Source organism: Catharus ustulatus, chromosome 1 (assembly GCF_009819885.2).
Source record: "Catharus ustulatus isolate bCatUst1 chromosome 1, bCatUst1.pri.v2, whole genome shotgun sequence".
Classification (NCBI taxonomy): domain Eukaryota; kingdom Metazoa; phylum Chordata; class Aves; order Passeriformes; family Turdidae; genus Catharus; species Catharus ustulatus.
In genome coordinates, this window is record NC_046221.1 from 111,506,949 (window position 1) to 111,638,411 (window position 131,463).

Below are 131,463 nucleotides of genomic sequence, written 5' to 3' on the forward strand. Positions count from 1 at the left end.
CCCTCTATAAATTAAAATGCTTGACCCTGCTACATGATATAGAAGATTCAAAGTATTTCACAAGTTCAGGTCAGTGAAGGCAGAAAACAAGCCCTGCTTCTGAAGGTGCACTATTATGTTCACACAAACATCCGTGAGGACTATGAAGGTTTACAGGGGGGAGATATTTAAAGCTCAGGCTCTTAGGCTCATGTGCAGCCCCCCACATCTTCTTTGGGAATGCAGAAGGTTGATTATAAAGGTCTACCCTTACAGATCATGTTGCTGGGAGAGGACATGCTAGCCACATTCAGAACTGCTGTAAAGTGCTTAAGAGGGACACTGGTGCCACTGTGATGTCAAAGTTCAAGAGCCTCATGAGTCCTGTGGACCACCTACAGCCTGAGGCTGCCAAATCCTATCATCTTCTATATTCAAGGGAAGATGAAGCCATGAAATCTTGTCTCAAAGTCTGGAATGGTCAGCCTGAGCATGGCCCTGCTCTTCTGAGACCCTTTCAGGGCAGGCTGGGATGACACAGGGACTCGAGCACCAACTGCCCCACTGCCCTTGAATGTAATGCCATAGCTGGAGTGGTGACACTGACACAAGTGCCTGTAGAGAAGGGTTTTCTTGGCTGAGATGTCACAACTCTCTTTCTCTGGCCATACAAGCCAGGACCTAGCACCCTGGCGTACAGGCAAGCTCTGAAGAGCTCATCATGATCTTGGATGATGGCACCACAGCAGCGATGTGGGCACAGCAGACTGCATGGCCTGTGGTGCTGAGAGCCCCAACCCTGCAAACCTCTGAGCCTTGCCCAGGAGCTACGAATGTCCAGGACAAGGATGATGATGAGGGGAATCCGAAGTGTAGGATCACCCCCAGGAATTACAGACCCACACACGTATATTGAATATTGTGGCCAGAAATGGGAAGGGTGCTGGACGGAATTTCTATCTTTCATTCTTTGAATGAACATAAGAAGCTACATGGTGTCTTGGGGCTTTTTCCATCACCAGTATGAAGATGGAGGTCTATACCTCCCTTTGTAGAATTCTGTAAGAGCTGATATTTATGATGTCATCATTGTACTTGCTGCTTTCATCTGCTTCAACCCTGTTTACTGTAGCTCTTCTTTAATATAGCCATGGAAAGAATGCCTCCTTTTGTAGCACAGTCACTGTATAACCTGTTAGAAGAGGGATGCAGAGCTCATTACAAGTTCCAGTGATTGCAGAGTTACCCCAGCACGATACCCCATTAACCCCGTGAGCCTTATTGAGGTCCAAATTCTGAGCATGATGCAGAATTCCCAAAGATGTGTGCATTGACTTGTTAGATATAGGCTGATGTTTGAGGTTTTTCAAGAAGAACACTTTCCAGGTTCTCCCAGTCTGTCACAGTGCTGAATTCAATGTGCCTTGTACCATTAAATGTTTTAAGACAAAAAGGTGATAGATCAAGAACAATCAGGTTTTCATATCCTATTTTTTTACATGGCTCAATACTTTTTCTTTTTATTGTGTGTTTGGTGTACATGGAGTGAAGAGTTTTAGCCTGTGACATATTTTAGTTCTAACCCCTTTAATATTCCCATTATAATGAAGAGACAAAACTGGCTTATTATGAACAAATTTAATAGAAATATTCATAAGAAACAAAAAAAAATGTTCTGTGACTAATGAAAGCATTCAGATTAACTATCCAGATGTCTGAAAGATCCTGCTAATAACCAGTTTGTATTTGTCTGAAAAGTTAAACTATTGAAATACAGTCAGTGTAATGGAAGTGCACAAAGTTTTGTTTAAATTCTTGGCTCCTACAGGCAAAACTGTCTCTTTGGATTTGTGTGCCTGTGTTTCTATCTGAAACTAAAATCCAAAGAATCAGGAGCTGGAACAGTTTATGGTGTTGATTCAAGTGGTGCATGAGAATTCAGGTCAGTTTTCTCACTGGATCAGTACCAATTTCACTATTTCCAGTCAAAGAAGTTATGATGCTTGTTCTTAAAATGTTCTTGAATGGGACTGCATAAAAACCTCCAGTATGTCAAGCCAGTTCTTCTGCATTTGTGTGCTGCCCATGGAGAGATCACTCATAAATGCTGCTAACAAATTTGCCCTTTGTGACCTCATGCTGTGAAGTTACCTCAATAATTAAAAGAGTTCCTATATCAAATAACAAAGCCCCTTTTTTGACAGTGGAATGTGTAATGTTTGTAGATTTTCCTCTCCAGTAAGCTGTCAACATTTTCAAAGGAAAACAGGAAGACGTCTAGTGGGGAGATCACTAGGTAGGGAGCCAGGAGGTCTAGGTTCATTCCTGGCCCTGCCACCATCACGTTACATGATGCACAGCTCCTCTCTGCTTCACCTTCATTATTTCCCACAGAACAGCGCTGTTCCTGATGGACTCTGGGCTGTGCTCTGGGTGCTGGGGGCTATTGGGAAAGCTCTGGTAGCAGAAGATGTTCACAATCATCCAGAACGACTGGGCACATACAGCAGTGTGAATTTTCAGAAAACATCGACTGCCTCTGGAAAAAAAAAAACTGTACATTTTTTTGCCTTTCTGAAAAGTTCAGCTGCTTTGCAGGGAATATTAACCACTTTCCCATGAATACATGTACTGACCACGAAGGTGCCATTATAATAGTTGTCTTTTAATCCAATGTTTGTCTTAAGCAATAAATTTTCAGCAACAATCCAATAATATTTCCCTGGGATCCCAAATGGCTTCTTTTTTTTTCTTTTCTTTTCTTTTCTTTTCTTTTCTTTTCTTTTTTTTTTTTTTTTTTTGAGGCTGAATTAACAGTTACGTAATGTAAGGAGGTTTTGGGGTTTTTTTTTGCTTTTGCTTCATAAATGATTTTTTGTTAGGCACAGTGGAAAAAGAACACCATATAACAATTCAAAATGAAGCCATCTGGTTTTGTGTCCATCTAACAATGTTAACAAATATCTCACATCTAAAAGAAACACGAAGCACTATTTCTGTGCCGTGTTCATTTACTTCACTTTGAAGAAGCATAACACAAAGATGTGTTTATTAAATGATGCCCATACATCTTCCTTTTTCTTTCCCATGGCATTTCATTACTTCTTTGCCTGCGTTTCAGTGATCTTGCCTCCACCATGGTGCACCTTAAAAATTCGGAAAAAAATTCTCAAACTCATGATCTTACTGCTCCACTTGGTGTGGGCTCCTTCCTTGCAGCCCAGCAGAAGGCAGGTTGTCCAGATGTGACTGCAGATAAACTACTCCACATGAAAACAGAAAGCAACTATCACCAGGATGCAGCCCTTAAGTCACTTCAGAGTAACTCATTGGCTTGTCCCATACCCTAATGGGTTTACTCTTCCAGCCTGTGAGTGCACTGGATGGTGCAAGATAAATATGAAAAATGAAAATATTAAAATGCCTCCCTGCCTGTTGGCATTTTGATAATGCTTGTGGGAGGAAAAATAAAAGAGCAGAAAGAATTTCAAGCTTAGATTCATGCTACTAGAGAAGTCATACAATTAGTCTACACCCAGTCTTCCTTAATGTGTGGTCTCTAAGACATCAGAAGGGAGACTGTGAAATGATTGCGAAAAAAATTAAAACACACACACAAACACATATTCCCACAGATGCAAACAAGAAAACAGGCAAATCTGGAGAAAATAAAACTAAAAATATAAAACTAAATAATAATCCTGTATGGAGTCTAGCCTTAGTATTTGACCATAGTGAAAACTATCTTGGCAAGGTGATCCTTGGACTTCTGTTCTCCTTCCCCAACTCATTAGGTGGTACTTCAGTAAGGATGAATGATAACACTGGCAAACACCTTTAGTGAAGACACAAATTTCACCAATGCATGGAGTTTGTGCTCACACAATAAAGGAACTTGACAGAAAAACATCACAAATACACACAGGGTGTGCATGGACAAGCCTGTCAGTTTGGGAGTCCTCATTTCAGTGCTCCTTTCTGCAAAGCCACAGGCCAACACAACAACTCTGGCCCTTCCACCACAAGGAGGAGGAGACATTTGATTAAATAGCTCTGCTTGGAAGTGAAGATGTGCATCTCTGTGGCTGCAACTTATTTTGGTTAGGAGAGAATTGCATCTTTCTTGATTCTCCTCCAGAAGCTGTTACCTGTCTGGTAATTATGCAATGAACTGTCCCTCTTGGGGACACAGAAGAGATGGGCAATGGTCGAGGGCTTGTGCTGCAGATCCCTTCATCCCTCTTCTCTCACCACCAAAGGAAACTGCAGGTTCCAGATAGAAGAAAATTCAAAAGAGCTCCTGCAGGGCAGCTGTCTTGGTCTCTGCACCTCTTCAGGCCCAGGACATGCACAGCTGAGTAAGCAAACCCATAGGATGGCCAAGCTTTAAGTGAGATAAATAAGTAAATTAGTTAATTAAATCTTGAGATAATGAACTCCTAATTTATATATAGCATCCACAAATTATCTTCTGAGCCTCTCAAAAGATGAGAACAGTTTCATTAGAAATCACATTATATTGTTCCTGTTTCTAAAAAAAAAAAGTCCAAGGAGCCTCTTGCCCTCCAAGAGAGGCACCAGGGCAGGCACCAGCAGTGGTGGGACTCCAGCAGATATGAAGGGGCTCTGTACCAGGGTGTGGGCTCTTTTCCTGGGAATCCTGATGTTTGCATGCACACATGCACATGCTCAGCTAATGCAACTCTGCTGATACTGTCAACAGCTTTTCTTCTTTTTCATGACCATCTGTGGTTTTGATTCATTTATTCCAAAACTGTGCAGCTAAGTCCGCCCAGCTATCTAAAATTAAAGATCTTAGCTCATTTTTTCCTTTTTTTCCCCCCTTTTTTAAATGTGGTTTCATTACAATCTGTCCTCTTTTCTGCTGTTGTGACTGAAAGGAGCTCATTTAGGTGTTGTAAGACATGGGAGAAGAATTCAGAAATCCTGTGTGGTGTCATCTTCAAGTAGGGGAACATGTCCCAGAGAGCATTTAAACCTTCTGTGTCCATGCTGGAGACTTTCTCTTCTTCCTGGTGACACAAGTTTTTCTTTGCCATCAGCTCACCATGTGGGAATCGGTGTCTTAACATGCATAACAGTGCAGCAAAAGTTTAGAATACGCTACAGAGCTTAATGACAAAAATATGTGTAGAATCAAATAAATCAAAATCTTGCTTTTGGACTGGGTTCTGTGGGTGGAAGGTTGTGCTTATATTTCATTTTAAAACCTTCATTCATTCCTGCAATAGAATGCTATCTGTTTTGGTTTTAATTTGGTCAGCCTCACAGTTTTTCACATGCAACTGTCTATGAAAAGCAAAAGCAGCACTTACCATTAGACAACAGATTTAAGATACCTCTTTACTGTCTTGTTTCTTTATCCAATACATTTTTTTAAAGTATGTGATGTTTACATTTTGACAAAAAACAATGCCTTTTACTCGTCTCAGAGAGCTTAGCACCAGGGGCCTCATCAAATGGGTGTCTCTCAATCACAAAGCCAAGCATTTAGGCTCAAAGAGATGATTCTTTTAGCATAAACTCACAAAAATATGTCTTGTTGAGACCGCTCAATATGATGTAATATAAAAAATATATATAAACATAGGAATTATTCAGAGAGGCTTTGCAATCTTGACAAACGACCCATTAAAACATGGATCTTTTCCCTGAGAGGGAAAGTTATTCTTAGCTTCAGAACAGAGCCACTTTCAAAGTAAAGTAAGTGAAAGGGGTTGTATTTGTTCACAAGTAGTCCAATTATGTAGAGACCTTGAAAAAATTGCAAACAAAAAAAAAAAAAGTCTGTTGAATTTTGCATCAACATGTAGAGAACTGCAGTAAAAACCTTAGGAGTGTTACTAGTGGAGCAAGAGTAGAAAACTCAGGGTGAGCAACCACCCAAAGAAGCAGCAGGGGATGGTTAATGAGTGCAGTATCTACTGACAATACCTGGATTGGTGGCACATGAACCAGATGGTCTGTGTGCAGCTTCCCAGGACACCCAGACTGGGAGACATGGAAGTGGGCCAGGCTGAATAACCAACGACCTAATTTCTAGATGGTATGAAAGAAGCACATACAAACCCACATCACTGTCACCAATCTAAGAAGAAACCAGGACATGTGGGGAAGACTTCTTAGGTGTCATCCCTTGTCCTACCTGCCAAGGAGTCCCAGGCAGACTGCCTGGGTACTCATATTTGGATGCCTGAAGGCATTGATGTGGCTTGGTGCTTGTCAGCATCAGCATATGGACACAAGAGCATGAGGGAAATTTACTCCATTTTACCAATAAAATCACCTTACCCTCTCTAAAGGTTTGCCTTGGTCTTTGATGGAGCACTGGTGGTGTGGCAATATTATTTCTTACAGATGTATAGGAAATTCTGGCTTTCAAAGAGCTTTGTGTGTTGTTACGAATCAGCGATTGCTCTGCCTCTTGCTTGCAGCAAGCACAGGCAGGTTCCAGCACAATTTGCCTCTAACAGCATAAAATAGGAGTTACACATCCAAACCCATCAGATGTTTGTTTAACTGGATTGGATTTGCATGGTTTTCCTTTCTGCCAGTAAAATAAAATAAAATAAAATAAGGTAATCTTCTCAACATGCAGTGAAATCCTGACTCCATTGAAGCCAGTGGCACATATCCCATGGATTTCAGGAAGGCCAAGCTTTCAGTGCTGGCTTTTGGTCTTCCAAGTCGTTGAATGTGAAAGCTGAAGGTACCTCTGTACCAGGCTGTAAAGGTACCTCCTTACCAGGCTCTCTAGAGTTAGCACTATCAGAAAGAGCAAAAGCAGTAAGACTACTCCAATAAGAGCCTATCCATGGATCATTTGAAGTTCAAGTAGATATTTAATAGTTTTTAAAGAACTAAACAATACCCACTCCTGTACGAGATGAAAAGCAAATAGCATCTTTCCCAGTAAGGTTAATGGCAGCTCAGTCCATCCCTCAGGAAACAAGTAGTAATATTTACATCCATGTCTGGACATGTCTTTGAAATATGTTCATTTCCTTCCTATGCAGTTTTAATAAACTTCCATCCTGTCCTAGAACAGTACCTAAAACACAGGTTGACTTTCTCATCAAAATATGTGCCATTGCTGTAGTGCTCTTTTCATCAAAATTTGAAACATTTTAAAATATGTCAATACAAATCAGCTCCACCCCAAAGTCTTTCAATGCAAATATTTCAAGAAAAGCACTTTTCCAAGAAAATAGATTTCAGCATACATTATGAAACTTCATTTCAGCATTCTGAAATTATGTTTCTATTTGTCTTGTATTAATTTTAAAACAAATTTTATAACTTATGGCAATTTATACAATACTGCAGTCAGCAGATGACAACATAGCACAATGCAATAAAAACTATCATCACAGCTGAAATATTTTATTTCCTTACTGGGTTTTACTATCTTTTAAAATCATGACTGTGTGCTGCTTTCTATCACTGAATGAAACCTCTTTCCTTGATCACAGTGTCTCCTGTTTTTTGCAAAGATCTGGTATGTCACTCCCATCCAAGTATTTCCTGTTTGTTTTGGAACTGAAGAGTGATAAATTCTTTCAACACAACAGAAATTGGAGACAGCTACATTGAGAAGATAAAATGCTTTAATGTGTAATAAACAGAAGCCAGACTTAACGATTATTTAAAATAATATAGTAAAAATATAGCTGCTCTGAAGTAATAAACTGATTTCAAAGCAATGAAAGTGGTATAAAGTAATAGCAAAATGTAAAAACATAAAATAATAAATACAGAGAGCATTTAAAATTTTTTAACCCAGAATTTCAAACTCCAACCCATAATTTACAGTCTTCTAAATAGATAGTATTTTTAATTTTTTTTTTTTGCACTGTGGAGTGTAAGAAAAATTGGTTCAAATGTCATTTCTCCTTTTATTCAGAATAAAAACAAATTTTCATCAGCAAAATCTCCTGAACATATACATTCCATGTTTTGATCAGGACTGATATTTAGATAAACATGCTAAAAGAAAATTCCTCTTTCCAAAAAGTGCCACATGTTATAGAACAGCATGAGCCCAAGTGAGCATTTAATCAAAACTGTTTAAATTCAGAGTGGTATTAATAAACTGTGAAGGAATTCAGTCATTGTTCCAATATCAATTCATATATCATCACCATGCACAGTGTAAGATTATATATAGATTTCTTATTAGCCAAAAATGTTGCCCATCAGCATGATCAGGAAGCACAAGTCCAAATAAAGCTGTGTAATTATATATAAAGCATTTTAGCTCACCCTTGCCAAGAAAAAACGTCAACAAAAGTGTTGTCTGCATGGCCATGACCAATTAATTCCTTCAGAAGGCTGAGAGCATCAGACCGTGCACAAGGCTCTTCACCTGTGATATTTGGTAATTCAGAGTTCTACAACTGAGTGAACATGCCTGAATATATCATTTGTAGCAGTGTTTTGCCTGACCAGAATGAACTTGCCAAAATGAGCAACAGAGACTTTAATGTATAATTTAGAATTTACTTTTATAAAGAAACATTTAGGTTGGAAAAGATCATCAAGTCCAGCTGTTAACCCAACTCTGCCAAGCCCACCACTAACTCACGTCCCCAGGAATAACATCTACACATCTTTTAAACACCTTCAGGGATGGTGATTCCACCAATTCCCTGGGTTTAAAATGTCACAAAACAATCCACTCAATAGGGCTCACCCAGACACAGGTTATGAACTTCCAGCTTTCTCATTCATTCTTTGCAATTATTAGTTGCAGTCTTATTTCACAAGACTCTTAAAATTAAAAGTTTTGGTACGAGCAACCCATTATAAGGACTACCACCATCCTGAAAAAAGCTTCCAGTGGTATAAAATGCTGCAGCCTGCTAAGTTACCAGATCAGACGATGTCCCACGATTTCATTCTTCACATTTCAACCCCACTATAAAAGAAATCCATTTCAAGATTTCTTGTCTGGTGACCAGATGCCCGCATAGCTATGGCAGTGGATTAATTCATTTTCTGCATTATCACCTTCTACGCAATTGTTTTTCTGGGATAACTACCAAAGTCAGAAAAGAAGCTCCAAATTTCAGCAAATGCTCACAGGAGCACTCTGCTTCTAACTGGATGAAAGAAGCTTGCTCATGGCCATGCCATTTAACACAGGACTATGTATTTATTGTACCTCCTATGAGTGTGGAGGACTTTCATATTTCCTGGATTCAAAGTTGAATTGGGACTTGAATACATTTTGAGAAGACAAAATGAGGGTTATAGACTCCATATTTTCCCAAATAACTCATGTAAAATTCATGTTTGTGATTTAGCTTAGCCCCAGTTATTCATCACAGGCACTAGAGGAGGGTGAGAGAAGACCCCAGAGCTGGAGCACCTCTCCTATGAAGAACTGGGGTCATTCAGCCTGGAGAAGAGAATGCTCTGGGAAGAACTTATAGCAGCCTTCCAGTGCCTAAACAGTGCTGCAGGAGAAATGGAGAGGGACTTTTACATGCACATGTAGTGATAGGATAAAGGGGAATGGTTTTAAACTGACAGAGGGTAAGTTTATGTTCGATACTAGGAATAAATTCTTTACTGTGAGGGTGGTGAGGCACTGGAACAGGTTGCCCAGAGAAGCTGTGCATGTCCCATCCCTGGAAGTGTTCAAGGCCAGGTTGGATGAGGCTTTGAGCAGCCTGGTGTAGTGGAAGGTGTCCCTGCCAGTGGCAGGGGGTTGGAACTGGATGATATTTAATGTCCCTTCCAACCCAGACCATTCTGTGATTCTATGACTTTATGTTGAACACTTTTACTGAATTGGAGGCTGCACTTTCACGTCCCTTTTCTTCACCCCAAGGTTGCAAAAAGGTCATGAAGAGTTACCAGAAAACACTCTTAGTCACAAGGAGCTCATTCCCTGTAGGAGGGGGAAGTGAGAGGTGGCTACAGCTACGGCCAAGGCTCTGCTAGCTGAGCCTGTTTGCTGGCAGCAGCTCAGCAGTCCCTCTCAGGAAAGGTAATGCTTGTTCCTGTGGCCAGCAAACACAGCCAGTTCTCACCCTCATCCCACGAGGCACCGAGCTGCTGCTGAATCAGGGCTACACAAAGACCAACGAGCCCAACGGGAAAGGGCAGGGAAATGGAGACAGCTCACACTCATAAAATGAGAAACACAGAGTTAGAAGAATTACAGAGACTATAAAAATCCTCTGCACTTTGGAAGGTCCTTCTACCAGCAAAGCCTGGGAAGTCCTTTCCCCACAGTAATTCCTCCTCTGTGTCATCCAAACCTCAAATTCCTCTCTGGAAATGAATGTGGATGGGACTATATTTCCCTGTGGTTGCTGAATGACTCAAAAACTTTTCCCTCCCTTTTCCTGTGAGACTGAGGGGCCACATCAACTACCAGCAAAATTTTGTACTCTGCATTTTAGTTCTGTGAAAGAAGTAGCAGGGCCAACAGAACAGGAAAATTTGTTATAAGTTTGGTTCCAGCTTTCTTTAGTTGTAAACACAAATGTTATCAATGTGTAAAATAAAAGATAACATAAAGTTAGGCTGCTTGGCTGGATCAATGGAGGCTTGCAGAGGTGGACAGAAAGTGGCTCCATGACAAATGTCCTGTCTTTGGCACAACATACACTACTGCTCCTATGAGCTGAGCCAAGGCAAACTGCCTCAAAGCATCCTTGTTTGCCACAAATACCCCACTCCAAATGCACATTAACTTGGCCATATCTCCAGTAGGTTCTTCTTGGGACTTGTCTGGAAAAGTCAGGGGAGAGAAATCACAGCCAGGAGCAGCTTGTACTCTCCAAGTTGTACTCACTGCTGAATGTAGCAGCAGAGCAGCAGTGCCAGCAGCTGCGAGGCTGAGCAATGGCTGCTTTGCCTTTGTCTTCAACAACAAGGTGTCTCAGACCTTTATGCCTAGAAGTGATGGTCAGGGAGAGAGAAACTTTGAAAAAAAAAAAAGGAGAAAGAAGAAAGAACTGAGTCAGGGGTTCCTTGGGAAACTTTGATACTTTGATCTATGTTGATGGAACTAGACAGGGATTGTCCAAGAGCTCCAAAAGGTTCAAAGGATAGTGATTAATGATTCCTGCCACCTTGTCTGGTGACTAGTTACAAGCAAGATCTGTCCTATCTTATACCTTTATTCCTGATCTGAAGGAGGCACTTTAATTAAACCTGCAGATGAAACAGAACTGGGGAATGCTTTCACTAGGCTTGGAAGCAGTCCTGGATCTAGGCAGGCTGGAGGACTGGGACAACAGAAATATTTTGAAACTGAAGAGCAAGTACAGTTTTCTGCTCCTGGGATGGACCAACTTACTGGAATGGGACAGGCTGGGACTGTGAGCATGGGGAGCAGCTCCACAGGAGGGGCTGTGGAGGACAGCAAGCTGAACATGAACCAGAGGTGCACCCCAGCAGGTGCCAGCAGCTTCCTGCTGGGAGTCTGGGGAGAAGATGGAGCTGGGCTCTATACAACATTCCACCCTGGGAGGATGAGAGACAACAAGCATGAGCTGAAACAAGGGAGGTTAAGACAAGACATAAGAAGAAGCTTTTCTGGCCTGAGTGATCAGCGTGAGTCACACCCAAGCAGGAGTGCAGGTTACCCAGAGAGGCTGTGCAGTCTCTGCCTTGGAGCTTTCAAAATCCAAATGGGAAAAGCACTAAGCAACCTGGTCTGGTCCCACAGCTGACCCCACTTGGAACAGGAGGCTGGACCAGAGACATCCTCATGGCTCCCTCCAACATAAATGACTCTGTGATATAGTTTTGCTGTCCTAGTGGGTTTTGTTCCCTGATACTTTTGCATATATTTGGATATTCATTTCTTCAAAAGTACCTTGACTATGTTCATTTAATAAATTTAAAAATGGAACTTAGCAAGTATCTCAAGGGGGAAAAAAGGGAATGTTATAACCAGACCAGCTGCCTGTTACCAATTTTGAAGTATATTTTCTGAAATCTAATACAAAGCAAAAACCAGTAACACTCCAAAATTCAGAAAAATACATGGTAACAGAAGAAGCAAACTCTTCCATACTTAAACTTATAAACATCCCCCAGGAACAATGGTCAGGTGGTGCCTCTGGTGCCTTGTTTCATTTTCCTTCCTCATGAAAATGTTTTTCGCTTGTGGTGCCTGTGGCACATGGGCTGAACACAGTGCTGCTCCGTACTTCACATTTCTCCCTGCCCTTGCACTTATCCATTGTCCAAGAAACCCCAGAGATCTCCAACTCACAAGGGAAAAGTTTGAACAAACAGGTGTATGTATATACTTGTTCTGCAGTTCATGCTGATTTTGACAGATTTTGATCAAAAATTATTCTGTCAACAGGCATGCCTGGTTTCTTTCCATGAAGAAAACATCATTACAAATCACAGCATGAAAACTCCGCACTTCAAAGGGTTATTTTATAAATGTATGACAGAATTCTTTCCATCCCAAGCATCCCTGCAGGAACAAGAAAGCTGGTGAATAATGCGGAGCTTTGCTCCTGATCTCTGTGCTGTTCCCTTTCTGGGTGGCAGAGCTGGAGACCTCACTGAGCTCTGTCAGCCACAGCAGATGTGCTTCTGCTAGAGCAGGAGGGAGTTTTTTTTCAATCTCAATACTCTGCTGTAGCACCTGCACTGAAACAGGCTAATAACAGCACTTATTTGCCGAACTTTAAACTGAAATGTTTGGAATACCCTTTACACAAGACTCTGGAAGCCAGCTGCATGCTGAGCAGTCATCTTTAAAGCTGAGAAAAGAGGTCTGTTCTCTGCCTGGGGATGTCAGGGTGGCTGATGCTGAGCCTGGAAGCTAAACGCTGTAACTCATTGCTCAGCTGGGCTTGTAGGTAGTTTTATGTGGATCTGAGAGAGGTATGGACGCATGTGTTTCATTCCTCACAAATATCTCAAGTAGAGAAAATTACTTTTCTATTGTGGGAGAAGTCTTGTAAAGATTTCAAAAGACCTGACAGCCTGGAGTGACAGAAGAAAGATCAAAATCAGCTTGTTCCCCTGTGTCCTCTCCACAGATATCTCCAAACACATTTTGTGTTATGTCTTCCCTTTAAGAGGTTGCATGATAGATGAAAGATTAGAATCACTGGCCACCATGGTCATTCTTTCTGCATTCCTGAACCAGTTTTGGCCTTTCCTTAAAGTTACCCAATACTTTCCATTATAAGGACCTTATAGCCTTGCCAGAATTCAGTCATTCTAGCTGTAATTTCTCCTGCTGGCTGGATGCCTCTGGCTGATTTTGTTTGGACTTCTTTTGATAATTTTTTTGGAAAATTTTCAGTCATTTCCAAGAAAGAACCTAGGGGGAAAATGTATATATTGTTGTCTATGTCAAAAGCCTGTAGATGTTTTCCTTTAAAAACTCTCATTTCCCAGGCTTTGCATCACAATCCTGAAATCTGGTGGGTAGGTGATCTTTGTGTCTGGAATAACATTTTCTTTTTCTTAGTGGGAGTCTGCACAGCATAGAAGCAAGATGTCAACCCCAGATTTGTACAGTGAAGAAAACTTTAAGTCTTTTAAGAGTTCTACCTCACTTATGTAAAGGTCAGAGAAAAGACAGGGAAAAAGAAATTTCTGATTTTCAAAGCTGAAGCTAGAGAGCAAGAGTCTGGCTCTGACAGGCAGTGCCCATGTGATAGGAGCAACTACACTGGTTGAAGTGGAGGTAGTTTTCTTGTAGGCTGCACAGTGCTGTGATTTAGATTTGTGACCAAAACAGTGCAGGTAACACACCCATGTTTTTGCTGTTGCTGAGCAGTGCTTTCACAGCACCAAGGCCTTCTCTGTTTCTAGCCCTGCTGCCCCATGAGTAGGCTGGGAGTAGGCAAGGAGTAGGCAAGAGGCTGGGAGGGGACTGCTGACCCAAACTGCCCAGGGATATTTCACACCATATACATCATGCTCATCAATAAAACAAGGACTTTTTGTGCTTAGCTGCTGCTTGAAGGCTGACTGGGCACAGGACTGCTGGTGGGAGGTGATGAGTGATTGCCTTTGCATCAGTTGGGATCTTTTTTTCCCCATTCACTTATTAAATTGCCTTCATCTTGACCCATGAGTTTTTCTCACTTTTGGCTTTCCAACTCTCTCCCCCGTCTCTCTGGGGGAAAGTGAGTGAGCAACTGGGTGGGGGCTGAGCTGCCACCAGCTGGCCTCAACCCACCCCAGCAACTCACCAACATCCAGCTCATCCTGGTCTGTCACTATCCATGTTTTTCTCAGCCATCCTGACAGGAACCCCATGGCTTCATTTGCAGAAGGGCTGAGCACTGTCCCCTGACATGGAAGTCAGTGGGATGTAGCCTCAAGCTTGTAAACACTGTGCATGACTGGAGCTGGATTGCTGCTCTTCTGCAACCAGCAGCTCCCCTCATGTCCTCATGTCCCAGTCATCCACTCATGGGCTTTCACTCAGAGCCTTCCAGGGTTGCTCTTTGCACGTTTCACTTGCATGGAAAGATGGGAGAGAAAGGTCAGAGGCAGCACTGAGTGTAGCTGAGCCTTGTGGGGTTGTCACTAGGACCTTTAGCCAGGTTTGGAAAATGGAAAGTGCCCTCAGGTATACAGTGTGAACATCGACAACAACACTGGGTACCTTGACAAACCATTGCACTTGAAGTGATTCACTTCTTGGGAGAGAATAGCTTTAATCTTATTGTGGCTCAGTCCTATAAAATGGAGGTATTGATGCGCCTTATTGCTTGTAAAGCTTAATTAAGATTTGTGAAATGCTACCCTGACGACAGACATAGAGGAAACCAATAATTTTATCTTCAGAGAAGAGTGTGAATGTTGCAGTGGATGGGACCTATGAGTGAAGAAAAGATAAAATATTGAATGGGTGCTCCCTAAATTAGTTCAGTCCCCATTATAAACTAGTATCCATATGGATACCTCTTGTCAGTGGGAATATATGTCTTGTTAATAATTCAAACATAGGTTGGTATACTGAAGTCCCATGGGAAATCTTTCTCCTGGAATTTCCTGTCTTGTGAGTGCTGGATTTCACCACCTCAGTAATGTTTTTTGACCACAACTATTTGTGCATGCCTGACAAGATGAAAAAGCCATAGTATCTCTTCACAGCCTTCATTAATATTTCCAGTGAATATCTCATGCTCTATAATCTATCTGAAAGAAGACAGAAGCAGAACATCAGTTGCATCAGAAGCAACTGTTGATTATATGGTCTCAGAAGCAATGTATGAGGAACTATTTATCACTATCTTTTGGTACATTTGTTCCTTTTGAAGTCCATTTGCTGTAAAAAACCAAACCAAAACAAAACAAAAAAACCAACAAAAAACCACAATGTAAACCTTGTAAATGCTACTAAAAATACTAATCAGACTGGCCATCTTTTTTTTCAGTATATCCCAAAAAGCAAAACTTCAAGGGTTCAACATTCTCTATAAATATTAATTTACATAATTTACAGATGTGTTCAACATAGAGTGCAAAATATTTTGCAATTGCAGTCATGATGTTCCCTGATTTTCAAAGGGTTTTTTCTGTCCTTTTTGGGCCAAAGTCAGAGCTGAAGAGTTGTAATTTAATATTCCCCTGGACCTACTTACACCCACTTGTTGAAGCGTCAGGGAGTCCTAATGGGTGGAACTCACGGGCTGAGGAGCCAAAATACATTGCAATAATGTTAACTTAGTATAGGGAGGATTCACTGTACTTTTATTTGCTTTTCTTGCTATGATGCTCTCCTGTGACCAAGCAATATACAAGCCACACTCAGTCCCTGTTTGACTCTGAGGTCTGCACTGCCAGGCAAGTGGTCAGGAAGACCACATATGGTATTCCAGCGTCTGAGGAGACCCTGTGAGAAAGATGGAGAGGGACATTTTACAGGAGCACACAGTGACAGGACAAGGAGGAATGAGTTCAAACTGAGAGACAATAGGTTTAGATTAGATATTAGGAAATAATTCTTTACTGTGAGGGTGGTGAGGCACTGCAACAGATTTCCCAGAGAAATTGTGGATGTACCATCGCTGGGAGTGTTTAATGCCATGTTGGATAGAGCTCTGAGCAACCTGGTCCAGTGGAAGATGTCCTTGTCCACGCCAGGGGGGATCATCCCAGATGATCTTGGAAGTTCCTTCCAACCCAAGCCATTCTATGGTTGGATGATTGTATCAGGCATTTGGACTTACCATGTGAGCCTCTATTGACATAACCAGCAAATTCAGGGAGTGGCCACAGCTGAACCACACTGTTTTGGTGTCTGTAAGAAGTTTACATCGACTTCCACTCCCTCTAGTGCCAGGTGCCCTTAGGGAGACAGCTCTGTGCACCACTTTACTGTGGAAGAGGTAGCACAGCCAGACTGGAGCATGCCGAGCACACCCAGCTGAGCCCCAGGTGTGTGGCAGGTAATGCCAGCAGACTGATGTTTCCCTGGGCTGGCACACCTCAATTCTGGGTTCCTGCTGGCTTGCTCCCACTAAAGGTAGCTGTAACCTGAATGTCATTGGCATTTGGACATCTCTCAAAACATGGAGAGATTTTTGCTGCTTTCTATCAACATAAATCAAACTCTGGGCAGTATCATTTTGATATACCCCAGTTGAAGAGCTGACCTGGTTAGACCCCAGGCAATAAGAATCTATTCCTGAGGTAATCAGAATTATTTTTCTGTGTGTTGAAAGAAGCACATACTATGAGCAAACAAAATGTCATAAGTAATATATAAAAATCTGCTTCTGCAAGGATCCTAATAAAATTGGCACTAATTATTTGGTCTTGGTTTTACTGTCTTCAGCATTTAAGCACTCTAGCAGTAATGGAATTACTTTTCATTATGGAAATTTTGGAGTGCAAATGTCAAATATTTCATTGGTCTGGATATTAAGCAGATACAGCAGCTACAATTGTTTTACAAAAAACTGTGCAAGAAAATTGGTCTGTAAATTGCCAGAATAAAATTTCACAAACTTTCTGAACTGCAAACAATCTATCTTCATTCAAAATATGAACAAACACCACAATGATGTGTTTTAGCAAATATCAAAAATATGAAACAGTGATCTCTCAATCTCATCCGCAGATGACTGTAATAGCCTCACTTTTACTTGTATCCCAGCATTTTGCTTTTATTTAAATTTAGTGCAATGTGACTGTCCAGCCTATTCTAGAGTTGTCTTCCTTTTTTCCTTCCAAGATAAAAAGGTCACAGCAATTGAAAGACAAGAGAACTGGCACATGAGCCTTTGCATGATCAACATCCAAACCATGGCTAGAACAAGTCTGTATCTCTGAGTAATTCTGGCATACTGAAAAGACAACCAGGTGTTTTGTTGCTTTCAGAATCCCCCTCAGTCTCACAGTTAATCAAAAAATAGGAAAGGAAAAACAAAACCAACCTTGCTTGCCAGGGACAAGTCTAGATAACTAAATACTTTCAAATTATGATGCTAATTACCCAGATTAAGAAAAGGCTCATCTGCAGATTTAACAAAATTATTAGCAAATAACTTCACCATTTGTTCAGGATCATTTACAAACTCATTACCCAGATCCAAGGATAATGTCTTCACTCTGGGCACAGCTCCAAAATGGTCATTAACAACAATATGAAATTGCTGTGCAAAAAAAGATTTATCATTAAAATATGTTATAATACTCAACTCTTACTTTTCAAATGCACTTTTTGTATGTAACCCAAATGGTACTTACTTCAGACAAATGATCTTCCACATATGGTTCCCGTGTCACATGCAGTTCTCTTCAATGACGGACATGCATGCTTTTATTTTTTTCAGACATTTTTAAATTTAATTTTTCTGCCCTTCATATTGCCCTTGTTTTGTTCAGGCTATGAGAAAGGTGCTGATCAAAAGAGAGTGCCACACGTGCCTCTGTGTGCAAGGACCAAGGTTTCCAGTATCTCCAAGACTTGCCAAATAGCACAAGTTTTGTAGGTTAGGCTCAAGGAATGAGCCAGGTGAGGGTAATGGTCCGTTATGAAGTGGAATCAAAGTGAGCAAGAACTGAGCACATTACCTTGGGTTTAAATCACTTTAGCACACACACCCTACACAATTTATTCTAAAGTGCATACAGGGAGATTAAACACTGACATCTTTCTCTTTTGGATTACTGCTGAATTTGAACATGTTTTGCAGAGTAAAAGTCAGTGAGACCCATTATAAACAAACTTCCTTGATACTCAAGAGGAGACTGTAGCAAGAAAAAAAATAAACAATGCACATATGGTTGGGAAGTGCTTAAAGTCACACCATGCCATAGCAACTGCGAAGCACTTACTTGGGCACCTTTTTTCAGCATTTGATGAATAAATTGTAATAGTTCCATATAAACAAGCCATATTAAGGCAATATGTAAACATTTCTAAAGAAGAATGATTTGTTTAGATCCTTTAGTCCTTCTCTGAGTCTGGATCTGGCTGCAACATGGGATCGCTTTGTGACAGGCAGCCCGTTGTGGTAGTAAGCTGCTGTTACATTATTATTGTTGGATGAAAAAACAGGCCTCATAATTTATGTCCTGAGCTAGGGTAACAAAGAAACCCCTAGAATGAAACATTTCTGTGAAATTAGTTTCCCTAGAACGTGGTCTAAAGTTTCCTAAAAATAAAAGAATATGAAAACATGCTTGAAACTTTTTCTGAGAAGATGAGTGGTTTTCTGCAGAGAGGCAAAGTAACTGTGTTTGGCAAATTTCATCATAGATTTAAACGAAATTTGAAAAATATGAAAGAGTGTATAAAAAGCTAAAGTTTGTGAAGGCCTCTGAGTGGGCAACACAGTATTATGTTTCCTAGCACAATACAAACCTGTATTATGTAGTGTAGTGCCCCCCAAATATGTATGTATTCAGCTGAACATATACAATAATGTATATGCTCCATAATAGCAATTATCCACTGATATTCATTAAGTGTGCTTGATCAATTACTCCATCTCCATGATCCACCAACAATCTGTCTTCCCCTTCGTTAATCCCAGGCTTGCCAAGGGTGGTGATGGTGTCTAACACCTATACCTTCCTCTGGTGGACAGACATGGATTGGTGGGAAGGAAAGAAGAATGCTCACTTCAGAAACTAAAAGATAAAATACTTGGGTTTAAAGGAAAGATTTGACATATGAAACAGTTCATGAGTTTACTGCATTTCTTTACTAACACCAGATTTTTATAGCAGTATTAGCAGAAGCTCATCAGCCATTTAAATTAAGGTATTTTTACATATACTTTCTTACACATTCCTAACATACGTATAAGAAATCCGGTGTGGAATACAATTTACCTGATTAAAAGCCAATATAGAAGCTTACTCTGGAAAAAGTGTCCCACTGTGTTCACATATTAATAAATATTTTCAAGTCACAAGAATGAAGGTAGATCCCAAGCCTACAGAATCAATCATAAGCTCTATATGAATTCAAAATACTAGTAATTTTTATTTCAATTAATAAGGAACATATTTTCCTCAGATGCAGCAATTCACTCAACAGGCTCTGCAATTTTGGTTACTACCCTTCAGTTCATTAAGGTTACTGTATAAAAAGTCAGAAAAGTGTTGTCATTTACTGCTTTTGAGGAATTTTCTGAATTCCTGCACAGTCCTGCTCCTTCTACATCACCTGATGACACAGGTTTAAGGTGATGTTCTTTTTTCCTCATTTTTTTTAAGCATTCCTTCTGCATTGTGTTTTCAAATAAAAGTACCCTCCTATGGAGAAATGGGCTTCATTATTGCTTTCATCCAGTCAATGCAAAGTGATGGAAAGGTTTTTTTTTGGAAACATACTCATGGGTTTTGGACCAGAATTTCAATGACATTCAGTTTTGAAAACAGAATTTTATTGATTCTTTAAAATAAAAATTGTAAATTAACTTAGGAGCCTCACAACACCAAGTGAGCATGAGTGTGTCTCATAAACACTGTGGTCCTAATCCAACACTGCACTACAGGAACCCCTCAATTACCTCATGACTGTATTCAGATTTAAGTGTTTTACTCATGATATTCCAGTTAACTGCTAGAGTGTAAACTAAAAGCTGAGTCAAGTCTCTTTGATATCTGACCCCTGTTTTAAAGCAGCAAATGGCTACTGCAGCTGGTATTCCAATATTTTCATCAGTCCCAAACTAAAGGTACTGCCTCCAAATCAGTGAAACATGCTCAAGTTGATGTCAACTCAAGTAATCAGACCAACTGAAGGAATTCAGATTTCTGAATTTCTTCTTTCATTTTTGCTCTAGAATGACTACTTTCACTGGATTTAATCCTCCATTCCTTGCTGATATGAGATCATACTTGATAGGTTTCCAATTCTTTTTGACCTGGTGTTAAATTAGTACTGTGACCCTGAGCCATGAACCTTTCTGGTGGACACTGTGGTCCTTAATGGAGCTATAGACCCTCTGAAAAGACCATGTAGTATAATCATTTCTTTGGGCATCCCTACACTCAACAGGCTGTGATACCCCTAACTGCAAAGGCAAAATCGTGTGCATCTTCTCACTGCATCAGGAGGGACTCTGATGCCACCCCTACTTCGTTCATGCCCAGAACGAAGTGGTGCACATTGCACCTGCCCTGCCTCATCAGTACGATGTTAACACTCAAAGCTGGCTCATAAACATTTATCACCCTCTTCAATTGCCGAAAAATTGGTAGCTTTGCAGAAAAACAAACCATGCCATTCATGAAAACAGGAGCCTGGAAACGATCCCTTATTCCTGGCAACATCCAGAACTAGAAAAATAAAAGATGACTGGCCTGTATAGCCCTAATCCCACAAATATTTACACACACTCCCCAGTGCCTGTAGCGGCCCATTGAATCCAACGGGACTTCTCGTGGCGCTTCGTTCAGCACCAGGGTGAATTCCGCACATCCTGCAGCCGCTTCCCAGCAGCCAGCCATGCACCCCGCTGCAGGATCCGTGTGGCGTGTGAGGCACGCTGCTGCGGGGAGCCTGGAGAGCTCGCACCCACGAAGTCCCCGCACGGGCATCCTGAGTGCAGAGTCCGTTCTCCAGCCGGGAGCACCGCGTCCCGCTTGAGCCCTCCCGGTCACTGACGGGTGCCCTGTGACTCCCGGTCCGGGCTGCTCCCCACGGACAGCCCCTGCTGCCCACGGTCCCGTAGGACGAGGTGTGACACCCACGGGGTATGGCATCCACGGGGTGCGATACCCACGGGGTGTGACACTCACGGGGTGTGACACCCCCAGCCCCATCCCCCGGCGGGACCCCGAGCCCGCCCCCGCCGCCCGGCCCCGGCCGCGGCCCCTTCCCCGGGGCGGGGGGAGGGAGGCGGGGCCGGGCCGGGCTCCGCGGGGCTGGCGGCGAGGGCTGGGTGCCGCCGAGGAGCGAGGGCGAGCGGCAGCGGCCGGGGCTGCGCAGCAGGGCCCGCGGCGGGGGCATGGCCCGGCAGTAGCAGGAGCATGGCCCGGCAGTAGCAGGAGCATGGCCCGGCAGTAGGCAGGAGCGCTCCGCCGCCCGCCGCTCCCGGCGGCAGCCCCGCCGCGCCCCGTCCGTCCTATGCGACCCGCCCCGGCGCCAAGATGAAAGGTAGGGACGGGAGCGGGATGCCCGCTCCGCCGTGCCCGCACACGTGCGCCGGGCACCCCGCGATCGGCAGCACCGTGCGGGCACGGCGGGAGTGGCACAGGCTTTAGCAGGGGACACTGCGGGCAGGGCGCTCCGGGGAGGGTGTCCGGCGCCAGCCACAGGCAGCAGGGTGCTGGCAGGACGCGGTGCTGGCGGACACGGTGCGGGCAGGTGCGGGCAGGGCACGGCAGGCGGTGCCGGGAGAGGCAGAGCGGGGCTCTCGCCGCCTCCCCGGTGTCCGTCAGTGCGGTCCGGGACTGTGTCCCTGTGGGAGTGTGGGACTGTGTCCCGGCATGTGTGCTCTACCCCCAGCGCGGTTTCCCTCGGCACCCAAGTTTTATCTTCCCCCTCGCCGATGCCACCAGAAGAAGACTTGGGTTTCTCCCTGGTTGATTTGTTTACTTTTTGCCAGCGTTTTGCGATGTTCTTGGTGTTGCTTCTAAACATCTGGCAGTGATTAGGTGCCAGTAGAAGCTTAACTGGCTTGTGAAATGTATTTGGCGTATTTACCCTCTACATCCACCGACTGGAAAATTTTTGCTCTTTCCTTTGCATCTGTTCAAACTTGAAACTCTGTGTCTTTTTCTTTTTCTCTCTTTTTCTCCCTTCTCTTCTATTTTCAAATGGTTGGAACATTTGATCCTGTCCTACATAGCTGTGACTGAGAGGTATCACATAGTTTAAACTGAAATAAAGGAGCATATTGCCAAATTGCTACACTGTAACCTAGTAAAGATGTATGGGGGGTTGCAAGAAAGCCTTCTGTTTATGAAAATTGACAGTCTTACAGCAAAAGGCAGAGGCTTTACACACTGGGGAATACTTGCAATGAAAACATCAAAGGACATTATGGAAAGTTTAGAAGTTAGTTGGGACTTTGTGAGAGTTGAATCCAGTTTTTCTTCAGAGGCAAAAATAAGCTTAAGGAAAAGACATACATATATGAAAATTGCTTTTGGGCACCACTGTGCCTGTTCTTGGACAGAGTCTTATTCCAGATGCCAGGAGGCCAGTAAACCTCATGATAGTTACACTGAGTTTCCAGAGTCTAGGACACCAAATGATGTGATTATTTATTCACTTGCCAGAGTAGCTGCCTGAAGGGAGGAAAAACTTTTGGGGGGCATTTATTTTGCAAGCCCACACACACACACAATTTAAGTTACTTCTGACACTGTAGCATGGTGTCTCTCCAGGGCCCTGCAATATATTAAAAATAATGTATTTACAATATTCTTTATTTATAGGCTGCTAATGCCAAAAATTTTGTCATCAGCTGTAAGGGCAGGAACAAACCAAAACCATGGGGGGCTGGTAGCAGGTAGAACAAACCTGTGCCTGTTACCACTGAAAGCCTCACACTCCATTCTTTGGGGTTTTGGGGAGAGGCGGGATGCAAAGGACCAAGGATGGGAGTGGCATATACTGCGACTTGTGTCTCCTTCCCTTCTGCTTCCACTGCTCTTTACAAAGCAGAGCAGTGGCATTCAAAGGGAAGATGTAATTCCTGCTCCTGGGAGCGCTCGCTGGTGCCCCACACTCCATCAAGAGGGAGTGCTAGTCCTTACCATTTGGCTTCCCTAAGAGTAATCACAGCCATCTTATTTCTTTCCCCCAGAGAGTTACAGAAATCAGTAATAAAACATGCAAAGAAGAACACTTGAATGACTGTGCTAATAGCAAAAGAAAAGCATCAAACAAATCATCACATCGAGTGCTTTTGCCAGTGTTAGAGAAGTCAGAGTCAAACCCAATTTTGACTTGGTGATTTCCTTTTCTGGGTACAGACTTGGATTTTCATATTTTCTCTTTAAACTTGATGGTAGTGATAATTGTAGGACTGTAGAAGTTTGTATTGTTACACATTTTTCTCAATAAAAACAAAAAGATCTGTTGATTGCAGCTGTCTCTGTATCTACCCTCTCTAGAGAATGGAGGAATATCTAAATAATTACATCACTAAATATCTGTAAGGAATAAATTATATTTCCCATTGCTGGTGTTTGTAATGTGTTATGTTTTAAATCAGTAAAACAAATGGAAGTTTATGTTCAATATGCTGGCAGTTTTATTTCCAGCAAACTCTGAGCTCACAAACTTTGTCATATTTTTTAGCAATAATTCATGTGATTTATATAGGCATTTCACTGCTTTAGGGTCAGATTTATCTTTATCAAATGATACTTCTAAGTTATAGTTATGTATTGGGGTATGAAGGAGCACTCGTTGCCTGGGAAACAAATGAAAACAACTTCCTCATAGTCAAACACCACCACATGTTTGAAAACATTGGCCCTAATTTAAGACAGGGACAAGCATTGTTGAATTGGAGAACTTCTTCCCATAAACCTGCAATATATTTTGTAATTACTACTTTAAACTCTATCTGTAATCACTACAGTGATTACAGATAGAGTTTAAAGTGCTGGTGATAAGTATTTTCCTCTGAAATATGGGTACGGTTTGGATAACCACTCAATATTAATGCCCAAATTTAGGCAACAATGAAGTCAAGGTGGTAATTTTGGGGCTGTTGCTCCAGGATAGCAGAGAAGCTCCTAATTAATGATGCTCTAAGTAGTTTAGCTGCTTCTTTTCATTCCTCCTCCACTACCACCTCCTCCTCCTCCTCTGCCATCACAAGCACCTTGCAATGTACCACTTGTATAGCAGTGGTACTGGAGGACAATCTGGGATCCTGTGCTTGAGTATTGGGATGTGCTTGAGAGCTGGAATGCCACCAAATATTCTGTCTCATGCCGTTCCTCTAATTTGCTACAAAAAGATGCACGGGGGAGAAGCAGGTTTGCCCTTGGTTGTGTTGCACTGGAGCAGTGAAGCCTGCAGCACCTCGGGAGCAGCCTGGCCTGAGCACTGGCTGTTCTTAGCCTCGACCCCTTGTACCTCAAAGGCTAAGAACCCCTTGTAGCTCAGTGCACACTGAGATAAGAACACACTGAGCTCTTACAGAACGTGCCATTTTAGTTTACCCCAAGTTTGCCTCACACAGTGAACACTTTATCAGACAATTAATTAACCTATCAGCGTGCATTGCTGAAATTGTTCTTTTTGTGGGACTTAGAGCCTGGATGTAACCTGTACAATAGCAAAACCTGACTGTGCATGCAAGTTCAGTTATCTTTCTTGACTGCCTTGAAAAGCCTCAAATAATCTGTTTATATGATGTTCACCTTCTTGACAGGTTTTGTCTTTCTCTCTGTTTTGATGCACTGCTAATTTTAAAGAATAAAGGAATAAAAATTATAACTTCGTAACACTGCAGAAAAGTCTCTCTGTTTCTCTCTCTCTGTCCTTTGTGTGCACAAAATCAAATGAACAGTCATGTGCAAATAGGTCTTTCCTGGATAGAAACTTCAAACCAAGAATTTTAAAAAAAATCCAGTCCAGAGCATTTTGCAGAAGCCAGAAAGCATCTGAAAACCAAGGATTAGAAGTGGAGTGATCCAGTAACCTTTCCTTAGTCCATTTATAAGAGAGCTTATATGAATATAGTGACATAAACATGAAACATATGCAGGAGGTCTGAGTGGTGTGTGTTGGACATGTCACAGGACCCTACAGCAGAAGTTCAAAGGCACGAGCAGTTATAATAAATGTGTGATAAAACGCAGAACAAATCCTGAGCAATGCTACTATACAGTCGGTGATTGTCCTGAATTGATCGGTAGCACAGAGGATTTTAAACATATGGATGAGAAGGATGCAAGTGTGTGTCAAAGCATGTTCTTCTTAACAATACAGAGAAAAACAGAGCTATGAAATTATAGGATAAATCTGTAACTGCACAGATAGAAATATTGCTATATAACCACAAAGGATATTGAGCAGAATTAGCATATAAGCTATTCATGACAGAAGCATTTCCAGTAAGAACTTGTAATTGTTCAATTCTACTTTTCCCAGCCACACAGGACTAAGAATAGCATGGACAAACCTATCCCTATGAAGAAGGGAGCTGTTTAAAATCTCCTGTGACTCTTTATTTTCCCGCTTTGGATAATGTAGATTCATTTTAGACTGATTTTGCTACAGCTGAGGGCTGAACAGAGCTCTTTTTTTGTCACAACCACCAAACAGCTTACTTAGATCCACACTGAAAGATTTCCATGCCCAGAGGTTCAGACACTTCTGCCTGCTAGGATAAGGAGGGAAAGGTAATCTTGCAGAGAGATAGAGCTGATCAGGCCTTGCAGAGATAAAACAGAGTAAAATAAAGAGAGCTGAGTGAAATGTCAAGGATGAAAGCAGCTCAGTACTGCAAAGGATGCATACCCAGTTATCTTCAGCTTCACAAAACCTTCCTTATCCTGGGGTTCTGTATGTCAGAACAGAGAATCGCTCCTTCCAGCCTTCCCCCTTGGAAAGCAAAATAAAGACGCTTTTTACAAGGCATGGAAAGTGAACTTGATCCTCCTCATAATGTGAGTGTGGTCTGTGCGAATGAGGGAGCAACCTAAGATGAATTGTCTTTGGAGTTTGACCGCTTCCACCAGAAAGTGCAATCCCTTTTGGTGCATAAATTTGAGGTGCAGACTGGGACATCACTGGGGAACAAAGTGAATGAGTTATGGGAGGTAATAGAGACATTGTGTTGTTAGGAATGTGTATGCCACTTTAACACTGCTGTTAATTGCCTCCTCTGACATACAGACAGGGAGGCACGATTTTTCAGTGCACTAATGAAAACATATGTGTTTGCTCTTAAATCATTATTCTGAAATACGATATGATTTAAACTTTTAACTTCTAAGGTTGATCCTCCACATCATGCAGTTGCTCCTGACCCTGGTATGGTAATGATGCTCTGTGGTACTTATGGGCTAACAAGTTTTGTTCAAAACCAAAATTTACTGTCTTTATTTACCCCTATTTACTGTCTTCATCTTGTGCCTAAAGAGCAAAGCTAGAGTGATTATTGTTATACCTCTAAATTTCACAATCTTCTGTCTTTTTTTTGTGTGTTCTTAATGTAAGTGCTCACATTTTCTGGGCCCAGCAGTAGGGGAATAGATGAAGACAAGATAATAAAGTGCACCCATTTGTCATGATTATTGGTTTTGTTTGTTTTATGCATGTGTTAGGTGATGGGAGACACCATCCAAATCATAGGATAGTACCAAGGGAGGATCTCTGATCTGGAACATCACCTCTTTCAGTCAATAAGATAAGCAAATGAACTCCTACATCAGCAGTCTCGGTTGGATAGAGCTAAAGAAAAGCCTGGGTTTTGTTGCCAGAATCCAAGCTCAAACAGCATCCCAAAGGATGCTTTGGGATGCAGGGAGATGGGCTCTCTTCTAGGACTGCCTCAGCTGAACCTCTGCCATGGCTGCCTTAAAGAGCAGGTACTCTGCAAGTGCAGGATCTGTGTAATCCCTGTCCAAAGGAGTTTGCTGTGTGACAAGCCAGACAAAGGAAGGGGTGGATAATATGGGCACAACACACTAGCCAACAACACTGACCACTAGTGTGACATGTCAGCTTGGGATCCTGTCAGTCAGGAAGTGCTTTAAGTGTGGGGTAGGATTTTGTGAGGTAGGGCTTATCAAAAACAGAGGCAGAGAGAAAGACTTGACTATGGAAAGAGCCTATAAGGAAAAAAGTAGTGGAGAAGGGCAGAACAAGAGGACAAGTGAAATAAAGCATCTGTGAAGAGAGCTGGGAATGAGCAGCCCATTAGCACAACCAGGAGACTGTCCAGAATAATAGCTATGAAACCAGTGGAAAGCAATTAGACTGATGAAGTCATCAACATCTGAAGGCCACAGCTGCTTGGTGTGCTTCTGCTGGCTCCATTTCACCTCTAGGTCAGCAGTTTGGATACAGACCCAGTTAATAGTGAGCAAAAATGCATATAAATCTGGTGGCAGCTCAAAACACTTTTGAAATGTGATATGAGAAAGATATTGGTGTCGCTGTTCTTGTCTGCCTGAACAGTTGTTAATATTACAGGAACTTCACAAGGGGTGAGTTTTGCCTTTCAGTGAAAGTGCTGAGATGGAGAGAGCTGGCAGAAGCAGCTTTTTGAACACTGCAAGCAGTCTCTCATTAAGGAGTTTGTTAAACTTGTTACACAGTTCTGAGCAGAGTTCTTCCTCCATGCTGATTCATGGGTTAAAGAGTGGAATATTGTGATTTTCAACTTCTGGGCACAGGTTCCTTCCAAATGGTACAAGTAAAAATCTCTTCGTGATGATATTAGAATGATTTTATGGAGTTGCACAGGGATGTGGCTCTATAGTTCCCATTAAGCCAGTAGGAAAGGCAGGGCTCTAGCCATCAAGGCCCTTGAGAAAGAGAGATTTATTTTAGAGGAAACTCTTACACTGGATGTCATTTTTACTACAAATTAATCTTACAGTCTGAGTTCCCAGCCTGGTACTTAGGGGTAAGTTCTAATGTACCGTAATTTGAGTTTTCAGAGGGTTATAAAGGAACTTCTAAAATCTGAGCTGAAACTTGGCATGACAATTTTCAGCCCAGATTCTCTATTCTCTCCTGGAATATATTTTCCCAGATTTTGAGATGCAATGTAGAATATTGGTTTGTTTTCTTTATTTAAGACTTCAGACGAGGTCTTTAAACAAAGACTTTGTATCTGTGTTTTCAACACACAAGTGTTCTTGAAATTATTGGACACCACGTGTCTGCAGGCACCATATGACCCAGCATCTCTAATGGTTCTGGTTTGCCTTGTTAGTTAATTAGGTTAAAATGGCTGAGCAAGGTGTACTGTTAAAAGGATACAGCTGGACACGTACATTAGCAGCTTTCTTTAACACCTTCCATATGCCAACAATGACACCCATGAAAGGAAGGGGCTAAAATGGAAACAACTTCCCTAAAATCACCTTGCACCAAAGGTTCCTCAGATCTGGTGCCGTGGTTTTATGCCCTGTATTGTCTCAGGAAAGATTTAGCATCCATTTTGGCTCCAGGCCAACTCTTTCTTACTTGACCTCAGAGTGACTCAGAAGTGATCCATGATTAATTTATTTAAGATTTAAGAACAAGAACAAGAAATTAAACAGTTCTACTCCATAGATTTGCTTTGCCACTAGCAAATTAATCAAATGAGAGTCTAATTTGTTTTAGATTAAATGAATTCCCTCTGTTCGCTGTGTTAATCCCCAGCTGAACTGCTTTTTCATAATTCCCACTCCCCTGAAGCATTGTACTGTAACTTATTTAACTCTACAACTGTATTTACTAGAGGTGTTGCAGTAATAGGTTATCACTCGAGGGCAAGTGGAATTTGGCATTGGTACTCAATGAGGCATGGATATTGCCAAAATACCTCAAAGTTGGGGTTTTTTTAACTTTTTTGGACCAGAACTCTTACTTTGCACTGACTCCCTAAAATATGTGATGCATTGCTGCTCAGCCACAGTGAGACAGTGATTTGTAGCAGTTTGCTGTAAGCTCCCCATGGCAATCTGTTCTAGCATCCAAGGAGACTCTTGTAAACCCAATAAAACAGGAGATCTCCGGTGGCCCTTCCCCTACAGGGTTAAATACAATTGGTTGCTCACATATGTTTCTGTTCTGCCCAAAGTTCACCTTTTTTATGGACCTTCCTGCTGCCAGAGTTCTGTACAAGTCAGTGGAATATGAGACCAGATTTTAATGTTTCTTCACCTTTCATATTCTGGATTCCCTATCTTTTGGTTCACAACTGAGAGCTCAGTTGAGTATCTTATAACTAAGTTAGGACTGGTCTTCCCTATACTAAAGAGCTAATTCTTGTGACCAGGACATAACAACAAATTCTGCTTGTTTGTCTGCTTCAAGGAGGAGTCTGCCCTTCATGTTTTTCACCCATGAAAATAAGCCTTGCCTGCATATTAATGCATGTGTATGTAACAGAAATACTGCCTTCATTCCAGTCCTCTTTGTAACTGAGAAGGACTGGATTTAAACTAAAGAAAAATATTTCTAACTTAAGGCTTTCACAATGTCAAACAAACCCCTTCTACACCAGTTGCAGCCTCACTCAAGTACAGGCACCACTAATGTGAAAATGCAGAATTTCTGTTTCTAAGATCAGTCACTGGTGCTCAACGCTCATGAATTTCTGCCACAACAATTTCTGATGCTGCCTTTAAAAGCATAAGTCATTAAAACATACTGGAGGTGTTCACAATATTTACCTTTTTACTTGGTGTATATTTTCTTAACCTCTGTAATTCGTAACAGATCGCATTTTCATAGTTTTCACTAGAAAAGCTGTTAGCTTCTCAATGAAAACTTAGGTTCTCCTCTATTTTGCTGATGTGAAAATATCTGGAAGCTTTGAGATTTTTGTAGAACTTGTGACAAAATTTTAATATTTACAGCACTGGAACAGGGAGTTGAGTATCAAGTTTCTGCTGCCTCCAGTGAGGACAATACTGCTCAACAGGTATGGGAGGAGCACTCTGGCTTTGCCTTGGGACTTAAATTTATAGGCTTGTTTGCCAACTTAATTTTTAATACTTTAAATGCAGACTTCTTCTGAGGTAGGACTTTCAACCCATCTTAGTCTCTTTTTCCAAACTGTTGTAATTTCTGAATGTTTAGTCTAAGCTTGCTCTATTAATTTCTTCCATCTTTATTTTCCTTAAACTTGTTACATTACAGTTAATATTGTAAAGTACTATACTTGCACATGATTTCAGCAAAGTTGCGGTTGTGACTGAAAGAACATTGAGCTTTATCTGTTAATTTTCTTAGACTTCCCCTAAAATCATATTGACTGCCCCTTGCAAAATAACTCACAGAGATGATGTTTGAGATTTTTGTGATCAGGGAGACGAGTCACCACTTGACATACTTGTCCTTGCCTGTCCCCACTTCTTTGTTTCAAATATCACAAGTGCTCCTCAAAATTGAATAATGAATAATTAGAATGTATTCAAAGCTTAAGGAAAAACCATCCCTAGAATGAATAACATTTAGCATTGCAAATACTGAAAAGCACACACACACACACATATATATATTTAAAAGTGTATGTGTGCATAGAAATGTATAAGATGTTAATATATAAATGTGTTGCATATACTGAAATAGCCAAAGAAACAAAAATGTGATCAAAGTTGTAAAAGCCAACGCTGTTGGTCTAAGCATGAAGAACAAGAAAACTAGGGAAGAGGCTATCAGCCTGGGAGGAAGATGTGGTGTGGGATGAAGCTGCAGGATTTAAAGGTGGCCTGGCTGTATACACCAGATAGGGATGGGATAAGCCAGGTTACACTCCTGAGAAACAAAGGAGGTGATTGTGTTGCAGCCTGATAGCAGGAGAGGGCAGGAAGCTAAAGTCTCTGGAGCTGTTATCTTGTTTTGTGCAGCATTTTATCTTTTGTGCAAGATGGGGAGATCTTTCCTGAGTGACTCTCTGCTGGGATGAGAAGTTGGTTGTTGAGTGTTTATGGTTTATTAGTATTTGTTGTGTTTAGCAGGAGAACTTTGTCTTCAGACAACATTTGGGACAATTGTGAGGGTTTGTTTGGTTTGGCTTTTTTGAAGGTTTCCTTCTGTCTTCAAAACCAGGATTTGTTTGTTGTGCCTCAGGAGCATCCACTTCCACTTCTTAAATGCACATCTGAATTGGGGGTCTAGCTAAAGATATGGACAGGAGTGCTGCTGACAGTAATCAAAATGTCTTACCTGATGAAGAATATGTTTTAGCAGTTTATTGTCTGAGTAAAGGGGGTTATTTTGCAAAATGATGCGTTTCATGGACTGCTGCTGCTTCAGGCAAAGTCTCCTTCAGACTTCTGTGTGTGGCACCTCACAGGTCAGAAGAAAAAAGTCAGATTTCCTGCTGGGAACATGCATGCAAATCGTTTAAGCTTTGCTAAGCCTGGATGCAGACTGTATCTTTACCTTTGAATTCATCCCCCCAAGGCTCTGTGCTGTCCCAAGTTAGCTGTGGCACCAGTTAGCCCAGTTTCATGATGCAGAGCAGCCCAATCATGTGCAGTAAGTCTGTGGGCAAAAAAGGTCTAACTAGACACAGACTTCTCACTCCATCACACACATTTATCTGCTTTGAGCTTGCTGTTCCTCCACTAGTCATTAAGTGTTCCCTCTGGGAGATACAGGAGCAGGAGAAGAACAGCCTGGGCTGTGCTGCCCTCCCCGCAGCTGATGCAGAGGCTGGTGCTGGTGACGAGGCAGAGCTTTTGCCTTTCCTGACTCAGCAGAATGAGGGGATGTCTTGGCGGAAGGAGGCTGAACACACGGACACAAACGTGTTCTTTTTTTAAAAAAAGTCATGGGTGTATTTTTTTTTTTTTTTCTTTTTTTTGCTGATGACAGCATTTTCCTTCGCTGATGGAAGGAAATGGAAAGAAACTCAGCTTCTGACAAAATTACCTTGTGATTATTAGCATATTACTGCTTAGTTACTGTAAAGATGAGAACAAAAGGCATGATGGAATCATTGAATGATAGAACAGCCTGAGCTGGAAGGGACCCTCAAGGATCATCAAATCCAACTCCTGTCCCTGCACAGGCCAGCCCCAGAATCACACTCTAAGTGCACTGAATCTAACACTTCTTGAACTCAGACAGGCTGGTGCTGTGACCACTTCCCTGGGGAGCCTGAGATTCTCTTAACAGCCAACATAAACCTCCCCACAACTTCCATTCCCTCAGGGGCTATCATCAGTGTTTCCCTCACAAGGAAGTTGTGGACTGTCATGAGGTGTCCCCTCAGCCTCCTCTCCTCCAGACTGAACAGACCGAGTCACCTCAGCCACTCCTCACATGGCTTCCCCTCTAGACCTTTCACAGTCTTCACCATCTTGGGTTTTATTTTTCTCATCTGAGTTTATCAGTTCTCTTTCCCATGTTTCATCAGATCTGACATTTTCAGGCCAAGCTACTGTGCATGGGAGGTGGTGGATAGATGGACAACCATCCCTCTGACTCCTGTGGTCCAGGCAAGCTTGAGCAAGTGGCACACTGGTGACAATTGTGGCTGTCATTGTGATAAGGAACATATCTGCTCTGGTCTGCACTTAGCTGGCCAAGCAGGCCTCAGCATGACTGCCAGGTGATAAATCTGCAGTTTGTAATCTGAAGTTCTGCTGGGGATTCTCGTTGGGGGAAAGGCTCTGAACTGCCTTCTGCACTTGGAGACAGAGGTGGCATAGGAGCAGCAGAGGGGAAGAGCAGTAGCATGCCTAACAAACCAAGTAAACTTATATTAATTCATGAACATGCACTTGTAAAAACTTGTTCTCATCTCTTTCCAGTGATAGTAGTAATAACCTGCTGCTCTGTTGTTTTTTTTTCTCCAGACGACTTTGCAGAGGAGGAGGAGGTGCAGTCCTTCGGCTACAAGAGGTTTGGTAAGTGACAGAAATCTTTCAGCTTGCTTTTGATTGTACTTAGCATAAATCAAACACTTGCTATGACAAACTTTCTTGCTGGCAGCATCAAAACATACAGGTACAGTCCCATCATCGACATCCAATGTCCTCCCAGAGGAAGGTGTGATGTTTAGACTTGGTTTATTTTCTTGGCAAGCATAAGGCTTCCCAAATAGTTCTTTCATTAGGAAATTGAAGCCCACACCTGAAGAGAAATGAATGTGCTGGCTGTGAAAAAAGAGGCCTCTTACATGTCTTCTGCCCCGCTGGGCATTGCTTCAGCCTCCAGACTGATGTGCAGCAGAGTTTGTACGTTTTCCCCAGAGTGGTTTCACGGGATCTTCTGTAGACTTGCAGAAATTGTGCCACAGCTGAGCCACAACATAGGCTGTGCATTCCTCTCAAAGGAAAAGTATATGGTATGAATGCATTCTGATGTCAAAAATTCTTAAAATGAGGTTGTTCACTTACTTTCCTTTTTCCACTTTCCTCTATTTTTTATGTTTGTTCACCCAAAATAGCCTTCTCATGTTAGGAGGGTAGTGCCACACATCTGTGCACAGGGGTCAGCAGCCTTCAAGGCCCCTGTTTTCAAGGCTCTGTGATCTCATTCTGTTGGGAAAACATTTCAGTCTCTGCAGTCAGTAGTTTAACCCAGGGCAGGAGAATGCCTGTCCCTGTGGCAAGGGGAAGGTGACATGGTGGCCTCTGAGCTCCCACAGTGCCAGCTCTCTCCTGGAGCAGCCAGTGGGGCTCACCATCAAAGCTGCTGGTGCCTTTTCACCTATAAGCCATCAGAACAATAGCTCACCTCATTTTTTCCTGTCCTGGGAAAGTGGCTGCAACAAGAGTAACTTTCAATTACTCCAGTTGGCAAGGAAAGGCAGGCTGAAAATAAAAATGAAAAATAAGTCAGAAATTCCTTCTATCCCAGAAGAAGCAGGGGGAGGCAGCATAAGGAGATGTGGAGTTTGGGAGGTGCGGATCACATTCGCATGACCTTTTCTACCCCCTGAGCTACTCCACTGCTCCCTGCTGTTGAGCTTTATTTTGGATACATCAGCCAACCACAGAGCCAGCATCTGTGGCTTGGAAAGTCTTCCATAAGGCTGCACACAGGGTTTTTCCTTTTTTGTTTGTTGTTGTTGTTTTGTTCTGGATTAAGCCCTGGAATAGCAAAAAGACAAAATAAATCTTGAGAAATAGGAAGCAATGCTAACTATTCATTTCTGTCACCTCCAAGTAAGTAAAAAATATTGGTATTCATTAACAGCTATAAAAATAGGTTCCCTTGGCGTTATCCTCTACCTGTCTACCCCCGGTCAGCAGTCTCCTGCAGTGAACAAGATTTTGGTGAGGAGTGGCTACTCCATTATCCTTATTGTCCCAATAGTAAGTGAGCTGTTGTGACGTGATGGGATTTTTGCCTACTGACTTGCTGTCCTTTCTTTCTTCTGGGCATTGTGATGCTACCAAGGTGAGTTATTTCTCTCCTTAGAAATACAAGACCATTTCCTGAAATGCTTGTGCTCTTGTCCTTAGCTGGGCAGCATGGAGGGAAGAGAGGACTGGCAGCCTGGAAATGGTAGGAGGAGATTTCACCACAAGAGAAGGAGTCAGGGTAGTTAAACCCTTAGGAGCCAGCCATAACTGCCTTATGCCTCAGGGAAGCAATGTTGCTGTGGTCAGGGAGGTATCCCAAATATCTGCAGTATAGAAGAGCCTTGACTAAAGGGGGAATGGGATCATTGGCAGTGGTGAGAGCTGTGTAATTCATTAGGGTCCCAATCCAAGGAGCCTTATTTGTCTGTTTTGGAGCCCAAACTTCCTCCCATACCCTCATCGCCTTTCCCAGCATCACAGGGCAGCTCAGGGAGGAGCTGGGCTGGCCTGGTTTCCACACATCCCTGCACCAGCATGCATGCTATTTGAGTGTAGGTGCCCATGCTTTTGTGTCCCTTAAAGGGTTTGTATCCCCTGCTTTAGACTCAGTGTGTTCCCACCTCTACAGTCTCTGCTGCATTTCCAGGCAGCCTCTGAGCAGCCTCTGGAGAGAGTGGGAGCCTTGTGCCTTCAGCAGTGCTGGCTTCTTCCTCACCTGGCACTGAGCTCCTCCAGACAGAAGGATGACCTGCACGATTTTAAAGACTCAAAACTCAGTGGGCAGCTGGGTCAGCATTTCAGGTGAAGCACCAGAGGTTGCTCTTGCGGCCAAAATGCAGCTGAGCTCCTGCCTGATCAGGAGGAAATGTTACGCCTGCTGTCTCAGCGTTTCCTCTTGGCCCTGCATCCTTCCTGGTAGAAGACAGTAATAAGGGAGAATCCCAAGGCAATAACCAAGTTTTATTACACAAACCTTGATAAAAAGTAATTTTGGAAGAAGTCCTGCTTGTCTGCTGGCTGGCACTGTAGAAATGCCAGCGCTGTTCCTGTACAGCCTGTTGCTGTGGACAGGGATAAAACAGCAGCGGGGTTTTTGTTTCAGGAGTCGTAGTGCAAGAGCAGCTGTGTTAATATATTGTGATTGGAGAAATCCCTGTATGCTCCATGGACATAAGACATGGTAGGTAGACCATGAGTCAGGTATCTTTGACTCCATCATTTGGATTTGAAACTCTTGTTTGGAGCAAAGTATGCTCTGAGGGGCAGAAGGCTAAAATATAAGTGGTTTGCAAAAAGTGTGGCTAGCAGTCAGTCCCTGCTGGCAGCTGGGAACATGTGTTGGTCAGCATTTGGCAGGCAAAACCTTGACCAAGCTGCTTTCCTAGAGTTCAGCTGAGGAGTTTATTATTAGCTGCCTTGTTGCCGGAGCCTGTAGTTTGGTTCAAGGAAGGAAGAGATCAGCAGAAGGAGGGAAGGATAGAGGCATTCTCCAGCAATTCTCATTTTGGGGAAGAAGTTTTTGAAAAGAGGACTGAATACACACTGTCTTGCATCACTTCCCCTTTTTCTGAATCATTCTGTCCTTCCTTCTCAAATAAGTTAATTTCTGAGAATTTGTCAAGCTACTTTATTTTTAGTCAATAGAACATTAACTAGTTATAGTAAGCCAGCATAACACATCAACATATTAAAGAACAATGAATACAGATGCAGACAACACCTTGGAAAATACACATCAGATTTTTTCTCCTTTGAGCTCAGGACAGATTTCCTGCAGGGGGCCAGTAAGGAAAACAGTCTTTCCAGCTCCCTGATGCTGTTTACTTCTTTTCAATGAATGCTACAGATGTGCAGGGATGCTGCCAGAAGTTGCTCAGCTGCAATGCCTCCAGATTGCTGCACTGAAAAAGTGAGGAAGCATGTTTCTTATCCCAGTTACTTCATCTTCAACCCCATTTCTCAGGCTGTTTTAAAGTTATCTGCTCCAGATGGCAAGCTAAGCCTCTCCACTGGTTTTCCTCTACCAGATTCCCACCAATATTAACTTTTTCATCAATCAATGTCACTGGTTTGTACCACCTCATGCACAACTCACTTTGGGAAAGAATGGATGAGGAAAGGGCAAAACTTCTTTTCCAATATGATACACATTGGGGAGGCTACATCTCAGGCTAAGACTAGTTTCCAGGTGATAGACAGAAGGATGAGAACTCTTTCTGGCAGAGTTTGACTCTTTCCTCTGAGATTCAGGCTCTGGGCACCTCCTCAGGCAAGGGAATTGAAGGGATCAAATGGACTCCAAGGTAGAAGATCTGATCTTCCTAACTCATGGCATTCTGAGGTAATAGAGGCAGAATTCTTTGTGCATTTTGTTTCCTTGTGTTAATGTTTAAGAACTTAAAATCTGCACTTTAATAAATAGAGTCTTTTAAAGTAGAAATTTCCTGTTAAATTACTGATTGCATAATTCAAAGCTATGGTACAATATGGAATTGCTGAAAGCAGAGGAGATGGTCTTTGAACTGTTGCAAAGCACACTTGTAGTGTTTTAGAAAACAGACTTCAAAGAAATGAGCTGAAAGCCCTGCTGATGAAGAGAAGCTTCCCAAGGAATCAGAAGATAGCACCAGTACATTGTAGATAAGTGGAAGACTAAACAGCTTGTGTAAGATAATTACCCTTTGCCCTTGGCAAACACAGCCAGAATTGCAGACTGTGAGCCTGTTCTGCACAGAAACACCCATCTGGATCACTTCCATGCTCTAGACAGTGAGTCAGGATACCCCTCACTGTCACCTCCCCTCTGCCCTGCTGAGCTGTCAGTAGGGGACGGTCTCCATGTTCCCAGGGAGATCCAGGGCACACCAAGGCACGGATCCTCCAGCCTTCCCCACACCCCTCAGGTGAAGATCTGACAGGGAAGGGGGCACAAAATTTACCAGGGGGCCCCCTCTAGTAAGGCAGGTACTTCTTTAGGTATCTTTTGTAGGGTGTATAAGATATGACTGGGTCAGGATTCCTCTTCTGTGCAGTTACAACAATCTAGCTCCTATGTATGATTCCAGGTGTAAGAATCAAGTCTAGGAATTTGTGGATGAGGAATAGATGAATCATCCTGCCATGCAGTAATGAAATCTGCTGTACTGAAAAAAAGGTGAGGGGAAAAAAAACTGGTTTAAAAACATATTTGTAAAATAGGGGGGTTTATTCCCTGATGAGTGGCTTGGGAACAGCTGAACAAGATCCATTTAACTATTTTCTTGCCATGCGCTTTTAATAGTATTTTGTACAGTAAGAAGTTATATATTATTTCTTTTCTTTTGATGAAATATAACCAGGGAGTTTTAGGAATGTACAACTGATAAAAGTGTTGTGAATGCGTTACAGCAAAAATGAAAACTTTAAGATACAAAGCTTTTTCTGAAAAGGCTTTAAAAATACAGGGGAGCTTGTGCCTATAAATAACTGTTCAAACATGATCAAAATTCATGGCTCAGAATTTTGTGATAGTTCAGGAATAGCATTTATTCATTAACACTGCACAGATGGAATAATTTTTAGTCCTTGTCTGTGAAGAAATCCAGGCCATTGTTCATATCTCTAATAACAAACACCAAAAAAATGTCTGGCATCAGCCTGGTGGTGTGCCATATCCACACAAACCTTAAGCCCCTATGAAAAAAAAAAATTCTAAGCTTTAGGAATTTGTCAACTTTTCTTTATGGTTTGTAAATGACCAGTGAGGGATTTCAGGTGCCACAACCACATACCTCCCCGGGCATTCTTTCATTTGTATGCCTGCAGTGTGTAATCATATGGCTTAATAAAAAGTCACAGGGTCACTCAGACTCACAAAGCCAGAGGAAAGTCAGGCACGTTGCTTCCAGTTCACTGATCTGGCCATATTTGACAGATGAGAATTTTGTCTGCATGTGTCCTGGGGTATGAAATCCCCACTGAATGGTGGTGCCCGTGTGGCTGTTCATTTTAGGCCAAGAAATTTCATTTGAAATTACCCTTTTAATTGCCACGGCCAGTAAGGTGGAAGGGGGTCGAGTCTGCCCACTCCTCAGGGTGAGCCCTGAGTAGCTGAGGGAATGCAGCACCTTCCTGGTCCTGGGTTTATGTTGGGGCTTCAATCCCAGTATCAGGTGCTGCATGGGAAGGGACCACCTATGTATGGTTTCTCTGTCTTTCTGGAGTACTGGAGTAGTTGTCTCAATAAATAAAGAGATAAAGAATGCTGACATGTATGCAGTATTGCCTTTACAGAGGAACGTGCAGAAGAGCTGTCAAGGTGCCCCTGTGCCACCAGTGCGTCCCCTCCTCTGTCAGTACCTTCTGTCTCTGCAATCTAATGGCACGTGTGATAAATGGAATATCCAAACAATACATTTGAAACTGCCTATCATTGTAAAGATGGACAATAGTTGGTGGACCCTGAGAAATCCACGTGTCAGACTATAATAGCAAGATCCAAAAAGCTATCAGGTCTGTGTGTCCTGTGCTCACTTAGTCAGGAGCTGAAAGAGCCGAGACGTTTGGGTTTGTGGACTGGAGGCTGCCCCTCTCCAACCTGTCCTGCTGTGCCTGGCTAAAGGCACTTCTAATCCAAGCCCATAAAGAGGCCTCTTAGCAGTGCCGTGGGGACTAAAGTCATTCCAGCTGTGTGCTGTTATGTAGGCAATCTATTTTCTCTTAGTTACGGGTTTTTCCTATTTAGTACAATTAAAATTCTTGACATGCTTCTTCATATATTGCATTCACATGCTTGGAGCAATACCTGTTTGATCAATCTCTGTTTTTTACAGGGGTGAATTGAAAGGCAGTGTGGTCACCATGATGTGTGAATTTTGCTCTGTCTTTTTCATTAGAGCTATAAAATAGGTGTGTGGGCTGAACAGCATGTTGTATTTAGGAGAGGAATGAAAAACATTGGCTACACTGTAAGTGACACCTGGGGATTTTGTTTTTATTTCCCTGTAAACTAGCTGGACAAATAATGATGTTTGGTAACATCAGCTTGCTGCCAGAACACCTAGGCTGCATTCTGAGCTTTTTAACTTTGTAGCTGTGAAATTACTGTCTTGGAAGGACACTGAGCACTGTTTTCAGCACTTGGTACCATTATGTTTCCATGCAAAGGAGTAATTCAGGAAAACTGTGGGAGAAATGAAAATTTCAGATATGAAGCCATCATGAGATGGAAGGAAAAAATAGTTGAAAATACATGTTAGTGAACTCTCCCTGCACTGCCATGGGATTGTAGAATGCACCAGCATTACTCTTGAACTTCTCTTAAGCTTTATTCCAAACACAAATTTGCATTTGTAGCCAGCTGCTATGATACTTTGCTCTTTGCTGCATGCTGTTAACCCTACACTTTTAAGTGCTCAAATGTCTGCAATTGGTCTTTGGCTTTTCTGTACCTTCTTCATAAAGATTTTATCTGAAAGCAGCACAGGGACACTGGTCTTGCCATGAGAAAGTGGGTGCTGTATTCCCTTGAGGCTGTTTTTTTGGATCCACCTAACAACACACCCAAATTAAACACGTACCTGTAATGTGCTGCTTACTTTGATATCCTGGATCCTTTTTATCTCTTAGGGATTTCCTCAACCTGTACTGTAGCTGTGTGTGTGGTTGGTGCTTGGTTTCCCATGCTCTCGGGGGAGCCACCACAAGGAAGGTGTGAAACTTTCCAGACCTGAATGTGGGACCTGGACCTAGACCCAGACCTAAACATCTCTGCTTTCCTCTACCATCACACTCAGCAGCCCTGAGCCTGGCCAGTGGCCTGGCAAGGTAACACCCTGAATGGAACTAAATTACATTGTACCTGAAAAGTTTCTCAATCATTTTCAGATAGAAAATTTTCTGTCTGAAGATTAACTTCTGTATGAAATCTGATATATTCTTAGGGTAGGAGTCATATCAGCTTCTTTTAGGGATCTGAGGCAAGTACATCTTTAAAGACATCTGTCCTTAAAATAGCAATAGGAAGTAGAGGCCAATGCTGCAGGGAATGACTTCCATGCTGAGCAAGAGCATCACCATCCTCATCATTTTGAGTTACTGTAGAGATAATATTGTCTACTCCAGATCTCTGCAATATGTCTTGTATAAAAGCTGGGGAAAGCCTATAAAGGCCTAAAGAAGCCTGTGAGAGAGAATAGTATAAGGGATAGCACAAATGAAGAATGGGGTAAACATTTTAGGATGATTTGTCCCATTGCAAACACTAACAAGGAAACAGTATGCTGCTTTGCTAAGTCAAAACCAATTCAAACTCCACTGTGCCGCACTACAAAAATTAGCCAAAATAAAGCTTGGATTAAAATTTTACCCAGTCTCAATGAGCCTTCTGTGTATGGGTAAACCTTTGGTGAAGCAGCCAAGAAATTTTCATTTGTCCTGTTCCAGCCTGGGTTAAATGAGTGAGCTGAGACTCTGGAAAGCAGAGAGAGATCGCGAGAGAGTTTTGAGTGGGAAGGAGTCTTGGTCTTGGCCTTGGCATGGACAGGAGTGGCACAGGGGTGTGTGGAGAGGTTTGTGTCCTGCAGACACTTCTCAGCTCAGTCGGGAATGCATCTGGAAAATCCACCCACTCAGCCAGAGAGAGAGATTGATGCCTCAAATAAATAAGATGTGAATGTGTTTTCATGATTCAGTTTGAGACGCTTAATGGAGGCAGCTAAAGTTTCTGTAGTAGGTGGAGTGCAAGACCCAGGGATCTACTTTGCTTCAGCCCAACTGAGGCTTGTAAGGAGATTTTGTATTTAAAGTTGTGTGCAGACATTCAGGCCTAGCACAGCAGGACTTTGTATCTTCTCTGGCAGCTGTTTCATAATGCCACAAAGAGGCAGGGCAGAATTGTTTTCCTTTAAGGATATCTGGGCATGAGGGTCTGATTAACAGTGCTTCACTGCATATTTTTCAAAACCTGAAATTTTAAATATTTGGAAAATGCTTATTGGTTTGCATTATGTAACATGTCTCTGTGCTTGTTATCAAGGTCTTGGTCAGGGAAGATGGAAAATTCTACCAAATTTTGCATTTTTAATTAGTCCAGGAGTGGTCATGGAAGCTTTTACTTGCCAGGCTTGTTATAATCAATATACCCTACATTTGGTAGTGGTCAATGATAGAAAAAAAATGCTTTTGGTATTTTGTTAGTGGGTGAAGGTATGATTTCAGACCATCTGTGTTTGTAGTGACAACCATTGAAAAGATTCCTTAAATTTATTTCTGTTTTGTCGTGTAATAGAGGACAGTCTGGTTACAAGAAATAACAATACATAGAGCCAAAAGATATTTTTCTTCCTTTGTTTCTGGAAGTTAATTGCTTCAGGTGGAAATCTAGTGTATAATGCCTCACATAACCGCTGATTTTAAATCTGACCTGTAAGTCTCAAGTTTGGAGTGGGAGAGATTTTGTCCTTAATTAAGACTGCACAGTCTGAAGCCAGATTAATCTAAACACACACTGTCCATGTTTCAGCACCACATCTGTGCACAGCTAAATTCACTTGTCCCCAGAAGTTACTACACATCCCTGCTTGCATGCACAGATGTTTACATTTAAACCTATGTGCTTTGTGTGAATACATCCCAACTGGATTTGGCTCAGGGTGTAGGACTACCTAGCAGCACAACTTCAAGAACAGACCTGTAGGACTAGACTGCATGCAGGTTCCATCTGGAAATTTGTGCTCCAAACATTGTTTCCTAATTCTGGAAAGCCAGAAATCTGAGAAGTGGTTCCTGTGCTCACTGTATTCCAAGGCCCCAGTCATAAGCCTTCTGGCTACTTCAAATAAAGTAACTTGTCTCCTCAAGAAAACAGATTTCTTCTTGTTTAATGATACTACATGTTTAACCTCTTTTGCAAATTTATAAAAATAACCATATGCAGATTTTAGTGTTATACAAAATTTCTTTACAATAGGTTCCTTGCAGAAAGCAGCAGCAGAGCTCAGTTTTAAGGGGAGGCAAACAAACCAACATCACATTCTGCTCATTACATAGGAGCTGAAAAACTTTCCAGAATATTGACAATTTTAATACTGATACCTGTTTAAATAGTTAATCAAGGTTAGTTAAAAGTAAAAGAACACTTGGAGGGCTCAAAGTAATGACTTTGGTATGTGTGAGGGTCTGAATCAGCTGAAATACTGCAGGAGGAAGAAAAAGAGTAAACATGTCTTCATTGTCTTTCTCTTGCCTCATCAAAGTAAAGATCATTTTTCAGAGACCTGCCATGCAACCCTCCTTTGCTCCATCTCTGCTGGTCTCAGATCAGAACCATTCTTTCTGCAAAGTCCAAAGCAGCACACAAAGCCACATCTGTGAAAGATCTCTGTGCTTTGTGTGGTGTTCACAGTTCAAGTTCATCAAGGTTCAGAAAACTGCAGGCTCTGTGGAGATGCTGGTTTGTGGTGCCATGGTGTGCTTTTGCTTTTTAAGACGTAATAGGAGCAGGGCAGAGGTGGCTCCTATCCTTTCCATGTTTAGCTGTAAGTCTGTCCATTATTCCCCCTGCCCATGTGGGTTAGATCTGGAGCAGTCCAGCAGAAGGTAGGAGGCAAAGCTCATCTCAGTAGTGAGCCCACTGAGAGGATGCAGAGGGGAAATTTGGTAGCTACAGGAAATGCCTGCCCTTGTCAGAGGGTGGTCAGCACCCCATAAACCCCATAAACTTTACAGCTCACCTCTTGCTTCAGCAGGCCTTGACTCTGGGCCAGGAGCAGATGAAGACACAGCATGAGTTTGAACCCCCTTGCCCAGCATGTGAGCACTGTGCGTGCTGACCCAGAGGATGGGAGGGTGCTGGCTGGGGCCCACCTCTGCAGCAATAGCCACATCTGCTCCTCTGCTGCAGCTCTGACTCCTGAGAAACTTGTGTTCTTGGCAAGCTACTGTGTGAAATACAGCATGGCGAAGCTGTTTTTATTCTCAGTTGTCTTGCAAAAGGTTACTGTGAGTGGTTCTGTGCTTTAATAAAAAGAAATAGAGCTGTGTTCTTCACAACAAGCCCTTTTTATTACAGCTGGTTTGAATAGCAATTGGTCTTTAATCGTGTCTCCAATGGAAAGAAGACCCCTTCTGAAAGCCTTTCATTTATTACAGGGAATGAACTTTCCCATGCATGAAACCAGATTACCAAAACAAACCCACAAAATAAGCCAAAGAGCTACCAAGAATTTGTATATGTCCAGTGGATATTCAAGGTGACTCAGAAGACATTAAGTGGAAGTGTCTTTGTAAAAGGAAGCAGAACAGCTGACTGTGAAATTAAAAAGCATCTTACGTCAAAGGAATACTTAGATCACTGTAGTCTTCTTCATGTTGAGCTTGATGATTGTGCTGATGTGGCACTATAATAATTTACTTTTATTTTTCTCCCTTCTGGGAGGTTTCTAAAACAACATTTTAGAAAGAAAAATAAATAATGTCTAATGTCTTTTCAGTTGTTCTTCTGGGAAGTCTTGTGGTGAGTTAAAAGAAAATACTTGGTGAAGCTGTGAATGGGAGACATTTCCAGGGTGGGTGTGTTTTGAGGTTTGTTTGGGTTTTTGTAATACTCTACCCCATGTCTTTTTTTTTTTTTTTTTTTTTTAATTGCTTTCATAAGCTTTTAATACAGGGAAAACTAAATTAAGAAACTCTTCCTTATTCCACCAATTATGGGAGCTTTGTGTTATGGAACTATTATCCCCTTTGCACTCCTGATGGACGTAAGCCATGATGCCACCCTAGTCCTGCAACCTTCACTCAGGCAAATTCCCAGCAAAGGTTTTTTGGCAGTCACTTCTCTGTCCTCTTGCTATCAGATTTGCATATGAAAAGGATTTGCAGCCTCCAGGTCACCATGTTCCACCTTTCAAGATTGCTGTTCCCAGAGGGAACCAAAGGTAGTGCTGTGGTTATTATGATCTCACGAGAAATGTCTTCTTTTCCCCCAAACACCTTCCGTTTGGAGATTGCAAAGCTTGTTCCCCTGCTCCTCCATGCTGAGCAACACTTCACGTCACAGGTAGGACTTGTTCCTAAGCATCCTGCTGCAAAGTGAAAAAACCACCACCTGAAATCAAATCAGTACTCGAGAGAATCAGTAATGCATTCATATAATTTCCTTTGAGCTTTTTAAAATAAAATACAGTCCTGCAGAGCTGACTGGTTTTGTGAAAGGCATCCTCTTTCCAATGGGAAAATTGCATCAACTCAGCCACCAAAATGAAGTAGTTGAGGGCACAACTATTTTTTTGGTACTGTAGTTACTAAAGCTGCATGAGTGAGATGGAGTTTTCCTCCTGTCCTGTGCTGGAAGTGCAGTGCTGAGAGCAAAAACAAGAGACCAGGCTCAAGGTGACAAAGATGCTCTGCAGCCGTGGGGAGGCAAAGCCACACAGAGCTGGCAGGGAACAGCAGGGAGGGGGTCATCCCAAAACTCTGCCAAGGGACTCCCTCGTGTCAGTCTGGTTACTCTGATTCGACCACTGTTCAGCAGGGTTCTTATTTCTGTGCCTATTCATAAAAAATGATGTAAAACCCTTTGGACTTCTCTGACCAGTGCCTGTTGGGGCCATTCCTCTGCTGCCTTGATTTGCTTTTATTTTATGTACCAGGCTTGACTTCACCAGAGCAGAGCATGCCACACAGACACGTTTCAGGACAGGGTTAAAACCATCTGCAGTCTGGAAACCGGCAGGCTCCCCAGAGAGGGAGTTAAACCCAGGGAGTACTGCTCTGTTTCCTGCCTTTGTTATGATTTCTGCCATGTAACCCAATCTCGCCCACCAACCAGCCTGAGTGAGCCAGGCCAGCTGAGTCAGCAGGGCATGGGCTGCTGCTGCTCACCTCACATCAGCACAGCGAGCCTCCAAAACCCCTGGCTGGCTTTCAGGTTAATCCTGCCCCAAAATCAGTGGGTGCTCACCAACTTCATCCCCAAGCATTGGAGAACAGAGCAGAGAGGAGGTGGGCAGGGTGAAGAGGGTGCTCCCAGGTCAGCAGCCACTGTGTGCCTATCTAGAAGGGATATACAAGGCTGTAAACTCAACTCACTGCTTTTTATAGGGGCCCCAACACAGCCCTTTAGGAAAATCCCATAGAAAATGGGTATGACGTTTAAGACTCTTGGGTGGGGACTCTTCTTTCATGTTGACCTCCAAAATGTTTTAAAGACTTCATGTTCTTAAAGAAAATAGAGCATTGTCTGCACTTTTTTAGCCCAGCACAGTCTGTGTAGCCTTGTAAATGCAAACAGATAAAATGGGATGTAGTGTGGCAAGGGCAGGGAAGTGGTGCCATAACCTGCCACTGCTCACAAATCCAGGGGGTTCACCTCCCACTCCCAGAGACAGCCAGGATGTGTGGCCATCCACTGCCTGCCTGTGAGCAGGGCTGCCCTCACCCTGAGCCCTATTGCTGTGCCGTGTCAAGCCAAGCACCCAGCCTGCTTTGCCTTCTCCAGGACTGCCAGCCCAATGAGGAGGAGCACTGGGAGGAAAGTTCTGGTGCTGCCAGGCTGATCAGTTCTTTTGGGGGAGGGGTGGGGCAGTGGTGGACGGCACGATCCCACTCATGCTGCGGGTCCAGGTGCCCTGGCAGAGATGCTGTGCTGTGCCCAGGAGCCCTTGTGTGCAGATGAGGAGTGTGGAGTGATGCATGGCAAGAAAAGCTCATCTTCTCACTTTGTTTTTTCCTCCTTCTTGCGAGACTGACATGAGCTGGCGCTGACATTTGATCTGCTTCTGATCTTTTTCTAGCACGGGCTGTATGTTTTTTAAAGCATTTCGCTGCCAGACCTGACCACTACTAAGAGAGAGAAAAAGCAGTCAGCAAACATCCCCATTTAAAACTGTGTTGGTTTTAAAGCTTTGCAGATTACTTTGCTTGTTTTTCAGCCAACTCATAAGATGTTGCCAGTAGATTTCCAGTAAATTAGATATTAAGTCAAAGTGGCTTATTTGAAATATTTGAACAGTGGCATGGGGAAAGCCTAGGTGAAAGAGTTGGGAGGAGGATGATCTGTAATTTGACTGCAGCTCTGCCTGGTGCAGATGAGATACCCAGAGCAGACCATCATTCTTGTTGGGTTATGGTTTGTTACAAGGATTTGGGACTATCTGTGCTGATTTCCCAGGCCTTAAAATTCTGATTATGCATTTCAGCTGTAGTACAGTAAGCAAAACATTGTGCATTTTTTCTGGGATTTCTTGCTTCAGGCTTTTTTTTAAATTCATGGAAGCTATCTGTAACATAATTTTCTCATAATAATTTTAAATGTCTCTTAGAAATCTGAGGAGAGTGAAGAATTTTGTGACTATCTCTATGGATTTACACTCTTAGGTCACAGGCCATTCTGTTGCTAATAGGTACAGCTCCACTGATCAATGCAGTGTTGTCCCTGACAGTGTTGAAGTGTGAAATGATTTGGGTAGGTGTGTGTCATCCCCCTGTTAGAGGCAGAGAGTTAAACAATACTTGTGCAGGGAGTTGAAAGGCCTAAATAAGTATGTTGCTTTAAATCTCGGTAAGACCCATCATTTATTTACACTGTATTTAGTGAATTAGAACCAGGATCTCAGTGAGCAGGGCTAGTTTCCTCTGTAGTTATATACACCATGCAGTCCTTTAACACTTGTCAGAGGAGTATAAGAATTACTGCATCTCACTGTGAAGTTTTAAAAGTTTTAAAGTAGTAAAGTTAGTCCTGCCATGTAGTTTTGCATCAGGTTGGTATGGTATTTATAAAAATAATATTTTGTTCAGTACTGGATCTCCTCACTGATTGATAGTATTAAGAGACTCTTAGTTTCCTTCTACTTAACTAGTAAGTTGGTCTTTACTACAGGCTGACTTGAGATGGACATTCCAACATTCTCACTGCTGTATTCTTAATTTCTAGTGAACAATAGAGATGTTGAATGTGGTACTAGATGACTGGGTGATAAAACAGCTAATAGTTAAACTTGATTTTATGATAATTTATGTTCTGAACCCATATCCATCTCCTCCATATAGAGAATATATATTTTCCCAGTATGCATGTTTCTGATATTTTCTTACCTTTTAATGGGGAAAACCTTGTCAGGAGCAGACTGAAAACTCAGAGTTTACCACCTTGCACCTCTGTTTTCCAACTATTTTTATGTGTCAAGGAACCAAGTTACTTGTTGTCATGCCCCAGCTGTCTCACAGATTTATGCCAAAGGAGAAATAGCAAGGATCAGGAATAAGCAATATCTTTCTTCCTCTGTTTTTATTCAAAAAAGCTTCAGTGTTCACTCAGGTCCCTTGAGGCAGTTGTCTGTCCTCATCTTGATTCTGGAAAAGTGCTTCTTGCTGTATCTTTTATGTGTCTGGCCCACTGTCCCAGCTCTGTTGGTGAGCTGCCTCCACCAACTCCTCCAAGCTGTAGCACCTCTCTTGCTCTGTGAGATTGAGTTTCATTCACAAGATTACTTGGAACACTGCCACCAAAAAAAAAAAAAAAAAAAAAAAAATAGGGACAGTTGAGCAAAACAGGAAGGCCCAGCCATCCTTTTAACACGAAATGTGGTCATGGGCATCAGCAGCCTCTGTGAAGGGCGAGCTCGTACCCATTTCCCCAGTGGCATTTCCATTGCAGGCAGAGGGAGTGAGTGGGAAGAGACAGAGCACCTGCTTTGTATCCTCTGCTGGTTGCTGCAGGATCACCCTGGCCTGGGCTAATCAGAATGGACAGCAATTAAGAGTAATTGAGGTAGTCTTTCTAGTCCAGTGCTTTCCCTGTAGCTTTAATAAGGAGAAATCAGAAGGGAAAACAAATGCTGTTGTTCACGAAGCTCTCACGAGCGGTTTCTGATTGTCTCAGGATTCAACAACTCATTAGATGGAGAATTGGCAGCTCCTGGTTTGAGTAACACCAGTTTTCTGCATGTCTGTGTGATGACGTTGTTTACATTCTTGAAACATGTGGAATGTTAATTTTTCTGGTTTTGGGTTATTTTTCCCCCCCCGGTATGGTGCTCTTGGGTTATTTTGAGGCCGAGCTTGTTTTCCTCTATTATGTAAGAGGTCAAGAATATAGGAAGTGTGATGTACTTTCCTCTAGTAATACTGCAATTAAAGGAACTATGAAGACAGGACTGGCCAAATAGGATCTTTATCACAGGCCTTTGGTCACAATAAATCACTGGGTTTGGAAAATATAATAATAATAATATGATTTTGTTTGGTTTTTTCATAATATTGCCTGTGTTTGGTGAGATGAGGACAAGTACCAAATAGATTGCAAAAGAGAAACATGTTTGTAGTGGTAACAGCCCTGGCTGAAACAGCTGCCTCACCTGCAGCCTCTGTGCTGGGCAGTCTCTGCTGGGACCATGTCTGAGATACCAAGCCTGTGAGCAGTGTCCAATGCCTGCCAATGAAAAGAGAAAATGTCTAGTGAAATTTTATCTCCCTTATCCCCCATCCCAAAATGTGGATTACTTTTTTTCTCCCCATTTGTTTTGGCCTAAATTCAGGACCCCAGAGCAAGAATTTCAAGTGGCTAGTGAGAAGGGGCAAAGAAGATTCCATGTAAGCTGCTCATCCTGCTGCCTACATGGCAGAGAGCCCCTCATGCCCAGTGCTCTGTGGATGCCTTTGCCACACCATACCTGTGGGAAGGCACCTCCATCTTCATTCATGCCTACAAACTGGGGTCCTCAATAGCCTCTATTCATAACATGCAACTAAAATGGTGGATCCTCTACCAAGTTGTTCTCATAAACACCACACATTTTTTACAATCAAACCATTCGTGCATAACTTGGGGTCAGTGGACTGTGGGAGAGAGTACTGTAACAAATGAGAAAATTGTGCTTGTAAATGCATAAGCTTTTCAGAGGCAACTGCTCATGAATTCTTTCAGTTTACCACAGTTTTTCCGAGGAGATTTACATTTTTCACTTTCTTGACATCAGGGCTTCACAAATATAGGGGTATAGGCTGATGTCTTCATCAGACACCCATCAGGCAACTCAGGTCTCGTTTTGGAGGGTCTGTATGCTCTCAGTCTGTCTGTAAACAAAACACTTATCTTTATGGCACGTTCTAGAGAAAGCAAACAGAATCAGTGATCTTTACCTCTGATTAGCTTCTACTTTGAAAATGCTTTCACAAAATACAGTTTTCATATTTAAATAATAAACTGTCATTTTATATTCCTTCTTACATACCACTTGCCTTACCCAGATGTTGATGTGCATTATTCCTGTCATCCTGTGCAGTAACCCTCATCTTTGTTCATTACATGCTCGGATCTTGTTTTTCCAAAGCCTGACTGAAGCAATCTTGCGTAAAGATTCCTTGTAAAGGTGGGAAAATCAGAGATTCTTATTGACTGACCAATGCAATACGTGAAGAAAACTGTAAATGGACAGTAATTGATGGTTTGAAGGAAGTTTGCACCCAAAAGCTAAATCTGCAGCCATGATGGCACAAAATATCTGAGTAATGAAAATTCCTCTGGATACTCACTCTCTCCATGCTTGGGTAATTTTTGGGTGTGTAAAATTGTAGAAACATAGAATCAAAGAATGTTTTGGGTTGGAAGTACATTAAAGACAATCTAGTTCAACCCTCATGCCCTGGGCAGGGACATTTTTCACTAGATCAGGTTGCTCAAAGCCCCGTCCACCCTGACTTTGGACACGTCCCATAATGAGAAATCTACATCATCTCTGGGCAACATGTCCCAACGTCTCACCACCCTCATCATAAAAATTTCTGCCTGGCGTCCAATCTGAATCTACCCTCTGACAGTTTAAAACTGTTTCCCCTTGTCCTGTCATTATAAGCCCTGCTAAAAAGTCTCTCTCCATCTTTCTTAAAAGCCCTCTGTAAATACTGGAATACTTCTCTAATGTGTCCCCAGAGTCTTCTCTCCAGGCTGAACAACTCCAGCTCTCTCAGTCTGCCTTCATAGGAGAGGCGCTTCAGTCCTCTGACCACTTTTTTAGCCCTGCTCTGGACCTGCTCCAACACATCCATGTCTTTTTGTACTGTGCAAACCGGATGGACATACAAATCTGGTTTCACAGGAAAGGGAGTATGACCCCCCACTCAACCTGCTGGCCGTATTTCTTTAATGCAGCCCAGGGTGTGGTTCTTGCTGCCTCGTGCCCAATTTTTCATGCACCGGTATCCCCAAATCCTTCTCTGCTCCGATATCCTTTCACCTCCCAATCTCTCCTGGTGCTGGGGATTGCCCAGAGCTACATGAAGGACCTTGCACTTGGTGTTACTGAAGCTCATGAAGTTCACATGGGTCTGCTCCTTAGTCTTTGTCAAGGTCCCTCTGGATATCGCTTCCCTATTGTGAGGGACCAGCAGTGCAGTCATTCCATCACAGAGTTCCACTAGATTACTCAGGCATGATCTGCCCTTGGTCAAGACATGCTGGTTGTCTCTAATCACCTCCCTCTCCTCCATATGTTCCAACATAACTTCCAGGATGATCAGTTCTATGATCTTACCAGGAATGGAGGTGAGGCTGACTGGTTGGTAATCACTTCTAGCAGTGAATTAGGAATTTATTGAAAGGCTGGGCAGAAAATATATTTTTTTCTGTCTGTTTTCACTATGATTCATGGTCCATCTATTTGTGATATGGAAGTTTCAAAACATCAAATGCTTCTTTCATTTAGATTTCATATGTGGGATTACATACTGCAAATAGGACTGCATTGCACAAGGCTGAATTTGGTGTTAAATTCCAAGTATATACGTTTGTTTTTATACGGAAATACCTCTGTTCAGAATTAGTGCAATGCTGATGTATTGCTCTAATATTAGAGCTTGTGCAAAACTTTTGACTCTTTTGTCCCAGAAAAAAAATGCTGGCATTTCATTTTTTTTTGTTTCTTTGCACTGAATAAAGGCACCATATGATTCCCACCCACCTTCCCTGACAAAGAAGGGACAGTTGCAGAAAGGATCATCCTGAAAAAGCTTACACAGCTTTATTTTGAGGTTTTCAGCTGAAGAGTAGCTACAGAATTCCTGAGCTACTGAGCTATTCTACTTTATTGTGGTGTGATTTTTAATTTTGTGTATTTGTTTTATGGGAAAAACAGATTAGATAAATTAGTCTCAGTTTTCACTGGGAGGCTGAGCTCCCAAGCCAGAAATGCATGGGATATCACAGTGGTTTATTTAGGAATGCTGTTCAGTGTTTCTTTTTGCTACCTCAAAATAAACACATTTCAATTGAGTAGTGCAATTTTTCACTTTTGCAGAGTGTTTTGATGCTTGCTCATTATGCTTTGTCCAGAATCTAAACATTACAAACAGCTTATTTTAGCTTTCATTAAAGAAAAATCTGAAAGTGTTTGTAAATATTAAATCTTTCAAATGGAACTGCCTTATTCCATAGACACATTATTGTAGTAAAAACTTCCACTGGGTTTAATTTCCAAAAAAAAATGGTGTCACATTCTTCACTGTGGGTTCATCAGCAGTGCCCTGCTCAAAAATATATTGCAGACTGCCCCTCCATTTACAGGAACTATTAATTCAATATCTGCAGAAAATCTGAGATCTGACTGAAATGTTGCATGCTTGCAGTGAACAACTGTTCTCTTTCCAGTGTCTAAATGATGGGCTGTTGCTGTTACTCATGGTGCTTATTTCATAGCATCTGGAATCCACAAAAAATTCATACTAAGAATTGTGCAAGATCTTGTGGTCTCAGCAGGTGAGATGGGCAAAGAGTGGGTAATAACCTGCAGGCCAAGGGAAGGATGTGACAGCAGGAATTCACACGTCTGCTTTATTGGCTTCTAGGCTTGAGATTCAAAGAGTAAAAATAATGGACAGTAGTAACATTTTAGGAGCATCCATAATTCTGGGAGAGTCTTTCCCACTGGATGACTAATTCCTCGAGTCTTTATGAGCAATAAATAAATTAGTTCATCTGTTAGCTGTCATATAAAAGCATATTTTCATCTATATTGCCTTCCACAAAAATTATTGAGAACAGGCAAGGGCTTCTAGCACTGTTTATAACCAGCTAGTAAACATGAGGCTGAACTATTCTCTAATTGACAAATGCTTTTTTAAACTTGTTTAAGTTGTTTCATCTTAACACCTCTGGATCTTTTGGTAGGGCAGGGAGCGTCTTTATGTGTTAATCATCTTTATCTCATTTAAACTTCTTAATCTGGAACTACCACAGGGACATTTTACTAAGATATTTCCAGTTACTTTTTTTTTCTGCTTTATCAGAATGTAATGTGAGTTTAGTGAACAAAGTTTTAAAAATCTTTAAAAAGAGAATAGATAGTAGAGCTCAGATTATGATTTCTAGATGCATCCAAACTATGCTTTAGAGAATAAAACCCTCTCCAAAACTTGCAGAATAGGGCACAGGGATGGAGGATGGGTAGGGATGTAACACTCCCATTTCTTCTGCTCAGTTCAGCAGAGGTTTATCATAGAGTGATGTGTTGTGGCTATAACACAGCTCAGTGTCCCACACAGATCAGGGCTCTATTTTCCTGGAGTGTTCTATGCTGAAAAAGGGCTTGTTGACAGACTCCTTGCTGCAGCAGCATCACGGAAGGTATTACAGCTAATTCAACATGTCTCTGGCAGGAGTTAGGCAAGTTTGAGGCTTCTGTGGTATCCCTGTGCTTCTGCATCAGCACTTGTGAGAGTCAACTCAGCTCCTTGTAAGCAAGTATAAACAGATCAGTTCAGGTTGTACAAATTCCAGGGGTGGAACCAGTGCTCAGAGCTGTGACAAAACAGGAGTGTGGCCTGTCCAGAACAGAGGGATACTGTTTCTTCCTGAAACACTCTAAAGGCAAGGAAGATGGAATCTGCTGAAAACATATTTTTGATGAAAAACAAACTTGAGGTTATAGTGTTTTCTGATATTTAACTTATTCTGTTTCTCACCTGAAATAATGGCATGAGCCATTTTTTATTACTCTAGTATGTTTACCAAGTCTCATGTAATTAGACTGTTTTCAGCAGAAATAAGCAAACTGAAGGAGCAAGTGAGATTTTCCTGACAGAAATCCATGATAAGCAATTAAATCTTTGTCTTGTCACTGTGGAAAAAGGCAGGGTGCCCACTGAATCTGATGAAAGTTTTCCCTTTGATTATTCAGGCAGCTGAGTCAATCCACTCTGCCTAGTTTGAGGGTTTTTGGGTTTTTTTGTCTGAGTTAGGTTGAATGTGATGTGGAAGGATGTAAGAAAGCGTACTGAACAGATCATGCTTCTGTATGATGCAGATATTTTCCCACTGTAATTCAGAAGGTTTTTTGAGAATTGCAGCCCACTCTGCTGGGTGTTTTCAGGTGGGAGCTGACTGCATTCACTTTCAGCATTGAGGGCTCCACATTACAGAATGGCTCAGGAATTGGCTGCAAATCTTCAATGAGCTGCAGCGTCCTGGCTGAGGTGGTGTGCACCCCAGCTCCCAAAACATGTGATGTAAACGGAATGAGTGTTTTGCTTTTTCTGGTCGAGTATGGAAGGAGTCTGGCTGACCTGCTCTGCTCCTCTCCAAAATCTTTTGGATGACTTAGAGGAGCTAGGGAGTCACCAAGGGAATCAGGGATTGAATTGTAAGGAAGGATAGTAAACTGCTGAGCACTAATGAAGCAAAGCTGTCCTTGGCAGTGCACGCTGAAGGGTGATACTGAGTTATGCAGCACATGGTCCAATTCTGTGTAAATTAAACCCTTTTTGACATCTCATGGGTTCAGGTGGCTGGCATGCACCATTTCCTTTCCTATCCAGAGCAGTTCTGGGGTGGTCATAGCCCTTCAGAGACCTGCACAGTGTGTACCTCAGGCATCCTGAGTTATGGTCCACCATTTTCTGCTCAGGACAGCATGGTGACAGAATGGGCAGCAAATTGACTGCTTCCCATGTCTGGGTTCAACAGCAGGGGCCATGAAGCTTCCCCCACATTTGACCCCAGCTCTGTCAAACTGGGAAGTTTTCACTTGATCCATCTCACCAATCGAAAAGGTATCATGCTTTTTATGCCTGTTGATGACTTCTGTCGTGGCTAACCAATAAAAGACAATTTGGTGTCCTGGATCTACCATTCTCTATTACTATTACTATTGTGAGTTGCAAACTTTTTCCAGTCTTTCCCAGTTTTCACAAGGGTAAATCCATTATGAGAGTAAATAACCTTCCTAAAGATGCAGTAAATGGTGCAAAGGAAACAGTCATTTGGAAAGAAGGATAAAGCACCCTGGATGGGTATGTTAACCTAGGCACTGAGAGAAGCTCTGGATTCTTGAAAATGTTTTGCAGGGGATATCCCATAGTCCATGCAGCCTCAGTATTCCAGTGATCTGTTCCAGCTGTTATCATGAGCACCACAGCATGACAATCACCTCCGTGTGCATTACTCATTCTCCATTTTACGGAATGTCTCAGTACTTATTAGATCACTGACAGGGGGAACAAGCCATCCATTGAAGGAAACCTGGATGTAATTAAGCATTGTTCAACTGAATCCTATTAGTGTTAAATAACAAAAGATGTTACACATAATCTGAATTAGTAAACTACATGGAGGAGTACAGCAAAGTCACGAAGGCAAGGACTGATGCTCAGCAGAGACTGCTGCTCTGGGAGATATAGTCTTGGTGACATATTAGCCATGATGCCTGTTAGCCATGTGTCATTAATTCTGGCTTAACATTCTCCAGATATGAGAGGGAAGTGCTGAGGTTATGCAGGCATTGACTAATGACAAATAAAACCTGGCCTGGCACAGAAGAACGGCAGATTTTTGTAATCTCTAGTGACCACATGCCCAAAATAAGAGAAGACAGAAAATATTTCAGGGTGGTGCTTCTGCTTTGTCATAGGAATGAATGTGAAATCCTGGGGAATCCTCTGGGGTTTTTTGTGTAACAAAACAATAGGAGCCAGACAGATCACTATTAGCAGACCCCAGCAGGAGCTCCTCATCCTGCAGGTGGCTGATGCTGCACTCACCAGTCTGCTTGTGTGGCTGTGGTGCAATGCAGGACACATGATCATGCAGTAAGCAACACCATCAGCATCCAGGGTAGAGAGGCTCAGTTTCTGCAGCAGAGTCCAAGCAGGCTGGGTAATCCCCAGCCCTACTGAGCACCAAGCCCATTTTCTGACTGACTTGCATCCAGTGTGTGGCTTGCACTCTGGCTCAGATTGCTAATAAATTCAACCCACTGAGGTGCTCTAATAAGGGATCGGTTTTTAGGCCCTAGGTAGGTGCAAGTCTTGCCAATGTAACTGTGCTCAAATACTTAATTTTGGACAGATTTCCTCTTAGCACCTGGAAACCTATATATGTGTAAGTTGAAAGGCAGGGAGAGATAATCTCTCAGAAGCTAAACACTACATTTGGCATTTAATGTTCTTGATATCAGTACAATACACTGCGTCAAATGTAGCAGTTTTATTCCACCATAAAAATGATGAAAAGGATACAGTTTTCAGGTTTCTTTCAGTCAATTGTGTGAGCTTTCCTCGTTGGTATGCTTGTTAAAAGAAGCTTCCTGTTCTTTTTAGTAAGTTTTGTGACTTAACCCCAGGTGGCAGCTAAGCCCCACACAGCCACACGTTCACTTCCCTATTAGCAGGATCAGGTAGAGAATCAGAAAAGTTAAAGTGACAAAACTTGTGGGTGGAGATAAAGACAGTTTAATAGGGAAAGCAGAAGCTGTGCACAGGCAAAGCAAAACAAGGAATTCATTCACCACCTGATACTAGCTCAGTAGGTTAGAGCATGGTGCTGATGTCTGATCACTCTCCAGGCCATTCACTTGAAAGTTGGACTCAATGATCCTTGCAGGTGCCTTCCAAATCAGAATATTCTGTGAAATATCTGGGAGATCATTTATTTCCTCTGCTCAGGCAAGTGTTCCACCATTTCCAGAGAAGCTGGGCTCCATCACTGTAACAGTGACTTGGGAAGGCAAACACCATCACTCTAAATACCCCCATCTTCCCCTGGCTCTATATGCTCAGCATGATGCCATAGGTTATGGAATATCCCAGAGGTCAGCTGGGGTCAGCTCTCCTGGCTGTGTTGTCTCCCAGCTCCTTGTGCACTCCCAGCCTGCTCACTGGTGGGGTGTGAGGAGCAGAAAAGGCCTTGACTCTGCATAAGTGCTGTCCAGCAATTATGAAAATGTCCCTGTGTTATCAACACTGTTTCCAGCACAAATCCACAGCACAGCCCCCTAGCAGCTACTAGGAAGAAAATTAACTCCACCCCATTGCAAACCAGCACAATAAGCAAGAAACAGCTGTGGATTTTAGTTTATACCTCATGTGTTCCAACACAGTGAAGTATTGTAGGAATTAAGGCCAACAGGCACAAGTACTGAATGCAATGATGATGAAAATAATACTGGTAGAATTAGGGAAATATAAAAATTGTTATTATTTTTGTTACTACTGTTTCATCAGAGGCCATTACACTACAATTTTTCTTTCAGAAGTGGATTTCAGAACTGAATAAGGAATTTTCTTTATCTACTGTATTTCAGAAAATTCTCACCAGAGGAAAATGCTCAGTTACATCTTGTACATCCATTTGACTTAATAAAGACATCTGAGGCCAAAGAAAAATTTTGCTATTCACTCCTCTTTTTTATTAGAAAAAAAAGAAATCACACTGTCTTTAGCACAGTTATGTTGGTTTCTTGTGTATCATGTCTTGGATAAGCTGCATATTCATCAAAAAAGTGAGGGGAGGTGAAGAGTTTTTATGAAAATATTTTCCTTAACAACAGCAGAGAGTCACTGGTCATTTCTCAGTCATCACTGATGTTTTCAACAAGGGAAATGTGTGTCATCATCCTTTTGGTACAAGAGATGAGACTGAAACCAAGGCAAGAAATTTGCTTGTGGTCATGGCAGATCAGCATTTCTGAGGATCATGTAGAACAATTAATTTGTGCTCTGATATGAGACAGGAGGAAAAGTCCTGATGGTCTTCCAGCTCTAGTGCCTGTGTTGTGCTTGAAAATTCACATCATCTCCATTTGAAACAGTAAGAAGGAGAAAACACACTTTTTATGTGGTTCTCTGCCTCTGGGAACAGCAGACTACAGACATCAGGAGAAAGCAAGGGAGCTGGAGACAAAGCAAAGCTGGTGGGGGGCACCCAGGTAACTTTACCCAACTACATTTCAGATCCATGCTCCCAGCATGGAAATAAAATGCAAAACACATTGAACAAGTGATTTATAACTGAAGAGGTAAGTGCCAAAAACATTTTGGGCACTTATTAAAAGTTTAGTGTTGCTGTGGGAGGTTCTTAAATTGCAGCAATGCTAGGAAATGGCACTGTTACAAAAATGTATAGACATTTCTAGAGCATGTAAAATTATTGGATAAAAAATAACAAGGCCATGCAAACTCAATTTCCAGTGCAAATTATCATATGAGTTGTCTTTCCAGATGTAGGTGTTAGGTGTAAGAGAAGTAACTGTGTGGCCACGCTGTGCTATGGCTAAGAAACTTGTCATAACTAAACATATCATACAGGCCTTCCCTGTAGAATTCCCCTTTTAGAAGGAGCTGATGCCATTTAATGTCAGTGCTAGAAATGAGTTGCATCCAGCCAGAACCAGTAGGAATGCAAGTTCCAATGTGTTTCAGGAAAGAAAGATAAGAACTCAATTTTAGGTCAAATTTGACTGTGTGATCTTGGTTCTCAAGTGGTTTCATGTCTGGGAGAAATCTATAGGTTGTAAAGAGTCAACATTTTAAAAGGCTAATTGTGGTCAAGAGGTTTCTGCCATTCAAAGTAAATGATAATATTTTGTTGCATGTAAATAAAAACCTAATTTATTTGTCACAGTACCAAGTTCTCCAATCTTCTCTGGTGGCAGTGTCTCTCTGAGATGAAGGAAATTTTCAAGTGGAGGAAGTAGATGTAGCTGAGTCTTCTTTCACTTTTTGTTTTTTTAGTGAAAGTGCAAAACAACTAAATACAAATGCTGTACCAACTAAAGAAGTCTGTAAAGATTGATTGCCAGAGGGGTGTTTGCTGTAGTTTTCAGAAAATCCATAGTGCTATTTTTCAGATAAGAAGTTAAACTATAGGAAATAAACACAAACTTGCCAAGCCATGTGTTTGAGAGCTATCCAGATTGAAGGCCAGTCTGTTAGAAGACAATTAAATCTACCGTGTAAGCCCACAGATTTGTCCTGTATCTGTGTGGTACTTTACTTGGGGGTTGAGACAAGTAGTGTCTCAATAAAAAACAGCTCCTGTTTTGTTTCAAAGTCACATTGTAGTAGGCAAGTGTTTGTGCAGACTGAGTTAGGGGCAGCTTCTGGCTGGTGTGAATACCTGCTGACAGGCAGAAAATTACATGTGCAAGTGTTGTATCAACAGTATCTTATGCAGAACCTTTTGTAATGAAAACAGTAATATAGCTTCTTGTTTACTGCAATGTGGAGTTCTTGATACATCACTCTCCTTCCTAACCATGTCATGATTCGTGGATTTGGAGAAGCTGAACTATGCTCTTGGTGGGGCAATGTCTGGTAACCCACATCTCTCATATTGCTGGTTTGTGTTGATCCCCAGTTCCTTCCCAGGATTGCTGAGACTGCCGTATCCATAGGATGGGATTGGTCTCCAAATCAGTGAAACCACCTGCCAACAAGGTATATTCAGGACTCACGATGGAAAAGTCATAGCTTCAGGCAACTCTTCTGGCCCTGGTTGCTGGGAGAATAAAGAGTAAAATCTGTCTTTAGACTGGCAAGGATGAGATCCAAGCTCCTTGGCTTCTCTTTGACAAGGGTACTCCCCCTGTTTGTTGGTGTTCAGGACTCTCCTTAGCCTTGGAGAAGTGAAGAGAAACTTTGAGAGAGTGTTTCATCTGACGAAATGCTTGCTTGCTGAGCTTTCTGAGTGATATTTCTTGCTTGTTAAGCTCAAGATACATCTTAGCACTTCATGAACTGATGAAGAAAATCCCTTACTGCTGCTCAGCCAAGGTGGCCATGGAAAAGCAGCATGGCTTGAAGGGCTGTTGTAATTCTTAAATTGCTTTAAGCACCCTGCGCTACTGTGGGAGAAGTGACTTCTTGAACAATGCGAGTCCCTCATGGTCATGTAACCTAGGGAGTTAGTGCTGCAGAATGCTTTGGAGGCTGCATTTGTGCTGGAGAGGACCCTGTGGTCTGCCAAGGCTTGGCACTGCTGTTGGCTGAACGGGAATGTCGCTCCTTGTGATGCCAACAGAGAGCCGAAGGGCTCGTTCTCCTCTTTGAACTGAGGACCCCAGAGCAGGGCTCCTTGGTTACACAATAAAATAATAAAAATGCTAGCTTAAATTTTGAATTAGTAAAGAACTATTTTTGGCTTTCTCAGAGACAGCATCTGTAAATAATCAGGCAGAAGCCTTTCCATAAAACAGCACAGAAAAACCTCAAAGAGCATTTAGATTCTGCAACATTCAAACAAGATTTTTAACTCATGGGGAAGCCAACATCAACACAATGCTTCCTGCACATAAAAGCATGGAATTTCTTAGCAGTGTGGGGGCAATAAATGACTATCACATTTCCCTCCTTTCTAAAACCTAAATATTTTTCAATGGAAATAGTAATATTGATGGAAAAAGAAAAGAGGACCTTGAGTTATGTAAGAATTTATTTAAGCTCTGAACCTCCACACACTGCAGACTGGAGGCTAATTAAAGAAAAACTTCAGCGTCTCGGTTTTGCTCTGACTGTCCTCCAAGCTCAGGAGATCAAGTATACTAGTTGAGATCCTTCTTCTAATCATTCACATTCGTGACCCAAGTTTTGAGTTCATTCCTGCTGCTCTCGGACAGGTCCATCCATAATTCAAACAAAAGAGGTGAATGACACACTCTTAATTTTGTCCTCTGCAGAGGCAGGAGGATGTGATGACAAGCAGGTATACACATTTATGCTCCTAGCAACCTCTGACCACAGGGTTTGCCCACAATGTTTGTGAAATCAGAAATTCATGGCCAAGTACGTATGTATGCGTTATTTGTTAGGGAAAATGTAAACATTTGCCACTGTAAAAAAAATTAATACTTTATTCAAGATGCTGTTACCTTGATTTCTTAGCTCTCTTAGGAGGTGTGCTGTTGGTTCAAGGGGCTGCCTAGTCAGGCTCCTGTGCTTTTGAGTGGAAAATTGTTTATGAACAACTGGTTACATTTCTGGTCATTAGATCGGACAGAAACCTATGAATCTCCAAGCTGTGGATAAACACATAGCGAGTTTCTGGGAGAGATGACTGTTGCAGGCAAACAAGACTGGGGGGTGTTGCGATTTAACATGGTCCCACAAGCAAGTTGTGTGGTTCCACAAACCACCCTGGTTTGTGAACTACTGCTAGAGAAGGGCTGAATTAAGCACTTATTTCATCTGTGTGAATCTCTGGATAAAGAACCAAAATCAGTCTTGTACTTCCTGTTTACCAGTCTGGTTAGCTTTTAGCTATCGTTTGTAAGTTGTCATTTAGAGTGTCTAATTATCCAGCTTCCCACAAACAACAGATTTGTGACTTTTCCCAGATGAGGCACAGTTATGAAAAGTCATACAGTAGAGGAGTCAAGATAATGGTATGCAAAATTGTGCCTAGATCTGTTTTTCTCTGCTAAATGATTTACTCATTTTGATATTCTGACAAGTTCCAAAGCAATTTCCCAAAAAAGCTAATGTTTGCTTCATCAGCAGCTTTCAGAGGAAACAAAATGTTGTGGTTTAGACATGGGGAAAGATGAGATACAGAGATACTGAGCTTACCAAAGTGCACCCACTATGAGTTCTCAGAACCCTCAGAAGGAGGTCAGTCAGTGTTGGTGGCACCGGGAGCCTGGCACAGTTGTAGATCCTGGCTTTATCGCGTCTCCTAGCCACCTCCTGCTTTCTGGCTGCCCTCAGCAGGTAGTGCTGGAGCACAGGCACATAAAGCAGTGCCCAGACATTGTGTGGTCTCTCTGCAGCTCAACACTGACCTTTTCAAACGGATAAAGGACATCAAAGCTGGTTTGCAGCTTTGAAAATCCTGGTTGAGTCTACTACCACATGAAAATGCTTTGATGAAAGTAAAACCTGAATGAAGACAGACTCCATCCTCTGGAAATACTTTAAACTCTATCCCACAGTAAGACTTTCTTTGGGTGTTTTTTGTTTTGTTTTGTTTTGTTTTGGGGGGTAGTTGTTTGTTGGGGTTTTTGTTTTTGTTTTTTTTTTTTTTTTTGTTCTGTTTTGTTTTTTAACTGCTAAATTTGGGAACAGAGCAGAGATTGGCACTTCTGTTATGGAACCATGAGAAAACCAAAGGTTTGTTCTGTAATTACTTTTTCAGTGTAGCTTTCTTTTTGCAGAATTACAGGATGGGCAAGGTTGGAAAGGACCACATCTGGCCAAGCTCCCTGCTCAAAGCAGGGCCATCCCAGAGCAAATGGCACAGGGTTGCATCCATATGGTTCTTGAATATCTCCAGTCATGGAGACTCCACAACCTTTCTAAGCAATCTGTTCCACTGTATGGTCATTCTAAAACCAATCTAAGCTGCTATCAGGAGAACAAAAAGCTGGTGTGGAGTTTGTAACCAGCAGACGCACTGAAAGGGAGTGTCAACACTTATGTGTTGCTTGCACATTAGTTTGTTTACTTGTTACTATGACCTGTGGCTTTTACACATTTTTCTTTGACTACAGCACCTACAATTTAAGAAAGATACTCTGTGAGTTTCTCCTGAGAAGGATACCCATAAGAAAGGTTTCTGTAAGCCAGAAGGATGCTGAGCAGAGGAACTCACACAGGAGATAACTGTCGAAGTATGGCAATCCTGCAGCTCTTCACAGAAGACCAAGAAAGTGTTACTTAGCTACAATGTGATTGACAAAAATGTTTATTAACTTGCTTAACACAACTCTTCAATTTACAATTTTTTAGGTAGTGCGAACTGGTGACAATAGATTTTTAGTACTTAAATTGAAGACTTACAAAGCAGGTGTATTTCCCCAGATTACTTGACCTTACGTGTCTTATGCTGCTGCATTTTCATACAAGTACCCCAATTTTTCACATTATATCTAGTATCCATGCAAATTATGACTACTAATGATACTTTCCAGGAGTGCAGACAGTAAAGGCAGGAACAGGGTTGATGTAGTCTCAGAGATCAAAAAAAGATGGACAAGATTGCGCTGTCCAGGTGTTGTGAAACATTTTCTGTCATCCTAGTTCAATAGGTAACGAATGTAGCATGATCAGCACAAGCACACAAGTAATAGTATACAGTATGTTTTGGAACTTTTTGTTCCCGTCTTCCCATTCACTCTTTTCATGCCATGTGGGTAGCTAACAGATGTGTTACATTATACTGCATTAAATCCTGTAGAGGCAATAGTCTTAAGTGCTGTGTCAAATATTTATAATGGGGAATTATTTTAGGACAGGAGCCAAGTGCAATATGGCATCCTTCATAGTGTCTCTCTTGTTTTTGTATGAAGTGGAAGCTCAGCTACTTACAATTACAATTTTACTTCTTCTTTAATCCTCAGCAACCCTTTTCATTTGCCACCATTTGAATGTGTTTTAATTATTACCATACATTAGAGCCACTATTGCTTTCTTTATTAGCTCTCTTATTTCAGCTGGGAAGGGCCAAGTTTTCAAGGTGCGCATTCTGTCCCTACTGCTCATCTAGCTGGGCAAGACCCATCTTCCTTGAGCCCATGAGGCTCAGCACACGTGCAGGAAGTTTGTACTGACTCTGTGCCCTCCAGCAAGCCCATGGCTACAGAGCAGATGCTGGGGAGGGCCAGCCTGCAAGTCATCAGTGCAAGGCTGGGTGCGAGGTGATGCCATCATGCCATCTCAGAATTCAGCTTTTTGGTACTTCTGGCCTGTGAGGTGTGGATCCCAGGGTGGGGCTAATAAGCCTGGCACATCCTGCCAGCTGTATTGCACCTTTTGCACCTTTTGCATTGCAGGGAGGTTATGCTTTTTGAGATTATATTCTCCTTTGTTTCAAGACACTAATAGTTTCATAGCAAGAAGAATTTTCACTCCTAGATCTGCTTTATCTGCATAATGCTGTCTTTATAGACAATGTCTTGCTTTTTCTTTTTTTCACTTTGCAAAAATGAAGACCCTAACCATAGCAGCCTGTCCTGAAAACATCTAAAATACTTGCAGCTATTTTCTCTTTAGAAAACCAGCATGTTAAGGGAGTTTGTTGTTCTAAGGCCACGTGTCTTCCATTTATGAGTCTGCTTAAATGTCAAACTTCTGCATCCTTCTTTTGCTTCCTTTGACTTACAAGCTTATCCAAGTCACTTTTTAAATTGAATTAATTTACATGTTAAGTTAGTCATTAGAGATTCTTTACTCAAAAATATTGACAATATTTTTACTCCTTATTCAGAAATATTCCTTTCTTAATGCATTTGTTACTCAACCAGTTTTATGATTGACTGCATAATTGAATTGTTCAGTTCTTTTTGATTGTTTTAATCATTTACCTGCACGTGCAGGATCCCAGCTTCATAGTTTGATATTCAACACAAAAATACCTTTTTGTTTGTACACGATTTTCTAAAGACTTCAAAATTGTTTTGTCATTTAGATAAAAGTTTAGAAGCATCATTCTCACCTACTGTAATTCTTAGGGTCTGAGTTTAATTGAGCCCAGAGTCTGTTTCAGTGCCTCAATTTGTTTGTCCATTAGGCTGTGGACATGGCTAATGTAGCATGGAGAATGCCCAGATATTTCCATGTCAGTCTCATGTAGTGACACATAAATAGGACTGTTTGCTATCACTCTATCACTTGAAGTGAGACTTTACACTGATCAGCACTGGTATGGCTGTAGCTGAAATACAAGGAAAGATGGATGAGATGAGATGAGATGAGATGAGATGAGATGAGATGAGATGAGATGAGATGAGATGAGATGAGATGAGATGAGATGAATAAAAGAAGATGGACAGACTACAGAGCTGAGTGATGAGATATTTTGTGCAACAAATGTGTATCCTCTGCCAGACATTTTCTGAGCGGTGCCTGTCCTCACCTCTGCACAAGTGGTATGCATTCATTTCAGTGCTATCACTCTCACTGGAAATTTTTCTCCACGTTTAGGAATTTAGAGAATGTATTCAACTACATCTTCTTGATATTTTATTGATATTTGCTTGATATCCAAACTAAAACCAACTCTATTCTAATATTCTCTATTCTAATCATTACTGTGTTACGAAGGGGGGCAGCTGTGACCAGTGTGTAGCAGGGAAAATGAGGCCCCAAGTTTCTCTGTAAGTGCCTTTTTTCAAATCCCAAATCCTAGTATAAAAGTGACATAACTTTTATCGTAGTATCTTGACAACTTTAATCTTCTCTGCTGGCACAGGCTGCAACTCACTCTTCAGATCCTTTCTCCTGTTTGCGAACGGCCTAAAGGAAAATGGAAACTATCTCCTGTTCCATTAAAAAGGCAATTGAAACAAACATAAGGATCTTGGCACAGAAGTCCAAGTCAATCTTAGGTTCTCAATTCAGTGTGGTATTTTCTCATTCCATAAGAAAGGAACACTGTCTGAGGTTTCCAGCTACTCTGGGTGGGCTCACAAGCCAGCAGAATGAAGGGGTGGTTTCTACCAAACTTGGCTCGGGTCTTGTGTAGCAGCTCATAAACACCATGATTTGCATAACCTCTTCAGCATCTGCGTGAAAGAGACTGTCAGTCAACACTTCTGGCATGTCAGGGTCATTCTTAACACATTAGATGTGAAAGGGCACCAACAGGGTGAACTTAATATCCTTCCACTGATGTGACCCACATACCATCTGAGACAGGGAAGGATGTTTTCAATCAGCTCAAAATGATGACTACGAGTTGGGACCACTCAGTCTCTGAGCTGTGTATCAATCAAATATATTATATTCTTCACATGTGATATTCTTGAATCTGTCTAAATTTTCGGGTCTCATTGAGACATAAAATAGCCAGACTGTCAGTCTGGTTTTCATTTGTGCTCCTTCCAGCTCGGCTGTAATTGAGAGCAGCCTCATGCAGTCTATCTATAGCTTCCATATACCTCTTTTAGGCCTGTGTGCTTCCTGCTTTCACACAGAGCCCATTGGAGATGCAACAAGGGAGAAGTTTGGGGAAAAATAAAGAAAATGTGCAGAATACATTTTGCTTTGACAGACTATTTCACTACAAGACCCTGAAGAATTTTTTCATTTTTAATTCATGCTTGCTTTCAAGCATGAGTGGTGTTTTTTGTTTGCCCTTTAGTCCCTCTTTGATTCCAACAAGATTTAGTTTCTAAGGCACTTTTTAAAGTCACAGGAGGTTTACACCTGCATCTTTAGATAATATTGTGCCCTAAAGTAGCCTGTGCCTGCATGATTTGCTCTGAGCCCCAGTAAAAGCCAGTGAAAAGACATTGTCCATTCCAGGTCAACATCCTGGCTCCTGGTCTCTTTTGCTTCACTATGTCAAGGAAAATAGGTAAGGTACAAGAGGGAAATGGGAAAATTTAAATTAAACTTTTTATTTAAAAAATTAAGGGGGAAAATGACTTTGTGAAAATTGTCACCCCTGGGTCTCAATCCTTTCTTAAGCCATCCAACATTTCTTAGGGCACTTAAGAGTCATTGCAGCCTGTGACTAAGTTAAATTCCTGCTTTCATGCTGAGCATGTTCCTAAGTGCAGTCCCCTTCCATCAGCAGGCTTGGAGGAGGGAATTCTTTCAGTCAGGCCTTCTGAGGGTTTAACCACTGGCCTATGCAATGTCTGCTATGGCAAACAAATCAGCTTCCTTCTTTACATATTTGCTCACCATTTGCCTGTCATTGTTCATTAGGGGCTTTTTCTAGTTCACTCAACACATAACCAGTTGTTGGATGCTCTAGTATGTCTGGTTATATATTATCCTTGAAATCCATTTAATACCTAGTATTTTTTGAGGCAATTTTTAAAAAATCATTCAGGGTCTGCCTCTGATTTTAATAGATTTCACTCTTTCACCTCCACACATGATGACAGAAGAAATGTCTGAATTGGAGATTGTACTTTGGTCTTTTAGCAATAAATGTTTGCTGACCAAATATTATTTAATACTCTAAGTGTGGCTGTTGCCCTGTCAGTTGATATCCTGTCAAAGAAGTTGGCCTCATCTCATTTTCTGCGTCTCCAGGGGGATAATAAGTTGTTTCCAAGGTGTGGAAATTATTTAATATCTGGTATTCATGCTTATTTCCAAGTAGTATTTGCTCTAATATGTCACTGAGGCTATCACTACTTCGTTGGAGGTTTTTTTATAACAGACTATTAATACTTTGTTTTTGTGAAGCTGAATGCTTCATTTGCATATTGGCTGGGCTGTCACTTAGAAGAGCAGGACTCTGAGCAAACTGAGGTTAATTGTTGATAAAATTTGTGGCAACTTTATGGTAGACCACCACAGTTCTATTTCCTCAAAACTGAGTACAAATCAACAAATGGAGATGGGTATGGGGATTTTGCTCTAGAAAGACCAAAGGATCTGGGTTTTAGGAGGGCTAGGAAGTGTGTTCACCATCAGGGGAGTGCGCTACGCTTTGCATTTTGTCATGGCTTTTTTGGGGAAATGCTGTTGTCCCAAAACATTTAGTATGATCTGTAATAACCATTGGAAAGGGTGTCAGAAGAATGTGCATGTTAAATTAAAGCCAGGTCCAACTTTAAATCTATGATAATGCCTGCCTTTTTCAGACTTGCTTGTATTAATCAGTTTAGAAAGAGACTGAAACGCTGTGATGATGAACATCATTTGGAGAGAAACTAATTAAAGCAGAAGGGAGTTCAAATGCACATCCTTCCTCTACTTCATTTTGAAGAACTTCTTATGAATAAGTTCCAAATGACACAATCAATCAGATTAGTTTGCTGGTGCTTTTTGTCAGTTGATTTTTCTTCTTTTTGACAGCTGCATCCCTATGCAAGTGTAAAATCTTGGCTCCCCACTGAGCCCTGAGTTTGGAATAATTCAAACTTCATCTGAAACTTTGTTTCCAAGCTTCAATACTGCCATTCTCTGTGTGTATATGAAGTTCAAGTCTTTTTCTTACATGAAAATTATTGAAATAAATGTTTTTTCACTGAAGACTGGTTGAATAATGTTTAGTGTTTTTAATTCCAAACAATCAGTTCTATGTGTGATTATAAAATGTTTTTCTTTGCAAAATAATGTGGGCATCTCTTTATTACAGTTTTATAATGCCACTACCTCTTTCTGTCTCCAAAGTCTTGAAGACTATATTCAGCTAGCAAGAGTACTAAAAAATGTCCATTTATACAATGTGTGTGTGTGTTTGTGTATATATACACATAAGACATGCCTGGGTGTTACATATGCCTGTGTTAGGGAGTATCCTATGAAGTTCTAGGTACATCATTTACCACAAATATGTCATTTAAGGTGATGGTAGGTTTTCAATCTTACTCTGCTTTGTCACAGTGAGAAACAATGAGAGCTTTCCAAAATAGTTTAGATGCCATATAATTATTTTAGCAGCTGTGGTTTCAGTTACCTTTAATTAGTTCCCCCTGCAGCTCTAAATAAAGAGAGGCTTCTGTTAAATGCAGTTATTTTCTTCTGCAGATGGCATGATGAAGTGTGGCTACTCATAAAAGGAGACTACTGAACACCACATGGCAAACTTGAGGATCTAAAGAAATGTGCTTATGAGTTAAGGACATGGATCTCTCCATGGATTATTCATGATTTCCAGTCACTACATTTTTATATCAGAATGGTCAGCCCTAAATTTTATGTCGGGTGGCATTGCTGAAAATGTTGGCTTAGGCGCTTGAGAGTTGGTGAGATAGCCCTCCATCATTAAAGCAAATGGTGTTTTGATGCTGTCCTGTATTTTCCCTGTATCATTTACTTGGCTCAGTGGCCCTAACCCTCCTAGAAATCATGGCTCAATCCCTATGAACATCTGTTAAACAGATGAAAAAGTCTCCTAAAGACAATTTCCTTCTCTTATGCATTGGACAAATTTTCAGACCCTGTTCAGGTCTATAAGGTTTTAAATATTGCAGTTGGAAACTGCAGGGCTGCACTCTGTTTCTGTAGCACTCAGTGGTAAGTGCCCTGCTGCCATCCATAGCAGCAAGCAAACACACTACTTCTTTCCAATTAGGATTTTATATAATAATTTCTTACAAAATTCTTCAGATATTTCAAGTTCAGCAGCTTCGTGACTCTTCAGCTGTATAAACAAAAGCCACACGAAGCAAAGTAAGGGTTCACAATAACACAACTTGGGTTTTAAGGGGTAATTTTATTTTTTTTTAAGAGATAAGAACAAATTTATATAAATAAAGATGTTTGACTTGTATTGCTGCTGACTGACAAGGAGGGATGTTTCAGAGTCATGACTTCATTCTGTGAGAGTGAGCTGCAGCCTGGAAGGCGATGTAAGACATCGTGTAGCAGGACCCAACAGGCAGGAGAGCCCTGCTGGCTTCCTTCTGCAACTGCTGGATTGTTTAATCAATTAAAAAATGGTTTCTGTTGCAATCACAAATGTTCCAGTTTGCACTGTTACCCGAGGTCAGAGCTCACCTGACCTCCCTGGCAGAGGAAGAGAAGGGTAAGGAAATCAGGAAAAAGGAGAGTAAGCAAATCACTCTAAGGAAGCCTTGTTTCCTTTACCCCAAACCCAGCAGAGCAAAAAAAAGCTGAATTGAAAGGGAAAAGGGCTAAGACTGAGATTGATTAAGAGAGGTCCAACCCGAAGAAAAGGCAAGGAACAAAACAACCCAGACAGAGAAAAATAAACTACATTAAGATTGAGCCTGGATGAGGCAGTCGGCCACTGGCCAGGAGGGAGCAGCTGCAGCAGGAAGGCCTGGGTCCCATTGAAACAGAAAAGGGGCCATCTTTCTGCTGGAATGAAAGGGAAACAAAAAAATAATTCACCTTTAAAGGCACAGAAATGGCATTCGAGGCTAGGGGAAGGGCAGAGAGGAATAAGACTTTGTGAGTTGTTTTTTTTTTTTCTAGGAACAAGGCGATAGCTGTTGAAATGCTCCCAGAGAGATGTGTGATGGTGCAGATTAATCAGGCTGGCCAGGACGGGTCGGCCACTCCGAGCAGCTTCATTTTGCATCCAGACTCTTGAATGAATGCTTGAAAATCAAGCAAATTTTCTCATTTTTACCAGGGGAGATGAGGCGGATGACATACTATACTGATGACATCATGCCTCACTCCAGATGTGAATAGAGAGGAAAGAAAGTGTAAGATGGATATTTCACCACAAGCCAGTGAAATCCTTGGTACTGAGGGGGAACACAAGGTTGTGAACCTCAACACACTGAGGTTCCACAAAATAAAGGGCAAAAGGAGGCAATGCAAAACCCTGTGCAATTCTGAGTTAAAATTCCAGGTTCAGGCAACAGAGAACAGGTACCATAAATTAAATTTTCATGCCTTGCATAAAATACACCATGCACACTAAGTTAATGTCATCAGTGTCACAGCAAAAATTTGTCTGTGCTGTGTAAATATAAAATTTAGGCTGGAGAAGATCAAAGGGCATTGAGAGAGCATCTCACCTGAAAGAATTCACAAGGAGGTTATTTAGGAAGATCCTGTGGTTTGGTATGTCTCAGAGCCCTTATCTGTTGTTAAAATAAATATGTCCCACTGTCAAGAACTGTTCCAGTTTCATGGTACCAGAATTGTACATTTTAGGGCCCTGCATCAGAAGGCAAGGAAAATTTTTAAGTGTATGTACCTAGTGAATGTAGAAGCAAAATACCCTCTTCAAATTCTGCTCTACTGGAGTTCCTGACTCTCATAGAGCTCCTCAAACTCCCCGTTCCTAAACTATCCTACTGAATTCTTGCTAAATTAGATGCCAGACCTTTGCTTGTTCAAGTGAACAGGTGTAGCACCAACCAGACTATGGAAAGGTTGAGATTCTTTAGCTTGATGTATTGGTGAGACTGACAAATCCTGGGGAAAGGAATACTTTTGGAATATCTATACTAAAGCATGAGAAATACAGCATATGGACTCAGCTCAGGACATTTGCAGGAAACCCATTTGTGTTGGGGTAGAAAAGAGGATGCAACGCTGCTGTAAGTCCTTAATTGATGCAAGTGCTATGTGGGGACATAACAGGAGGGTGGTGTCACATCCTTTTCTTCTTTTTTTATTTTCAGAATTGTTTTTACAGATTTTTGATGATGGCAGATGCTAATTAATTGTGAACTTGTTTGAAACTCTTGGGAGTGTTTCCATCATCTTTGAGTAGGTGATTTATCTTGTGTGTCTGCAAAACCTTTCAGCTGTACCAGAAGTAGCTGTTTCTCAGCACTGCATAAATTGTCCCCAGATTGATTCTGACAAACTATGCAAAGACATGCTGGTTTTGCAATGTTATAATGCATGTTGAAGTCCCCCTATAAACGATAAACATGAGGTTAAAGAATGACTGCCATGTTTGCTATTTGAAACTTTTGCAACATTTTCCCAAAGTTTGGAGTAGTGTTGTAAACAAACAAACAAAGCCACAGGAATGACTACAATTAAGCAGTATAAACAGGCTGTGTCCTGATCAAAACAAGGGCTAGCTAAACGCAAACAGTTATGGTTGCATTCTTATGCAAAAGAGGTTGGTTTGTTGTCTGAATGTCCCTATCCCTGCGTAGCTATGCCAGGCTTTCCATTATGGTGTTTCCTGTTAGGAGCTGCAGTTAAGGTGAACTGGAGGTTAGAGTACAGCCCTGAGAAGCTGTGGCTCAGCTTTGGCTCTCTGCTTCTGGCACAACACCTTACAGATAACCACATCTCACTCTTGAGGTGGTGAGTACCTGAGGCACTGCTCAGTCCAGTTCCTTCTCCGAGTTGCATCCCGATTTCCCAAGGTGAGTAAGGTGCACACAGCCTGAGTCACAGATTGCCAGCTCCTGCCCAGTGCAAGGAGACCCAGCAGCAAGCAGAGCACTGCACAGGTAGCCAGCTCTGCAGGGGCATTGCTTTATGGCATCCTGGCGTGGCAGGGATACAGCAAGGCACATAGCAAGGCATACAGCAAGGCCAAGGCAGAGGGGTACCAGAGGAGCTTGCTGATGAGGTCAGTGCAGGAGGTGACACCAAGATGATCCTGGAGTAAAGAACCAGCAAAGGACAGAACGAAAGCAGTGAGGTTCGTCTTTAAAAGGCTTGGAAATACATTGGACTCAAAAGTGCCTAATCTTTGTGTGAACCAAGCCCTTGGTTTTCCAGCCTCAGCAAACTAGCACAGTGGTGCCAGCTTCCCCATGTCTCTGCTAATCCAGATGAATGCAACTTTGAACATGAGAAATGCAAATCTGTAGTGTGTTGAAAGAGTTGTTGTGACATGTCGCCTGTGGTGAGCAATTCCTAGCAAGTGGGAAGCCACAGTGTGTGGCAGCTCTTGCCTCTGACTGATCTTCAAGGGTTGCTCCAAGCCTGAGTGAATTGCAGTAATTACATCTCGAAGAAAAAATAAATTGAAGTGGAAAGCTTCGGTGAACTCTGCCGGGACTTAGGCCTGGACAAAAGGTTCTAAAGCCATCAGCAGAGCAAATACTGTGTTGAGACCTAACCAGATTAGTGTCACCTCAAAATCATTACCTTCTTGCATGAAAAGAGAATGGCAGTCTTCAGCAGCAGCAGAAACAGCCCCTTCCAGTAAGTACCTCACTGTCTTTTCCTCCTGTGTGTCAGTGATGTAGACATCTGGAGTTCAATCCCAAGTCCAGCTACACTTCAGCAAAAAGAGTCAGTCCAGTCCAAATGTGAGCCAGAAACTGGAGAAACAGAGGAAACTAACTGCACTGCTTAAGTGAAGGCAGATTTGAAATACTCATTTCACCTCTGAGTAATGTAGCAAGCTCCTCACAATTAATGAACTGGATCTATGGCACTAGGACGTGCAAAATAAATGGCTTACATATTTTTCATTTCTGATTTAATTTCTTCAAAGACTCTGTCAACTACAGTTAATATCTATTTAGAGGGCAGATATTTTGTATACACTTAAATCCTCTAGATTTTTTTTCCCCAGTGTTGCACTGCACTGCAGTTGAAGCTTTTGTTTTTAATCCAACCCCAAGTTTTCATGGTTTTCTCAAGATAAAGCCAGAAATGTTAAGTCTAGTCAAATTTTATACTAGTTTGGTGACAGGAACACAAGGAATTGAGGCATAGTTAGGCTAGACATAACTTTGGTTTGGACCTAGCTGTAGCCAAGTGCTTCCTCTTTAAATTGTCCCTGTTCTGTATATTATATTATTAAAGAACATAAGGCATGTGAGTGGATATATAAACATCCCCCCAACAGCGTGGAACAAGGCAGCCTGCAGAACGTGTGGTTGAAGTTGTCAGCTGCAGATACTTACCCACATGCATGAATGGAAATACTGGTGACATTCAGCTGGGTTTGGTCTGCTGAAGTGTTTTGGTTTGGGATTGGGGTTTTTTATTACTGTTTTTGGGTTTAGTTTAATTAAAGAGACAGACACCTTACAACTTCTGCAGGGAATTTATAGTGGATGGCTCTGTCTGCACTTGGTACTTCACAGATATGCCACAAAAAGTAGCTTCAGATGAGTTTTCACATGTAAGACTTGGAGTTTGGCATTATAGGTCAGTTCTTTGTATGTCCCCTCACAGAGACATTCTCTGAAAGCAGCCAAAGCTACAACATCACTGTCTGATGTTGTTACCTTTCCAAAAGATTCTTTAGCAAAAGGAGACGAGGAGGCAGTTTTAGGATTCTTCTGTTTCTGAAGTGCTATAAGGCTTTAGAAAGAACTTTTTTAAACTTGTTGGAACAGTCCTAGCCAAAAACATAAAAAAATATGACTCACTGCTGAAATTCAATGAAAAGCAAAAAACATAGGGCTGCATTTTGATTCAGAATCATGAAAAATGACATGTGGGGCTAGCCCTGCAGAGATTTTCAAGAGGGTTAAGAAGAATTGTATGAAGAGATTTCTGCTCTTTGCACAAGGAAGAACCAATATTCTTAGCCTTTTGTTCCACAGTGGCAAAGGTCTGGGTTTGATGTTGTAGATTTCCCCTGTAATGTAGTAAGGAGCACTTGCCAACTGGACACTGGCTGTAGGATCAGCTCTTTAAATGGTTTTCTTGAATATTGAAAGTGTTGAGCAAAACTGCTGACTCTGAACAGCCAGGGAAGTGCAGACTTTCATGAACTTTCATGTCCCACAAAAAAAGTAGGCATCTTTTTGAGTATCTTGTAGTGACAGTCATTTATCCTTGTGCTAAGATAAATGTAAGGTTTGCCTGGCTATCTAAGCAGAAAGGCTCTGGAGAGGTTTGTGTGCACAATGCCTTGGGAGAAGCACATTTGGTCTCAGAAGGACATATCATCCTTCCTTTACTAAACAATCAGTGTTTTCATTTTTAGATTTAAATTAATTTGCTCAACACTGTTGGCATCTCTTCCTAGCCCCTCACTGCTTTTAACTACACGCTACAATTGTAAAATGGTGCAGCTTTGAAGTTGTCTGCACAGGAAAGTTCTTTTTATTCTCCTGACTAAGAGTAACCACATGAGGACTTAACGTGCTTTAAGTCACATGCAACATGCTTCATATGTCTAATTGATTTATCTTAGCTTTCCCACATGTCCTCACACAGGCATGCCTCAATGCAGCTTGAAAGGAGGGAGTGCAGCCTCCTGGCTGAAAGCTGATGGTAAGTAATTAAACCTAGCAGCAGTGAGAACCCCTGAGACAAAATCTTTGGCAGTTTTCTACACCATGTAGTGAGCTTGGGTCACCAAGGGCCTGTAAATAGCATCATAATGACTGGTTCCTCAGCAGGGATAAACATGTGCTTTGAGTTTTCTAAATGATTCAGAGGCATGCTGTGAGATAACTACTGATAACAAGCAGATGTGAAGTTCGCTTTTCAAGACAGGGAGGCTGAGGGGGAAAGTCAAATAGATTTTGGCTTATGGTCCTCAGAAAACCTGATATTTGAAGATCATTAAAACCTTTTTTTTTCCCTCAGAGGAGGAGGAACTCAGATGTATCTGATGATGGTAATGCTGTTTTAAACCAGTTCTTGTCACGACTAGTGGGATAACTGTAGACAAACTTTTTACTGACTTTAAACCTGAATACAAATGTGGCACCTCACTTTTCAGGAATAGGAATGTTGTATTATTTCAAAATCTATTTTACCTTTTGCCAGTGCCTTTCTAAAAGCTTTTTTATATGCATAAGTCTTGTCCATACGGATAAGTCTTTTTTTTTGTTTTGTTTTTTAATGTATTTAGAGGGTGCCTAAGTGTTGAAGGATGTATTTCATTATACCAGGCAGGAGGACACAAACGAAGGTGCTGAGCTGATGTGCCTGCACTCAGTGGTACAGGTGCAGTAATGCTGTGGTGCTGGGAGTGCAGGGAGAGGCTCAGGGCTAACTTGGGGCTCCCAGCCCTGTGTTTCACACTACCAGCAATGACACAAGAGCAGCAGGATGGTGCATTTGAGTCATCAAAGGAAATCTGCCAGTCTCCACAGCCAGGTTCTCCATTCTTTCTCGGGGAGATTTGGAGTTTTGCTAATACTGCACAAGTGGAGTAATATAAAGAAACTGCATCTTTTGGCATTACTTAAAAAGCCAAAGACCATGTCAATACTCTTTCTTTAATTACAAGAGTTCACAGCAAACTGAAAGGTAGGATGAAAGCTGTTTCAGTGTTCAAGGAGAGCGTGAACTATTTAGTAAGAAAAGTGTTTGCAGACCTCATTAATCCACATGTTGGAATAGTTGTGGGGATGGATTTTTTTAAAAACAATTTTTCTGTATGTTTAGGAGTTCCCTTTTAAATGGCTCACTCTTATACCTCACAATACTTCAAAACTCCTTTTTTCTTTCCTGAAACAACAGTAGAAGAGGAAATGTGTCTCCCCACCCTTCATTGAGGGCCCAGAGAGGGAGAGAAATTAAAAGAAATCACCAAAGTGTACTGGGGTTCATCAGTTGCCTTATGTGTCTGGTACCTCTTCAGTTTCTGCTATGTCTCAGTTTTCCCAAGAGAAATGCACTTGTTCCTCCTGTGATGTGAGCTGGAGGTGCACCCTGGAGATGCACATGCCTGTGTGGGAGCTCACCCCTTGTTTGAGGGTGGAAGGAGCAGGTCTTCAGGCACAGTGGGGCACAGTTTGAACATGACTGGCCTGACACACCTAGTTTCACAAGCACAAGGTACTGCAAGCAAGATAGAGGTACCTGGGGTGACTTCCCTGGTGCAACAGGAAAACTGAATTCAGATAAACATCTCTTCAAATGCATTAAGGGAACAAGCATGGTGTATTATTACTACTCTCCTTTCTGATCTACCCAAAGAAGATCCCAGCATGGCTTGGGCAGCCTCTGTGTACTCAGAAAGTTATCCATAGGGCATCTGTATGTTTCTTTTTTGCTGTTGATTTGGTTTCCATTAACGCAAGCAGCTGATTCCTGGCTGTTGTGAGATACCCCCTTCAACCTGTCCATCAAAACTCCTTTTTGTAGTCATATCGTTTGGTGCAATTAATGGCTTTCAAGATGCTTTAAAAATGCATAGGCTATTAATTTTACAATTAGAAGGGGCTGTGATGAAACCTGACCTTTTACAAAATACAAGACAACAGCATTGCTGAACAATGCCTGTATTTTCTCATAGCTAAAGCATATCTTAATAAAACATATAAGAACTAATTATAACATTTCATGCAGCAGAAAATCCCTTTGATGCATTTTTCACTGTTTCCCATTTTTAATAATCATCTCTTAGGAGAATTATCAGTTTGTGTCTACTTGCAATATGTTGAACTCCACTGTTCACCACATTGGTTCTTATTCATGTTTTGTTTGTTTGAAAGCCACGTATTGTCAGAAAGGGTTTCATTTATGAACAAACATGAATAAGTCAGCTTAGTCTCATCTTTGATAAACTCAGTAAAATTATGTTTTCTTTAACCTCTCATTTTAAGGGAAGTTTTTATCATCCTTTCATCTGTACTGTCCAAATCTTTATTGCATTTCAGTTGCTCAATGAGTGGATGCAAAAACAGCATAAACTATTCCAGTACTGTCACCAGACACAGTTATACCATGTCTCTAATTTTGCTTACGGACTTAGCCATTGCATTTTCTCTCTCCTCATTTACTCTTTCCTCAGTTACAGGGTTTCCTACTGTCAGGTTCTGGTGGTTACCCACACTGTCTTCCCTGCTTTCTAAAACACAGTTACCTATCCCTCCTACGTGACTGGGCTCTTGCCTTTTATATTGGGTTGGCAATATTTTAAAAGAGTATTGGATGAGCAAAGCCAATTGCCTCACAATTGCTTTGTAGTTCTGACTCCTCTGTGTTTTCCAAAATTTGTCCTCTGGTGGGTTTTCAGCCATGATTCACACACTGGTGAACCTACCACAATTGCCAGATATTTTATGCCCTACAGACATATTCTCCATATCCTCATGCATCTTTTTGGAGATTATATTGCCATTTGCAAGGATGTGGTGCTGAATACAGGCTTCATGTCAGGCTGTTTCTGGCTTGACACCTCTTTGATGTGTCCTCGTCCAATAGCCAGGTGGTCTTGCAGTCTGTACAAAACTTCTGACAACTGCAGCCTTCAGATAACAAGTGTATCAGCATGGTAGTAACCTCCTTTTGATATAAAGTCAACATCTGTTTCTGCCACAGCCTCCTTACATGACATGATGTTTTGTGAGGAAGGCAGATACTCCTCTGAACCTTTGTTGAAGTGGTATTGCCATAAAAATGGGTGGATTAACTGCATCTCCTGCTGTCTCAGGGATTGAGAGAGGAGGAAGTTTAAAGGGGTGGGTTTTTAGCAAACTTTGTTCTGTAGTGTTTCAACAGCCCTCAGTGCCAGACTCCAGGTGAAGTAGCTGTAAATACTGCACTCACCAAGTCATTTGTAATACACTTTAGGTCACACCATCCAAACAGTGACATATTCAGTGCAGTCCCTGTCCAGAATCACTTCCAGGTTAAGGTCACAGTCACAGGTGTATGTGACATGAGCTGACCCAGAAGGCAACCAGGTGCCAGATTCATGTGCAATGCAGCCACTGAATCCCTGGTGAGGCCACTACGAATTTCTGCAGGGGAGTCAGAAGGAGAAGGATGTGATGGAACAGGTCTGGGACTCTCTGCATGAGGACAAGGTGCTCTTGAGAAATGGAGACATTCCCTTGTGCATAAGAAGTTTTACAAGTGAGAGAAGAGAGGGGAAGGCCAGGGTGTGAAAAGAGAGACATTAGGGGAGGATGACTCCACAGGACATCTGGAGTTACTGACAGACCCATATGTGTGTGTTGTGGAGATGGGGAAGTGGAACATAGCAGAGGGATGCAGGAAATATGAAAGAATCATATGGGGAAAAGGAGGTAGCAGCTGCTTTGGAGTTCTTGTGGAAGAGGTCAAAAAAAAATGTAAGGAATCCAGTGGAAAAAGGATTTTAATCATTGAGTCTAGGGGTGGCCAAAATTTCAGTAGTAAAAATGTGGAGAAAGTTAACTATAGAAACTTCTAAAGAAAGAACCTGTGTGACTTAATGACAGCTTCAGCCTGAGTTACAAATGTGAGATGTATTTATAAACCAGCAAGGCAAGAAACATTGATATGCACCCCTTGCACAATGATATGCACAATGGGGGAAATTAGCACTTTGTTGTAAGTGCCTATAGGAAGGCTTTCTGGCAGTTTTAACCTCACATTCCACAAGTTTTCATAGGGACAGCTGGAGCTGCTGAGCAGGTGGGATACCAACAGGAACTGTGTAATATCTAGCTGTGTATGTGTTCATCCAGGGGAACTTTGGTGTGTGATAGGCATGGCAGGTGAAGTGTCAAAGACCTGCAAAGTTCTTCAGGTGTTTGTGAGATGGGAGATAGGGATGTGTGGAGAAGACTGGAGATAACTGCATAGTGAGTTATTGCACAACACGAATCATGCAGTTTTTACCTCATCTGGCTAAATTCAAATTGGTTTCAGTGGGCTGATTTATCCCAGCCTGGTTCCTAAGTGTCAGGTATCTACTGAGCTGACTAGCTGAATTAGAAGACAGGCCTGGGGCAGGAGAAGTAGGGAAGCTAAGTCAGGATGGAAGCATGTGTGCCAGAATCCCATTATTCTTCAACCTCAATTGGGTAAATGATGTGGTGCTAATTATGAGATATTCTGAACACAGATCACTTTCTAAAACTGTTAAATTAGCTTTTAGATTTTCCTCATATACCACTTTCATAAAGCAGGAATTTTATGTACAGGAGATATTCCAATTGTTCATGTTGATTTTGCAAAAAAATGCCCTTTTGCATCAATTTCTCCTAATGACATTATTCCCTACAGCCCAGGCTTTGTATTGATGTTTCCAGAGTTTCCAAGGGTTCCTGAAGCACCGCTGTGACAGGGAAGCAGAAAGGGCTACAGAAAGACTGGGTACTGGGAAGATAAAAGCTGATTTTTAACACAGTTCTTGTCCTGAATTGGTGACCCCTTTTTCGAAGTACTTTTGAATATCCCACAAAATATATTAAAGCAACAAAACCAGAAATTTTGGACGTGGCTTCTACACTTCATTTCAACAAGTAACATTTTAATTGCAGTATCATATTCTAGTGCTGTTCTGTTTTCACTTGTCCGAATTTAGATCTAGAGTTACTGCACTGAACTTATCCTGGATTCACACTGATGTAAGAGTTGAAATTTTGGTATAGAAGTAAAAAAAAAATTGCTCAGGAAGGCAGTAAATTCCATGGAAAATCTGAAATTAGGACTTTGTTCAGTGTATCTCAGCACTGGAGGGACCACATATTTCAAACTATTAACTGATGGGAGTCAAATTTTGTTTCTGTGCTGGTTAAGGTGGACAGCATGACTGGCAGTCTGTATTTAGGGACAAAAGTGTAAATACAAAATGATATAGTCAAAATTTCACCATCAAGAATGGCCAATGTGCCATGTTTTAGAACTGAAAATTGGATTATACTAAAAATCTAAATCTGAGGAAAAAATTATTGTGAATAAGGAATTTTCAGTTGGGGAAAAAAGATGTCATAATTATAGGAAAAAATCTTCTGTTTTCTGTGGTTGCTGAATCACAAAATTTTTTTTCTCCTGAGTTCTATGTTCATCCCAAAGATGTAGGGGACAAACTTCTTTATCTAGAGCTTTTGGTTTTATTCTGTCTGGTCAGCCAAAATCAGGATCTCAGCCACTTTTTGACTGACAAAAATAAGTAAGTGGGATTAGTCTAGAGTCTTCAAAACAGGGACCTCGGCTATATAGTAATAATAAACCAAATTTCAGAAGAACTGAACCACCAGCAGCTTCAGTTAACCTCCTACCCAGGTATTTAATTTTAAACTCTCTCTTTGATCAATGGTCCCAATATCAGCAGGAGTTCCCAGGTAATTTTGAAATGTAAGCTGTTTATTTAGTAACTCCCCTGGACCTGGAAGTGCTTTACATTCCTGTGGGGCAAAACCAACTCTTTTCCATATTTGACATAGAGCCCAACGGTGTGTCAATACTGAAGAAATGCTGACCAGCATGTTAGAGGCAGAGGAACATATATTTGAAAAACTGCAATACAGGCAGAACTAGGAAAACCCTTTAATTTCCACTGTCTCCTCATTTTTACCAGCAGTGGTGATTTGGACTAGATATCCTGAAATTCTGTATTAGAAAACATCTTCCAATAATCTGTTCACTTGAAAGTCAAAATATATCCATTTTGTCATCAAACAATGGCAGATTTAGGGACAAATTCTGCTGCTTTCTGAGTGCCTACAGCTGCAAGTTGAGTTGGCTCATCTGTGCTGCCAAATGAATACCAGACTTGATTTATGAGGTGAATTTCCACTACAGAAAATTGTCTTAATTCATGGTAACAATCTTTTAGAGCGAAGTTTCTGTAATAGCTGCTAAGCAAATTCAATCTGCTAAAATAAATGTACATACACTAAGGAGTCTCAATCAAGCTAAGTAAAAAATACAAATTTTGGAACTTGTGTCTTTGCACAACAGCTGTTCAGCAGAAGGATGGGCTGTTCTCTTTCTTTTGATAAGGGGTGGAAAACCAGGGAATGGACATGAGTCAGCGCACCGAATTTTGGGCTGACTTTTATCTGTGTGATGACATTAACTCTGTGAGGCTCCACCAGAGCGGGTACAAAGGTAATTTGGCCTCAGTGCTGAATGGAAGTAAAACAGATTAGTCTGGAACTTATCTTGAAGACAGGGTGAGTCAGTGAGAACTGGCACTGAATCCAAACACTGAGCCTTAATGAAGATTCAAGGCAATGGGGTTTTTTTTCACTTTGTAAGATTGCCAGGTACTGTTCAGATGAATTAAGAAGACACAGGCCCTCAGTCTTCCTTTTTGCAATACATTAGGCGTCCTTGATGAAATGTAACAGTGTTGAAATGTAATAGTGTTCATTTAAGAAGCACCCTCAGTATTACAGTGGCATTTTCCCTGTGAATAAGTGTCAGACTGGATAATTTAGGATATCTGGGTGCTGAGCCTTCCACAGTTTGCTGCCTACTGGAAAAAGGTGCGAAAACAATAACACACCTACAGGCTGCAGAAAAGCTCAGCGTGAGTGTGAGCATCCCTCAAGCAGTGCCCTGAAGCCAAGGTGGTCCCACATTCTCTGCAGCGACTGTCCCCTTTCCATGACAGAGTCACTGCAGATCCCCAAAAGTTCCCTTACCCCTTTCCCCAGTGCGGCTGGAAGCAGAGCAGAAGCCGCCCCCAGCTGTGACTAACATGGGGCATGATTCAAGTTACAGCTCACAGGGAGGCAATTATCTTGGCTGTAAAAGGCTGATGTGTTGATTACCTGTTATGCCATGAAAAGCTGAAAAAGTCCCCTAGTTTCTTTCTCTGTTCTCTTGCAAGTTCCAGGGAACCTTCCCAGCAAAGGAAAGTTTGCAAGAAAACAAGTTTTAATGCTTCAGCTTTTGCACACAGTTGTCCAGTACTTCTAGCAATCTTCCAGTGTTTGATTTATTGTATACAGTAATTTCACGACCATAAGGCGCACCGGACTATAAGGCGCACCCCCCAGGAGTCGGCAAAATTCGCAACTTTGTAAATCATATAAGGCGCACTGGACTATAAGGCGCACTTTTTTTTTGCGGCGAGGCTCCGCCCCCAGCTCCCCCTGCATGGTTTCTGGCTGAGGCCCCGCCTCAACCTGGCAGCCATGGGCCCCCGGGACTGCCAGGACCCGGGAGGGGCGGTGCTGTGGGCCCCCAGGCCCGCCTCCAGTTGGCTGCCATGGCACTGCCAGCTCCTCCCACAGCTCACAGCTCATACTTCCGGTTTGGCAAATTTCGCAACTTTGTACATCATATAAGGTGCACTGGACTATAAGGCGCACTTCCGGGTTCGAGGAAAAATTTTCGTCAAAAGGGTGCACCTTATAGTCGTGAAATTACTGTAATCCTTTTTTGGACATCTAATTTGGGATGTAAATTGTCCCACAATGCAGCATTTCATTTCTTTCTAGAAATAATGGTGCAAACACAACAGAAGAGATGCTCAGGAAAGGGACTGCAGGGACCAGCTGCATCTCAGAGGTTTCTGTGATGTCAAGTGAGCTTCATCTTGAGTAGTACTTCAGTAAACAGCTTCTACAAGCCTGTCCAAGTTAGTCCTTTTCAGTTTCCTAGATAATGCTTCTGTTTCATATCCTGGTCCTAAATCCTTACTTTCCATACTGTATTTTTTTAGTAGTCACTAGCATTATCAGCAAATTTTCATTGGTTTAAGTAGTAAATCGTACTAGTGAAAGTAGTAAAAATTTAGTATGATTATGTTTTCCAAGGCTATATTAATTGACTGAAATATTGTTCTTCTTTTGTACATTTCCATACTTGCTATACTCTTCAAGGAAAAAGTTGCACTTGGGCAAAAGGAGTTTTCCTCCAGAATTTGGCTGAGAGCTCTGAAGAAAGTCCAGACTGGAAGAACCAGCTTTCAAGGAAAATGAAAAAAAGGGTCAAGATGGAAATGTGTCTTTTCACCCCTACATAAGAGACATATACTTGACTTAATTGTTGCCTCCCAAAGCAGATATCTGTGCCCACTCTGGGGAAAGCAACAACATGGTAGTTTTGTTTGACAAACTGGGTCAAAGATAACTCACCAAAGCTCTTAGCATTTTTTGGCATTATTAGAGGGCTATGATTCAACATAATGAACTATCCCTGAGTAGTTTCTCCCCCTGTAATAATAGAAGTAGGCTTTTAATTAGCCTCCAGCCTTTATTCATTTGGATTAATTTTATTTTGTTTCTTGAACAGACTTATTGCCTGCTTTATAAGGAAAATACCAAACCTTCTTGTGTGCCAGCATACACTGAACCTTATCATCTGCTGTCTCCATCCAGTGCCATAAAACATCTGGGAGGGTTATCTGCTTTAATTCTGAGCTCAGCTGGATCTGAAAGACACATCCCCCTTGGGACAGTGAGGCATCGTGTCATCACCATGAACTTCCCCTAGAGACAGATATTTTCTGTGCAGCAGGCCGGAGCAGAGCCACACGTATTTCCATCTGTAGGGATTAGAGCCAAGGCACTTAAATACTCTGACCTCTTGTGTGTGATAGGCTATGCAATTCCATCCAGTTACTCCTGTACAAAGTCCAATGACTTTGTTTTTGGCTAAAGCATATCTTTTAAATGAGGAGTCGGGTTTGATCTAAAGACATTAAAGTACAGGGAATCCCCTGTGATGATAATTTGTTCCAGTTGTAATCACCCCCACTGCTTCAATTTTTGGTTTTTTTCCAAGAAGGGTCCCTGCCTCCAACTTGCAGCCAGGAGTGTATGTTACTCCTACCTCTTCATAGGAGTGCCCTTTAGTTACAGTGCTCCATTAAAGCACACAGGTTTGCAGCCAAGTCTTCTGGTTTTCTTTTAATTACTGTTTTCTTCCAAGTATGAGAAGCATCTGGCTCAGTTTAAGCCTCTCACTGTAAACTCCAGGCTCCTGGTAAGACTCATAGTGGTGGAAACACCTGGTGTGACTTGCAGCCTCCCCACAAGGGTCATTATCTCAGTCGCAGCTCCCTCCTGTATGTGTGCCTTGGGGCCAGTGGCCCTCAAGGTTCCTGACCCCATCCGGTGACCCCTTGGCCACCAGCTCCAGGAGACCTTGTCTCTCAGTCTTTGAATGACTGGCCTGGCCCTGAGCTGTAGATCTGGTCTCCAAGGTTGTCCAGCCTCCAAGCCCTGTCTCCAGCACGAGAAGGCTGCAAGCCACAGCAGTGAATTGGGCTTTTCCAGCCTCTGTGTCGAACTGAGTTCCCATCAGTGCTGCCATACCCGAGGCTGGTCCAGCTGCAGCAAGCCAAGAAGCTGCTTCTGCCCTTTTGTCCTTAACATCATGATGGTAAGGCTTTGGTAGCCTTCTTGTCATCTCACTCATTATCTTTTTTGGAGCCACGGCTCTCCACACACAGCACACAGGATTTGTGATTTTGTTTCCACCATACTCCTAGATACCCTGATATTCACTTTCCTGTATGTGGTCCTAGGTTATCCTGTGATTCAGCTTCCTTGAATGGCTGCCCTGTACTCATCATTATGTTTAGCTATGCACTAAGTTTTGTGCTCCCTTGGGAAACCTATAAGGTTTGTGCCTGCGACTGAGAGAGGCCAAAGAAGGATTTCCTGTGAAGCTGTAGGCCATTTTCAGACAATCCAAAATATTATGGAGCAGCTAAGCAGTTTACTAACTAATGAAATAATGATTAAAAATTAAGTGCTCTTCTGTCCTATGGCTTCTGTCCATGTACAGTAAAATTTTGACCTGAGTTTGCTCATGCACCTTGGCAGAACACTTAGAGGAAATTTCTGTAAGTGCATTTAAATTTCTTTAACAAAGCACTCAGCAAAACATAGAGTGGAAGAGAGAAGAACTTGTATAACAAATTATACTACCCAATTTCTACAGGAGTGTAACACTTTTTGTTGGGCATATCCTCTCTCATTTTTTGGCACAAGAGCTACCAGAACATTTGTCAAGCAGTTTAATCTATTTTAGGGTCATGTGCACAACTGTGCAACACCATTCATCTAAAAATTTAGTGGCATTGATGTCACCAGTAAAAAATAGTATTCATATAGTAGGATATGAAGGAATGGAATGCATTAATTCTTCTTAATTTATTTTTTTTTTAACTCTTAGTTTTCACAGCTTTAAAGTCTTGTCTAAGCTATTTAAATAGAACGATGCATTGTTCAAACAAGGAAAAAAAATGCCATCTTTTCTTGTGGACTGGGAAAGTGCAGAACAAAAGGTACATGAAAATTAGTGAAAACTCTAAGTCTCTTGAGTGAAAAGGCTACAGCAAATGTGTTCAAATAATTCTTCCTTTTGGGGGCTGGAGTAAGATTCAAAGTATGAGGAGGTAAGAAGTGTGCTTAACAAACAAAGTCCATATTTCATTGGAAAAGAAGGTTCTGCTCACACTGAGAACTCTGCTTTTTGTGATGTGTGCCTTTAGCTATAGTTTATGGTTTTCAACATTTCCAACTCTGCTTTTCAGGAGGATATAGTTCAGCCATGGAAAAAATTTGTACTGGACTGAAACTTACCATACAAGGAGCTAGCCAAGAAATAAATGTACTAAGTCAAATAAAACTGCTGCGAAACAGAATTTTTAGAAAACATTTTTACTTTTAATACGTGAAAATTATTTTTCAGTCTATTACATATAAACCTCAGAGCACTACAGGGACTAAGTACCTGTGGAGTCCAAAGACACAAGGAAGAGTTATTTCTTATTTTATTGGAAGTTCCCTAAATAGGTTGTAGTACTGTGTGTTAATTTTTTTAATACAAAGTTTCCACTGAGCTGCCAGTTTGGCTGCTTCACCAGCTCTTCTGTTTTATGCTTTTAGCTTGACATGGAACAAAAAACATTTTCCAGCTCCCTGGCTGGGTGATACACCTGCACTGATGTGAATTGCATGTAAGTCTGTGGAAACCAGAGAGGTTGCACTTGTGTAACTAAAGCTGTGATAAGGAACAAGAGCGTTTAGTGCAGTTTAGTGCTAAAAACATTTGACACTTGCTTTGAACAAATAAATTACAGTGTCTCCACACTTAGTTGGAAAGGCTGTGGGTCAAGGGTGTGATGTATTTCTCTGCTGGAGTTCAAAAGAGCAGCTGCAGAGTATGGCATAAATAACAGCAGATATTGACCCCTTTGAGAGTGAAAAGGCAAGATATATTGACCCTGAAGTCAAATATTGACCCCAGATTTGTTTCAGTCTTTTTTTTCTTCAAGGACCGATAAATCTTGGTATTAGGAAAAAAAAACAAAAAACAAAAAACAAAAAAAAAAAAACCCAAGAATGGAAATGCAAATTCAGGTTTGACACAAATATGGTGAATTCTATTAGCTTTCTAAGTTCTTGCCACCTTTTACAGAGAGTACAGAAAGGGACTATTTTCTTTGTATTTTTAGTGGTATATCATATCAAAACAAGGAAACTGATTATTACAGCCATTATTTGAGAACTTCAACATTCCTCAGAGAGTTAAAAGTGTGATAAAGCTACAAGTGTAAAAGAACATCAGAAACCAGTGAGAAAGTTCTAAAGCAGATATGTAGGTTTGCAGTCCAAAAGTCTTTGGCAGTCTTAACTTCAGACAAAATAATTTTTCAAAATTAATTTAGACATCTTGACTGTTTGAGTTCACTCAGTTCCCTTCTTCCCTGAGTAGTTGTCTTCCAAATTTTCAGTTACCTTGGGATTGCTTTCACTAAAACACAAGCTAATATTTGAGTCTGGGGGTTTTTTTATTACAAGTTTCACAAGAACTTTTAATAATATATTTATGTGTCAACCAGGGGAACAAAAACCCCAAGGTCTCCTTTACAATTTTTTTGTCTGAATTAAAATTTACTTGTAACTATAGATTTATATTATGCCTTCTGCCTCTTAATTAAAATGCCTTGGAATTTTCTTCCAATAAAACACATACATTCTATAGTGAAAAGTTTTTCATTTAGTCTTCTGGGTAAGAAAATTATTTTATTCAATTTAAGCCTTTCACTGTCAGCCTCAATCTCCCAATAAAGCATGTAGCAATGAGCCTGAAATGCATGGTAAGACTTGAGTCTTACCACACTAAATACTAGTAAGTTGTACTTCAGTCTTAAGTCAGACTAAATCAAAAGACCTGTAAGTCCGATGAGGAGCAGCTGAGGGGAGTGGGGATGTTTAGCCTGGAGAAAAGGAGTCTCAGGGGTGACCTTATCTCTCTGGAACCTCCTGAGAGGAGGCTGTGGCCAGCTGGGGGTTGGCCTCTTCTCCCAGGCAGCAAGTGACAGGACAGAAGCCTTAAGCTGTGTCCCTACCAAGGGAGGTTCAGGCTGGATGTCAGGAGGAATTTCTTCACCAAAAGGGTTTTCAAGTATTGGAATGGACTGCCAGGGGAGGTGAGGGAGTCACCATCTCTGGAGGTCCTCAAGAAACAACTGCCATGGTGTAGGTGACAAAGTGGAGATGGGTCAAATGAACTCAATGAACTTGGAGGACTTTTACCAACAAAAATGATTCTGTGGTTCTGAGATTCTTAGTCCTCCATCTGCAGATGTGGAATCTCAGGAGACCCTGACCTCATGGCAACTGCCTTCCCCTTGTACTACTCTGAAGACAGAGACCCTAAAACCACCAGGCTTTGTTAAAAAACATTTTGCAAGGACTCGGTTTCCCATGATTTCGTAAGGTATCAGGAAAAGAATTATAGCAAGGAATATATTCAGGAGGATAATTCTTTTAGCAGGTATTATTATTATCCTTGTTGCTATTGAAAGTGTAGCAAATGTTTTCACGTTTAATGGATTTGTCAGCTTCTGTATTTTCGTGATTACAATAGATAGAGTTTTCACCTACTTAACAGTGATTGCATTGACATTAGGAAGGCAGTGGGGCAGGTGCTATGTAGGCAGGTAATATGTTTGTTGTCTAATTGCTGGTTAATTCCTTATCTTTGTGGCTGCAGTCTGGATGTCCTTCTGCATGGCTTCTGCATGGCTTCTCCTCACTTGTAACAAGCAGATTTAATTCATTTCCCAGCATTTGTCAGAATAGTGCAGATTTCCTTATTGTTTTATTAGAAGGGAAAACACAAATTATGTTTGCCAACCACACTCCCACCCCTGTACAGGAAACTTATAGCAATTTACAGAATAAAAATTTCCTTTCTAGATAAGGGTGAATATTAATCAGGGAAAAATCCCAGAAATTGTGATGGCATTAGGTGGAAAGAATCCATTTATCAGGGCTGTTTCCTCCTAACATTGCATAGTCATTGCACATTGGCACAAGCGTTTGAAAAGAAATGTTCCACTTGCCTGAGGAATTCATTCTAAGTCTGCTTTTTATCCAGGAAATTGGATGCTAGTGAGGTGAGAATGAGCCAGGGTTAGGGAGACCTCAGGAGTCAGGACACAGATAGACAGGAGAGGGGGAAAAGGGAGGAACAAAATGAGAAAACTGAAAGATGGGAGCTGCTTTGGGTCATAATCATTCCTTAACCTAGAGATCCAGCTTCACAGAGGAAAATTTCCACTTTGAGAAGATAAGATTCTGGAAAAGGAGGTAGAGGGGGAGGTTGGTTATGTTGGAGGGTGGAAACAGGATTTATTGTGTCTGCCATCAAGCCTGCAATATTTCTGTGGAAAAAGCCCTACCTTTAGAAAGTGGTTTTAGAAGGGCAGTGAGGTGAAAAATAAATCCAGGCCCTGACAGCTCCTCTCCTTTGGAGGTGATTTAATGCTGAGTCTCAATTCAGCTGAGGGGAGTAAGGCAGCACACTTCCAGAGGAACAACGCTTATACCTAGACATAATTTCTCTCCTATAGTTAAGCGTGTAGCCTCAGGAGATTAGGAATGAATTTACAGCCAGTGGATTTGCGACCATGAGCTGTGTTCAGTGCAGTGCCTGTGGGGGTCCTTTCTTCTCAGTTCAGTATTGGTATCTCAGCCAAGAATTCTGGATCTCACAGGGAAAAGGCTAATCAGAAGTAGTAATTTGCATAATTAAAAGAGTAGAGCAGGCTTCTTTATACCTACTGTTTTCTGAATTCACCTTTTTTTGAGGTCCTACTTCATTCTTCCTTGTGGCCCTCTTCATTATTGGTGTCACCTTCCAAATAAAAGGTCTGTGTAACTGCTAAGTACCCAGCATGGATAGAAACACTTTCACCTCTTCTTTTTTCATGCACATTAATTTTTTAAATTCCAAGTCATGTCTTCAGAGAGACACTTCAGTTGAAAAAGAGATAATTTTTATATTCAAGTGATTCTTAATGAAGGCAACAGGAGCATTACCACTAAATCTAGAAAAGGGTGTATAAAGATCTAAATATTAATTTGAGGTGTCAAATCTTGATTCATTTTTTTCTGTTCTGTTAGTGCCAGCATTTATTGCAGCATTTCAGCTGGAGCATAACAAAACCTGTAGTTACAGATACATCTGCAGGTCTGATTTTTCTGCATGAAGTTGGGTATACTTGTTCAGTCTCAGGCAACTATTTTTTCACCATTGAAAACCTCATCAAAAGTATCTCTGTCTTTTTCCTTAACAAAAAACAGTAAATATGGTTTTTATGCTATCAGATGTGGTTGAAACCCTATTTTTGTTCTGTTCCACTTGGTAGTAGGTGAGAGAAGAAATCCTGATGAGAAGGGCATGCTGGTTGGGGTTATGACTAATGAGTGAAAATTGGTTTAGAATTGTATGAGCTACAAGAGTTTAAAAGTACACTTTGCTGTGACACATGGTATTTTACAATGCTTTTAAATGAGTGACCCGCCTCAGCCATGTCAGGGATGCCTGTGTGCACAGAAACGTACATGGAACAGATGGCTGCCAAATACTTAACCTGTGAAGGCACATAAAACATTTACAGTAATTTCACGATTCTAAGCTGCACCATTTTGACTAAAATTTTGGTCTGAACCAAGTGCGGCTTATGATCAGGTGCGGCTTATATGTGGACAAAGAACAAAAAGTTGCTGTTTTAGTTTGGAGGACAGGTGTCTGCTGAGAAAGGCAGGAGCTTCTCTTTGAAATGGAGAATGTAAATCCCCTCTCTCCAAATTATTATAATTTTGAAATCGAGGGGCTTTCAGGCAAAGATATGGGAATTAGGAATAACAGTTCTTTTCTAGGGAAATTAAAATAGAAATATGATACTACAAAGAAACAAATTCCAAACCCTAACAAAGTCAGAGTACAACCTGCCACCCCGTCAGGCAGGGTGTTGGTGGCAGTCCCATTAAATGGTGGCTGCATCCTCCTGCAGTGACAGATGTGATTCAGTTGAAGCAGTGCTCCTGTAGAAGGTGCAGTTTCCCTCCAGAGGTCCAGTGATGATGTGGAGAAATCCAGTTTTCCTCTGGAGTCCAGTGGAGAAAGGGGCTACCTTAGTGTCCCAAAATCTCTGTTTTTATCTTGGTAAGAAATTCTGGGCTCTTCCCCCTGGCTGGAGCAACTTCCAAAGGGATGCAGTAATTTTATCAGTGCCACAGCGGGACTCAATGGGCCATTAGCAGTAAATGACTCGCTGAAGGAATGGTGGGTTGTGAAAAGATAAAGAACAATGCCTTGTCTGGTTTCAATGGATGGCCCATTAGCAGAATATCTGCCGTTGAGATAAGGATCACTGCCCCCACCCTCAACAGATGGTGATAGAATAGATACCTTTTATCACATCCTGTATTGTAACCCAAGACAGTTGCCGACACCCGGACGTGCGGCTTATAATCAGGTGCGGTTTATAATCTTGAAATTACTGTAATTTCTGTAGTTAAATGGCATAGAATTTTTGGCGACATCTGTGGATACAGAAATGTTGATTTGTTGTGCACGGCTAGAGTTTCCATTGTTTCCTGTTCTTTAAAACAGCGATCCAATGTTTTCAGCATTGCCCTTAAATTTAAAAGTTGCAGAAGCTGGTAAAAGAACAGATGAAAGCTTCCTGTGAAGAGCATCGTTTTTGCACCTGTGCTCTGGATGACTTGGTGAGTGGCCCTGCAGCACAGGTGGCACTGCTATGGGTTTGGCACCCACCACACCCACAACCATGGAGGGGATCATGGTGCCCTCTTCAAGAAATGTATCTCCAAAGCAACAAAGCATGGAGTTAACCACTTTTTCTGCCTACCATTTAGCACCATTACTAGGGTCCCTAATGCCTAAATACCGTGTTATAAAATTAGAGAATCTTGGGGAAAATAGACACTTTGGGTGTGTTACCTTTTTTCATCCTTTCAGTCAAATGTAAATTGAATTAAGTTTGAAAATCATGTACATCAAATTATATAATCTTAATTAGGATCTATGTTTCATTAGGAAGCATATTTATTTCAGAATGGAAGGCCTGAACTTTGACCAAAATGGCATTACTTTGCCATTTGGCACAACTCTGAAGGACAAAGCCCTTCCATGACTTGCTTTGTTACCTCTGGTTTTATTTAAATCATTGAATGAAATATCTTCAGGTTGTCTTAGGAAGCTGTTTCACAAACCAGAAATCTGGCTTTGATCTCCTTATAGATCTGGCTCTATTTCTTCTTGCAAGTCAATCTAAATTCTTCTGTATAGAAACAGAATTTGAGAGAGGCTCTTTATTGTCATGTGTCATGGCTGTCAGGCCTGTCATTGAACAGGTCGTTAATTCATACATAATTTCTGTCTTCTTTTAACTGTTTTAGTTTTTCTCTCATCTTTTGAGCAGCCTAATTAGATTTTTGGGTTTAGTTCCAGACACATGCACTGAGTGATCCCTTACTTGATTTTCAGTAACTGAGGACAGACACATCTCTTTTATTCCAGACAGTTGCTTAAAAGCACCAGCACTTTCTGAGGTTTGTTCTGGTTTGAATTTGTCTTTAAATCTAATATCCTATGGGATGCTGGACCCTCTGTTGGTGTGATATTCTTACCGCATTGTTATGGCTGGACCTTAAGCTATTGCAAATCCATGATTCTTCATAAAATTTACCATACTGGTTCTTCAGCTTTGTTTGTAATATTTGCCTAACATACAGTTCAGATACTCAGCAGTCTTTGCTTACCCTGTGTTGTGGTTGGGCTTTTTGTATCCTTTCAATTAAAATATTTAGTGTTTAATCACAGTAGGACATTGTTTGGTAATACTATATAATTAAATGGTGGTGGTTGTTGAAGTGTATAATTAGGGTTTCTGACAATTCATTGTGATTCTCTGGACTGCTACAAAGAAGAACAAAGCCAGAGAGAAAATGCTGGCTGGGTTATATAAATAAGTGAGAGATGATGGTCAGGCTGAAAATGAGGTTCTCCCCTCCTTTAATGAAAGGGTTTGTGTACATTACATAGAATGAAGTATTTCTTAGGCTGAAAGCTTTCCAGAGATAATAGTGTTGGCCCTCTGAGGCTCTTTATTATGTCAGATGTGGGATTCTGATTTATGGGAAGCGGTCTCTGCCTCCAACAGACTCAGTCTGGTGTGTGGAGGAGAATTTGCTTGATGGCCCCTTTGTGCAGAGCTTTGGGCTGCAGTGTGCAGCTCATCGAGGGCTGGGTTTTCCCAAGGTGTCCCAGAGAAGGAAATCCCTCATGTTTACTGAAATACCCTGCGTTTCTGAGACAAAGTGCACCCCTTCCTCTTCAGGGGATGAGGGACAGGGTGAGCCCTGCCACCCCAACATTGCTCCCTTAGTGTTGAGAGCTGCTCTGTAGAGGTGGGATTCTGAAAGTCTTGGTGGAATCTTCAATTTTCTTAATCCTTAAGGAACAAATCCTCCTCACTTCTATTTTTTAGGAGTCTAAATCTGTTGTTCTCCTAGAATGCAAGCTGAAAGTCACACATAATTACATAGCAACAGTTTGGGTTGCGAGAGACCCTTAAAGTTAGTCCTCTAGTCCAAATGCTTTTCAGGGATCAAGGACATCTTCATCAAGATCAGTTTGCTCAGACCCCTGTCCACCCTAACACTGAATGTTTCCAGGGAGGGGACATCTACCAGCTCTCTGAGCAACCTGTTCCTGTTTCACCCCACTCATTGTAAAAATCTTCCTTTTCTCTAATCTGAATCTGCCTTCTTTTGATTTAAAGCCATTTCCTCTTGTCTTATCACAAGAGGTCCTGCTAAAAAGTTTGGCCCCATCTTTCTCATCCTTTTTACCCTTTAAGTGCCCTTTAAGTACCACCATAATAAAATTCCTTTAAAGCCTTCTCTTCTCCGGGTTGAATAGTCCCAACTCTGTCATCCTGTCTTTACAGAAGAGGTGCTCCAGCCTTTCTGATCATCTTAATGCCCCTCCTCTGGACCCACTCCAACAGGTCCCTGCCTTTCCTGTGCTGGGGACCCCAGAACTGTACGCAGGTTGGGTCTCACCAGAGCAGAATAGAGGGGCAGAATTGCCTCCCTCCACTGCTGGCCACACTGTTTTAGATACAGCCCAGGATGTGTTCAACTTTCTGGGCTGCAAGAGCACATTGCCAGCCCATGTCCAGCTTTTGTACACCAGCATCCCCAAGTCCTTCTTGGCAGGGCTGTTCTGGATCTGTTCATGATCTTGGTCCACCCAAACCTATATTGATACCAGGGATTGCCCCAGCCTTGTACTTGGAAAGAAAGGGGCACCGGGTGAATAAGACATCTTGAATGTGAAGTTCAGGATAAAATCACAGAAATTGGTACCACTAGTCCTGGTAGAGATTGTACAGCCTCATGAGGCACGAATTCTCAGACTGTGCTTTTGAGGTGTGTTTTCTTCTTTCCAGAGGTTATTTGCACAAGCTGCCAGCTGTGCAGCAGAGCAATCAGATTATGCTGAACACTGTAGAAACCTGTGTGGAGTGGGTTGGGTTGGGTCCATTTATTTATTAATTTTGGAAGAAAGAAGCTCTGTGTCTTGCAGTGTTTACTTGAAATGCAGAGTGGCTGTTTCAACCTGTGTCTTGCTGCCATGCTTCATGATTTTCCACCTGGCATAGGAAAACTGGCACAAGTTAGATGAGTACATACCCACTGCTCAGATTTCAAGTTTAACTGCTTTAATTGCTTCCTAATAAATAACCAGAAAGTTTTTCAAAGCAAGCATAGCTTGCATTTATCCCTATTTGATTACAAAACCAGAAGCAAAACTAGCAAATTCCGGAACAAATGACAACATGTTTGTGCTAAATATTTTTTCCAATGGCATTGTAAAAATCTGACTATTAAGTTAAGCAGGCTGTTGCAATCCACCTGCCCACAAGCCAGGACTGCACTATTTGGATGAGCAAGACCATTGCCATGGTGGAGAGAGGGCTTGCCAAAACTGTGGAATGGGAGAAGGTGTGGACCTTTCTGCATTAGCTAGGAAATATGTAGAGCGACTATTTACGTATAGTTCAAATTACAACTTTTACAGTGTGAGAATAGAATCTAAACCAAAGACATTAGTTTTATCTCAAAACAATAATTTTAAAAGGCATGAGGCAGTTTCAGTTTTTGCCTTTTTTGACCATTATAAAGAACAACTGCTTTCTGAATAAACCAGCATATGGAACCATCGAATCATTGGTTTTGCTCACTGCAACAAAACCATTCCTGAAGGGTCACGAGAATTGCTTCATGAGGGGTAGGTTAATAACCTGTGACACAATGCAAAAGAGAAGACAAAAAATCTCACTGTGATTTTTGTGGCTGGCTGGATCCAGTAATCTCAAACCTATACAAAGCTATTGTTGTCAAAGATGCTGTTGCCTGCTTTTTCTTAGTGTGGTGATATAATATGCTGGGGTTTTGTCTCTACCAAAGCTTCTCTGTAAAAAACACACTGACACTCATATTTTTCCATATATTTGAACATAAATGTGTTTGTGTGCATGTATATATGAAAACATTTACATGCCTGAACTTTAAGATCCTCTCTGTCCTATGAGACAAACTTACTTTCATAATTGCTAAGCATGTGTATTAGTAAACACCCACTTTGCACTTGGGTGCCTGAATTTAAGCACATCCAGGTTTTTCAAAACATTTAAACCTAGAGGTGGACTCCTCATGGGATCACCTACTTTTGCTTGTGAGATAGACACCATGGCAGCTTGTTGCAACTATGCAATGTTAATTACTTCTCAGTATTTGACTCTTAGTTACACACAGAATCACAAAATGGTCCATATTGGAAAGGAGCTCCACAATCATGTAGTTTCTTCCTCCCTGCCATGGACAGGGGCACCTTCCAGGGCAGGAAGCCTGAATTAGATGTATATAGTTTGCTCAGGTCCCTTTAAATATAGGTATTAGATCCACTGCTGTTTTGAAAACATTAGCTTTGAGAAAACAATCATTTGAAGGCTGCAAACGAGCCTTGCAGTCTTCTTTCCAAAATTCAAGGGATGTTATCTCTTTTCAGTGAATCACACTGGAGAAAACCCCTCCAAACTAATGTATTTTCGTTTCCTGCACTGCATTTCTTTATCTTATCAGTACATTTCTTGTCAGGGTTATGAAGGAAACCTTGCATCTTTGTCAAAATTGATTTGCTAGCAGAAATATTATGAGACCACCTATGATCCTGCAGCCAGAGCCAAGAAAAGAACAGAGAGGCAAATACTTGTAAGAGAATTATTCAGGAAAAAAAAAAAGTTGTGTGCATGTCATATTCCCATGTTCAAAGATATGCTCCTGAAGTGTAATACAGTTGGGGCGTCAGGCATTTTGTAAGGTGGTTACAAAGAGCAGAGATATTTCATCTGCCATTAAAACCATGGAACAAAACAACAACAAAAATCCTCCAAACAAATAAACCCCAAAAAAGCCAGCTCCTCCTTCAGCAAAACCTCTTCTTGGAGTCCAAAAGGAATCTGCAGATGTATACCCCCTGCGTGAGAACAAAGTCTTCAGTCACTGGAATGCAATGCTATAAAAACAAATACTACAAAGCCTGGTAACAGGGGGATGTCTCACTTGCATATTTTTTTGTGAGCATTTTGGTTTGCAGAGAAGGGGGTCCCCAAAGCATGTGAGCCAGCAGGATCTCTTTGTACTAGGTTGCTTTCTGTTTGGCCAGATGTCTTCCCAACAGTGAGGCAGAAAAACCAGCACTCTTATTAAAATAAGTCAGGGAAAGGAATGGAAAAAAACATATGTCCAGTGAAATGAGGCACATTGTGTCCCATCTGATATTTATTAAACATTGATCAAATGGGCAGTGAGAAATGCACGTCATGCGGAAGTGACCCCAGCTCCCTGGGTTTGGAAGTCAGTGACAAATGTCTGGGAGCAGAGTAACATTGAAAACACGTGCAGAGGACACAGACAGGAGTGTGCTGCACTAGGAGCATCATTAACAAATGGAGAAGAGCTGACTTCAGCTGAGAATGCCCTTTTGCAGGTTTTATGTTTGTTCTGTCAATAGGATGTGTGTGTAGGGTCTTTCCCTTTCCATTTAGTCTACAGCTTTCTAGATGAGATGTGATACATCTCCTGGAAGAATTTTTCATTTTAAGTCAGTTGTAACAGCAAGCAATCCAGTGAATAAAATTGGGAAACTTCTGCCAAATTAAAGCCCAAGCATGGGCTCCTTCAAGCCTCAACTCACAGCTTTTGTGGCAAACTTGTATGATTTTATGCCAGCCTGCAGGATTTTGTGTAATCACCGTAAGCATTTTTGCCTCCCATTTGTCACTGCTTAATAATTTGGCAATCACATCTTTTCAGAAAAAACTTTCAGTAAAAATGTGTCCTCACAATATGGACTAAATGCATCTCCAAAATCAGAATAATCTTATTTGCGTGTGATCCTTAAGCAAGGTAGTGGGGAAAAATAACAGGGCAAGCTGAAGTATGTGCAGGGAAATTTGGGGAACCTTGAGTTTACTGTAGTTCATCCCTGTACAGAGAGGGTGGCTTTTGCCTTTGCATATAGCTTGACAAATTTAATTGCTCAGAAAGACATCAGAGTGAGTTTTCCAAATCTTTTCTTCAAGGACTACCTACATCTTTGGTATTTTTGTAGTAGTTTTTATATGTTTACTAAATTAGAAAATCACGTGTTACTAGCAGCAGAGTTAAGCACTACATGTTTGTAATAAAGAGCAAACATAATTGCTCTGAAAGACTTTACAGCCTCCTAGGTAAAAGAAAACAAAGGAGCCTGTTAGAGCTCCCTGGCTTCTTACTCCAGCCCTGGATCTGGGTCATGTTAGATGAGGGTAGCAGGGGTTCATTGGCAATCAGATGTAGTTTTAGGTTGACAGGCAGAAAGCCCCAGCAAGGGATGCAATACACAGTTCCAGGCTGGTTAGTTAATGGAATCACTCCAGCCTGTATGATCTTTTTAGTGTGATGTGCCTGTGTTACTGATACCAACTGTGCTGGACTGTTAAAGGATGGAAAGGTCTGGCTTTTGTTGGGGTGCCGTTCTGATGTCAGTTTTAAATACACTGAAACTAAAAGTTCTGAAAAGCCAAAGTGCTGTTTTATTGAACCAGAGGTAGAAAGGATTGAGACAAGTGAAACTAGATCCCTATGAAGCACTGGAACATCCATGATGCTGGATGCTGAACTGCAATACATCCAGTGACATCGGTGAAGTTTCAGCTCATTACACTACCCAGGAAGCCGGAGTACAGTGACAGAAAGCAGGTCATGTCATAAAATGAGTAATCTTACTGTGAGACACTTATCAAGTGAAACTTTTCCTTGTGCAATTGCTGCCAAAAGCTTTGTTTTTACTTCTGCCTTTCTCTGTGTTTTGTACCTCTGCACTCCATCATTCTTCCCAGATAAGGATCTAGGCCTGCTTCAATTAACATTAAAATAAGGGGGATCAAGCTTTCTGTTTATCTGTGTATTTAGAAAGTGAATGTGATGTGAGTTTTGACCCGAGCTTGCTTTTGAAAATGTGGGACTTTCAAAGACAACCAAATTGGAATCTCAATTGTAAACCCTTCAGTGAAGGAACCTTGTATTTAGAGCACAGGGGCTCAATGGGTTAGTACAGCTAAGACCAGCAAAATGGTGCTCCAGACACTACCAAGTTCCCACTGTGAAATAATTTCAGTCTCTGAATATCTACTGAAAAGCTTTAGAAAACTGCACTTTCCCTTTCCTACTTTTTCAGCAGTTAGAGCTTCCTTGCCAGCAAACTCCTTGAGACTGTAGACCAAAGCAAGCAAGCCAGCCCATGCATCAGGATCCATAAGCAAACGCGACAGCTGAATTATGGACCCTTCACCTTTTCTTTTGTGGTACAGGAGTTACCACCCTTCCAAATCCAATATGCAAATGGCTGTCTGTGCCAGCTCCCTCCCTTCCCACCTCACAGGCAGAAGAGAAGCCTTTACCCTCTGGAATTTCTGTTCTTGAGTTTATGCTTACACGCCTTTGTCTAATTTTCCCATAAGGTTCTTGAAAAAATAACCAGATGTTCCCAGCTGGTCTTATGCCTAAACCACAAGGAACTCAAATCTGTGACATCACTTTCATCATATGGCAACAGAATGTGATGTCACACCTGAAAAGTTTAGAAAAAACATGTGATGATGTAATGTGGAAAAGATCTGCAAAAGATGCATTTCTGCCTTAGCCAAGAGTATATGTGCAGACAGGACTGAAGAAAATGCCTTGTGAAACAAACTTTGTATAAATCCTCTTCCTCCGTTGCTCCAATATGATAATCCTTCCTTCTTCAAGTACTTCGGGTTTAAAGGGAGTCACTGGACAATGTCGTTGGAGAAAGAAATGCAGTTGATTTAACTCATTATGTTGGTCACCCATCCTCCTTGAACCCCGGGGAAGTGGCCTGTGCGTTGCTCTTAAAAAATGAAAAATAAAAAACCACTCTGCAGAAGGTCATGAGTTTGGAAAAGTAAAATCATCTGTGCATTAGGCCTCAGGAGACATATAAGTTACTCATAAAAAGCTACAGAGCAAGTTTTGATTAGTTAAGTAATCTGGTACATAGAATTTATTAGAGCTTAAAGCTTTCCTGTGGGACTCCCCTAATAGTACACAAATAGAGTGAAATATCAAAGAAATGCATTTTCTGACACACACAGAGTTACATTAATCCTGACCTGCTTAGCACACCTTGGAAAGATGGATAAATTCTGCCTATTTCTTCCAGAACATCCATCCAATTTTCAGGTTTTTACACATTTGTGCTTCTAATTAATAATCCATGCTTCCAATGCTCTTCAGCTATTCTCAAGGAGCACCAAAGAGGAAAATTGTTTCCCTAGACTCAAAGATATCAAGGTGTTCTGCAAAAAAAGTTTAAATATAGAATAGTAAAGCTCTGTTTTCTTTCATCCCTTTGAGGCCATTTTTCTTAAACTTGTCCACAAAGAGAAATTCACCAGCATTTTTTCTGTGGATGAATGGATGGCTGTATCAGTAAAGCACCCCTTCTTTTTGGTGGAAATAGTGTTCTCCAAAACCCCCCAAAATATGCAAAAAGTCTCTCTCATTGTGGAAATAAAGTGTTTGGATGGTAACTATCTGTGGTGATTGTTGCAAAGCAGAACTACTCCTACCAGGTTTTCACAATGCTCTTTTATTTCTGTGGCTTTTTTTCTGCCAGAACATTTATTGTGTCCTATTGCCCCCACAGGGATACCAAATGCTAAGAAAGAGCTGCTGCAGTGTGATGCCTGACAGAGGACATGCTAATAAAGGCTTTATTTCCAAAGCTCACCATAGTGTTGTTAGCACAGTCAGAAAATAGTCACCTCTCAGAAAAGCTACAGGTTCTCCAGTGAAGCAGAACCTACTTCTCTTACACATTCTAAAATCCCAAAGTGATCGTTTCACTGAGCAGATGTTTAACCATCACAGTGTTTTATCCTGGCAGCATAGGCAAATAGGCACCCCATATGTAAACATCATCTGCTTAGATAAATTATTTACTCTTTAGAAAACAGAGGAAAGGAAATGGGGAGACAAACGCAGCAATGTGTTCTTTGCCATTGTCTTATATTTCTTTAAATCTTCTGTTGCAGGTATTCAGGAGGGGAGCCAATGTACCAAGTGTAAAAACAACTGGGCACTGAAGTTCTCAATCATCTTATTATACATTTTATGTGCCCTGTTAACAATCACAGTAGCCATTCTGGGATACAAAGGTATGTATGCATTGCAAAGGTATGTATGCAACATTTCACTTTCAGACAAGTGTCCAAAGACATTGTCACTTATTAGTTAGCCAGGCAATTTGCCACATTTTAGCCTAAATATCAGTACTGGGGCAATGTTGGGGTTTTGTACCTATATAACACCAAACTGCAACCTTAGAATTTCACTTTCAAATAGCTATGAAATTTTGAAACTAGATTAGACATTTGATAGGAAAGTTAAAACATAATTATCATATCTCCACCAAGAAGGAGTACTGGAAGACACAAAGCTGTGTAACGTGCAACAGCCAGGAATATCTTACTAATATATTTATCACAGGAACAAAATCTACTATCAATATTACTTTGAAATATCTGGAAGGAGAAAAATTAAACCAGGAGGTACCAGTGTGTTGACTATCCACAGTAATTGTGATGAGCAAAGATACTTAGATGCTTTTAACAGTAATTTCAATGATTCTGGTAATTGAGCAATGCAGTAATGGAGAGAATTTTATTAGTGCAAGTCATTGGTTGGGCACACTGGGAAACATGGCTTAAAATTCCCATAAATCCTTATCACTAAGTAACTGTATCCACTTAGGCATTTATAGAATTTTTTAATGTAAATACCTGCTTATTATGCAGTTACAGCTGTAATAATTTAAATAAATAAGATGTGAATTTCTGATATGAAAAAAAAAGTGAACTTCATCACTATGAGCATTATAACACGGCATCATAGCTTGTTGCAGAGAAAACCAAACTAGCTCTAGACAACCTGTCTGAGTATGGCTCTGAGAGTAGCTTCAAAACCTTTCCAAGGAACTGGGTAAATATTCGTGTGATTAGCATGCAGTGCATCTTGTGCTGCCAACAGCTGCGCTCATAGCAGAGCTGACATCACCTCTGGTCCTTTGCCAGGGAAAGAAAAGGAAATTGTAGAAATAGAAAGGATAAATAATTATTTAAGAGGATTTGGCACGGTTTTGAGTGGGAGAAAATTAAAGCTATTTGGTTTAGATGGAAGATTTGTCCAGGGAAAAGAGAGAACATGAGGAACAGATAGAGAGACTTAGGTAATCCTGTTTCATGATAAAGCAGACAGAAGGTGGCAAATTTACATCAAATGTGAAAAAAAATGTAGTACATCAATGTGAATATATGTCCTGAAGTAACTGGTCTCTGGAAGTCATATTTTGAGGAACAAACAACCTTCCAGGATTCAAAAACTTATTCTTGATCTATAAATATAAGATCATTCAGTCCCATGGATTAAGGGAGGCCTTTTGCAGATATAAATCTGCAGAGGTGTGCTTACATCAGATGAGAATGGCATCTTCCCAAACTTAACCCAGACACTAAATGACTGGGATTTTGCAGAATTTCCCTCAATAGTTTTATATAAGGCTGTCAGTTCTGGGGCTTCCCAGACGACTCAGCCCTCACTAGCATCAGAGGCAGCATATCAAGTTGGAGACTATTGCTCTTTATCTTGCTTTGGCAATTGATTGCATGTGTTGAGGAAGCAGTAGCAGTAAGGAAACTATCCAGAAGACTTTGGGAGAAGGAGTTTGTCTTCCTCATTTCAATCTAGTTTTCAAACTTCTTTCTCTATAGGGACCCCTAGCACCATCTTTTCCCCAGGCTTTGCTCTCTTCTTGAGGCTCAAGAAAAAAGGTTTTGCTTCACTCCTTTCTGAACTTCCTTCTTTAATGAGTAGCCACTTACCAGGGATGAGTCTTTCTGTCATAGCAGCACCAAATCACAGCTATCCAGGACATGGACAAAAGAATTCCTTCTTCCACAAATAAATGTAAAAGGGATCATAGGAAGGTGGATAATGCATATCTTGCTCGCTGACCCTAAGACATTTTGGCGACCACTGCTTCACTGCTCACCAACTTGGCGATTGCAGCATTTGAATGCCAAGGAAAGAGGCAAAGAGACAAAAGTCTTGTTGAATCCAAGTATTCCTTCTGTAACACCAAGCAGCAAATGGTCGTATGTCAGGCATTAATTCTGCCCTTTGTACCTGCAGTTTAGGAGCTTTCTCTTCAGGCTACCTACGTGCTAAGGGAAAACGTAAGTTAGATAAAACCCCAGCTGATAGTACATACTCAAATTAATTACTGCAATTTTTGATTGTCGAGAAGGAATTAGGCCTTAAAGGAAGAACAAAACTCAGAATACAAGTACAGAATTCTTGAACTCTCCTCTCTGTATCAGAATTTGGCTTGACCTTTTTACTTCAATATTACACTGAAAGAAGGAATTCTGCTGGCATCAGGGATTCTTTCAGTCTCTTAGCTAAGTTTCCATTAAATTTACCTCCCACACTTATGTTTATAAAGCCCAAAACTACTTTTAAAACTTTCATTTCCTACGTTGCATTTAAATATCCTTTGTGATTTAAAACCTTAAAACTACTAATCAGTAGATTAAATATGGCAAGCAAAGAAGTGTCTCAATGGGAGGCAAAGTCAACACTGAACAAACCTCCAAACTAGTGGTAAAAGTTACATAGTATGTTAGAGAAACCTGAAACCAAAACATGAATGAATAATAAGGAAACCAAACATGAAGAAATAACGAGGCAAGTTTAGTATTCTTCTGCTTTGAGAAGACAAATTATTGTTTAAAACACTAATAAAGCAATCTTTAATTTTTGCACAGACTTTATTAAATTAAATGAAAATACAAAGTTATAATTTTTCTGGCACCAGCCAGTGTCAGATTAGTCTATTGAAGATGAATGATCTTCCTGTGACTCATTCCAGTAAGGGAATGTTTGCAGCTTGAATTTCTGGTAATTTTTATTCTCTAGTCAGCCCTTGTTTTTGAGTTTCTTGAGTAATGCCCAACATGACTTTCATCTACTTCTTTTATCTGTCTCCCAGACATAGTTTGCCTGCCATTACCTGGGGCCAACACATCCTGGTGATATGGCACATTTTGTTATAGTGGCTTAGATGCAGACAGTCCTCACTATTCTGGTCAGCAACTACTTGAAATTTTGGCATCCTTTAGAGGATCTTCCATATTTTCCACTGTGATCTTGTCAGAAATTGAAATGGCAATGCAGAGAGATCAAATTGTGAATTACGGTGAAGTTAACCAAAAGCAGTTAAGACATACACAGCTTTGCTTTTTTAAGAGTGAACAGATTGTTGGGAGCAGCAGAGTGGTCTTTTGTGTGGGGTACTACAGCTGATCTGCCTGCTTGCCTTTTTCTGGAGAAGGTGGAAAGTGGCTGTTCAAGTCTGGGACACTTACTAGAGCATGACTTTCACTTCTGAGAGTGTTCCACACGCTCACCTACCAGTGAAGGCTCCATCCAGAGATGGTGGTGGGAGCTACCACCAAGGAAGGAAAGACATTCCCAGTAACAGTACATTGGTCCATTTGACCTCTTTTGACATCAAGAGCAACAAAACCCAGCATTGGCCTCTCACTGCTCATTCTCTCCCAACATCATCCTTTCCACTTGCAGGGCAATAGTAAGAAAAGCAAATAAGCTACCACTTGCTTTGGGGAGGAGTTTGGGCAGGGGATCAAGTTCCTCAAACCCATGATTTATTTGACCATGGAGGCTAAGATCCCACCCCAGTATAAAGCAAACACATACATTGGTTTATCTATGGGATGGCAGCTCAGCCCTTGAGCTAACCCTGCAGTCATGTTTGCAGAGACCTCTTCTGTTTCTGCTGCTGGAGTTGGGTGGTTTGGGGTTTTTTTCACTTTGAAGAATGAAAATACCATATACTGTTGCATAATTACTTCTGTTCAGTCTCGTTTAACTGCCAGACAACTACTTATTGATAGGATTACTACTGTTTTCATTTACTTTGCACTCTTCAGGGTTATATTTTAACTCAAGCTTCCAGTGTTAGATTTCATTCAACCATGAAAACATACTTTTTATATGATAGTTTAGTTTTACAGATTTCAGATCTGAAGTACTAAATGGCATTCATTTGGACAGAAAAAGGAAGAAATTATATTTTTCATTTAATTACTGATAATATGTATTCATTTGCCAACTCCACATGTGTTGTGTAACTGGGAAAAACAGTTGAATATTACATTAATCTGAATTAACAAGAGCCATAGGTGATGTGACATTGCTAGTAAAGGCACAGGTTCAGCAGAAACACTTGAATTAGGCCTGCTTTTTAAATACAGATGATTTCATAAGGTCCCTCTAAGTGCCCAGAGTGAGCTGTGCCCCAACAATGACTATCTGTAGACAAAGGGGAACATCACAGACTGAACAAGGAGCTGCCTAGAGCCAGCAGGAAAAGCCAAGTCCTCACTCTCACTGCATGTGATGCATAGGTGTATACCTACATACATCAGTGGAGTGTCAGAAGTAGCTGAAGGACCTTTGCTGATCTGCACTCCAGCCTGGAAGACAGCAGGGCAGGACAAACAGAGAATCAACTCTGGCTTCACTTAGGAAAAATGGCTTATAGCATTTTGACAAGTATAATGAGCAGAAGAACCAGTGAAAAAATAGTGCTATAATGGGAGGAAAAATGCTTTCTAAAGCAGAAGGTATTGAGCAACTGTCCCTCTGAAAAAGCAAAGCCATTATTGTAGCCTGGGTCTGGTGTTTAGCAAGCAATCTGTCATCAAGTCAAATACAGAAAGCCACACTCTAACTGCCTGCACACACAGTAGAGTCTCTGTTTTGCTGGCCTGTTAGCAGCCTGGAAAGGAGCAGGCAGGTAATCCACCAAAGGGTGTATGTTCTCTCTGAAGACCCTGAGACTTTTTCTCTGTTTTAACTTTCCAGTCCTGTTGCATCAGATAGTCGTGGTCTGTTTTTGTTGTGTTGGTTTTGGGGAAGCAGTAAAAGCCTCCCATGTAACTGTGGTACCCAGAATCAGAAAAACAAATGCAGAAGTTAATTAAGAAGGAGCATCTGATAGACTACACTTTAAAAGGTCTGAGAATCATGTGGTCACTCACAAGCAGCAAAAGATCTCTACATTTTCACTTCTTGTGAAAACCCAAATCATTGCATAGCAACAATTTTTATGAGACTCTTTCCTAGCTGCAGATCATTTCACAGACAGAAGGAGTTAGAAGTACCCCTAACCCACACAGGTTTACAGAGCCTCAAAATATGGGAAACAGTTTATTTCTTCTGTTTGAAAGATGAAGTTGGCACAATAACTCATGTAGCCTCTCCCAGGGTTGCTACAGACCCATTCTGCCCCCAGTGTAGCAAAAGGACTAAATAATCTTATTATGAGAAGCAATTTCTACCCCTGGTTGTGGCTTGAATGCGAAAGGCTATTAGACAAAGTTTGGTGTGAAAGCTGTAGGCTACTTCTAACCTTGCAAGCATTTCAGATTTTTGCCACTGGAAGCCACCCCAGGCTGTTTATTTGTTGCTCTAATTTTTCCATTCCCATATTAATTTCATCAAATAATTGAATGTCTCAGTGACAAGAAAAGTATTCAGGCATTACAAAATAAAGGCACATCAGTCATAAATCTGCACTTCATGAAGGACCATGCTTTTAATCTTAATGAGGCAGAATCATTTCAAGACTGTTTTGAGTGATCTGTACCATTATCAATATGTTTAAACCCCCTGAAATGTTTAGTAGTTACTATCTCAGTCCTAAGTTTGCTATTCAGGTGCCAACTTTTAATGATGAAAAGGCACAAGAAAAAAAGAAGTTATTTTTAAGGAGAAATAGGTCATAGGAAAATTAAAGGAAGTCTTCTTTCACACATCTGAGCCTTTAGCAATCAGTTTTCCTTTGCCACACAGCACTGTGCTTGAAGCATGGAAATACTGTTAAAAGAAAAGACTTCGTGAGGAAAACCCACAAAAAGGGATTTCCTCATTCAGGAGAGAGATTGCTCATGGGCAAAAAAAAATGCTTTGGGGCTGCTGGCTGACTTAAGAAGTAGAAGAATTCTGGGTCTGCCAGCAAATAGGAGCTCATCCTTCCAACATTTCACAGAGCAACAGTAGAGTGTAATGGCAAGCAAGGCAATTTTAAGGTGTTTTCTTTTTTACTGTTTGGTGGTAGTGGTGTGCGGTATTGTTTGCTTTTTCATCATTTCCCTTCTCTTCTTTCCATAACGTACTGTTCTCTCTTCCCTAGTTGTAGAAAAAATGGACAATGTGACAGGTGGCCTGGAAACATCCCACAGAAGATACACAGAAAAGCTCACAGAAGTGGAGAGTGATCTGAAGAAATTAGGTAATCTACACACAAGCAAAGCCCCTTTGTATTGTGGACCTGGGGTGTTCTCCTGGCAGACTGAGGCAGGAAATTTGAAAAATCTCTGTGTATGACAAGATGTAGCACTTCCATTCCAGCTTCTCAAGTACTTGGGAAAGTACTTTAAAATAGTTCTGAACAGCTCTTCTTAGAAGAGCATTTTAAGAATACTTCAAAATTTAGAGTTGTCACTGAAGTCACTCTGAAAGCATTTATACTTAAATAAACACTTAAATGTTGTCCTCAGGAGAGAATCTTCTCTGAGGTAGAGATGTAAAACATAGCAGAAGCTGTTCTACAGCATGAAAGATTCTACATAAAATGAGGACCTGTCACCCAGTCATTTTAATGCTGTTTTAGCAATTAAGATTCAAAACTGAAGGCCATTTTGTGAGGTACACAAATAATCAGCTATTCAAAATTCTTATGTCTGAGGCAAGTGTAATACTTCCATAAATTGTTTTTATTGATCATCTCAGGGAATACAGGACATCAAATTGTTTTATATGTTTGGGTCTCCCAAGTGCTATCAAAGTTTTCAGTTTTCAGGAAGATGTAAAAAAAAAAAAAATGGATAAAGATTCTACTCTCTAAGTGTGCATTTTTACTTTTCTTCCTATACATAGACATTTAGTTTTTATTGTAGAACTATATACATATACACATACATGCATGTGTTTCTTGAAACAAATTTTGTCTAGTTTCGCAAACCATATATTGAGATGTATTTCTATGAAAACTTCCTTGCTTGCAGTTTGATTATAAATTTTTACAAATTTTTTCCTCAAAAAGGAGCTGACTTCTAAACTATTTGCACACTGCATTTAGTTCAAAGATGTGGGGTAGTTCAGTGACATGTTTTTTTACTGACATATCTACAGAAGCAAATGTTACGTTTTAAAGCTCATGCAACCTTTTGGATTCTGTTTGGGTTATTATATTACGCTGATTAAATTTTCACCACTTGGAGCACCTTTGCTTCTTTCCTGCCCACACATTTTTACACGCTGCTGGACAGATGCTCAGGATCATCAGTTCCCATATAAGTGGACTTGCCATGGAGGAAGTTAGGAAAATTCTGGAGCAGTTTGAGTAGGGGACATAAAAGTAAGAGAAGTGCTGTAGGGCCAGAAGGATAGAAGCGTGTGGTGAATGGAAGACAGGCCTTCAGGGATTAGCTGTATGTGGACCTGGCAGTTGTCAGAGCTGTGTGAGGAACACAGTATAATTTGAGTTATAGCCAAGAGGTAAACACAGAGTCAGAGCTGAGAAGATCTGGGAGTGAGAGAAGTGGCAGGGAGAGGAGCTGTGCTCAGGAAGATATCCATCCGCAAAAGGCTCCATAAACACTTCAGGCTGAAGTCTCACAAGCCATCATTTGACATTTGCCATCATGACTCATTCAATCACACCAGACAAAAGCACCATACACAGCTGTAATTTATGAAAACCATACTGCTCTCTCTTGGCATCATCTGAAATTATGGACTTCAGACTGTCTAATTCATAAATATAGCTACACTTAGATGAGGACAAAAATATGTGGACTGTGAGCAGGATAGTGAAGTGATTGAGGTCACGCAAGGGAGTCTTCTCTGAAATCAAGCGTTGACTGCTTATTTCCTTGGTTTCTATGTCCTGGATGATAGGCTCTGCAATCTCAAATGCTTTATCATACTTGGACGAGCTTCCAAAAGTATTCTATAGGGCAATGTAAGCACAAGAAGAGGTGTTCCTCAAATATTAAAGGTTTTATCTTCCTCAAACTTAGAACATGAGGAAACAATAATGGCAAAATAGATGTCATTAAAAGCAATAGTAATGTATTAGAGAGAAAACCAGAAATATATCTTATCCTGACATATCTGAAGTAGCCTGCTGGCAAAGCTTTTGTCTCTAACCCAGATTGCTTTAAAATAAGTATGAGAACTTACTTAAAACTAAACCTAAGATTTTAAAAATTGGAACTATATGTACTAAATCATAGTGAAGGCATTATGCCTGCAATGGAAAGAAGAAAACATGAACAGATAAAATAAACTTCTGAGCTTTCAGCAAAATCCAGTTTTAACTTCAAAACCTACACTTGCTGATACCTGTTTAATGTTTTGAATTCTGTTTCCCATTCAGTTTTCATTCACAACGCAGCATTACTTGACTGCATATACTCATCAGTTTCTCACCATAGTTTTTCCTGTTTGTGATGACAGAATCACCGTTTTGTTCTCCTCAGCAGGACACAAGGTCTTCATTAATTCCTCTTTGCTTTTTTTCTCTGTCTAGAGGCAGAACTTTGCTTAGTGGTTTCTCTTTTCTGGAAAATATAGTATAAAAGTTTTACTGAACAGTTTGACAACCTGACTCTTCTTAAAATGCACTGTGCTGTTTTATACAGTGTTTAAAATCCTGAAGCCTTTCTCTTTTTTTCTTTTTTTTATTTTTTTCCTTGTACAACAGATGACCAAGCTGGACAAAAAGCCTTGAATACTAACACTGAACTGTCCAGCTTCAGATCTGACATTCTGGCTCTTCGTCAGCAACTTCATGACATTGCAGAGAAAACTACCAGAAACAAAGATACACTGGAGAAGCTGCAAGAGTCTGGAAATTTATTAGATGATAGACAGAACCAAATGAAAAGTGCCTTAGATAGTAACTCTTTAATGATCAGCAGTGTCAATAAGACTCTTCAGGCATATACTGGCTATATTAACGATCTTCAACAAGACACAAGTAATATACAAACAAACCTGCAAAGCCAAGAGCATTCTCATAATGTGATCATCATGAGCCTGAACAACTTAAACCTGACTCAAATACAGCAAAGAAATCTAATCAGTGTCTTACAGAAGTCAATGGAAGATACAAGCTCAGCTATTCTAAGAATCAGGAATGACTTTCAAAATCTGCAGCAGGTTATCCTTCAGGCCCGGAAGGACACTGACTGGCTTAAGGAGAAAGTACACAATTTACAGGCTTTGGCTGCCAACAACTCAGCAATGGCAAAAGCCAACAATGATACACTTGAAGACATGAACAATCAGCTCAGCTCCTTCAGTGGGCAGATGGAGAACATCACCACAATCGCCCAAGCCAACGAACAAAGTCTAAAGGATCTCCAGGAACAGCATAAAGGAGATGAAAACAGAACTGCTGCAAAATTCAGCCATCTAGAAGAAAGGTTCCAGGTCTTTGAAACCGATATAGTCACTATCATCAGCAACATCAGCTACACTGCTCATCACCTACGGACACTGACGAGCAATCTCAATGAGGTCAGGACGACTTGTACGGACACCTTAAGTAAACACTCGGATGAGCTGATTTTTATGAACAGCACACTAGCCAATATTCGCATAGACTCTGCATCTCTCAAGGTGCAACAAGATTTGATGAGGTCAAGGTTGGATGTTGAAGTTGCCAATTTGTCAGTGATCATGGAAGAAATGAAGTTGGTGGATTCCAAACATGGCCAGCTTATCAAAAACTTCACTATTCTACAAGGTATGCAGCTTCCCTAATGATGTGTGTGTGCTGAATTCCTGCTTGCATGATTTATTTAGTTCTGTGGAAGTTCACACTGCTACAGAGTCCTGGGGTTTTCCATTATCTAATCCTAAACTTTGGAAATGTACATGTAGCTTGAATTTTCCGTACTAATTTTTGTATGCCTTTTTTACATAGATAAAATGGAGATGTTATGAAAGAAGGTTCTGACTTAGCAAAATTTTATTCTGTCTGACTGACTGACTGGATCTGCTTTTGATTTAGTTTCTAAAATAAGTGAGTGAAGGTGTGGAACCTCAAGAAACCAATCCTCAGTAAGGAGGAAATGGCTAAAAAATATATGTTGGACTATTCCCAGAAAGGTCCGCCCTCACTGAAAAACAAGTTGCTATTTCACTTTAAGCCAGTTGTTAGTCTGCCAGAAAACATCCTACTTTGCTTAGTTTTTAATCCTGGGATACTTTATTTTCTCCAGAAATAAATAGCATCAGGTTTAGGAGGTTTCTCCCAGCCAAATATTATCCCAAATGAAAAGAGCACTCATATTTCCAATCAGATGTGAACCAACATAAAACTCTAATCACAAATATAAATCCATTGCTCCAAATAAACTAAGGCTGCATTAGAGCCAAGATTGCATGTCAGTAACCTTAACCATTCTCATTTCAACCAGGCCTAAATGATTCCAGCTTGGAAAGCTATCTCTGGAGGAGTTTGAGTTATGTAGATTGGTGCTGGGGCTGGGAAGGTATTGACAGGGGATTTGCTCATCCCTGTACAGAATCCCGAATTGTTTTGTTGTTTATTGCTGTCATAGTATTGCCATTTCCTGTCATGGATTATTGTTCCCTGTCTTGGTAGAGCTGTCCAATTTGCAACTTCTGGCCTTTTGCTCACTAGCCGTAATTTTGTCTCTTTTTGACACCCTGTTATTGACAGACCAACAAACAGGATCAGGAGAAAAAGTCCTGGGTCTAAGAGCAGAGAGATGAGAGTAGAAGGAGAAGGGAGCACGGCAGAGTGAGGGAACGGGACCACCAACACACAGGACTAGTGCATAAACTCGTATAGACCAGAGCACAGGGTTTTGGCACCTTGGCTGGCTGATCACCTGGGCCACAGTGTCACTGTCCACAGGACTCGGTGTATCAGAGTATTTTCTGTATCCTGTACTTTGTGGAGGTCAAGGAAAGAACAATGGCCTGGAAAGCAGCCTCACTGTTACAAGCACTGGTGAAAGCAGCTCTTAGCCCAGTTTTGTGTTGTTAAATATCCAGTGACGCTGGTCTGAGAGGTGTTAAACCCACCCCGCGTGGGCTTCTTGTTTTGTTTTCTGTGCATATCCCCACTTTGCATGCTTACATTGTTTCAGGCCCTCCTGGTCCAAGGGGACCTAAAGGTGACAGAGGCCCTCAAGGTCCTCTTGGCCCTGCTGGCCTAAAAGGACAAAAGGGAGACAGAGGAGAGCCAGGACCACCAGGACCTGCGGGTGAGAAGGGCCCACCCGGGCCAGCCGGGCCACCAGGAGAAAAAGGAGGGAAAGGTTCAAGAGGATCACCTGGCTCCAAAGGTCAGAGAGGTTCTCCTGGCAAGACAGGTCTGCCTGGACCAAATGGAGACCCAGGGCCACCAGGGCCACCGGGCAAGGATGGTCCACCAGGGCCCCAAGGCCCACCAGGATTCCAAGGCCTGCAAGGAACAGTGGGAAGCCCAGGGTTACCAGGACCACGAGGAATAACTGGACTACCTGGAGTCCCTGGGCTGCCTGGTCCCAAGGGCCCACCTGGCCCACCAGGGCCACCAGGTCCAGGGATGCCAATGGCACTGCAGAGTGAACCTATGCCCGAACCCGAGGCTAATGGTAAGCATGCTGTAGATGGGTTTGGGTTCCTCCATTTATTACTGACCCTATTACTGCTCCGTTGAGTTACCAATAACAGGCCTAACACACAAAAAAAAATCACATCACAGGTTGTTCTCCCCACTGGAAGAACTACACAGAAAAGTGCTACTACTTTTCAGTTGAAAGAGAAATCTTTGAAGAGGCAAAGTTATTCTGTGAAGAGAAAGCATCGCGCTTGGTTATCATCAACAACAAAGAGGAGCAGGTAATTACCTTCTCTTGCTGTTTTTCAAGGAGGGAGTTTGAAGTTGTTTTACATGTAGAAACCACAAGATAGTGGGAAGTTGAGAGCACCAATGAATTCATATAGTAGAAGTAAACACACTGATTGACTCATTAGAATTTTGTCCACCCTCTGCCTGATCAGCAGCTTCTCCCTATGCAGAAGGGTATGTGAGCAGAGCTGATGATGACCCTGAAGGTGGTTGGGACAGAGCAGCCAGAAAACCTGCTGAGAATTGTAGGAGATTTGAACCTTTAAAGATGGAATCCATTATGCCTTGTGTACTATCAAAATATTTTTTGCAGCAGTGAATATAATTTAATTTTAAATTATCTGATTTAATACATGCAGCATAGGACTAGTATGACCCAAAAGTATTTATATTCTAACTGTATTTTTAATGCTATTCATCATGGCAGTGGGGATGTCAAGATACAATTCCTTACTCTTGGGGTTTTTTTCAGTTTGTATCTATAAGATATTAGCTGTGACTTCATGTCAACCTAATTTTCATGCATAGATATCTCTACCTCATTGCAAACACTGAAAGGGATTCTAGTCTGGAAAAGGAGTCTCAAGGCCAACTCCTGAAAAATATTTTCAGTTAGAAAAATTTCTCTGGCTCTCCCTATTCTGGTAACAAGAAGCTTATGAAACCAGTGTAGTTTATTGGCTCCAAAGACCATTGTCCTTATTATGGACTAAGTTCTTTCTTTCACAGCAATGGATAAAAAGGCAGATTTTTGGGAAAGGCAGCTTCTGGATTGGACTAACAGATTCAGAGAAGGAAAACGAATGGAGATGGTTGGATGGATCCTTACCAGTTTACACGTACGTAAATAAAAGCAATGCTATCACTCTTGCTGACACTTCTAGAAGCAGCATCTAGAAATTATCTAATGAATCCAGATGGTTGTAGATGCCAAAAATTTGATTGGTTACTGAGGGTGCTGGAGCTCTTTCTGCCTTCTCCATGCACAAGGATTCCTTTCCTTGCCAGGAAGAAAACTGAATGTTGAATGAAAGAATCACATAACTATGCAGCGCAGTGTTTCTTGCCAAAATTTTTGCTTCTGACTTTTATTACGAAGTTGAGATGGAAAGCACAGTTTTAATGTTTTGGTTTGAATTTTCCTTATTTGCATTACAACTGACTATAAATAGAGTACTCATTCTGATAAAAAATGTCCAGTCTTTAGATAAAGCCCAAATCCAAGTGGAAAGCATTCAACATAAGGAAAATGCATGAAATGAGGGCGTCCATACATTGGCCAGCTGAGAACTGAATTGGCAGCTTTCCAGGAATCCTAGAGCTACACCTAATTTGTCCTAAATGGAACAGATTGAAACCACCCAAATTTTTAATACTGAGGAGTAGACTAAAGAGTTTATAGATCTGAACATGCTGTGCTTCAGAAAAACAGGCTACACAGTCAGTCAGATGTTACGAAATGATTAGCTGTGATCTCATTGCTATTCATTTAGATGAAAAACATGGAAAAAGGCAGATTCATTTCAAATGAGTGGTAATATTTTCCCCTTTTTCTCCTTTCCCGTTTTCATCTTTCTTCCTCTTCATGGCATCACTGTGACTGATCCTACTTAAGGTGCTTTTAGTAGATTTCCACTACACCATGGTTTTAGGTGCTCTGTCATACCCTCAGAGCTGTTGGTTACAGATATTTGGAATATTTCATTATTTCTGGAAAGCTGTGTGTCCTCCCAGGTGCCTGGTTGGACGCTCTATGTCAGGCAGGCATGTTTTTTAGCTGAGCGTGGACTGTGTCAGCCAGCAATCACAAGCTCCCTTCAACAACCTGTTTCTTCAGGAAAATGGAGCTTTTAAGTCCTGAGTTTGGAAGCGTTTCTCACATGTTAAACAAAAACAGGATAAGGAAACGCTTGCTGCAAGATTTTTTTACTTGCTACGTTCAATTTTGCCATCAAAACTAATGATCTCAAAAGCTGTGTGTAAATATACTGTGTGCATTTCTTAAAAGTCAAAAGAATTCCCATCTGAGCACATGTCCCTGAAACACATGGATCTTTGCTGTTTCTCCCAAGATGCCCACCTTTGGTGCAGTCAGAGGGCTGAGTGCCTTTGCAGGGAGCAAGGGCAGGCTGTTGCCCTCTTGGCAGCACCTCTGAGCCTGTGGGCTCTTCTAAGTCCCACCTGCCAGCGGGAATGCGGTGTGCAGGTTTTGCAGGCTTGGAGCAATGCACATGGAGCATGGAGCACTCCCACTGTGTGTGCATGTACACTCAGAAACTAAAATAAAGTTCATTGGTCTAAATTTAGGTCTCTGAGTTTTGGCAGCCTGAGGCAGAATAGATTCCCTTCTCTGTAAAACATCTGTTTTCCATTTTCAGCAAGAGTCATGTATTGTTTGTTTCAATGTGTATTTCCCGTTCAGAACAGATCTCATGATGTTTTTGTTAATTTCTTGTGGTGAAAACCTGCCATGTGTGCTGTGTTGTGCAATCCTATCTCTTGCTTTTTTGTGGAAAGAAACTGGAAAACCGGGCAGCCTGATAACTGGAGTCATGGGCACGGGCCAGGGGAAGATTGTGCTGGGTTGATCTATGCTGGGCTCTGGAATGACTTCTACTGTGAAGATGTTAACAATTTCATTTGTGAAAAAGACATGGACAAAGGTAAGCAGGGCCCTTGGTTTGATTATTTCATTTTGCCCATAGTAAATGTCTTGCAGCTAGTGGTGACATCTTGGCTAAATGCTACAGCAATGCCTTATTGAGGAAGAGGGGGAATCACATGTGGAGCACTTCTACTCAGATCCAGATGCAAGTGCTGGACTTACTGCACTTGGAAAAAGCAGCCTTGAAGCTGGCTATAGCCATGGCATCCTCAGCATCTTGGCCATTTCCTGTAGGCTTTATACATGCCTTAAATTTTGGGCATGATTTGGTACGTGCTCCAGATCCTACCCACTCTGGAAGCTGTCTTTATAGAGTCAGTGGCCACACAATGGGGGAAGCTGGCCTCAGGGTGGCTCAGGAACCGGTCTTCGAAAACCAAAAAGACTTTGTTTGGAAAGTTTGTGCAATAGGAGGCACTTGGCGACTGCTAAGGAATTCTTAAAATTCCCATTACTGCCAGGAGATGTCCCATGGGATGGAGAAGCTGGATCCATAGGCCATAAGCATCTCATCTGTTGCAGCTGGAGTGAAGGACTCATAAACTGTCAGTGTGGCTCGGCAGTCAGCCAGGTGTTTGCCACAGGGCAAACATCTCTTTCTGTTGACACAGGCATTTCTGCAGGAGCAGGGGGCAGGTGGTTCCCATGGCTGCTTAGAGCCCAGCCCCATAGTCACAGAACGTGGTCAAAGCTGGTGTTTGTGTTCATGGTGGGGCTCTGCCTGAAACGTTATCTCCTCCATACAACCTGTTTAAACATTGCTTTGCCAAGGGAGCCTGGCTTCTGCAGTTGGAAACTTGTCGGTTGAATTTCAGTAAAGGCATAAATGTCAGCTAGAGCCAAAATTACATCCCACCCACAGTCCCCTATGACAAAACTAGGTGCTGAACAAGCTTTGTGTGTGTAATTCTGTGTGGATGTCCAGAATGAAGGACCATATGTAAGTAACAATATGATTTAACCTGGTTTTCCTACATACATTTGTTATTTTAAGAAAACTTCAAGGTTTACAAATATTTATCCTCCAGGACTTACAGGATCTGAATATGAGTCCACTCACATTTTTTACATACCTTGATCTCGGCAAGTTTTCTTTTTGGAACTTTGTTTAATCTTCACAGGCTTTTTACAGGATATTTTTTTCTCTTTGTTTTTCTTTTTTTCTCTCATACTGTAGGGCAAATTCTTGGAGTGTAATAGGCTGTGACTTTACAGATACCTTCATATTAAGGAAATTTATGTAAAGAAGAAGAAAGTCTTTGGAAAGAGCAACACTGACTTCCGAAATCGAAAAAAAATATGAAAACAGAAAAAAAGCAAGCACTGAAAACTGATTTAAAAGCATCAAGGAATTCAGCAGTAACTCTTCTCCAGCATCCTGCAATTATTTAAGGCCTTTCGACCCTCAGCGTCAGGAAATACTGTTGGACTAATTCTGTTTTAGATTTTCTTCCCAACCAGTAACCACATCCATAAACAGTTTGTGTCTTCTGAGAAAAGACATTCTGTCAATCTGAGTAAGAATGTTGGTCACTCATATAGAAAAACATACAAAGCAACTGTGTAAACAGTCGCTTCATTTGCTAAAATCCCAAATGTAGGAAAATTATACAGATACACAAATATATAGATTTTATATAAATATATATATATAGTCCAACTCTTATCAATAATATGGAATATACTTTTAAGAGCTTTTAAAACTTTGTATTTTTGTACAAAATATTTGCTTTTTACAATTGTTCTCTTTTTTACTGACTTTTTTTACAAATATAGTGCACAGGGGCCAAAGAAAACAATAAAGGTACTAATAATTCATTAAGGTTTGCTGTCAGGCCTAGCTCAGCTATAGAGAAATATTTTTCCAGTTAGAAATATTTTTACTTTCCCAGATGATTTGTTCTGGTTAAATAACTTTTAAAGCAGATTTTAGATAGTGTTTTCCTTACTGTATGCAGTCTAGTCTGCATGTGTAACAATTAAGTTGACTAAGGACTAGATACTCATTATAGCTCTGATCACAGCCAGTGTTTCATCAGGGTACTATGGAAATATAATTTTAATAAAAGCTTCTCTTTCCTTCCTTCCTTCCTTCCTTCCTTCCTTCCTTCCTTCCTTCCTTCCTTCCTTCCTTCCTTCCTTCCTTCCTTCCTTCCTTCCTTCCTTCCTTCCTCCCTTCCTCCCTTCCTCCCTTCCTCCCTTCCTCCCTTCCTCCCTTCCTCCCTTCCTCCCTTCACCTGCCTGCCAGTCTACATTCCTTCCACTCAGGAGAAAATTCCACAGAAGTAAATCTCCAATTTTTAATAATAATTTTGAAATGTTTCATTCCTTCTCCCTTCTCATAAGGAATTCTACCCCAGTAGGTGTCACACATACTGCAGGTCAAGCTCAGGTGAGAGACTTTATGAAAAGAGAAACAAAGAAGCTGCACACACTGAAATATGTTTGTTTTTAAGACAGATTTCAAGATTTGGTGAGAAAAACATGCCATACTCAGAAAAGTCTAGTAAGCTTGCACTTCTCCAAAGTGCTTTGTAAATCAATCTCCCTGTTTTCTTGGGCCAGTACTTCTCTCCCAAACAAAGCAGAAAATAAAATATGCTGCAAAGCAGAAAGAGATTATATCATTACCCAGACAGTTTCCTCCACAGTCCCATGAGCCGTTGTCTAGGCAGCAATACTGCTTATCAAGAATTTTAAAAATTAGCAGGTTAATTCATGAGCAGAAATCTTGGTATTTGTTTCCAGTTTTTATACCCTTCTCATGGCCACATGCTCTACAGTGAAGGAAGTTGTTTTGGCTTCTTGGGAAGGAGAGTTGGTTTTCCATTGCCTCCTGACTTGCCATTTACCTTGGCTGAATGCAGTTAAGTTTAATGAAATACTCTAGCTCTGTTGGAAAGAGATAAGATTTTGTAGTTCAGATTTTCAAATACTGCTCCTAAGATCAACCAATTAAAGACTGCTGTTTCCCTACATTTCACATTCCCTCCAGTGTTTTAAATTTCAATTATAATTTTTTTTCAAAATACACAAAATGTTACATTTGGGAATCTGTCCTGTGGGTACAAATAATATGTGAGACAGGAACAACAGAAAAATTGTATCTGCTTAATTAAAAGTGAAAGGTCTGTGTATTACAGCTGCAGAAACCCTGTGTCAGCATCATGGAGGCAGGGCTTGTCTTCAGACAATCTGGATTTTGTGAGCCTTTTCTTTTGGCTTTGTCATAAGGTTTTGAATACAACTTGATTCTGCCATGCACTGTCATGCCGTACTGAGGAGTTGTGTTTAGAGACATGCTGTAGTGTTTACATATGTATTTACACGTTGTCTGCTGTTATTTTTGGATAATGAGGTACAAAACTAGTATTCTGTGTGCCCAGAGAGCCTCACAAACCCTGATCAGTGGAGCCTTGAAGAGTCACACTGAAGTGGAAGCACTGCTACCTTTGTTTTGAATATTGGCTTTTTAGGTGAAATAAGCCTGTTTGGAGCATCTACCACATGAAATTACATTTTTCATGCTTTTTACTGATGTCACAGACTTCTGTCACCAAAAGAAGTGAATGAGAAACCCCTGTTTAAGCCCAAGCTGTATTGCTTCCTTGCCTAGATTTCATCTTTCTCTTCCTTCAGCAACAGCAGTGATGGTACTTACACGAGATCAGATTATCCAAGAGTTATGTAGTGTCCTTCAGTCAGAGGAATGACAAGCTGAGGACAGTGAGAAATGAGACGTGACTGGGTTCACAGCCTCTGTTCACACACTTGAATCAAACAGCTGTTAGACAAAACTGGATGAAGAGAGATGCTGCAGTTGCGTGCCTGACATGTCCAGTCATCCTTAAAACATGGCCTGAGCAGCCAGGCGTGCTGAGACAGACCATCCTTTTGACCTACTATTCCTGCAGGAAGGAAACAGAGGTGTCCAATGGCAATAAGGATTGAAATCACTGAGAGGACCAAGAGAGTGTTAAGACAGCTCAGGAACATGTCACAGAAAGGACAGATTGGCAGGAGCGCAAGCAGGATACTAGAATGGGCCAAGAAATTGTCACGAAAGTCAGACCTGCCACTCCTTAACGGCAAAGCATCCCCATCAAATTTTTCTGTATGGTTTGAGTAATAATGCAGGTTGTATGGAAAGTTTTAAGTGATAGCAAATTATTTTGTCCCAGCTTGAGTTTTTGCTTTTCTTCTTATTCACGAGTATTTTAACTTGTCATATTGAGCGCACATTCCCATCATCCTTCTTGTTTTACACAAAATTAAATGCAAGTTCATATACCCTGGCAAGCACTGTGACTGTTGGAAGAAAAAGAGGGAAAGGCAGAGAAGGTACAAAGTCATTGTGATTTACATTAAGTTCTGGGTTTCTTAATGTCATTTCTGACTTGTTTCATTAATTTATTTGGAAATGCCTTCAGCTGATTAGAGCTCATAAATCTCAACTCTCATTTCCTTTGTTGTCTATAATTAATACTTGCAAATGTCCCAATAAAGGAATCACTAAGCGGAGACACAAAAATCAATGTTGTTAACTGTGCGTGTGTGTGTAACCAAGAGGGATGTGGAGATCAGAGAGATGTGGAGCCAGAACATTCACAGGTATTAAAAATCAAACTGATGAAGCTTTTTTCCATTAAAGCCTTCCTTTTCACTTACACCATCCTGGTTCTGAGCATGACTGGGGCTATCTTATCCTGTAATTGCAGGTTTAGTGCCTTGTTTTTGCAGCACATAGGGGCTAGGAACATGGTTTTGAAGGTCTGATCTGAACAAGACCTTTAAGAAGGGCTGAAGCCCTTTGCTGCTTTCTGTCCTAGCACACCAAACATGCCAGATGGGCCTCCAGGTGAAGGATGTCCTGTACTAAGTCACATCAGTCCTGACATTAGCCATTATGATGGCTTGTCTGTTTATCATGGCTGATCTGGTCTTGCTATTCCTCTTTCTCTCAGATGGCTGACCTCCTTTTTTAATTTTCTGTTCCTGACAAGTACTCTTCTTTCAGCAAGTAGCAGAAACTGGTGTCTGATCACTGGCAAGGCAAGGAGCTGGTCGGAGGGCAGCCACTGGCTATGGGAAGAAACTGATCTGCAAGGAGTAGGGGAAAGGTGGCTGAGTTGATTCACATGTGAGAAAACAAAACCACTTTTCCCCAGTGCAGGCTCCTTGCCTAAGAGCACAGCAGCTCACACATCTGTAGCATCCAAAGGGAACAAGAAATCTCCAGTCCCAGACTCCAGACTTGCTTTTTTTTTCCTCCCTCACTTCTGTGGGTGTCTGTGCACCCCAGAGATGTTGGTTCCTTCGTGAGCACCTGGCTGTCCCCAGAGCAGGCTCTGCACTGCCCTGTGAAGGCATCGGGGCTCCCCCAGGTGAGAGGCTGGCAGTGGGACAGCTGCCCATGCCTGGAACTTCCCCCAGCTGTGACACCCTGGGCACCCCAGGGCTTGGGCAGGAGGAAGTTCCCAGTGCTTACCCACACTCAGAGATAACTTGGGCACCTATAAATGGGATCATAAACTGCCTTAGAGACAAAACCCTTGCTCCTCAGGAACCAGGCATTCTTAAAATCAGAGCTTATTTGTTCATTCACCATCTCCACCTCATTTTTTCCATGCTGTTTAGTGGGGGGAAAAAAAAAAAAAAAACTTGGATAAAAAATTTTTGAAAGTTCTCATCTGTTTTTCTTCATATGGTGGAATATTTTTTTTCTTCCCATCTGGCTCAGAGATGAAAAAAACATTCTTTGATTGCTTTTTCAAAATAAATTCAGTGTAATGCTACAAAGTTTGTGTGGAGGTGTTTTGGGGGTTTTTTAGACTAAAAAAATTAAAACAAATTACTTGGCAAATAATGCCCTTTTTGGAGAAGATCTTGCATGCCATGATGATTTTCTTACCCAGAGAACTTCCCAGAGGTATGTAAGTATTGCCAGCCCCATATTGTGACTGGAAGAAAAATGAGACTTTCAAGAATGTGATTCATTTTGATGTCCTGTTTTAGAGAATTTGTTTTTGTTTATCAGGGAGGCGATTTTTAGGAGTGACTTTTTCCAGTGAAACCAACTGGAAACTAACTAATTGGCATAGAGCAAATAATTTTTAATACACCTTAGTTAGGGGAGTGGGCTTTTCAATCCTAAATTAAACAGAATGGTGTTCTTCCCCCATCACCCTGCATATGGGAGGCAGCCATTTCTGCTGCTGTTTTGAGTAGAAAATCACAGTGTGATCACAGCAGAGCAACACCAGAAGAGTAGAGCAATGTCCTGTGTGGGTAAATGTTAACACCTGACACTAAATTACCAAAAGATCAGAAACTAGAAGGTTAAAGGACTGCTAAGACTTTTGACTCCTCAACTTCAGCAAATCTTCCCAAAAATACACCAACTTATCCTTTAAAAATAATTAGGGGCTGCTTTGTCCCTTTAATCATTTTGGCTTCTCTGCAAAATCATTATTAGGAATATTATTTTAGTAACCAATGTGAATGCAATCATGTCCAGTTTAGACACATTTGTTCTGGTTCCAGTGTCATCCTTTAGCTTAAACAGCATCTCTCCTGGGGCTGTCAAGTAATTGTAGTGGTCAATGTGGAGCCATTCATCTTGGGACACAGTAAGGGGTGGTTGGGAACAAACACATCCCTCTGACCAGCTGGGGAGCCCTGATGACAGAGCCTGGCTCTGATCCCACCATCCAACCCCACAAGGGATTATCTGAGGACACTCTGGGCGTCTTGATGAATGGTGGAAGTTTCCATACTCTTTTTTGTTAGTGTTGCAAGAGGACAGAGACCAACAGAATGGGTATAAAGGGTGGTTTCCCGCTGAATTAGAGTAGGTTACAAGTGCTTGGCTTTTTATAAGGCGGTAACCCATTTTATAAGGCATTTGAAAAATCAGTCTGTATATCTGAGCTTAAGCACACTTATTCTGGGTTTACACCAGAGCAGAATCTAAATTCAGGTTATACTTATGTCCTTGATCTTCAAGAGATTAAAATCTCCAACTCAGAGATTAGCATGTGACTTCTACTTTTTCTATCTGTCCTGCCAAGGCACAAATCCACAGCTCAGGCATCAGTGTGATTCCAGGCTCTAAGGATTGCTTCCAAATTTCCCATATTTGCAGTCATGCTCCTGCCTGTCCTGCCAGAGATCCCGCTGAGGGAAGCTACAAGTCTAAAATGTGACTTTGGAAGAATTTTGTTTAGGAATCCCTCTCATTCAGAAGTCTGGGCATATTGCAAATATGACATTTCTTTAATTCCATCTCTATTACCCACACTCATATAAAACAGATGATGAATTATTTTTTCTGAATGGCAACAATGTATTTTTGTCCACTTTGGTTTTTTATGTCAAAATAAAAGCCTGGAAGTGGAAAATAGACGAAGCATCCTTGGCATTGCAGTATCCCACCGTAGGAGGCAAATAATGTTCCTGGATCATTGCCGGTGAGAACAGCATGAACTGATACCTGAATAACAGACAACTTTGTGCCATCTGCTTGTAGAAGCTAACTTAGCTACAGGCACTGCCCTGTCACTGGTCCATCATCTGACAGAATGGGACAACTCTGCTTTCCTGCTGTGTTTCAAAAAAACTGTAGGAGATAAGAAAGAGAAAAGGTAAAGTGAGAAGAGCTGACGACAGAAGGGGAACAGGGAAAAAAAGAAAGGGACAGCTCAGGGAGTAGAAGAGAAAAATATGGAGAATGACTGAGGAGTTTAATGAACCCTGATGTCCTCATCGTGGTTTCTAGTAAGATCAACCACAGAGGAGTTCTCTTCTCAGAAACAACATAACAGAGCCAGTGTCGTGGTTCTCGTAATTCCCATTCTCAGCTGTGAAAAGAACACATCCCTGCCTTGCAAGAAAGGAATGTCATTCAGTTGGTGCCTAAAGTCATGTAATACTTTCCCAGTACAAACAAAAATTCCTGGTGGCTCCAGGTCTTCTGGGAGCTGGGTTGAGGCTTTTGTTTTGGTGGTTGGTTCGTTTTTCTTACATGTCCTTTTCCTCTTACACAAGTTTTGAAACAGAATATTTTCTAGTTTTCTATCTGTATTAGAAGTACAAAACTCAACTTTGGAAGAAAGAACAAAAGCAAGAGGATACAGTAGGTCTCCAAGCAACAAAACACTGTCTGCAGTGGAAAATACATTCACAGCAGTATTTGGACTCACAGCTCCTGTTTCTATACTGAATTCTCATTCAGTATGCACTTGAACAGGTGCACTTTACGAGTCAAACATGGATTTTTAATAAACAAACTTTAATAAACAAAAGCTGCAGAAATGTACACATGCTGAAAAAGGCAATACAAAAAGGAGGTACCTTAATTTTTAAAAACAGACAATTGCTGAATTTGGACACTGCAGACACTTCAATTCCATATACCCTTGAATTTGCTTTAATGGTAAAATTTTTGAATGACCAACCACTGATTTTCCCCGATTTTTGACTTTAAGATGCAAAAGTTGGGAACTCCCATCAGTCACCAGCTGGTGATTTCATGGGAAAAAAAACTAATTTCAAAGGTAGATTGGATCTCTGCATACCATTTTATCCAGATTAGCCATCTCAGGAGTGAGAAGGTGGTCAAAATCCAGGTCAGGACTCTTCACTAGCTGAATTAATTCTGTTTGTGGAGAAGGAGAGCATTTTATTTATTTCAGACATCACCACGATGTCTCCCAGTCTGCATTCAACTTGTGGCATCTTACATATGAGAAAATTCTAAAAATAAAATAAGGCAAGAAAAACCACAGGCAGAACAGCTGTTGTTCGACCCAGACAAAGCTTTGAATGAAAGCCATTATGATGGACCAGACTCTGCAATTGAAAAGCCATTTACATTTTCAAGTCTGATTCCAACTGTAAATCTTCAGTTATATATACGACAGATTAAAAGACTCTGGCCTCACTGCACTTCTCCCTGGCAAGAGAAAAACCATCTGTACAGCATCACTTGTGGTTGCTTCAACTCTGTAGGTACAAATATTTAAAGGACATGATGATATATTTTTTCATTTCCCTTCCCTTTATTTTAGCACACAGCAAAATCACGTGCATGGCATTTTTCCCAACCCTGTGGTAGTTGGGACCCTGGCTCAGGAGACTGTTTTGTTTTGATTTGCTCTTTTCCCTTCATTTGAGGGGCTACTGCACTATTTCCTTTGTCATCATACCCGCCAGGGTAAAAACCTTGTACGAATATATGGCTGTGAAAGCAGGAAAAAGAGCCAGGAATATTGCTCTCTTTCCAAGCACAAAGAGACAGCAAAAGTAAGTGTACACCATGTAATAGGCTGCACAAACCCATCTGGAACTGACTCCCACAGCACTCTGGCCATGCTCTTGGCTACTCATGCCACGGATATGGGATGAGGAGTGATAGTCCTTCCACGTGGAGTGCCAAGCACTTCCTGGAGCACAGGCAAGCCTGCTTTTGACAGTTTAATCACCATTTGAGAAGTCCATGGCTTTTGCACCACAGATGTTGGAGGCAGCTCTCCCCCTCCACTACTGATGCTGCAGTCAGAGGCGTTCCCATGCTCAAAGACCCCAGATAACACTGGGCCAGCTCTTTTTCAATGCACGTAAAGCACCTTGCAAGGCTCAGCCCTAATTTCTGAACATTTTGTAAAAGAAGTTGAAGAAATCAGGTGAAGAATCTGAAGTTCTGCTGGGAAAATAAAAACAAAAATAGAAACTACACCAAACATAGAACAGGTAAATTCTTTGATCATTAGCTAAAATATGTGATAAGTACAGCTTAGGGAAAATACAGTATTTGTTGTAATTGTCAGTGTGACCAGGGCTGTCAGGCACTGGGAGGGGGTGCACACTACACGCTTGTCATTTACATGAGTGACGCATCTGAGAAGACACAAAGTATAATACCTGTGAGAGCACTGAATCAAACCCATTGCTTCTGCTCAAAAGAGATTGCTGCCTGAGAATGAAAAGCCAAGAGGAAGGGATTTATTCAGACAATTACTCCTTGGTGCTTTACTGCTCAGGGCTATCTTCTCCCACTGCCAAGATTATGGTCACTGACTGTGTCAGATCTGCCACGCTGTGTGAACATCTCAGGCACCCCACAGAATCTGGTACCTGTGGCATCATTAGGTGGCATCAAAGAGTGCTCACCAAACACACCACTAGCACCATCCAGCACCACATACAACCTGCACCTAATTTAGTGTGGTTCATATAGTAATGACAATAATGGCATAAACATTAAATTCTAGAGCATGAAGTGTGTGCACTTGGTATTAATTGAAACATCAGCTAAAGGACTTTCGAGTTGCCTTCCAATCTTGCAACTAATATATCAGAGCAAATTATGTCATTTACGTGCCCATCAGAGAGAGAAGGAAAAAGCTTGCAGAGCTTTGTGGTGAGTATAACACTTAATTTAAGCATTTGAATTTAATGGAGCAGCAGTTTTTTCTAGCAGGGTTCATACCATGCTTGTGAGTTTTAAAACACTGTGCCATGCCCTTAACTGAATGCCATTATAGTTTAGGCAACAGAAGTTAGATGTATCTCAATGTTTTTCCAGGAAATCAGGTGAAATTTGCCTTGTGTTTTAGAAAGTCTGTAGCCTGACAACAGAGGATTTACCCAGCAGATTCTCTGCAAACACACTCAGTCTATAGAGTCCTTTTTCCAGGGGAGTAAGCCAGATTAAATCCTGCCACTATCACAGAAGATTTCTATGTGTAGCAGTCTGTCACAAAACCAGTTCATTTTTCTTCCAAGCATGTCAGATTTATTTTTTTACTAAATAAAACAGTAGTTTGCTATAATAATTAAAGTCTGAGGCTGGCAGAGCTGTAGGAGATATGGGTACTACTATCAATTTTCTTGATGAAATCTAGCCAATATCTAAAGGCCTGGTGTGGTAAATCACTTAAATTTTTGCTTGGCTTTAAACAGATCATTGGTCAATGTCTAAAAGACTCTTTACCCCTGTTTCTCTCACTATTCCCTGCACATGCTGATGAATTTTTTCAGCCAAAGAACAGTTTTGTGAGTATTCCCACAGAAACACCTGCAAAATATTTTAAGAAAGTAGGCTGAAAGATGGAGTAGAAATATAAACACACAGAAAAAATGCACTAGTTCACAAGATATTTGTAACTGACTAAGGAAAACCACCATTTGCCTCATTTACAAAACAAACAGCAGCTGACCAAAACAATTACTGCTTCTCCTACAAAGAGCAAAGAATGAAAGGCCTATACTGAGTAGGGAGACAGAATTTCAGGACTCTGTGAGATTGACTCTATCCCTCCTTTTGTAGAAGCAGCAAAAATGTTGTGCTATATCTGTAGAGGAACTTGCATTGTTGCCATATATACTGCAGAATTGAGGATTACCAGCCCCTACCTGTGAGAACGGGGGCACAGAAGTGGTGAGATATTGCAACAGTGACTGGCTGCTTACAGCATCACCACTACTCCAGGAAGATTGATCCCACCACCAGCATCTCCCAATTTCCCCTTTGCCAAATGCTCCCAGCTAAAAAAGCTGAGAGAAGATTTGTGTATACTGCTTGCTCTGTTTCAGATTGCCTTACTTCCAACACTTCTTTCTCTAATTTTCACTTTTCTCATGTGAAGAAGCCACAGAGGTTTTAAAACATTTTTAGATCTACAGCTTCACTAAGAATATGGCCCTGTTGCCTGCTGTGGAAACAGGAATTACTCTTCCAGCCCTGGATTTTAAAGGAAGGCTCCATGTGACTATATTTAGTCTCTCTGGAGTCTAATACATACCTGAATAATCTTAGGAAACTGCAGGTGAATACTTTGGAAAATTATTACTTTTCCCCTGGGTAACCCAGGGAAGTAATTTATATGTGAAACTTAAGTAGGTGAGTTATATATAACAAGAAACAATGTGATTGATAGAAAGCTGTAGTCAGGTGCTATATTTTGCCATTTGGGTATTTTATCTTCAGGTTAGAAACCACACTGTTACCTGAGCATCCCTACTGCTGTGAAGTACAGGGGCACTTCACATTACTAATCCTACCTAAAAAATTCAGAGGGAAATACATCTTGTTTGGTGGACTGACTTTTTGTGTTAGGCAACTCTTTGCACACATTTCTCCGTGCAATGAGTTCTCTTTTGTTCTCCCACCTGTTCTGAAGGAATGTAAAACAACTTGAAATTAAGGAGAAAATGTACCATAATGTCACTTAAATGGGCACTTAAAGGCAAGGGAAGGTAAAGAAAGTGAAACTACTTCCAGTGTGTCCTTCCCCTTCAACTTCTTCCCCAAGAGCCAGGGGAACTTTCTTGTGTGGTAGCGAACGTTCTCCTTCAGCTGTTTGCCCCAAGGTTCAGCAAAGCACAGGAACTTGTCTAGGAATTTTTCTTTGGAGCTACCTGCATGCTTCACATATATGCTAGCAGACTGCATTATTAACAATGATCCAGTGAAGCCTTGTTTCTGAATTGTTTTTACAAATCTGTTGCTGTCATAGCTCTGAGCACAAGCTCCAACAAGCACAAGATCTGACCTCAGGGGCTCGGAGTTTCTTATGCTGCCATACAAACACTCTTGTTTCAATTACATAATTGTGAAATTCCTCAACAATAAAAAAGCCCAGTGGCCAGCAACTATGCCAAACTATTAGAATACTTAGAGAATTTAAGTCTCATTATGAAAAATTCAATACCAAATGTTGTGAGGAAACTGACAATGTTAATATAGTGATTGTGAATATGCAAAGAATCCAGATTTGTGTGAGTCTGAGGAACCAGCTAACTAAGGAGAGGAATCACAGTGACATTGCAGGTACTACAGTGTTAGGTATATCTCTTGATACATGCAGTTTGCAATCAGATTTCATGGATCTCTCTCAGGACTATAACCAAGTCACAGAAAAAGCAAGGAGGCTGATCAAAATTTTCTTCAGTTTTGTGAGAAGCATCTAAGGTCAGCAGTCATCTGGAAAAGCAACAGATCTGAGATTATCTTGAGCAAGCCAGTCGAGCCATTAGTCCTAGGCCACAGCCGGCTGAAGGGTGGGTGTGTGCAAGCATCCTGCCAGAATGCTGGTCTGCTCCACTTGCCAGACCACAGCACAAGAGAAGTAGGAAAGATCATTATTTCTGTCACTGAGATCCATCCCATCTAATTTATGGTACTTAACTGAGTGCCTAAGAGATAATCATACTTATCCTAGGCTCTCTGTAAGGGCAAAAGACCACCACAGTGCCACTTTCTCACCTAAATCCTCAATCACCCCTTTATTTGATCAACAGATGTGTTTATAAAGGCTAGGCTCCTCACTTAGTTCCAGACTGGGATCTGGATCTTACTGAAGGAACAAGCTATTTTTGAGATCTAAAATTGAATACAAATTAGTAGGTCTTCTACTCCTCACCTTTCATCTCAATCCATCGGAGCCTGCCATCCCCACAGCTTTTGCAGGAGTGATGCTCAAGAGCCTAGCTTCAAGGCCCTTCATCTCGGAGGGACCCAAGAAGAAAATAGCCTTACCACTCTGCCCAGTGATGACTAGGGACATCTTTTGAGCAGTCTCAGAACCTAAGAGGGCTCTGCTATAAATCAATGCCATTTTGCCATTGTGGGTATTAGCATCTTCTTTGTTGTCAATTAAGCTGATTTTCCTGCTGGGAGACAAGAGAAGACTTTCCATGACAGTCTCAACAACCTGCTTGCCACATGTTATGGTCACATAGGATATAAGGAGCCCTTGAAAAGGAGTTTGGTTGCATCAGCATACTGGGTTGTATTCGATCTTCTAGACCTGTCTTCTTCCACCTAGAGAAACAGCTCATCTTGGGGAAGATGCGGATGAATGTGCATGTTATAGCAAGGGTAAACAGCTTTAGGTTTGCTACAAATTGCAATGTTATAGGACACTGGATCTCTTCATGTGCTTTCTCCGGTACTGTATGACAACCAAAGCTGCCTGGAAAAAGACAGCTTCTAATAGCAGTGAGCACTGGGAGATAACTGACAAAAATGTAAACACTCCGCTGATTCCAAGTCTGTTCAGACGTCTTGATTGAACAAGCTGTACTTCCAAATACCTTTCCATACTTCAGTAGGTGAACTGTGTTTTAGTAGTTAGATAGTTGCACGAAGGAAATGTTTAAAACAAGAAAACCTCTGGGGCATTTATATCATGGGGAGGCATATTGATGTTGCAGGGATTTTAAAGTGATTGGTTTCTCTAAAGCAATAAGAGTGACTAATTTCCCTTCCAATGAATCCACATATGCTCAGTTCTCAGGTTTTGAAAGGCAGCCAAAGCAACATTCTTTCAGGCTTTAAGTTGATATAAATAAAGTATAACAGAGAGCCCCAATAGAAAAGTTTATCAATGACACATGCCTTAGTTAGAATTTACACACGGACATAGCTGGATTTTTCCACTTTTTCTTCAAATGGCTTTTAAAGAACATCATCAGTTGCCGTAAGCTGGCTGTTTCCAGCCACAATCCATCTGAAAGAAGGACACAAAACCCCCATGCATGGACAATCCAGAATGACATTTGGAGAGCAGCAGGCTGAGGTGAAACACAGGTCCCCAAAGAGCAAGGTACTTTACAAACTTCCAGTGGGTATGGAGAACTTATGGGTTTTGCAGTGTTGAAAAGAAAAACAACCCAAACCAAAACCCAAACATACATTTAGTAGAAAGGAACATATTCATAAAGCAAGCTGGGAGATGTGACATGTACACTTTGCTGCTGGTCCTCCCTATGCTTTTTGGGGTTTTTTTCAAGTATTTTAATAAAATTATTAGCTGTAGGCCTTACATGTTTTAAGACACTATACTGAATTTCATTACAGTTTTTAGAATATTTTCCCATTCTTTCTTCATTCTTTGTTAAGGAGAACCAGCATGTGAGAACAGCTCATAATGATCATGCAGCCACTGTCCTAGAGGATCCCCTCCTGTAAATTATGCCCCGTGCTGAAGTACAGAAGAGATACAGCACTGGACAGTGCAACAACTTCAGATATAAAAACTTCACCCAGATAGTTTGCCTTGTTTGGGGAGATTTTTGGATTAATTCCTGCTACACAGCCTCAACATGGCTTATCCTGATTGGATCTCTGTAGCTTGAACTACAAGAGTTGATTCCTTCTTTTCTTCTTGTCTCTGCATGTCAGAGGTTATTTGGAATGGACTAAACACTAGTGAGGACCATTTCCTCATTCTCCAAGTCCCACATGGGGAACTGTTGGGCACCCAAATTAAAACATTTGCAGCATGGTTGATTTCTTCCAGAGCAGGCTGAACATTTGAGTTAGATGGGCTCTTGCTGTTTTAGCTTCTTTTATTCCTCCAAAGGTTCCTTCTCTCCCTCTTCACTGAGACCAAGTTCACCCTCCAGCACTCATGATTCTGACCCCTTCTTAACCCTTACTCCCACTTCATTCTCCTTAAGTGTGGATCACCACACTCCCTCTATTCACCTATGTCTTTCTGGGATTCTCCCTCTCCGGTCTTTCTATTCTCACTTTCTTGACTTCTTTCTTATTAACCCAAGCCTGGATTGCTGGGTATGTTTGCTCTCTCATTTAGAATTTGTAATCCAAAAAAAGCTTATTTTCAAAAGTTTATGAACAGAATTACAGTAATTTCATTATTATAAGCCACACCAATTATAAGGCGGATTTCTGGGTGTCAGCAACTTTTCATTCTTTGTCCATATATAAGCCGCACCTGATTATAAGCCGCATGTTACAATACAGAGTGTGATAAAAGGTATCTATTCTATCACCATCTGTTGAGAGCAGGGGCAGTGATCCTTATCTCCATGGGAGACATTCTGCTAATGAGCCATCCATTGAAACCAGGCAGGGCATTGTTCTTTATCTTTTCACAACCCATCCTTCCTCCAGCGAGTCATCTTCTGCTAATGGCCATTGAGTCCCACTGTGGGACTGATAAAATTACTGCATCCCTTTGGAAGTTGCTCCAGCCAGGGAGAAGAGCCCAGCATTTCTTACCAAGATAAAAACAGAGGTTTTGGGACACTAAGGGAACCCCTTTCTCCACTGGACTCCAGAAGAAAACTGGATTTCTCCACATCACCACTGGACCTCCGGAGGGAAACTGCACCTTCTACAGGAGCACTGCTTCAACTGACTCACATCTGTCACTGCAGGAGGATGCAGCCACCATTTAATGGGACTGCTACCAACACCCTGCCTGACAGGGTGTCAGGTTGTACTCTGACTTTGTCAGGATTTGGAGTTTGTTTCTTTGTAGTACTGTATTTCTATTTTAATTTCCCTAGAAAAGAACTGTTATTCCTAATTCCCGTATTTTTGCCTGAAAGCCCCTTGATTTCAAAATTATAATAATTTGGAGGGAGGGGGTTTACATTCTCCATTTCAAAGAGAAGCTCCTGCCTTTCTCAGCAGGCACCTGTCCTCCAAACTAAGACAGCAACTTTTTGTTCTTTGTCCATATATAAGCCGTACCTGATTATAAGCTGCACTTCGGGATCGGACCAAAATTTTAGTCAAAATGGTGCGGCTTATAATCGTGAAATTACTCTTCCACTTGCTTTTCTATGGTTTTTTATGTGTATGTTTGAACAAGAAGTTCTTCAGGGCAGAGCTGTATTTTTCCTGAATATTGACAAGGAAGGTCCAAAAGATGACAAGGAGGAAGGAATGAGCTTCAGTAGTGCAATCCAGAGGAATCAGATTTGCAAAAATGGTGTCATTTTTCAGTAGCATAATCACAAAACAACAACATACCTCAGAATTCATACCACTCGCAGATGTGAAAGTAACCCCAGGCATTTGTGGTAGAGAAGCATAGGTATCTGGCCCAGAAGATGCCTTCCTGCATTCTTTAATAACTAAGTTTGACATTATAATGCACTCATGAATTAAATTAAAGGGGTTCCATGTCAGAGTAGGCTCAAAATGAGAGGTACATTGTAAGGAAATTCTACCTAAAAAATGACCAACTAATCCAAGTTCTCTGCTGAAATCACAGTAGTATTGTTAGGTTAGAAAAAAAACCCCAAAAACTATTGCTACATGAGGGGAAGAGACGTAGCATGTTTTTTGTGAACAGCACAGCAGCCACCTGTGTGACACCTTACTTCTGAAAAAAGACAGATTTGTGTAGTAATAGTAGCACATAGATAGGAATTTTAGTAACTTCTTTTGGCAAAAGCCCCACACATTCTCTTCATTGGGAATGTAAACAAACAATATATGGTAAACACTTTTACAAGGTTTTGACTCTAAGGTCAAATCCCTG

At 41.3% G+C, this 131,463-nt stretch overlaps 1 protein-coding gene across 1 annotated transcript; it reads left to right on the top strand.

Annotated features, from left to right (window-relative positions):
• The first annotated feature begins 21,446 nt into the window (after positions 1 to 21,446).
• Positions 21,447 to 116,290, top strand: COLEC12 (collectin subfamily member 12). The gene is made up of 10 exons (XM_033077738.2): positions 21,447 to 21,571; positions 32,920 to 32,970; positions 99,509 to 99,631; positions 105,751 to 105,849; positions 108,328 to 109,374; positions 110,750 to 111,238; positions 111,349 to 111,485; positions 112,225 to 112,334; positions 114,013 to 114,158; positions 115,338 to 116,290. Exons 1-10 carry the CDS (start codon positions 21,565 to 21,567, stop codon positions 115,355 to 115,357), a joined length of 2,229 nt encoding a protein of 742 aa, XP_032933629.1. The 5' UTR covers positions 21,447 to 21,564; the 3' UTR covers positions 115,358 to 116,290.
• Positions 116,291 to 131,463: the final 15,173 nt, after the last annotated feature.

Excerpts from the sequence above, each read along its gene's own strand:
- COLEC12 (XM_033077738.2), top strand. Across the intron at positions 32,971-99,508 it reads CTTCGGCTACAAGAGGTTTG|GTATTCAGGAGGGGAGCCAA; the intron begins GTAAGTGACAGA and ends CTTCTGTTGCAG. Across the intron at positions 111,239-111,348 it reads GCCCGAACCCGAGGCTAATG|GTTGTTCTCCCCACTGGAAG; the intron begins GTAAGCATGCTG and ends ATCACATCACAG.